The sequence below is a fragment of the Drosophila obscura genome, unplaced genomic scaffold, assembly GCF_018151105.1.
Source record: "Drosophila obscura isolate BZ-5 IFL unplaced genomic scaffold, ASM1815110v1 contig_37, whole genome shotgun sequence".
Classification (NCBI taxonomy): domain Eukaryota; kingdom Metazoa; phylum Arthropoda; class Insecta; order Diptera; family Drosophilidae; genus Drosophila; species Drosophila obscura.
This window is the reverse complement of record NW_024542825.1, coordinates 1,997,229-2,141,407: the sequence shown is the minus strand read 5'-3', so window position 1 is coordinate 2,141,407 and position 144,179 is coordinate 1,997,229. Positions and strand designations below refer to the sequence as shown.

Here is a 144,179-nt window from a genome sequence, read left to right as displayed (position 1 = left end):
TTACGGCATTAAAAAGTGAACAAAAATTAGTTTCAAGTTGGTTTATTGTTTGGGAGCACGCAAAGTTAAAAGCTGCGTGGGTGTATGCACCACATCGATATCCCCGCTGAAAGGGTATCAGTGGCCTGCACTGCAGTGCTGCGTGAAGGAGTTTCAGCGACACAGCAACTGCAAATGCAACAGAAACAGCAACAGAAACAGCAATCACTGTTGACTATTAGTAAAAGTTAAGCATTTGTGACCGTAACACATCGAAAAGAGAGTCTCTCGCCAATGGGATTGCTTGCTGGGGGAAAAGGAAGGTGGAGGAGGATAAGCTGCTGGGGGAAAAAGAAGGTGGAGGAGGATAAGCTGCTGGGGGAAGAATTTGCCATGGAAGAAGAGACAAAGAAGAGACCACGGGATACCCGGTACGCGTTGGGACTTTTTTTTCTTTCAATAAAAATAAAATAAAGTAAAATAAAATAAAATATAAATTTATATATAAGCCAAAATCCGAAATCCAATGGAATGGCTAAATCCATTCAAAGCAGATTATCGTTACGTTATCGATAGCCTTCGATAAATGCCGGTTCTACGATTACAGGGTACAAACATTTAACTGGTCGCCTAAGCAAATGATGGTCAAAATGTTGCTGCTGCCGCTAAGTTGCAAGTTGCAAGTTGCGCTATTGCTATTGCTGCTGCTGCTGCTGTTGTTGTTTTTGTTGTTGCAAACAACATTGACTTCGGGTCAGGCAGACGCCAGGCAGCAATGGTGACGATCTAAACGAGCAGCAAGCGTGGATCGGCAGGCGGCATCTTAGATGCTAACACACAGATCCCTCTAGCAGACACACACACACACACACACACACAGAGCGTGAGAGAGAGAGCGCGAGCGAGTGAGAGAGAGGGAACGTCAAGATACAAGTGCAAATTACACGCTGCTCTCTCATACATATGCAAAAATGCCTGCTAGGAAAAAGTCGTGTCGCCTTCGTCGTCGTCGTCTCCGTGGATGGCCGATGCGGATCGCTGCCTTTTTGGCCATTGTTGTTCTTCTTTTGTGGTTGGCCCGAAAGAAATGGTCTCGTCTTATGGTTACAAAGAGACGGAGACAGACAGAGGGAGACAGACAGACAGAGGGAGACAGTCAGACAGAGAGGTAGAGAGACAGAGAGACAGAGAGAGTGAGTACAAGCGAGAGGGAGGCGCGATTTAACTGCAACTTAAATTTTAAATGCCACTTTAATAGCATCATTTGCACGCGGCTGCGGCGGCGGCGGCGGCGGCGGCATGCTTGTTAGCCCCGTCGAACCGAAACGAAAACTTTGAAGAGATCATTGATTCGGACTTACCTATCGAAGGGGGTGTGGAGCGGGCTAACAGATTCATGGGGGATAGACAGACATATAGCGGGGGAGAGCGCACACACACAGATCGAGAGAGAGTGAGTGAGAGATAGAGGGGAGCTTGTGATCGGGAGAACCAACGGAACCATGTGTCGATGCATTTTCATTCTCGAGTAGAAACAGAAGCGTGACTGCTGGAATGGGATGCCTACGCGACTCGAAATTATTCAGAAAATGGCAGGAAAAGCCTGTAGCTAAATAGGAATTTTCGTTCATAGATATATGTATATGTACATATGTATGTATGCATATATGTATGTATGTACAATGTACATTGTAGTACAATCAATGAGTAATTTCAAAGTAAAACTTATTGAGACGACATTTATTTGGCATTGTAATGATTTTGAGCAGCCGAAGCCAAATCTGTGCTTAGTAATGCTAAGGAATTAATGTCTATACGATATAAAGCTCTAAGCTTGCAGAATACAGTAAAAGTAGCTATCGATATTTATCGCTTATCGATGGAAATCTATAAAAATGCCAGTGAAGAGCCCAGAAGCCTTAGAGACTATGAAATACAGTTATAATTGAAATCGATAAATTATCGAAATTAATCGAAAAGCACATTAAGCAATTAAGCAATCTTAAACATGCGACTCTGTCCGTCAAAAAGCTTCAATTTCAAAAGTTCTGAGTGTCTAAAAGTCTATAGTCAGAGTTCGTTATTTTTCGATACATATCGATAAGCCCAGCAAGTCGATTAACAGCCATTATTCTGCTCTAATCGCAGATAACAACATGATTCTGCATCCCAATTGATTTATCAGCTCAAACGTTTTCCTTCCACTGCCAGCTGCCAGCTGCCTTATCAGCCCAGCATACCCTTTCATGCAGAGACTGCCGGGTATCATAACAGTTTCATGTGTGAAATTCCTCAATATTTAGATATCCATTAGGGGGGTGGGGCGGGGGGGATGGTATTGGATTTCTCTCTGTAAGCCCGTTTCTGCATCCACAAATAAATCAGACTCTTGGCAAATTGCTCAATTAAAAATTTCCCAACCATTCAGACGCGGATTCAGTTTTCAGTTTTCAGTTTTCAGTCTTCAGATTCAGCTTCAACTTCAGTCTTAGCTTCATTTTCCGCGCGGATTGCCCAATGGTGGAAATTAGCATTTGGGCAACAGGCAAACAGGCAACAGGCAATGGCAATCCGCCAGCCATAAGCCTTGGAAGCAAAAGCTGCCGTCATGTAAGCGACTAATTAACATGTCACTCAGCGCAGCAGCCGCAGCAGCAGCAGCACAGCGGAGACTGAAACTGCAACATGCCACATGGCGATGGCTGTAGCTGTGGCTGTAGCTGTGGCTGACCATTCACCAAGCAGTTACGCACTGCAAAAGCTGAATGGAAAATAGAAGCAGAGTGCCAGCAGCCAGCAGTCAGCTCCAACCTGTTGTCTCTCTCTCTCTCTAAGCAAATCTCTCACGAGTTTCGAATTTGCCACAAAACGAGAATTGCCGAAAATAAACGTTTAACATTTTTGAATTTATTAGCCACAAAAATTGTTGTTGCCTGCCACAGAAGGAGGCAGGGCAGGGCAGAGCAAGAGCAAGAGGCACAGAAACAGAAAGACCAGTCCGTCAGCGAACGAGAGACCCATCGTCTTGTCTCCCGTCTCTGGTCTCTGGTCTCGTCTCTCGTTTCGTCTTTTGGCTCTCTGGAGGCAATCTCTGGGCTGTCGTTTGCACGGCGCTAATTATCGCTGCTAATGATGCTTTAAAAGGCAGTCGTCGACGACAGGCGGTCCCAGGCTATAGCTCTGTGGCTATAGAGCTTCGTTTTTGGGTTGTTGGTTTCGCCTCAACTTTGGCATCGAATGGCGAACGTGGGGGGGAACCTGGTCCTGCCGCTGCATGCCCCCAATCTTCTGCCGCTTCTCGTGCTTTTGCTTTGTGTGGAGCCATCCCTACCTGACTGCTGCTGCTGCTGCTGCTGCTGCGCGGCTGCTCCTTTCGCTCATCGCATGAGTAATTGACAATTTGCTGAAGTCAGCGTGTCTCCTGCGCCTCGTTCGTTCGTTCGTTCAGGGGTCTGCCTGTACCCGTACCTGTAACTATACCTAACCCCTGCCTGTACGTGACCGTCCACGAAGATGACTTCTCTCTCTCGGACTGCAACCGCAGCCTCCTCCCCATGGCAGAGGGACATGCATGCGGCGCGACTCTTCCACTTCCACGGCCAATATTTGTATATGTTAATTGTGTGACTAATGACAGCCAACTTGTCATATTTTTATCAACATGTGAAGTTAACATTTTTGTTTCGTTTCGTTTCGTTGCGAACGTGCAGAGCGAAGTCTCAGAAACGGTTACGGGCAGGGTTTCGACATCATTTGAATTGGAACTAGCATTGCAGCTGGCTGTGGGTATTTGGTGGTTCACTGCACGAAGATTTAAGCCAGTGATTTAGAGTTTTAAAAATAGAAAATATTTTGCTTTAATGCGCTAGGAAAATGTCCAACTCTTGGGTTATTTATGCATCATTTATATGGATTATATAAAATATATAAATATATATAAAATATAAATAAATAATATTAATAATAAATAAATTAAATATAGAAAATATTTTGCTTTAATGCGCTAGGAAACTGTTCACCTCTTGGGTTATTTATGCATCATTTATATGGATTATATAAAATATATAAATATATATAAAATATAAATAAATAATATTTTTGGGCGCCACCCCGAGAAAATATATAAAATATATAAATAAAATATATAAATATATAAATATATAAAATATATAAATATATAAAATATATAAAATATATATAGAGTATTTATTGAAAATTTAATTGGAAGAGTATTTGATGAAATCTTAAAAATTGAAATATATTTATATTAATCCTGAAAATAAAAAGATAGACGCAGGCAGAGAGAACGCGAGACAGAGCACGTTCAGTACCTTTTATATTGATATTTAAAAATGATGTCTAGTACCTCTTTCTTTTTGTTCTTTTGCGATATTTATTCCTCCAAACGGAGGCTGAAAGAGTCATAAAAATGAATCCAAAAAGAATTTATCATTGGTTTGCCCCGGAGTGGGAACTTTTTCCAGGCACCGAAAAATGTTGCCATTTGGGAACTAGTTGTCCACTTTTATAGCATCACTTGGGAACTAGTTCCATTTTGTTGCATCCCTCGCATTGAGACATTAATTTCGTTTCGCTTCGCTTGGCTGCGCTGCGACTTTTGATCGCATATCTGGGGGTTCAGTTGTGTGTCAAATTAACGCTCTTTAGGAGCCAATATGCAAAGATATCACGGATATGGGGTTCCACAAGAGACGCCCACACAGATACACACACACACACACACACAGCAACACTCTGCTGCGCTGTTCAGAGGTTTCTCCAAGACAAAAGCAGCAACAACAAAATAAAGAGGGGGAAAAAAAAAGAATTCGTTAGTTCAAAAAACTCAATCAAATGTCGAAACTTGAAAATCGTGATCATGGTCCTGGCTATGCCTCCACTTCACTTCACTCCACTCCCCCTTCGCTACTGTCCATCCTCCTTGCTTGCATCCGATCTATGGGCCTGGGCCTGGGCCTAATGGTTGTTGCCTCAAGGCGGTGGCAAGCAGCGGCAGCGGCAGTGGCAGTGGCAGGGGGAAAAACCAAAGGAAAAACAACAAACGGTAGCTGCAAACAAGACAAAAGACAAACTTATCGTTTGAATTATCGGCATTCATTTGCATTTTGGGAACCCTGTAGCCCCCCTGCCCACCAGCCCTCCCCCTCTTTCACCCTCTTCCCTAGCCCCTTGAGTACACTGAAAATGTGGGGAAAATAGTGGCAACAAAAAACGTACAGTGGGGAAGTAACGGCAGGAGATAGAAATACTAAAAACAAACAAAAAAACGAAACAGAAAACAAAACAAAAATCATTCGAAATCGAATGACAATTGTCTCGCAACGAAATACAGGGTGAGAAGAGAGCGAGGCAGAAGGCAGTAAAAAATATCACCCATAAGAAAGAAAAAGAAATACAACAAATATGTGAATGGCGAAATCTGCAAAGGAATGAGTGCTATGGATACCCTGTAATTTATGAAGATTAATTATATGAATGAAAGCTTCCGTGGTAGAATAAATTAATTTTAATAGTTAAAGAATATTTTAAGGAATTTCTAAATTAATAATAATAATATCTTGTATATATTTTTTATCATTGTCATATTTTTTAAATATTAAAAAATATTTAAAGAATATTATAAAGAATTTCTAAATTAACAATAATAATAAATTGTATTTTTTTATCTGCTTTCAGATTTCATGATAAAAAAAAATACAGAAACACGCGAAAGATCTTTACTGAATTTGAAATTCTTATTGTGAGTATTTAAATATACAAAATTCTTACCCAATATTCGGCAAACAAATTAATTTATTTAATTAATATCATTGCACGTATTTTTACTGAGTTTTTAGCCCAGATTATTTATCGTTGAGGCTCGGCAATCAGAGCTGCGCTGCTCTTCATGCCACAGGCTTTCTTTAAGTCTTTACTTTATGCTGCCAGCAAATTTTCTGATCAGTCAGATATCTCTCAGGAATAAATCCCACCGTATAAAGGCTTACCCTTTGTTTCTCCCTAAAACTAAGCCCTTGCCACAACTTTAAAGGGTATCAAAATCACACATGTGCTGCTGCTGTTGCTTCTGTTTGGGCTTTCATGCTTCATCGCTCACTTGCCACCGCTGCCGCTGCTGCTGCTGCTGCTCTGGCCACCGTTGCGCCTTTTTACAGTTAGCCATCGAGGGCCGCCTCCCTCTCCTTCAGACCCTGGCTGCAACGCGCAGGAGGAGGCAGCAGGCAGCAGGCAGAAATTAGCATGCGCGAAGCCTCTGCTGCTGCTGCCGCTGCTTCGGGGGAGGTGCAACAGTGGGAGGAGAGAGAACGGGAGAGAGCGAGAGCCTTGGAATGTCAACGGCAGCTGAGATTTTTTTTCAGCAGCAGCAGCTTCAATTTTTTTTGTTTTCCCGCTTTTCTGCCGCTTTTCCCGAAAGGATTTCCAGATTGCAGTTGTTTGCCAGGAAAACGTGATCATTTTAACATTTTTGCTTGTTTTCTGCTGCTGCCACTGCTGCCTGTGTTGCCTCTTCTGCCACTGCTGCCACTGCTGCCTGTGTTGCCAGCCTGTGGTGTGTCTCTCTGGGTCTCTTCGGTGATTTTGAGTGGCTTTTAGCAATTCTAATGTTGTAGTTGTTGCAGCTGCAACTGTGGCAGCGTCTGTGGCAGCAGGCAGATGAAGACACGATTGAAGAGAGCTTCGGTTCTCATATCGATACCGTACGGCGTACGACAAGCGGCTGCGTTTCACTTGATCGATTGTAGGTGAATATCCATGCCATCATCGAGCATCGCAAAGATCTCTCTCACCAGTCCGGAAATGTCATCAGTTTTTGCAGGGGTGGGGTGGGGGGGGAGGGGAGGGAAAAATGTGAGGAAGAAAAACAATTGCCATGTCAAACAAGAACTGCCTCCAAAAGAACAATCCTCCTCATCATTTGGGCTTGTCGCCGCGTCTTTTCATTTATGCAACAACCACAGGAGATGCAACTCCACTGCACTCCACTGCACTCCACACCCCCCTCGAGCGCTGCGTCATATTCTCCACCCACACGGATCATCCACAGACAGACAGATAGACAGATAGACAGATAAACAGATAGATGTTGCAGCAGCAGCAGCAGCAGCAGCAGCACTGAGAGGCACGCAGAAGAGACATCATCTGGGGTGGGGGCGGGGAAAAGGTTCTCGTTCTCGTTGCTCTAATGTCTGTTGGCGGCACGGCAATTAAAAGGCACGCTCGCTCTCATTGTTGTTGCCGCAGAATGAAACATTGGAATCAACGACAATGTCGACAACAGGCCATAGACCAGGCCTCACAGCAGAGCAGAGCAGAGCATATCCCATCCTCAGTTGGAGTCGGAGTTGAAGTTCCCCTAACAATCAACAAACGCGCACGATTGCGATTACCTGCCGGAGAACTCTGGAGATGTGCAGCGGGATCTGCAGCGTGTTCCGAGGAGAAATCTGCAGGGACGGGGAGCACTCAGTGTGCTGGAGCGACTATCTAATGTCGGGATCTGTGTACCGTAAGTGATGTCGATGTCGGCAGCGCCACCTACATCTTGGGATAGAGACAACGACGACGACAAAGACAAAGACAACTCCTCCTCTGAAGCCTTCAGGGCAATCGCTGCAGCCACAGCTCGCTGTCCCTCAGCGGAAGTTGCGGCTGGAGCGGGGGATCATTGCTGTGGCGCATAATTGTGCATAATTTTCAACTATTCGCAGGAATAACAAGAGGAAGAAGAAACCCTTGAGCTGGTATTCCAACTAGGGATTACACGGCATTGGAATATTTGCTGACTAAATGATGTGCGATACTGCCATGCCAGATATATTGACAGTAGGTGTAGAGCAATTATATAGAGCATCGGAACTGATTATTCGGGCAAACACAATTCACTGAATTTTAGAGTTTAAGTAGAAAAAAATAAGAAAACATTTCCAAGTTATGAAATCAATAAAAGGAATTTACGGATTGAAAATGGAAAATAAAAGGGCTTCTATAGGTCATATATGTAGCTCTTCCCGATATCGTACACGTGCTAACGCGGAAAAAGTGATGCAAAAAAATTGATGTTTTCAATATCGATATATAAAGATAATTGATGTTTTAAATATCGATTATTGATGTTTTCAATATCGATAATTATCGATAATACGATAAAGTAAACAATTTTGCAGTGTACATATTTTTTACGTATTTCGGAAATTAATTTCGAGAACTAACGAAATTTCAATAAATTCTGTGATTTTTCCTTGTAGCTTAATTATGTATTTCGAAAAAAAGTCTTTGATTTTCATCAGCGATGAATACAATTTTACCGTTATTGATTGTTAAAATCACGAAAAAATCAGTTTATTCCAAGAGTGTTGCCTACGGCTTGCTGCAAAGCTGCAATGCCCGCTGAAAAGGGTATACACGTTCACTGATTAGCCCACCATTGAGCCAGAGAAGTCTTTTCTTTTGCTCGCTTTATAGATTTCTCTCTCTCTATTGGGCGTTGGGCGTTGATTGGCAACAAAATTGTATTGAATGCTAATTTCTATAGCGAGAAATCAAAGCGCCGTTAGAGGCAGAGAGGCAGAGAGAGAGAGAGAGGGAGAGAGATAGAGGGGCATGGGTTGCATGTGGAAAGCATGATACAGACAATGGCGCTCCATTAATAACTGACAGGACAGACAGGACAGGACAGGAACTCAAAACTCTAGCTCAAAAGCCACCGACAGGCAACAGAGCCGCGACACAAAACCGACAAACGGACAGACAGACAGACAGACAGTCGAGGAGTGGGCGCGCATTAGTTGGCTTTTGTTTTGGGGCAAACCCTTTTGCGCCTGGCTAGAGGCGACTCCTCCATAACACACACACACACAGCAGAGCCACACAATAAATAATAAAATGTTGACACGACAACGTCATAACCTTTGAACGTGAAAACCCAACCAGAGAGAGCCCACAGAGAGGCCTCCTCTCCACTCATCTCATCTCAAAAGGGAAATGCGAAACGCGAAACAAAGCCAAATCTCAGCGAAACGAAACGGAACGAAATGCGAGACTGCTGCGTGGGCTGAGGTCTTCATCGTCATCCTCATCCTCATCCTCAGCCTCAGCCTCGTGGGCACTACAGCATGCACTCTCCCATTGCTCTGCTGCTCTTCGAATGGATTCAATTAGTCGTTGCCCCCAGCCCCACTCCCACTGCGGTCTCGACCTTCACGCCACATTTACCCGATTCGATTCAACTTGAGTTATGTCCAACTTGTTGACGTCGCGCCCGATAGTCATCTTTCCCACTGACAGTAGCGTAGACCCTGCGGCTGCAAAAGGGGGGGTCGCTTAAGCCAACTGTTGATTGATTGTTGTGTATTTTTTATGCATTTTTTTATTTTTTGTTTTTAGAGGTACATTTTTAGTGCTAAAATTGGATTTGTTAAAGTCTGATTAGTGTTTAATTTAAAGGTTTTATATATGGCATTTAGATTTTTTTATTTAAAAACAGGGGATTTTATGCCGAATATATTTTTGATTTTGCGTTTAAAATGTTTTCTTAGTTTTTTGCATTTATTAAAAAAGATTCTTTGGAGTTTATTTCACTATCGATAGCTGTCGGAAAAGGCGTCTTAGAAGAGTATTTTTTGATGGTGTATTTTTCAAGCTTAAAGAGGGATTGTTCATACAATTTTTCATGTTATATTATTTAATAAAAATAATATTTAATTCATAGGAAGAGTAATTTTAATTCGTTTCGCATGCAAAATTTCTTTAGTGGTGATATTTAGAAATGATTAATTATTGCAGAACATATACATAGATGCAACGAATTTATATCTATATTTATATATATATATTTTTTTATTTTTTTATTTATTAATTTTTTTTTTTTTTTATGTCGAAAATCGAGGGATTACATTTGTTCCCTGACATTGAGCTACGCAGAACAATGTACAATTTTCAATGGAAGAGAGCTAGCGCTAGAGAGAGAGAGTCAGAGCTCCCGCTGCCAAGCCTGCTAAGCCACACTGGCAGAGAAAATATGAGAGATAGAAAGATCCTTTAACCCCCTTGCATAGCCCATAAATATTTGTGTTGGTGTGGACTACGCACCTGTTGTTGGCTGTCTCTGATAATTGGGAGCAGGAGCTGTGAGAGACAATGGTTGCAGCAGTTGATATCGCTGCAGGTGGCAGCCCCCACGTTCCACGTTCCACTTCCAGTTGCACTTCCAATTGCAATTGGCAATCCGAGTGCACGCCAGAACGGCGAAATGGCAAGACAGCGAGACAGCAAGAGAGGCAGTGCCAATAGTGTGGCCTGTGTGCGGCAGTGCGGCAGCAATTTAGCAATTGAGGCAAGTGAACATGTCGTTTGCTCATTACAGCGGGTCTACAGCCAGCAGCAGCAGCAACCAAATATCGCAGCCAATGCTGGCTTATGCTTTTTTTTTTTGGGGGGCTTAATCGCAAACGAAATCGAAAACTGAACAGCAAACATGAGCTGAAATGTGTGCTGCTGGCATGAATGAGAGAGGAGTGGAGTCGCCAGTCTCGAATCGGATCGGATATCGTGGGGTGGGGAGGAAACGGTGCCTGGAGGGGGGGGGCACTGCAGATTTGTTTCTCGATTCACATCAAATCAAATTAAAACGGCAGCCTGTCGATTTCTGGGCTGTCTGTCGCGTCTGCGTCTGCGTCTCCGACTTTGATTTCAATTTCGATTTGGCTGACAATTTTCGGTTTTTCGGTTTTTCGTTTTTTCGGATTTAAGTTTTTGCCGTGTGTCTTAATTGGTTGCAAGATAAGATGTGTGTTCATGTGCTCATGTTGATGTGTGGTTGCCATTTAGCATCTGGATAGACCTTGGCTGGGATAGGTCTGCACTGCATGGCAGATCTACTGGCAATTAGCCCCCGAGGTGAGGGTGCAAACAAAAAGGCGGCCTAATGAACGGTACTACAGCGCTGTTTCTGCCTGTTTTTTTTTTTTTGGTGGCACGCAGCAGCCACAATCACAAGTCCCCATGGTACGTACCGCCATCGCACCCGTTCTATCTCTTTGCATAATTCTCTCATTAGTCAGCCGCCGCGTTCAGTCGGCTCAGTTTCGTTTGCTGTTTTTCGAAAGTCGAAGTTCAAGTTTTTCGACTGGCTGCCAGCCTGCCCATGCGGCTCCCAGGAAACCACAGAGACAACGCAACACCACCCTCGTTCTGTCGTGCCGTCGTCGTGAGTGGACCCCGTTCGGACCAAATACGGGTCGACAAAATAAATCAACGGCCCAAACACTAAACGGTTTGGCTGCAGGGCAAATATGAAACATAAGCCAAATTAAGGAGTCGCTCGGCCCCGCCACAAATCGATCAGGCTTCAGTCTGAGTCTCAGTCTCAGACGCAGATGCAGACCCCAATTCCTCCAGATGGGGGGTTTTTCCGATCGCCAAAGCCACAGACACAGACAGACACCGAGCCAGAGCCAGAGCCTAGGCAATTATTGGAACAATGTTCAATGTCCAATCTGTATGTGTGGGGGGGGGTGGGCTGTGAAAATGTGTCAACGCTACATGGAACACGGCTTCCAATTGTAATGCCAAAACTAAAACTAAAAGTGCAACTCCAGCGGAACTCCTGGAGCCCCAAGCTGGCACTAAGACTTGCCCACGGGCGCCAAACTTTTCGCCTTTTGTTATGTAAATATTACATTTTGGGTTTACTTCGTATTCGTGGCGATATATGCGGGGTATATGTATGTGGCATTTGTTGAAGATTTGTTGCTCTGGGAGTAACAAAAGCAGAGCCTTGATCTTTGAGCTATTACCCCTGGGAAGCGCTGACGGCATACAATGAAGAGATGCAGTCATAATAGGGGAGGAGTAAGGATTTTGTTCTGCCAGAAGTTGCTGCAAATGCAGCTAAGGAAATTCGGTGTCTGTATTTTTGAGTTTTGCTAAGAGCTGAAGGATTCAAAAGAGTTCAGAAAGAGAGGAATTTTAATGGAAAGAATCTATAGAAAAAGAATCATCAGCGCAAGAGTGGAGATGCATGAGAAAGATGGAGAAAGATCCACGCAGCAGATGTTTCCTAGTAACTCCAGAACTACGCAGAGTCTAAGAGCTGTTCGATTTAATTATAATCATAAAGAAGAACTCATCACAAACTAAATATAACTAGCCTTGGCTTTCTGAAAGTTTTGTTTATGTCCCTCCCATTCCCAAAGTTTCCCAATAAATTCCCTAAAATCTTTTAAGTCCCAGTAGCATGGGTGTTACCTTAGTCGCAATATCCCCATGTTCTTGCTTATTTCTGTTACACTTTGTGTATGCAATATTTTCCATACTCGTTGCAAAATGCAAATTTTGTAGCTCAGTGCCTCAAATATTTTGGCATTTTGCGCATTAATTTTCAAGTTTCCCTCCCCACCGATCCTCCTTACCTACTCCCAACCGATCCGATCCACTACACTCTACTCTACTCCATTCGATTCATACGCGATGCATTCGATCCATTGAGAGTGGCCCAGAGACTGAGGCTGAGGCTGAGACTGAGGTTGGTCGACCAACCAACCGGTTGTCGGTCCGTGGGTCCGTCCGTCCGTCCCGCCGGTCGTCTCATAATTCTGAATGCAGTTTGTCGTCGTGGTGGCTTCGATGTTGTTTTGGTTGCTGTTTTGCCTAATACGTGACTATCATGTCATAATAGCGAATTATTAGAATTTAATGCGGTCACAATGCTGCGCGCGCGCCGTGAACCCCGGGCTCAAGCTGAAGCCCAGACGCGAATGCTGATCTCCTCCTGTCTTCGGTCTACGGTCTGTCCCATATTTGCTAACTGGGTCGACAGTTGGCCGACTCCTCTCGTTTGTATGTATTACTGCTCGGGTGGGGGAGGGGGCAACAGTATTGCAGAGCTTTGATTAGGAAATTACTTGCATCTGATGGGAGAGAATATCGCTTTGGCATTAGAAATATTATTATATTTTATGCAGAAAATATATCTATATATTTTCAATGTTTTGCAGGAGAGGAAAATACTAATTCGAAATTGATTAAAAAATCGATAACAACATCAAACATGAATCGATTGAGTATCGTTAATCGTTTGGCTGTCTATCTATGTATTATAATATGATTAAATATTGGCAAGTAATATCGATTTTTATTGACAAGTTATCAATAATAATAAAATAGTTTATCAATAAAATATTTAATGTTTTCAATACAAAAGAAAAAAGTAATAGGTTTTTTACAAGTTATCGATAATAATAAAATAATTTATCGATAAAATATTTAATGTTATCAAATATCAAAAGATAAATAATAAGTAATTTCATTAATCGAAATATCGATAAGAGAAAATTGATATTTGGTTTTATCGAAGTTTATCGAAGGTGGAATGGATGATTCCTACATATGTATGTACCTCTGGATAAATAAAGAATCAAAGATATAGCAATGTCGCCTACAAAAATCGATATACCGATAACTTTCTTTGAGCTAATGATTGCGTAAAGGTGCCAAGTGTAGAGCACAGTACTCTGTGCCTGGGGGTAGGGTCCCCCCATCTTAAGCCCCATAATCTGCGCGATTGTCGCTTTTAAAGTCCCATTGGCTCGAGCCCACCTTTGGCCACTGGGCGTTGCATGGCTCGGACTGGTTGTGGCTTTCGCCCGTCGAAAGATCGAAAGATGCAAAGATCGATCGAACGTCTAAACGGCCTAAAGCTGATTAAAAGCGGCGGCTTAAATAATTTCCCATGGCTGGCGATCTCCATCTCCATCTGCATTGGCATCTCCAGCTCGGAGTCCGAGTCGGAGTCTAATCATGGTGATCATTCGATTTGCGATTGAGCGTGCCACATTGCGAGATTAGCTCTGGGGGCATTCAACGATCCAGCAATCCAACGATCCAGCGATCCAACGATCCAACGATCCATCGATCCATCGATCTCAGGCGATGATTTTATGTCTTGATTAAGTATACGCCGCGTGCTTATTGATTTAGTTTCACTTGAATTGCGTTTTTCACGCTTTTTTCAAGCCAAAGACCCAAAGACCCAAAGACAGTGGCATGCCGCACTGTGAAGTAAAGTACCAGCAGTTCAGTTCACCGGGGGAACACCTGCACGATCTCTCTCGCTGTCGCAGTCGACTCCACTGACACTTACATGTTCACACTTGCTGCAAAATTTTCTGTTTGTTCTGTCTGGCTTGGGAGTCTGTACTTTTTTCGGGGGGGAGGGATTTCGTGTGCTGCATTGCAACTTGCAATTCTTTAGGCATTTTTGACAACTCCAAAAAGTCTGTGGAGTCGCAGTCAGCGTCAGAGTCGGACCTTTTATGGTGGTAAACCGAAATTTTGTGTATTGGGGGCGTCTCCCCTCGCTCATTTATAAAGAACGAGCTGGCGAGCTGGCGAGGCGTTAAGTTTCATGTAGGTATTGATTTCCATTTGATTTCACAGCCAAAAGGCAACACAGCAAAGCCCTCCCCCCCAACCGCCTCACGGCATTCGACAATATTTCACAACATTTCACCTCATTAATCAAACAAAACTGCAAAGGGTCTTCTGCAGTCTCAAGCGATGCAACAACCGAAAGCGACTCTCAAGCTCAGCTCAGCTCAGCTCAGGCTGCGACTGCGACTCCAACTCCGACATATTTTCGGCAAGTGTCAGCGTTTTACAGTTAACATTCGAAATCTGCTACGAAATCTCGAGGATCGTTGACTTTTTAATTGATTAAAATGAGAAATCGTTACGATTTGTGTGCGTTGATTGTGTGTGTTCCGCAAGGATCTGATTTCAGGCAGGCAGGAGGAGGCAGCAGGCAGGCAGGCAGGAGAAGGCAGCAGCATGGAGGATGCAGCAGCAGGCAGCAGCTTGGAGCTTGGAGTACGAACTGTTGGCTATTGTTCGTAAAATCATAATGACAAGTGGACACAGGAAACGAAATTCGATACTTTTTCGCCGAAAATCCACAAAATGCGCAATGCAATAATAAGCAATAAAAATTCTTTCAGTTGGATTTTCTTTTTGGCTTATTCTGAAGAGATTCTGAAGATTTACGATCTGTGGCTGCTGCTGCGGCTGCTGCCTGCGGCTTGACCACTTTGATGGCCTAAAACCGAATCCCCAAATATCTGGCGCGGCGGATTCGCGGCAATTCTCTGGACTTCCACTCCTTAAGCCTAATTGTGCCTTTTGATGCAACTGTTTCGCATATTTGCTTTCTATTGAAAGAGCAGCCATCGCCTCTTGCTGCTGTTCCTCCTGCTGCTGCCCCTCTCTGCTGCTCCTCTGTGCTCCTCCTGCCCCACTCTGCTGGCTGCTGCTGTCCTGGTTAGCGACCTCTGGCCCCTTGAATGCGATCCACCGATCGCTGACAACTTTTGTACATTTCTCGCTAAATTAACTGAATTTCTGACCTCGTCGTTGCTCTGATGGCCAAAAGGGAGAACTGCCAAAAAAACAAAAACAAAAAAAAACACAAGAGACAAGAGACAAAACCCAGAACCACAAAAGAGCGAAAGAGAGAAAGAAGTACAGATCGGTGGTTCTCTTGCTCTTGCCCCAACAACAAAAGCGAATCGTTAAGAGTCCAAGGATCGCATAACTCGCACTCTGTCCCTCTCTGGTTCGCTCTCTCTCTTTCTCTCTCTCTCTCTCTCTCTCTCTGTCTCTCTCTCTGTCTCTCGCTGGGACTGCAGTTTCAACTGTGAATTTCCGAAAAGAAAAAAAAACCCACAGAACCCAAAGCCCAAAAGCCCGAATGTTGCTGCCACACTGCCGCACTGCTGCATGCAGCTGCTCTGCTCTGCACCCCTCCCCAGGGCGCGGGGCAAATATGCGCAAACTGCTTGATGTCCACTTAAAAGTGTCAACGTGAAATTCTTGCCACAGCCACAGCAACAAAAACAAAAACAACAAAAATACAGCCTCAACGACTGTGAGTGTTGCCTGTTGTTGCCTCGTGAGCTTCCACTCATGGGGGCACTCTTTTGGGGCAGGCAGGCAGCCTGGCAGTGGGGGGAGTGGGCAGGCAGCAGCAAGCACTGGGATTGGGATGCTGGGGATTGGCACAAGTACCGCTTTTCTCTCTCTCTTCACTTGCGTGTGTGTGTGTGCTGCAATTTCTACAGTTTTTTTTGCTCTTTGCGGTTGACTTCTGTTTGCTGCCTGATGGTAGGCAGGGATTGGGGGAGGTGAGAAAAGAGCAGAGAGCGAGATCCCATCCAGAAAGGGAGAGAGGCTATAGAAAGATAATATTTAGGGCTGTTCTTATGGTAAAATATTATGTTAAATATTCGCACAATATTTGGAATATATTTCCAAGCAACAGCAAACTCCATTAGGCAGACAATAAATGCCAAACTATACTCAGAATGGTAACAAAGTGATTGCAAATTAATAATTATTAATAATTATGGCTTATTATAATAAACCAGGATTATGCCAGAGGGAATCGTGAACTTGGCAAAGAAATACAACAAATAATGCAAATAAAATACTTTAAAAAAAAAAATTAAATTTTATTAGCTTTAATTTTGCCTATTTCCCAATTTAATTTAAAATATTCGAAATATTCGAAATTCCCAATTTTCAATAAAATAATAAATAAATAATAATAAATAATAAAATAATATATAATTAAATAAATAAAATTAATAATAAATAAATAATAAAATAATAATAAATAAATTACTTTTAGAAAAAAATTTAAATTGTATTACCATTAAATTTGCCTATATCCCACTTCAATTTCAAATATTCTAAATATTCAAATAAATTCACAATTTTCAATGTAAAATTTCAATGTAATTTCGAAATATTATAGCTACTGTATTTGCTTCTGGACCATTATATATAAGCACAGGCTCTACTTTGAATAGCTGTTCAGATGCTGTATCTGCCGTGCAGCGATATCTGTTGCGTTGCATTATCCCAAAAATATATCATAGCAGCAAAAAACAGCAAAGAGAACCACATTAATTCAATAAGTTTCGCTTTATTTTTTTTTTTTGGCAAGATTTAACTTTTACTCGTAAAGCAAATACAAAATAAAATATTTCATTTAATTTAATTTTTACGGAGTTATTTTTAGTTTTTGTGCATTCGAATAGCTGCCCCAAAAAAAACCAAAAAACTGCTAAAAACCAAAAATTAAGCCACAAAGCTCACACCAACATTCAGCAATTGGAGCAGCTCATCAATGACAAATGATGCTCCATGTTGGTTTGGTCACTCCATGAACTAGAAACGAACGTTCTCTCTCTCCATCCCTCTCTCTGACCCTCTCCCCCCTCTCGATCTGTTTCCCCCCCTCTCTCACCAGCCCTCCCTCTCTCTCTCTTGCTCTCCTTTTGCCGTGCAGGGCATTCTTCAAGTCGTTCCCACATGATGTCCCTCTGCACCACAATTCCTTTGTGGCTTTTGTTATTTCTCCCGCTGCTGCTGCTGCTGCTGTTACTTCTTCCAATATATCCACATATATATCTGTATATCTGTACATACATATATTTGTGTGTATGTATTTTTGGTTGTTGTTTTTTTTTTGGCAGTTGAATTGCGCCTTTCGCCAAACCAATTCCGTTCATTTATCTTGAACTTTTCCTTCGTTCATTTGGGCCTCTGTTTCTTCTGCTGTGTTTCTTTAGTATTTCTTTGCTGCATTTCTGCGGCTGTTTGGGCTGCCTGCTGCCCGCTGCCCGCTGCCTGCTGCCGCTTCTTACGGGCCAAAAGTTGCAGGCAGCATTTCGGGAATTTGGGTTGCTCCTTCTCCAACCCCTCCTCATGTGTGTCTCTCTGTGTGTGTGTGTGTGTTTGTGTGCCTCGCTTTTTGGTGGGGCAACAAAAATATCACACGAGTATAATTGAGTTTGACACAATAAATTGCTCATCGCGGGACAAGAAGCTGCGGCTGCTGCAGCGACTGTAGCTGCGACTGCGGCCAATCCCCTTCTTGGAATCCGTGTGTATATCGCCTGCATCGCCTGACCTTTAGAGCCGCTGCCACTGCGCTGATTTATAAATTGATTTCTGCTTAAGTTTGTGGCAGCACAGCGGGGCTCCTGGTGCCACCACATTTACTGTCCCAGGTTCCTGGTTCCAGCTCCCTGCTTCCAGGTCCCTGGTCCCTGGTTCCAGCTCCCTGCTCCCTGGTTCCACGTCCTGCTCCGCTGACCAATCATTTGATTTTCAGCGCATTAACACATTCGAAATCGCTTAAGCGAATCTTTAATGAGTATCCATCCAGCAACCCCAGCAAAATCCCCACAATCGAATGCCCCACAATGCGATACGTCGCCGGGACAGTGAGATTGTGGCAACGGCACGAATATTTCAATTAACTGACAACCGATGATGCCCCAAAATGAGGCGCATTGAGGAATCATCATGGATCATGGTTCATGGCAGAGCACCAGCAGCACCAGCAGCACCAGCAGCAGCAGCAGTAGCAGGCGGTGTGGCAGGGGTAGAGCGGCAGTTGGCTGTCTGTCAGACGACGAATGGAGACGACATCCGATGGCTGGCAATCCGCGATAAAATGCAAATCTCTCTTGATGCTAAAAGGACACTCCACCATCGGAGAGCTACGAAAAAAAAGAAAATCGAAAATCCGAATCCAAATCCAAATCCAAATCGGAATCGGTATCCCGACAAAACAATGGATGGCCATTGCATGTTGCAATGTTTGCTGCTGGCTGCTGCTTGCTGTTGGCTGCTGTTGGTGGCACATCAATGTCGTCGTCTCCGTGGCATCGACAGCAGCAGCAGCAGCAGCAACAGCTGTGGCGGGGGCAGCGGCTGGGATTGGGGGCAGCGGATGGGGCTGGGGGCTGCGGAGGGTGACTCTAATCTTCATCAGCCGCCGTTTGTAGTCTTCGGCGACGGGCGCAAAGTGTAAGCCTCACACAGAAATCCCCAGGAGAGAGAGAGAGCGAGCGGCGAGCGAGCGAGAGATGAGGATGGATGCGGCTTTATCTGCTCAATAGATGGACATTTGGATAGATTGTTCTTGTTTTGGCGTTTGACGTTGCTGCCTCCTGCCTCTGCCTCCCTCCTTCTGCTTCGCATTATGAGATTCTATCATCGCAGAAGCAGCAGCAGAAGATCCACACAGGGAGAAAGAGAAGGAGAGAGCTAGAGAGGGAGAGCTAGAGAGGGAGAGCTAGAGAGAGAGAGAGAACGAGCAAGAGAGAGTGTCTGTGTGTGTCATGTCCAAATTGTTTTGGGTGGGGGGGGCCACCAGAAGCAGCAGCAGCAGCTCCTTCGGCTTGAAAGAAGAACAACTATTATTATATTTTAATGGTTACCTTTGTTGCAACATTTCTGTTGCATGGGGCATGGATAGATGCTTGCAATGGAATGGTTGGTTGGTTGGATGGATGGATGGATGATTCTATTGCCATTATGGCAGTGGCCCAGAGATTGGAGGCTCCTTGTTCCATTATGCGGCGTTTGCGCTTGTCAGTCCTCTAATGGATTCCTCGATTCCATTCCATTTTTTCGCTCAGCCATCAGCAAAAGTTTTGTGTGCCGCTGCCTCACTCCCTCTCTCTCTCTCCCTCTCTCTCTCTCCCTCTCTCTCTCACCGTTGCAAGCTGGGGGCACACACACACACACTGTTTATGCTGTGTACTGTGGCTGTGCCTCATCTTTGTTGGCGTTCTTCTTCTACTTCTTGTGCTGTTTTTTTTTTTTTTTTGTTTTTCTTGTGCTGCGGCGCCACAAACGTATCGAATTACATTTGGCGGCAGTCAGTCGGCAGTCGAACCTTTGATGCAGCCACTCATCTCTGTGGCTCGTCTGCTGGAGTGCAGATCTTTGATCTCTCTGCAGATCTCTTCATTCAAGGAGAGTAACGGAAACGGAAATGGTCAATGCAGCCAGGTCAGGGCAAAAGGGGTGTATAGCGGGTTGGGGTAGTGCCCCCAAGGTTTCGATTCGTTTCGTTTCGCTTCTCTTTTTTTTTTTTTTTTTTTTTGCATTCATAAAAATCTGTTTATTGTGATTGTGTGCCCCAATCAAGCAACCTGGTGGCAATTAGCTCTTGCCCCTCACGCTGCTTGCCTCCCCCCTCGCTCGCTGCTTGCCCCCCTTCACTCGCTGCTTGCCCCGTTCGCAGCAATCGTGTGGCATATTTCGTGGTAGCAATTATTTTCGCATTTGTTGGCCACTTGCACCACGAAATGCTAATGCGAATGCGAATGCGGGCTTTGGCCTGGCATACACACTCCACTGTGGCTGAGAACGTGCAGAACGAGGCTTATTAGTGCAATAACTTTGGACAATAAAACGCAGTCGTCGAGCAGTGAACTTCAAAGGATCTCAAAAGTGTTAAACTGACATGCGAAAGATGTGCCAGCAGAAGCAGCAGCAGCAGCAGCAGCAGAGGGGCAGAGCAGGCAGAGGGACAGAGGCAAACAGACAGGCGCTGTGGCAGTGGCAGCAACAGCGTGGAGTGGAGTGCCAAAGGTGCAGAGCCCATAATTCTACAGACTGCTGCTGCGGCTGCTGCTGATGACGGACGAACCTTGCACAGATCGAGCACAGATCGAGGCAGTGCCTTTGCCAGTCAGTTTAGCGTCATTTCTTTCTGCATCAAGCTGCACACCCCCGCCCCGCCCCGCCCCCCATCTCTTGCCACATGCGCCCCCATATCTGACACTTGCAATGAAGACATTAGCCGCTAATGGAATTGTTATTAAAGCCGCAGAAGCGCGCCTCCATCAGGGGCAGCAGCAGCAGCAGCAGCGGGGCGGAATGAATGTCTGGGAGAGCTTTAATTTCATTTTGAATTTCGTCAGGGATTAGGATGCACAATCCCCCAATCCCCCCCAGCCGTCTCTGTGTGCAGTAATCACTTTATTGTGCGCTTGATATATTGACAAATTATAAAAACATAAGGGACTATCGTGGGGCACTCTCTCTCTCTCTCTCTCTGCGTAGATCTACAAGTGAATTGAGCCTTAGCACGCATTCCCCCAAATCACTTATTTTGCAATCAGAGAATTGGCCCTCTGACAGGGCAGCGTTCTAGAGGCTAGACCCTTCCCGGCCCCACTGCTTTCAGCATTTGTGATGGGAGAGGCGAAAAATGTGTAGGGAACAATGCACGCTGCGGGATCTGGCTGGCTTGTGGCTTAAAGCCACTTAAATGGCTTTAAAAATAAACCCAAACCCCGGACCGGCCCCTTTCCCGCTCATCGTGCCACGAAAATTAAAGCTTTTCACTTTCCGTCGTCGAAGTTGGAGTTGTCTTCGAGGCCTGTTGTCTCGTGTGTACACACCCCAAAAAATGTGCGTAGCCCCCCAAATGAATGCCTAGGACATCATCGATGGAGCCACAGTGCCAAACAACCCATAATCATAATCAACATCATGATGATCGTTCGGTTCAGTCTCCTCTTTGGGCACATTCATGGCACAGCCACAGCCAGGTGGCTTCTTCTTGGCTGTTATTTGTATTCGCTGTAATGTGAATTGACTGCTACTAATAATAACCACGAGCGTTTACTCGTAGATGCCCTTCTTCCTTCCTTCCTTGCTTCCTTCCTTCCTTTCCTTCCAAGGATCTGCAGTCTGCGCCCTGCGTTTGTGTCTCTGGTTGCATCTGTGTGCTGCGTTCCCCACCGAGATGTGACCGAAAAAGGCTAAGAGGCAAAGGGCTACAGAATGTGTGATGCTAATAATGGAATACCCTGGAAACTTTATAAAAAATGGAAAATATCATACAAAATTCATGAAAATAATGCCAAGAAATTACTCTTTGATAATTTTTCAACCATAAGTGCCAGCAAAAATCTCCAATTACTCTACACAAAATACTCAAATTTTTGTGAAAAGTTATTCGAAAAATATTATATTAATACCGTAAAAACTCTAAAAAATATTCCAAGCCTCCAAATACAAATATATAAATATACGGATATATATAAATAATATAAAAAATAGAATGTAAAAAAATTTCAATATACATATATAAAATATACTCGAAACCTCCAAACCCCCAAAACACTTAAAAAAGCTATACAATTTTTCATATACTTTTGATTACTTCAAAAATAATAACTAAAATTAAATAAATGACTCCAAAATAATAGAAAATGCTCTGAAATGTTGTTCCATCTGATATAAATACTTAAAAAACGATGGAAAACAAATTTAAAATAGTCAAACATTTCTTTTAAATAACCCTAGATTTAGTATAAGCTTACGTTTTATTTTTGCCCCTTTTTTAATCCAATCATCCCCTCTGAGAATATTTCCCATTTGAAGGCAGAGTTTCCCATCAAATAAAGTTTTATGGTGCAAAAAAGTCGTCACGCAGCTTTACGTGTGATCCTGTTTCTATATCCTCGAAAATGTGCAGCAAGCGGAATACCCTTATGCCTCGTAGGGTATGGCAAAAAGGCGAAAAACAAATTTCAGCAGCTCTTCTCTTCGCTCCGCTTCATTCGCTTTTGTTGATCTGCTGCAATTGATACGAGAGTCGAACCCGCGACTCGCGACTGGCAAATGGAAATAACTCAACTCTCGAGATTCGCAGCCGCAGCCGCAGCAGCGGACTCCGAGTCCGTGGCACAGACGAAGCTGTGGAGCTGTGGCAGCGGGCACATAATGATAATGACGACAGGCAAAGGGGCAGCGGCAGCTGTAGAAGGGGGCAGCCAGGCAGGCAGGCAACAGGCGGTGGAGGTGTGGTGCAGGCCAGAAATCAGCAACAAATAAATGAGTTCATGCAACGTCTTTGAAATGAAGACAAAGTGGATGTCGGTTGTTGGATGTTGGCTGGTTGTTTGCTGGTTGTTTGCCTGGTTGCCTGGTTGCTGTTTGTTGTTGTTGTTCTCTGCCATACCCATTGCCATTGGGACTGTTGCCAGAGGATGCCTGGATACGGGAGGCAGAGTCTGCCGAGTGTCTAGAACAACAAGGAGGAGGCCACCGCCTCCTATCGGATTGTGGCAGGAGTCAGACACTGGCATTGGCATTGGCATTGGCATTGGGTGCGATGTGTGTTGTTGGCAGTTCAAGAGTTCAGCCCAAAACTTTGCCACCTACTACACGACAGAGAGAGAGAGAGCCAGAGCCTGGGACTCCTCTGCTGCCCCATGCCCCTTCTCATATGTTTATGGGCGTGTCTGGCACTTTTGCTTTCCCGAAAAACAAAAACAAAAAACGCTGCCCAGTCGTGGATGCATGTGGGGTCTACACCACGGGCATGGTTCCCATTCCCCTATCCATTCTCATTCCCACTTCCCAATTAATCACAAATACTGGAATTATTATTTTTATTTTTATTTTCATTTGTATTTTTGTTTTGTTTTGTTTCGTTTCGTTTAAATATTTATTCTCTTGATTTCGTTTCGCTATTACAAACTAGGCTGGATCTTAGGGATCCTAAACTTAGTACTGGGGGGATCCTAACTATGGAAAACATTTTTACAGCATTACGATTATACAATTAGCATCACGCACAAGTGAAACGATAACTAAACTATATACGATATACGATCTATACACACACTATACATACGTACGTGCTACACATGATAACTAGCTTAGGGTTATACTTCGTCTTCGTTTACACTTTTATTTGTGTGTGTTTTTTATACAAGGGATACGCTACCCTCTCCTCACTCTCCAACAATTACTAAAAACAACTTTATACAATTTCCTCCTGCTCCGTCAACATTATATCACCCTCGTTAAACGATATTATAACCTACGAATGGGAAATGGAAAATGCGATTTTATGTATGTATGTGTATGCGTATGTCTTATGGGAGATTGTGTGTGTGTTTGTGTGTGTGGCTGTAAAACTAGTTTAGGTTTAGGTTTTAGGGTTCTACCTACTCGAATGGATTGGGGCTGCTCTTCTTCTGCTTGGTGCTTAATTTCTAGGCTCTAAATGCTTACAACTTATGGCTGGTTCTACCTGCATCGTCTCCTGTCTCCTGTCGCTGCTGTCATCCTCCTGTGTTTGTGTTTGTGTGTGTGTGTGCAAGCAAGTGAGTCTCAGAGAGTCTTTGTTGGCTTTGTGTTTGTCGTTTACTACACTTTAAAGTTAACTATTACATTTATACACTCGGAAATAAATATAAACTGAGGATTAGAAAGTTAACCACAATTAAAGCAATTGTAAATGTTTACTCAACGTAAAGAACAAAATTGCCAGAAAATAAATAAATAAATATATATTTTTCCTGTATAGAATTTCAATATGCAGGCTTAAGGTTTCAGTCTAATGTCATATTTTTGTGTGGAATATAAATAATAGAACTTATAATATTCCTCGCAAGATTTATTTATTAATTAAAACCTTTTTTTGTGCCTGAAAAATAATTTTGAAAAATATATAAAAAAAAAAATATGCACATCATTTAAAGCTTTGTCGAAGAAGGCAGATTATTTTTTTGTAAAGCTTAAAAGAACTTTTTTGATTCGATAATTAATTTGCATAGTAAGTTTTACTTAATAGAACTCAAAAATTTCTAGGATTTGAATTTATTATTAATCCTAACAATTCGTAACTCTTTTTTTAAGTATTGTATTTTTTCTGCAAGATTTATTTATTAATTGAAACCTTTTTATGTGCTTGAAAATAATTTTCGAAAAATATAAAAAAAAAAATACACACAATTTAAAGCAGTGTCGAATAAGGCAGATTTTTTTTTTTTAAAGCTAAGAAGAACTTTTTCGATTCTATAATTTTTTCATTGTAAGCTTTACCTAATAAAAGTGAAGAATTTCTACGATTTAAATTTATTAATATTCCTATTAATTCGTAATTCTTGCTTTAAGTATTGTATTTTTTTCTGTAGCTTTTAAATTTAGCATGTTAAATAAACAAATATTTAAAATATTACGCATAAATTAAAAAAAAATTTAAAATTTAAATAAAAAATTTAAACAGATGCATAAATTTAAAAAAATGTAAAAATTTAAAATTTAAACAGATGCATACATTTTAAAAATTTAAAAATTTAAACAGATGCATAAATTTAAAAATCCCCCAATCTGCTGGAGACTCTGCTTGAAAATCAGTTCTAACTTTTTCCGAGTGTAATTACATCTATCGTATTTATTATGTATATGGGATATCGTGCCTATCTATCATATCAGTATATATACAACATTAATGTGTGTGTGTGTGTGTGTGTGCAAGGGTGAATGTGTCTGTGTGTGTGCGTGGATGGTGGATGGGGTGGTGGGGGTGCAAGTAATACTATGATGCATGCACAGCGCTGCTCAGGACTGGAATCCTTCTCTGCTCCTCCTATCACATCCTTGTGCCCACATTGCCCCGCTGCGTGGGCTGTGGCGGCGGTGCATGGCCATGGCGGGGCAGCGACACGTGTGGCAGGTGGGTGGGCGGACCGCTGCCCAGCGGCGAGATGGAGGGCGAGCGTGTGGCCAGCGGCGAGAGCGATGGCGAGAACGAGGGCGACATGGCCGAGGAGGTGCTGAAGCTGCCGCTGGCCTCGTGCCCAATGGGCGAGCGGGGCAGGCCCCCGGCCATGCTCAAGTGCGGCGGCAGACGCATCGGCAGATTGATGGCGCGTGGCGCCACACTCGTGAGCAGCGGCGGTGGAATGTGGGTGGGCGGTGGCGGCGGTTTCAGCACCACACTGCCCGCCCCCGCCGACGAGTGCGAGGAGGAGTGCTTGCTCTTGGCGGACGAGGAGGCGCCACTGCCGCTGTGGCCACTGTGGCCGCTGTGCTCCGACATGGTGTCGTCCTTGAGCCGCGCTATCTCCGAGAAGACGTGCGCCAGCGGCTGGTACTGCGGCCCCCAATCGAGCAGATAGTCCCAGTTGTAGCTGCCCGTCAGCTCCTCCTCGCTGTGCACAATCGAGCTGAGGGATCCGCCCACATTGCTGCCGCCCACCACAACGGGCACGGGCACCGGCACCTCGCCGTAGCTGCCCATCATGGCCGTGCCGTGGCCGTGGCCGGTGATGGGCCCCGTGCCCATGGTGCCAATGCTGCCCGCCGTCGTTGCCGCATCATCGGCACTGCTGCCACGTTCGGAGCCGCTGCCGCCGCCGCCGCCGACGCCGCCTCCATTGCCGCCGGCGACGTCGTTGAGCTTCGCGTAGATGAGATTCGTGATGTCCGAGCGGGCGGTGGCCGCATCCTCGTCGTGGAACATGTGCAGCGAGTCCACCATGGGCATGGTCATGGGCATTGGCATCGGCATGGGGTGGCTGCTGCCGGCCATGCTGGAGGCGCCACCGCCGCCGCCGCCACTGCCGCTCGGATCGTGATCCACGATGCCCAGACGCGCCAGATACTCCTGTGTATTCTGCACGGAGATGTCCGAGATGCGACCGTCATCGCTGCCACCCGCACCACCGCCGCCACCGCCGCCGCCGCCGCCGCGCTGATGCAGCGGTCCCTCGTTGATCATGCGAATCTCCTCGTCCTCGCCATCATCCTCGGCCGAGCCGCGGCCACTGGAGCCCGACTGCTCGGAGCCGGATAGCTCCGAGGTGGTGGCCGCACCGGAACTGCCCGCATGCGGGCCAAAGGGCGGTATCTCGTCGTATTTCGGCGGCGCAAACTGTCCGGAGGCGCCTCCAGCCGCACCGCCGGAGATGCCGCCCCGTATGGGTATCGTGTCGAAGGCGCTGGGATCCACGTAGCTGTTGGAATTGCCCACGCCCACCGTCTCCGTGCTGAGGTGGGGCTTGACGACATTCCGCGGCTTGCGGCTGCGCATGTGCACAAAGAGGAAGATGCCAGCGGCGGCGCAGAGCACCAGCAGGAAGGCGATCAGCAAGCCAATGGCCCAGTCGCCCATGGTGCCGCCGCCGCCGCCAGAGCCGCCGCCAGAGCCGCCGCCATTGATGCCCGAACTGGCCAGATTCGTGCCCGGATGTGCCAGCGGATCCAGGGCAATCTCCACCACGGCCATGGCCGTCAGCGAGTTCTGTCGGCCCGAGGACGCGGATATCACGAGGCTGATGTCGCGCCCGTCGTGTGCGCCCAGACTGGCGGCGTCGTCGTCGAGCTTCAGCTTGCGCTTGACCAGCACCGCGCCACTGCTGCGATTCACCTTGAAGTGGGTGTGCGGCGCACTCAGCTGGTAGACGACACGTCCGTCGGGTCCACTGTCCGCATCCGTGGCCGTGACCTGCCCCACCACGAAGCCTTGCGGCAAAGCGGCCGCGGCGGGCAGCACAAAGCGGTACGTGCGCTCCGAGAACTGCGGCGCAAACTCATCCCGCGACTCGATCTCGACGCGCACGGCGACGCGTGCCGCCTTGCCGCCCATGTCGCTGGCCCGCAGCTCCATGTCGTAGCGCTGACGCTGCTCATAATCGAAGACAGCCGTCGCGGTGACCAGGCCCGACTGCGAATCCACGCGGAACAGCTTCCAGGAGCTGTCATCGCCGGCAGCGGCGGCCAGGCTGTAGTTGAGGGCGCCAAAGGGACCGCGGTCCAGGTCGCTGGCATGCGCCCGGAACACGCTGCTGCCCAGCGGCTCGTTCTCCGCGACGAAGTGAACGTACTCCGAGAGCGGGAACCTGGGCGCGTTGTCGTTCTCGTCGTGCAGCGCCAGGTGGAAGGGCTGCAGGCTGCAGAGCGGACGCGGATGGTGGCTGTCGCAGGCGCGTATGATCAGCTCATAGCTGCTGGCGCCGCTGTCGTAGTCCAGGCGATTGTTCACGAACAGCACGCCCGACACCAGATCGATGGTGAACATGTGCTCGTCGTTGCCCGAGGTGATGTCGTAGACCACCTCGGAGTTGGGCGAGTTCTCCTGGTCGGCATCCAGGGCCACCAGCTGGGCAATGGAGTAGCGCAGCGGCGCCAGCTCGCTGATCTCCGCCTCGTACTTGGCGCTGCGATCGAAGATCGGGAAATTGTCATTGGCATCCAGCACAGTGATCACTACGGTGATGCCAGCGCTTGAATTGGCTGGGGCTGTGGCTCCGGCTGTCCCTCTGTTGACCAGCAGACGCAGCCTGTACAGATCGTTGCGCTCGCGATCGAGCGGCTTCACCAGCACAATCGCCTTCGATTGGCGAAGCTCGAAGGCGGCCTCCTCGTTGCCGGCCGCAATGACAAACGCCTGATCCTGCACATCCTGCGCGAGTTGCAGCACCACGGCACCCAGAGGCGCCGCCTCGCTGATCTGTGCGCGATACTGCGTCTGCTGGAACTGTGAACGCGCCGCGCCACTGTCGCTGGCCTGCACTCGGAGCAGCGTTGCCCCAGTCAGCGGAAGTTTGCCGCCATCTCGGGCCAGAATGCGCACAAAGTAATCCCCGCTCGCGGATTCGGGCAGCGGCAGGCGACTCATGTTCACAGACACCACACCACTGGCAGCAGCCACCGAGAATCCCTCGATGGGTGGTTCGATGGAGTACTGTATCCTGGAGTTGCTGCCCTCGGCATCCGCATCCGTGGCATTCACCGAGAGCAGCTCCAGGTCCAGCGACAGACTGTCGGCCACCTCGGCCACGGCGGGCAGAATGGCAAAGTAGGCGGGCGGCTGCTGGGCCAGGAATATCGGCGCATTGTCGTTCTCATCGTTCACGCGGACCGTCAGCGTGGTTCTTGCCTCGTGCGCCGCATCGGAGGCAATCACCTCCAGCTGGTACTCCTGCTGCTGTTCGTAGTCCAGGCGCCGCCGCAGCACCAGCTTCCCGCTGTAGCGATCCAGGGCGAAGAGCGTGAGGCTCTCGTCATCCACCGAGGAGTCACTGACCAGGCGGTACGTCAGCGTGGGATGAGTGTCCACGTCGTTGGCAGAGATGGAAGCTATCACGGCGCCGAGTTCGGTTGCTAAAGCAGCGAAGAAAAGAGATATGGGTAAAGGAAAAAGTGTTAAGTGAGGAATGCAGCAGGGGCATGGGAGTATATACTCGTATCTATGGATTCAGTTCTTTACATACCCTTGCAGCCTGTGAAAATCTTTTAAGTCTATAAAAAAAAACGAGAAGGAACGTGTCAGTCGCTTCGGGGGACGCCACTCTACTTTTATACCCGTACTCATTCAGTATATAAATTTTTGAGCTTTTGATTTATGTAGAAGACGGACGGACAGACGGACGGACAGATATGGCTATATCGAATCAGGGCAATACTCAATACTCTCTTAAAGCTGGACTTCCCTTGGGGCGTACGAATTATTGCACGGGCTTCACATGCGAAAGAAATTGGTGTTCGATTTTTTATATTTTTATATTCCGCGTTCACGTATGCCTGGCTTTAAAAAGATTTTTATTTAAACACTCAATAATACCAAGCAGTTTTCATAATTTAACGAGAAGGAACATGTGAGTGGCTTCTCGGGACGCGACTCTACTTTTAGAGCTTATGATTTATGTAGAATTTTGAGAATAAAAACAAATTTTAAATATATTTATTTAAATATGCAAATCAGCTATTTAAAATTTCCAAAATTTAATCAGCTATCAGCTGTAATTTTTGTTGTAATTTACGGATCTTAATTTGGTATTTTTGGGTTTTTTTTTTTTTAGCTATTTCATATTAAAAATATTCTAATTTTTCGGGTCGCATGTTGTTGGTATTTCAAATTGAGTTTTTTGTTATTTTATAACGATAACTGATCGATAATGGGAAACTTTGATATGGAATTACTTCGGCATTCGAAGAATTTGCTAGAAATGCGCTATGGGAGCGTATAGAATGGGATTGGATAGGACCATAGGGCCTATAGGATAAAGGTATAAGGATAAGTATCCGTGTCTGTTTTCTATAAATAGCTCTTTCTCAATTGGGGAGATTTGCATACAAAAATTCATGAAATTAGCCAGAAAGTCTCTCCAAAAAATACAACTTATAGAACGTTTTAGCTGCAGCTCCTAGGGTATTTAATGCCTCCATTTAGCCCTATATATATCCAGTATTAATAGTTATAGATGGCTAGGACTTACCTTCGCTGACGCTCACTAGGTTATTGGGCGGAAACGTGGGCTGATTGTCGTTGACATCGACGATCTGCACCCGAATGGTGGCGGTGCCCGTCATTTGGGGCACGCCCTCGTCCGTGGCGATGATCTTCAGGCTGTAGACATCACGAATCTCGCGATCGAGGACGATGTTCGTCTTGACGATGCCACTGAAGGCGGGCTCGATGACGAAGGCGTTGTCGTGGTTGCCATCGACGATGTGGTACCGCAGGCGGGCATTGGCGCCCGCATCGGCATCGAAGGCCTGCACCTGGGCCACGAAGGTGCCCTTGCTGTTGCCCTCGGCGACGGTGGCCACGAACTGACGCTGCGAGAACTGCGGACTGTTGTCGTTCTCGTCCTCCAGCTCGACAATGAGCTCCGCGTAGCTGGCCAGGAGGGGCCCATCCGCGCTGCGCGCTGCGATAACGAGGCGCAGTTCATTCGGCTGGGTGCTGGCGAGGGCAAAGGATGTGGCGGCCAGGGCGCGCTGACTGCGTGTGCCATTGCGATCCTCTGCGGCCGCAGAGGGATCCTCTGTCACCAACTGCTCGTAGTGCATGGCCCGGCCGCGACTCAGGGCCGCCAGTGTGGGCGTGGCAAAGCGATCGTAGTCGAGCAGCGCGGGATTGGCCACACGAATCTCGCCCGAGGCGGCGTCCAGCGAGAAGATGCCCTCATCGTTGCCAGCGCCCAAAGGAGAACTGCACCTTCTGGCGGCGTCCATCGCTGCGCACGGCCACCACTTGGAGGAGTCTGCTGCCCGTTGGGGAGTTCTCGCGCAGCTTCACTCTGTAGGTCTCGTTCTGGAAGCGCAGCACGGGCGCACCCGGTGGCGCCTCGCCCACCAGCAGCTCGATCAGTCCGACACTGCTCTGTGGGGGATTTCCCTTGTCCCTGGCGATCACCTCCAGCTGCAGCAGTCGGCCCGATTCGCTGGCCAAGCTCTGGCTGGCACTCAATGCGCCCGTATTGGGATTAATGCGAAACTTGCCTCCAGCCTCCGCTTTGAGCGAGTACAGCAGCTCCCCGTTGAGGCCCTGATCGGCATCGTGGGCCTGCACTTTGAGCAGCGTCTGGCCCGGCTGGATCAGGGCGGGCACCTGGCCGATATAGGGATAACGCTCGAACACCGGATGATTGTCGTTCACATCCAGGACATTGATCTGCACGGGCACACGGGCGGCTCGGACCTCGTAGCGCCCGCCATCGGTGGCCAGCACCATGAAGCTGTAGCTCGACTGAAGCTCGCGATCGAGTTTGCTGTTGGGAGAGGGTGAGGGGAAATGGGAAACGTTTCAATTAGTGGTGGGGCATGGGAGGATGAGCAGACGCCTCTTGCGACGCTAATTAGATATATATTTTCTTATATTTTATTTTTTTATATATATATAATCGTAAGCGCAATCGTAATCGTAATCCTAGCCATAATTAACCACACGAATGGATGTGCAATTGATCCAGCAACAGACAGAGAGAGGGGGTGGGGAGTGGAGGACTCTGTCTGACTGGTAATTAAGTCATTTGTTGGTGGAATGGCAGACGGTGGTGCACACTCCATTCGCATTAGCATTCGCTGGAGTAATCCGTGGCAGGCCCCCATTCTTTGCAGCTATCGCTATCATGCAGCTCCCTCCCCTTCACTGCACTCCACGCTGCACTCTGCACATGGGGCAACATGTTTGCTGCCACAAATAATAAACCAAAATGATTACAATCCTCTCCTCTTCCTTGGATTCGTTTGCAGCAGCCTCTGCCACAGCCACTGCCCTGTCCTGCCCTGTCTCTGCCCTGTCTCTGCCTTTGCCTCTACCCTGCCACTGCCACTGCTCTACCCTGTCCTTCCCTGCCCTGCTGCTCTGTTGCATGTTGGCCAATAAAACGAATTTAGCAAATTACAAGCTCATCCCGTAGCCAAGTCCAAGTCCGAGGCCTAGTCTGGTCTGTGCTCTGGTCTGAGCTCTGGTTGTGGGCCATTTTATGAATTGAATCAGTCAAAGTGAGGGAAAGGCTACAGCTACAGCTCCAAGCTCGAGAGTTGTGCCTTGTCCAATGCCTTGGACCCATGTCCCCTCCATTCCCATTCCCATTCCCAATCCCCCTTGCCCCTTGTGGCTTTGAAACAACAGCAGAAATGCTTTCAAGGGTCAGTCATCAGTCGCTGTTGTTGTCGTCTGCCTCCTCGCTTGCTGATCATCAGACGGACGTAGGGAGCTACGAACAAGCAAAGGAATGGGTCTGGGTCTGGGCCTAGGCTCTTGGCTGCTTGTCCATCGCCAGTCCGTCAGTCAGAGCCAGATCTCTGGCTAGGCGGCCGACAACAAAACCAAAAAAAAAAAAGCAAAAGAAACTACGAGCAACAACCGGACAAGCGGCAGGGCGACAAGGCGGCAAGGCGCATTTTTGTCTTTTACTGTGGCAATACCCTAACGCCCCACAGAGGGTATATGGACTATTATGGCAGCTTGATTTATCGAAATTCCTTTCTAATAATTATTTAAATATTTTATTTACAGGACACACAGTTCGTAGAGCGAAAAGGAATGATCGTGGAGGCACTTATGCCTTGAGAAAAAAAGGTAGGAATGATTTTTTGTATATTTTTGAGCAATTTCTTGCAAGGATTTTGGGCTGCTGCCATCATGGCCATATTTTACTTATTTATTTTACTTATTTTGCTGCCATTTAGGCCTTGAAATTTGTGCTGGAATTTTCGCTGCACATGCAAATTTTTTGGTTAAATATTGCACTATGAGACATCAGCTATTGCCTCCTGTCTAACCCTATTTACTCTCCATTGATGCCAAAGATTTAGCTATGAAACGAATTTTGAACTCATTTCAAGCTGAAATTTGCTTAAATCTCTTCTGAAATCCCTTCTGAAATCCCTTCTGAAATCCCTTCTTGCTGCAGGTCCACACAACCCACAAGTTTTGGTTCAGCGCTGAAGGCTGCGTGGTCCTTTATGGTCTCAAATAAATGACTTTCCGTTTAATTCTACTAAACATGAGATACAAACACGAGCCATTGCTCTGCAGCTGTGTCGCTGTTAGGGTATTTATAGTCTCTAGCATTCCTTTGTGGGTTTCTTTTTGGTTTTTTTGTTTTTTTGTTCGTTGTAGTCCCAGTTCTGCGACCGCGAAAGTCCAAGTCCCAATACCAAATCCAAGTCCAAGTCCAAGACTAACAACAACGTCACGAATTGTCTGTCTGTCCCTCTGTCCCTGTCTGTCTGTCTGTCTGATTGTCTGCTCTACAATTCTGCTCTGTGTGCCATTACCTCTCCATGTGGCAGGCAACCAGGCAGGCTCTCTGTTCATGCCACTGCCATTGCCATTGCCATTGCCACTGCCCCATCCTCTGTCTTTTTTTTTTTTGCGCTCTGTGGTCTGTTCTTAAGTCCAGTCTCACTCCCTCTCGCTCTGTCTCTTGCTGTATTTTTTTTTTTTAGGTTTTTTTTTGTGCATTTTGGTGGCGGGGATTTCGTTTTTATTGTTTGCCGACAATCAGCGAAAGATAAAAATTGGTACATGACAGCGGATCGCGTTTGTATAAATGGCAACACTGACGCTACTGTCATTTCAAGTGCCCCCGCTGCACCATGCCCCATGCCCCATGCCCCATGCCACCCTCTCCCCTCACAGAACTCCCTGCCACTGGCATTGGGGCCCCCATTGGCCGGAACTGCACCAAAAAGAGCTATGTCAGACGGAACAAGCAATTGTTGTCATCATTGATTGTCAATAAGCATAAATCTGCTCCAGAGGGGTCCCAGGTCCCGCTCCAACTCCAAGTAGCAGTCACAAAAAAAACCAACAAAAAAAGGAACGTGGAGAACGCGAAGAACGCGAAGAACGGATACCCATTCAGGTCTGGGGCGACTCAACTCTGAATCCAAATCCGCATCCAAGTCCAGCTCCAACTTCAGCTCCACCTTAAGCTATTTATAGGAATGCGTGCGCTGTCTGTAGGAGAGCAATGGATGGGCTCAAGCGGGGCGCTGGCTGAGGTGGCTGACAGCAGACGAATCCCCGCAACATTGTTGCAGTGTGTCGCAGTGCGTAGGATGCACTGGGCCCAGTGCATTACCATGCTGCATTAGCCCCATTTCGCCGTTCCGTTGCTTGTTCTTGAGGAAATTATGGCAATGTTTTTTTTTTTTTTTTTTTTGAGCTGCTTCGAGCGCGTCCTTGCTGCAGATCAAGGTTTCAGATAAGATCCGAAGCGATACATTGACTCCTCCTCCTACTCCTACTCTCCTACTATTACCACTACTACCACTCCTACTCAAAGGAAACACCACTCCTCTGCTGCCTTTGGGGGGAGCACTCCTCCTCCACTCCCTTGTGGAACCAATTCAGTAAGCCTTAGGCAGCCCCAACCCCACTGCTCATTTGGGTCAAATCTAGGGGAACGAGTGCCCTTTGAATGGTTTTCGATATTTTTGTGCAGTTTTTACTTGTAACTATCAATCTAATATATTTTTTTTTAATTAAGAATTTACTTTATTATTAAATATTTTAAAGCAATTAATTTTTTTTTGAAATGTTTTTACCTATTTGGTAGTTTTTAATTATTATTTAAAAACTACCAAATAAAATAAAATTAATTAAATTAATTAAATAATGATTAAAAACTACCAAAAAAAATAAGAAAGTGCTAAAAACATTTAAAAAAAAATTAAATGCTTTAAAATATTGAATAATAAAGTAAATTCTTAATTTTAATGTTTTATATTTATTATTTTTTTATTTATTTATTTATTATTATATATATATCTAGATCTATATATATAGATATATATATTATTATTTATTATATTATTTATAATTTTTTAAGTATTTTTTTAGTATTCTTTGTCACTTCAGTATTTTTATTACTTTCAAAATATTTCCGAATTTTTGTTTGTTTTTTTTTTTGTAGTTTTTGTATCTCTGTGTATATTTTAGTATTTTCACTCTCTGATTCTTTCTGGCACTGAAGCTACTACTAAAGATAATCCTCCCTGCATCTAGTATTTTGTTTAGTATTTCTAGTATTTCCAACCGCAATATTCAGTCGCACTTGTCATACAAAATCAATGTTCAAAACTCACCCAACGGTCGTAATGAGGCCGCTCTTGCTGTCGATGGCGAACTGCCATTGTGTCTCATTGGCCAACGAATAAACCAGACGCGCATTGACGCCCAGATCCGCATCGGTGGCCTTGATCCGCACGACGCTCGCCCCAATGGGCGCATCTTCCGCGACGCTTGCCACATACTTGGCCAGCTCGAAGCGCGGAGCATTGTCGTTTTGGTCCTCCACCAGAACGGTGATGTTGCAGTGTCCCTGGCGACTGTTGGGCTGACCGCGGTCCGAGGCCTGCACCTGGAGCGTGTAGCGGGAGTGCTGCTCCCGATCGAGCGGGCGACAACTCAGCTCCCCCGAGCGGGCATCGATGCTGAACTTGTTGCCCAGATTGCCGCCTGCAAAGTGGGTGGGAAGGGTTCAAGGGTTTGGCTCTCAAAAGAAGCGCAGTTCCAGCTAGATCTCACCTGTGATGCTGTAGATGATGTCCGCATTGGCGCCCTCGTCCACATCGCTGGCCACCACCGTATGGATGACGCCCGCCTCGCTGTTCTCTGGCACCGAGAGACCGTAGCAAGAGCCCGCACGAAACTCGGGCGCATTGTCGTTGACGTCGCCAATCGTTATGATCACGGTGGCCACATCGAAGTGCTGGCCGCTGTTGCTCTCCGCGGCACCGCTCTCTGAGGATCGCTGCTTGCGCACAGCGGCTGCCGAGGCGGAGGCGGCGGCGCTGGCCAGTCGATTGGCATCACGCACGTAGATGGGCAGGATGTAGCTGCTCTGTGTCTCACGATCGAAGGCTCCGCGCGTGGTCACAATGCCACGCTGCCAGTCCACGTGAAAGCGATCGTCGGCAATGCCCGAGGGAATTTCGTAGCTCAGATTTGCTAAGAGACAAAAGGAGAGCAGAGGCGATGGCAGGTTAGAGCGATTTATAATCGATTAATAATCGATTTATGTAGATTTCTATCGAACTAGATATCGATAGCTTCGATATTTGGGCAGATTAAACTGTTTTCCTTACCATTTTCACCACCATGGAAGGACTTTGCGCTGACCTGCAGCACAAAGCTGCCACTGGGCACATTCTCCAGTATGGTGGCACGATAGACGGCCTGCAGGAAGCGCGGCGGATTGTTGTGGCTGCCCTGGACGAGCAGCTGCAGGCTGAGTGTGCTCCTCTTTGGCTCCGGCAGCCCGTGATCGCTGGCACTGATCAGCAGCGTGAAGCGTCCATTCTTGTCCACATCCTCGGTGGCAGGCGGCAGGGACTTAACTAACTCTATCACACCCGTCGCTGGGCTAATGCGAAAGCGTCCCTCCCCATTGCCGCGCTCAATGTCGTAGGTGAGGCGTCCGTTCTCGCCGGCATCGCGGTCCAGCGCCACAATGTGCGCCACCGTTTCGCCAATGCGCGTGGCATCGCTCAGGTAGATGGAGGCGGCGCTGCCGCCCCTTGTGCCGGGCGACACAAACTCTGGGGCATTGTCGTTGACATCGAGGACGCGCAGGCGCACCGTGACCGACGTTTGCAGGCGTTCGCTGACATTGGAGGACTGATCCAGGGCCTGGACAATCAGCAGGTACTCGGGCACGGCCTCAAAGTCCAGCGGCGCCTGCAGGCTGAGCGAGCCGGTGAGCGAGTCCAGCGCAAAGACGGGCAGCGCCAGCTCCTGGGTCTCGTTCATCAGCGGATAGTAGCGCAGCAGGCGGTACTGCAGCTCCCCGTTGGTGCCCGTGTCCGCATCGCTGGCCGTAAAGTTGTGCACAATGGCGCCCGGGGGCGTCGCTTCGCTCACCCGCACATCGATGGGGTCCTGCGGCCAGTGGGGGGCATTGTCGTTGACATCGGCCACCTCGATCTTGACGGTAATGGCGCTGCTCTGCGGATTGTTGCTGGCCGTTGTGTCCAGGGCGCGTATCTCCAGCCGAAACTCGGACTGCAGCTCGCGATCCAGCAGGCGCGACACCACCAGATTGCCCGTGTGCCGATCAATGTCGAAGGCGCCCTCGATGAGGTCCTTGGTGAGCGGATTCAGTGTGTATGTCACACGCAGCTCATCATCCGACGAATTCGAGTCCTCCACACTGTTGTTGTTGTTGTCGTTGTCGTTGTCCAGCAGCAGCAGCCGCTCGCTGGGCGTTATGGAGCCCACCACATGGCCCACATTGGCGTCCTCTCGTACCTGGCGGAGTGTGTGAGGAGAGTGCGGAGAGTGGGGGGGGCACAATTATAGATTATTTTTGTGGCTTATTAAGAACAGAAAAAAAAACGAAGGAGAAGAAGGAGAACGAATGGCAAGCGGATGAGCGGTCCGGAGAGGCCTGAGAGGATGCTCCATTTGGGTGAGACTTGTTGTTGGTTGGGTCGCTGCAACGCAATGTTGTCCGCAGTATCTTAATCTCAACAACAGTGTTGAAAATCCAATCTTAAAGCAATAATTCATACTTCAAGATTACGAAGGCAGCAAACATTTAAAAATTTCCGCCACATATTCCCCCGCCGCGTCCGCGCTTGACTCCCATGCCAGCAGCAGCAGCAGCAGCAGAGGCAGCGGCAAAGGAAGCAGCCAAAGCAACAGCAAAAAAAAAAGAGCAGAGTGGAGCAGAACAGAACAGAACAGAACCCCAAACAGTCCAGTCCAGTCCAGTCTTGGGTCTTGGGTCTCCAGTTGTCCGTTCCCATTCCACGGCCAGAAACAGAGACAGAGAGACTGAGAGACTGAGAGACAGAGAGAGAGTCACAGCGCAGTTCATGGCAAATGGCATTAAAAAGAAATTATGCATTCCGACCGAACTTGGCGGCCCCGAAAATCACTGAAGAAAAATGTGTGGCATATGCAGGAAGAGCAGCAGCAGCAGCAGGAGGAGGAGCAGCAGCAGGAGGAGTAGGAGCAGCAGCAGCCAGCAGGAGGAGCAGCAGCAGGAGGAGGAGGAGCAGCAGCAGCAACAAGCGGGGCAGTGAGGAGGGGAAAGGAAAGACTCTTTGGCTTGGGTTATTTGCAGCAGAAGAAACTCCGCACAAGAATTTAATATGCAAAACCGCAAAAACCGTTCAGAGGTCTCCAAAAAACCAAAAAAAAAAAAACAAAAACAAGAACATAAGACAAAGGCACAGAACCTGAACGGAGTGACAGATACCCTGGAAATGGGAAATGGGAAGAGTACTCAAAGTACCCTTAAATTAACAGTGTTAAATTAATTGGGAAATATCTGAAGCATTTATTTATTTATTTTATCATTTATTCCCAGCAGCTATTTATTCCCTTTCTTATTCTTTCTGTTGCTGTTTGTGGCTGAAATTTGTATGAAAAATTTAAAAGGTTTAAAGGAGTTTGCTGGCTTTAATTAATGAAATCTTTTAGGCTTGTGTTCAATAGTAGTAGAAGCTAAAAGTGCACATTAATACAGCAAATTAACTTTGTTTAACTATTAATATGAATATATTTAATTCATATTTTTTGAATGATTAAATTAATGAGTTCCTTGGCAAAGTGATCCTTACCAGGAGAGTAATGCTACAGGGAGCAAAGATGCGGAGTTTGTGGGAAACTGTAACCAATTTAGAGACTAATTCACACAGAGTGTAGATGGATATATTACAGTGAAGAAAGGATATAATTAGGCAACGATCCAGGCTTCCTAGGTGCGGTTTGCAGAGAGATATGGATCAACCAATCAAGGGAATCTGCTGCCCGATGCTAGACACATTTTTACACATATGGATAACTAATAATTATAATTATTATTATTAGAAATTATAATTAAGGCAATTTATATGCCTCCCAGTAACCGCAATGCCCTACTTTAGTCAGGGTATAACTCAAAGGGTATATATGTACATATATGAAAAACATAAAAGGTTCTCCACTGTCTGGGGTTTTGTCTTTGGGTTTTTGAGGCCCTCCCCCTCTCTCTCTCCCTCTGTCTGTATATGTGTGTTTGGTAGTATCTTTTTTCATACAAAATCATTGCGAATATTCTTGTTCTTGTATGTTGCTGGTTGCTGGTTGTTGGGTCGCCAAAATGGAGACACAAAAATGACAGTCACGAGATTTATGCCCCGCCAAGATTACGCAGTTGGCTGCCTGCTTCTCAAAGGAGAATGCAGCGTGGTGGAGGAAGGGGGTGCTCTTTTTTTTTGTGTCCAAAGGATACCCAAAAAATACGTTAAACTAGCGACTACCCGGGCTGGGGTGGAGGGGGTGAAATTATGCACACACAACTGCCACAAAAATGGCGCATGATTTGTTGTGCGCTTTTATGGCAAAAAACAAAATAAACAAAAAGAAAAAGAAATAAAAAAAAAAAAAAAAAAAAAAATAAAAAAATAAAACCCAATCTTGGTGGCAGCCTCTGGGCAACTAGTCGGTAGGGGAATTGCTTAATTACATTGGATTTATTTGTGGCAATCCGTCGCTGAGTAATTGGCATCTCTGCGCTGAAGCCCAGTGAGAGAGCCCTGAGAGCCTTTTGAGAGCCTTTTGAGAGCCTCTTCTCGCATCTCCATCAACATCTCCGCTCGTGGTGCTGTCGCTGGTGCTGTTTGCTGGTGCAACGCCAACGCAAAGAACAAAAGGACAAGGCGGCGGAATGCAACGGTGGGGGGTGGGGGGGGGGAATGGAATCAAAGGCAGCGCGCCGACACAACGACGACGCAACGAAATGTGTCAATTTTAATTGTGGCCGAAGCGGATTTAAGGGAAGACGAGGTCCCGACCTGGACCGGCTCTCGAGAGGCAATTAAATGCATGTCAAAGCGTCCCAGCCATCACACAGTGTGGCTGAGGCAGGAGAAGCAGGGGAGAGCAGAGGCGCAGCTTGGCTCGGCTTGGCTCGTCTCTGTGGCTGGGAGTGGGCCTGGGGACTCGTCTCAACTCCAGAGAGACACAAAGAGAGAGTGATGTGGCGCGGGGTATGCAAAACATGTGCGAATCGAACGTGATAAAAATGTTAAAGGGCTCTCTTCCCCTGCCCTGTCGCTGCCCCAGCACGCTGCAGCAGATGCCAAAATCTAAGCAGGCGAGGGCAGCAGGGCTCTCCCTTGCTCTGTGGCATCAACTGACGTCTCGAATCGCACTTAATAGGCCCTGGGACTGGGACTGGACTCGAGACTTGTCACAGTGCATGGTGACAATTACGCGTGGAGGAGGAGCAGAAGTAGGAGGAGTAGGAGTAGGAGGAGGAGGAGTAGGAGGAACTCCTTCCCAGGGCTTTGTTGAATGCAAATCGCGACACTTCCCACGTCTCTGACATCTGCTTCCGAGGCAGTGGCTGAGTCGTGTTCTTGGCCATTGTCACGTGAGAGACTGCGGCTGCTGCCACAAATCATCTGCAGGCACAAAGGCAGGCGACAAACGCGCACCTCACGACCAGGAACCAGGAACCAGCAACAAGCAACAGGCAACAAGCAACGCGCCTCGTGTAAAACTAGAAGCGTCAAATAGACAAAAGTTTTCCAGGAAAACACTGCCAGAGACGCGCATAAATCTGTGGCCGGGTCAGGGCTGGGTCTGGGCTGGGTCTGAGCTGGGTCTGGGCCGGGTCAGGGCTGGGTCTGGGCTGGTCTGCTGGTCTGATCTGTTACTCACCCTGAAGACCAGGCTGGAGCTGGTGAATGTCGGCCGATTGTCGTTGAGATCGAGCACCTCGACGCGCAGCATTCGCAGCGTCTCTTTGGGCGGCTGGCCGCCATCGGTGGCAGCCACACCCAGCCGATAGATGCTGCGCTCCTCGTGATCGAGGACAACGCGGGTGCGAATGACGCCCGTGGCGGCATCAATGCTGAACAGGCCGTGACCGTCCGAGTCGCGACCCTTCACGATCGAGTAGTTGATGGATGCATTCTGGCCGTGATCACGGTCAGTGGCCCGGATGCGCACCACCTCCGTGCCGGGTGGCTGCTCCTCGCGCACACTGACCACATCCTCCTGGGGATCGGCTATCTCCGGCGCATTGTCGTTCACATCGCTGACGTGCACGCGCACCGGCACACGGGCACTGCGCATGGGCGTGCCCTGGTCGCGCGCCTCCACCACCAGATCGTACAGCGCACGCAGCTCCCGATCGAGCGGCTCCCGCGTCGAGATTTCACCTGCAACACACACACAAAAGAGAGAACAGAAGGAGGTGAGTGTGAGTGTGCTAAATGGGTCGCAGCTGATGATTGATGGTGGCTAGAAACAAGTTCCACTTGCAGCTAATTATTATTGGGACATATTTCGAGATTTTTACACTAGAAATAATCTAAAAAAATGTTGGATAATGTGAGCTTGTGCAGCTATAGAGAATTCTGTGAATTTGCATTAAATACGGGGAATATACAAAAGGAATATGATGTATTTACGATCAAGATTATCAAACGAAACTTTACTTAATGCCTCTTCAAAGTTCCATTACAATCAGACAAAATTAAAATAAAATACAGGGAATATATGTATGATGAAAATGTGCCTCGAAAAAAGTCTTTACTGAAGATATTCCAAGGAAACTTTACACAAAAATACTTAAAAGATTAATAAACTATTTTGCAAAGTTTCAGCATAGCCGGAGGAAATATAAAATAAAATACGACGAATATATGATCAAAAAAGTGGCTCGAAAAAATAACTTAAAAGTTCCCTAAACTATTTTGTTAAGTTTCATCAAAATCAGGGGAATATACGCTGATATATGATGCATATATAATGAGGATAATCCAACAAAACTTTACACAAAAATACCTAAAAGATTAATAAACTATTTTGCATAGTTTCAGCATAATCGGAGGAATAAATAAAATACGACGAATATATGAATCGAAAAAGTGGCTCGAAAAAATAACTTAAAAGTTCCCTAAACTATTCTGTTTAATTTCATCAAAATCGAAGGAATATATGTATGTTGATATATTGAATAAAATAAATATAAAATAAAATACGAGGAATATATGGCCAAAAAGTGACTCGAAAAATATAACGTTTTTCTGAAGATATCCCAACAAAACTTGGCACAAAAATAATTTAAAGTTCCCTAAACTATTCTCTTAAGTTTCATCAAAATCGGGGGAATATGAAATAAAATACGGGAAATATATGTATGATTAAAAAATGCCTCGAAAAAATAAAGTTCTTCTGAAGATACTCCCACAAAAATTGGCATAAAAAATACTTTAAAGTTCCCTTAATTATTCTCTTAAATTTAATCCAAATCGGAGCAAGATATACTGATATATGATGCATATATAATGTATATATATATGACGAAAAATTGCCTCGAAAAAATAACGTTTTTCTGAAGATACTCCAACGAAACTTTACACAAAAATACTTTAAAGTACCCCAAGCAATTCTGCAAAGTTTCATCAAAATCGGAGGACTATATGCTGATATATGCTGCATATATAATGAAGATATACCAACAAAACTTGGCACAAAAATAATTAAAAATACTTTAAAGTTCCCCAAAAAATTCTGCAAAGTTGCATCAAACTCTGACAAATATTTCATAATATTGCAGCATGTGGCACGTGTGTGTGCCTGGTTCCTGTAGCAGCGTTTAGAGGTGTCCTAACTGGGTCGCCGATGATTAATGTGCAAGCGGTAAACCAGTTGAACGGGGAACGAGCAACCAGCAAGGATTAGCTGCACGAGAGATTTCCATATTTAATTTAAATGAGCCACAAAGATCTGCGGTGGCCAGGAGACGGGAGAGAGTCTAGTCTAGTCTCTCTTTCTCTCTCTCTCTCTCGATCTGTTGCGCCCCAAGCGGACACGGACACGGACACGCAGTGGCTGGGGATGTCAACCCAATGATATTCCATTGACGGATGAGCTGACAGCGTTAAAACTGTTGTTGCTCAAACACTAATGGTCATGCGGTACAGGCCGCCGCGCATGCCCGCCCCATGTATCCAGCTACCAATCTCATCTGGAGGCTCCAGCTCCAGCTCCATCCATGCCACATCGCAAGCATCAGCTGCCGCGCCACCATATCGTAAAGAGATCGCATTTTATCGCTTGCACCGATCGTCGTTACGAGAACAGGTTTCCACGGCCAGCCAGCCAGCCAGGGAGCGATGCGCGTTTGATCTATGAGGCAGAGCGACATTCAGGAGAGTGGAGCATGCAGCATGCTGCATGTGGCATGGAGAGCTGCTGTTGCCTTTGAGGAGCAGTAATGAATGACCGTGGGTCATGGCTGGTGGCTTGACAGTTGCCACCGCCACCGCCAGAGCCAGAGCCAGAGCCACCGTCGCACCACATTGAGTGAGTTGTTCGTCGTGGATGCAGGCAGGCAGGCAGGCAGGCAGGCAGCCGCAGCCCCCCCCGATCTCAGCCGTAATTTATGGCCAAAGGAAGACGCAATGCTCACCTGTGACGGGATGCACCTGGAAGCTGCTGTTGGCCGGCAGCAGGCTGTAGCGCACGGCAGCGTTCTCGCCCACATCCAGATCCCTGGCCGCCACCACACCCACAACCGAGCCGCGGCGCAGATTCTCCTCGATGCTGAACTCATACTGGGCGCGCTGGAAGCGCGGATCATTGTCGTTGGCATCCAGCACACGGACCACAACGCGTGTCCTGGCATGGGCCGCCGGTGTGCCATTGTCCGTGGCCAGGATGATGAGCTGGTAGCGATCGCGCGTCTCCCGATCCAGGGGCGCTCTCAAGTAGATCCAGCCAGAGTTGGGAAAGATGCCAAAATGCAGGGCCACATCGGAGGCGGAGGCAGCACCACCCGAAGTGGCTGTGGCTGTGGCATTGTCCGCGCCGGCATCCACAATGCGATACGTAATCCGGGCATTGTTGCCCGTGTCCAGATCTGTGGCATTCACCTGAACGATCTGCAAATGCAAGACAAAAGCCAGTTAGTAGATTCTTAAGGAGGGGCCAACCATCAATCACTCGGCTCTCGGCTCTCGCCGGCTCTCTGGAGGAATGGAATGCCCCAGCCCCAGCCCCAGCCGCATCCGCATCCGCGGACCGAACGAGTTTCCGCGATGCCAAAGATATGGAAGGTGATTTTATGATCTAAAAACTAGTTCCAGGAGTGTGCTGTGGAGTGCTCAAGCTCAAGCTCTCCTGGGTGTTGAGAGATATTTTAAACAAGATATGACTGCGGCCCAAGCGTGACTTTTAGTGGCTGTTAATCAAATTTATGTTGAGCATTTAGTTTGCATTACGCACAAATTTATTCGCCCCCAATAAAGCACGAAAAGCTGCCCCACAGTCCTGGGCCCCTTACCTGAGAGTTTACGGCGCGCGATTCGGACACATTTACGGCGTACTCGTCGCGCTCGAACACGGGCGGATTGTCGTTGACATCCTGCACATCCACCAGAATGGTCAGATTGGTGGCCAGCGGCGGCACGCCACCATCGCTGGCGGTGACAATCAGCGCGTGACGCTGCGCGGTCTCGTAGTCCAGATGCTGCGACAGCACCAGATGCCCCGAGCGCGCATCGATGGCAAAGAGCTGCTGCTGCTTCTCGGGCGACTGTAGGCTGTAGGTCACCTGGCCGCTGCTGCCCGCATCCTTGTCGTGGGCGTGTGCAGCGTAGAGGGGCGTGCCCAGATCGGCATTCTCCGGCACCGAAATGCGCACCAGACTCGCCTCGAACTCCGGCGCATTGTCGTTGACGTCCTCCACCTCGATGTTCACCTGGGTGTGCCCGTAGACGGGCGGCTCGCCCAGCGTCGCCTGGATGTTGAGCAGCACCTGTGCCTTGGCCTCGTGATCCAGCGGACGGGCAATGCGTATGTTGCCGGAGCTGCCCTCGATGCTGAAGTAGCCGTCCGGGTCGCCAGAGTAGATCGAGTAACGCACGGGACTCCGCTGGGCTGTTTGGGGGGCAGAAGAGCAGAAAATAAATATAAAAACACATTCAGCGAATGACTTGGAGGAGTTGATGGAACTTTTTTGGGTGAAATTAGGAGCCGAGCGGCTGCTCATTAAAAGCAATTCAAAGAGCTCCAAACCGAAGCGAGGCGAAGCGAACAAAGGCCTCGCAATGAGTTGCAGGAACAATAGAAGCAGCAGCAGCAGCAACAGCATCGAACAGAAGAGATTGACACATGAGGCAGTGGCAGAGAGCGGCAGGCAGGCAGGTAGGATGAAGAATGGAGCCCCATTGGAATGAAAGGAAGTGCACACGGCACAGGCACAGGCAGAGGCACTGGAACAGGCGAAAGCAGCAGCAAATTAAACCGCAAAATCATTTTGCATAGCCAGCGATCGTCTGTGGCCCCCCCTGGCCCTGCCCCACCTGCCCCACCACATGGGCCCTTGTGTTTCGTGTGGCTTTTTGGGTCTTTTGGTCTTTGGGATTTCGAGGCTCAATGACGAGTTCGAGTTCGAGTCCGTTGATGGGTGCAGATTTCTGCCGAAATTTGCGTTTGAAGTGTTTTGCTTTTGCTTTGTTGCACAAAGAAAGAAAAGACAGAGAGAGACGAGATGGGAGCCCAAAAAGACCTCCACTTGGGTTGCATGTTCCTTGCTTTCTGTGTGTGTGTGTGTGGAAGTTTCTTTTTTAGGATTCATAGCATACTCTTTTTATGGCAGAGCGTATAGGGATTTATGAGCAGAAGGAATTGCAGACAAAAAGATTTTAGATGTGCAAAAATAGAAAATCTCTCCCTAGAGTCCTGCTGTGGACAGTATTTATATTGAAAATATACAGAACTATTATAATATTTATTAATATTATATATTAATTATTAATATTTATATATATTAAAATATATAACTGCCCAAGGTAATCCTAATTGGATTTTTAATATTTCGAACATTTTATATGTGTATAAATAGAATGCAGCTGCCTAGAGCCGTTCTGTGGGTAGTATTTATATGGAAAATATACAGAACTATTATAAAAAACATATCCAAAAACATATAACTGCCCAAGGTAATCCTAATTGGATTTTTGATAGTTCGAACATTTTAAATGTGCATAAATAGAAAATCCGTCCCTAGAGTCCCTGCTGTGGGCAGTATTTATATTGAATATATACAGAACTATTATAAAAATATATACAAAAAAATATAGCCCCCCCAGGTAATCCAATTCAATTTTTGATAGTTCGAAATTCGAAATTCGATTTTGACATTTGTGAAGTTTCATCAAAGTCGGCAGACTATATGTGGAATTATAATGAAAACTTCAGTGAAACGTTGGATAATGCAAGCTTGTATATCTATCAAAAATGCTGTAACGTTGCAGCCAAATCGGCGGACTATATGTTGAAATATGATGAATATACGATGAAAATGTGCCTCGAAAAAAATGTTTTTCTGCATTTAATTCTATGAAACTTTAGACAGAGCTACACCAAGGGGTTTTACAGCAATTACAGAGGTTTCATGCAAATCGGACTGCTATATTTAAGATATATAAATCCCGGAAATCTCTCAAAAACCCCGCTCCTTTATTTCTGCCAGGGTATTTCCACATTCGGTGGCTCTTTTTTTTTGGGGTGACTTTACAAATTTTATTTTAATTCTTGCGTCCGCCGCTGTGTCCGTTAGTGCCGCGTCCGTCCGTCTGTGTGTCCATCATATGCGCATATTTTGGTTTCCAGCTCACTGAACTAATGAATGCGTTCCACAGGCAAGAAGAGCCAAAGAATCCACGAATCACAGAGGAAGGAGAAGGAGCAGGGAGGGGGAGGGGGCTATGGGTAAAGCACTCACCAGTATCGCCGCTTGTGGCTATCACAGAGCCGACAACGGTGCCGCGCGGAATATCCTCCTTGACGTAGTAGTTGTAGCGGGCCTTCTCGAAAATCGGCGGCCGTTGCTGGGCATCGATGATGCTGAGAAAGACGACGGCATCGTGGCTGGTGCGCAGACCGCCGCCGTCGGTGGCCGAGATGTTGAGCATGTGCATCGGCTGGGTGCGCACGGACAGCGAGTCCGGCCGCGTCACGAATATCTCCCCAGAGGAGCGATCGATGCGAAAGATGCCCGCCTCATTGCCCGCCACAATGCGGTACGACACCTGGCCAAAGCTGCCCGAATCCGCATCGGTGGCCACCACCGCCACCACGGGTATGCTCACAGCTGCCGCTGCCGCTGCGGCTGCGGCTGCGGCCGGGGCAGCCTGTGTCGTCGGCGGCGACTCCTTCAGCGAGACATTGTACTCGCGCGGATAGAACACCGGCCGATTGTCGTTGACGTCCGTCAGCTGCATCTTGATCATGGCCGTGGTGCTGAGGCCGCCACGATCGGTGGCCAGCACGGGAAACTCGTAGCTGCTGCGCCGCTCAAAGTCCAGCTCGCCGGCAATGCAAATCTCGCCGGAGGCGGAGCGCACCTCGAACTCCGTCAGGTGCTTGAAGCCCTCGCCCAGCGTGTAGTTGACCATGGCATTTACACCGCAGTCCGGATCACTGGCAGAGACCTGAAAAGGGGGAGAGAAGGGATAGTTTTTGATTAGGAATAAGTTGGAATAAGTTTAATAAATTTAATTAAATTTTTAATGCGCTAAAACTAGGCTGGGAAAAAGAGAATATAGTGGGCCCGAAGCTGTAGAGCTGCCCACCACTTGAGTACGCAATTTTTGCCATCTTCACTTAAGGAACAGAGCCACCTCTCTCCCTGTCCCACCCTCCCTCGCTCACTCTTTTCCACCCTCCCTCTCCCACTCTCTCTCTCTCTCTGCCAATTACAAATGAAGTTGTCAAAAATTTAAATTTGATTTACAGCCAGCGCCTCGTTCTCGTACGGATTTATCTGCGCCTCCGCCTGCGCCTCCGCTTCTGGCTCTGGGTCTCCTCTGATTTTTTTTTGGAGCTTAATTTGGCAATTTGTTATGCTCGGGGGGCCCCCAGGCGGATCATCATGAATCGGATCGGGCGTATCGGGCGATGTGTCAACTTAAGTTTGCGGTTGGGTCAGAGGACTCTCCACTCCAGCAGCCGACTACCGGCACAGCCGAGGCGACTCCCGCTACCGGAATGAATCACAGATATTGGGCCTTAAAGGGGCCACAGAGAGGGTTCGGTTCGGTTGGGAGCATTGACCCCTTTTAATGGCTGCCAATTAGTTGGCATTTTGCGTAATCGACATTTGCATTCTGTTGGCCTGTCTTCGAGTGGAGAGACGAGACAAGAGAGAGAGAGAGAGAGAGGAGAGAGAGAGAGAGTGGAGTCGAGTGGAGTTGCCCCTATAAATAGCCTGAAGAGCGGGGGCCATCGTTGGATTTTGACGCCAACGAACAAGCGAACCAGCAAATCAGCAATTAAAACTGTCATTATTTCACTTTAAATAGGCAAACAGCCACAGAGGTAGGAGGTAAGGAGGCAGCAGGCAGGAGGCAGCAGGCAGCAGGCAGGAGGCAGGAGGAGGCAGCAGGCAGGAGGCAGCAGGCAGCAGGCAGTAGACTGCAACCAGGACTGGAACACAGAGTGATTCCCTTTCGATTCGATTTGGTTCGGGGGCTCCACTCTGATATGCATTTAAAGCGAAACGTGTATGCCCGTATCCCTCTGTGGCACGTTGCACGTTGCATTTCCAGCGCTAATTACACTTTTTGTAAAGCCAAAAGGCAGCATAGCAGCCTCCGGTACGACTGGGGCTGGGACTGGGACTGGGGCTGCTGTCTGGGCGAAGAGCTCTGTAGATCTGCTTAGATTGTTGCTGGCTCCTGCGACTAAAGACTTTCATTAAGCTTAGAGTTTGCTGGCTGCTGCTGGCTGTTGGCTGCTGTTAAACTCGTTTAACCCGCGAGTGAAATTGTCGCCAAAGATGGTCCAAGGGAAGCTGCAGGACTGCAGGAGGCGGTCGCTTGAGGATGTCGTCAGCACAAACAGATTGGCAATTTTATCTGTCAACAGCATGGAAGGTTCTGCTGCAAAAAGCAAGAGATGCCAACAGGGCACTAAATGAATGCAACGCCCACACGAAGTGGGGAGACCCAAAACCCGAAATGGGCAGGGATTGGCAGGGTTTGGGAGGGTTTGGGGGGTGTACGTACTCCTCAAGGCGTTGTCGTGGCTGATAAACAGCAGAGCAGCAGCAGCTGCTGCCAGTGAAAGGCAAATCCCAGTGACATCTACCAAAAGGGAAGCCCAAAAAAAAATAAAAATAAAAATAAAAAGCCAAACAATTCCAAAGTTCGTTGCTTGCAGAAGTCTTTCGAGTTGGCCAGAGCCCCCTGAAGAGCCATCTCGAGTTATTCATCTTTGTCAGCACGCATTTCTCACACTCTCACACTCTCTTTCGGGGGCCCCAGAGTCGCTGCGGTTCGCCAGAGCATTCAATGACCAATTATGGGGGCTAACAAGCTGCCAGCTCTACCAGCCCCTTCTTCCAGCCACTGAGAATATGTTCTTGGAGATACTTCTGTGGTGCTGCTGCTGCTGCTGTGCTTCGGCTGCTGCTGCTGCTTCTTTTGCTGTTGATGTATGCAAATAAGCTGTCAAAAGTAATTTCATTCAATTACCTTATTTAACGTACAGAAAATAAACCCAAAAAAGAACTGGGTGTGGAGTGGAGAGCAGGGCGCGGTGCGGTGGGGAGACAATGCCAGAGAGAGGCTGATGAAGATGATTGCCACAAGAGAGAACGTTCCATGCAGCAGCAGCAGCAGCAGCCATGGCCATGGCCATGCGGATGTTTGCGGTTAAAGTTTGATTAACACTTGTGCAGCAGAGCAGGGAGAAGGAGCGATGGGGGACCGTTGGGGGGCTAATAGAAGTTGGCCAAAATGTCGGTCGTGTCTCTGCTGCCAGGGGATTATCAGAGCCAAGTGAGAGAATGAGAGGCTGAGAGGCTGAGAGGCCGTGGACGAGACCGCCGCAGCAAACACTCTGATAAGACGACGAACCCCAAACGAGAGACGAGACGTTCGCAGGCCATCGCAGCATGCAGCATGCGGCGGCATGTGGCAAGCGGCTCTCATACTCATACTCGTACTGGTACTGGTACTCGTACTCGTATTTTTATGCAATTTCCGGCAGATGTGGATGATTTAGACCTGGCCGCAGCCGAGGCTATGAGAAATGGCTACGTGCCGCCGAGAGCCGCTGAGGCTTTAGTCGAATTTGGAGGCCTCTTAGCACACGACTCAATCCCCCATCAATCCAACCATTCGATGAATGCCAATGCGAATGCGAAATCGAATGCCAGAGCTTGCTGCCGAAACGAAAGAAAGTGTTGCATGTACATCATGTGGGGGCGTCGCTGTGGTCGGTGCAGAAAGCGTGAAATTGTTTGCGGTCTCTACACTTTCCAGTAGTAATCTCCTGCCTGACTCCCTGCCTCCCTGCCTCGCTCCCTTTATTGGGTATCGAATTAGTTATAAAGACATTTACGCTCTGGCATTACCTTTGGGTTAACGAAATGGGGGGCTGCGGCTGTGGCAGGGACTGTGGTATGGGGCAGTCTCTTGCTTTTGCGGCGTGTGAAGATTTCACACCTTTGCGGCGTTGATTAGTCACGGGTTCTCGTCTGTCTCTCTCTCTCTCTATATATACCGCTGCGGCCCCTGCTTCTCCTACTTGCAGGAGAACCACCTGATTTATGTTGACGCCTTATCAGGGCCCCTCAATATTTATTGCAATTTTTATAAATTATTTTACTGAAAGATCCACAGAGCACACACAAGATTTAGAGCTATGAGAGTAGATCAGTGTGTGTGTGTGTGTGTGTGTGTGTGTGTGTGAAAGAGGGAGAAAAAACTAGGGAAGAGAGAGAAGAGTGGAACAGGGGAACATGGCAAGAACAAGGGAGAAAGGCATAGAAATGAGTGCATGGACAATACTCTTTTTACTCATTTTAGATGAAGTTTCTGACACGACTAGGAGTTTCTTTTCTTTCTTTATTTTATATGGAAAATAAGACGAATAGGTAGAAAAATAAATAGTATTCATTTATAGGTTTGCTGTGTCTAGGCCCCATATAAATATATATATATATATATATATATAATATATATAATATAATATAATATAATATAATATAATATAATATAATATAATATAATATATATAATATATATATATATATATATAATATAATATAATATAATATAATATAATATAATATAATATAATATAATATAATATAATATAATATAATATAATATAATATAATATAATATAATATAATATAATATAATATAATATAATATAATAAAAAATATAAAACTAAGTGGAATATATTATATTTAATATTATATTATCATATATGGTATTATATTATATTATCATATATGGTATTATATTATATTATTAATTAATTAATTATAATAATTAATTAATAATAATATATAATATTTAGAATAATATAATATATTCCACTTAGTTTTTCTTATGTATTGCGGCTCAGGCAACTTATTTTCTTCAGTTTTACTCAAATGTTTATTAGATTTTCATGGGAATTACAAAAATATATAGAAATTATAACTATAACTATATACTATAATTATAACTATCCAAAGCTCAGCTTGGTCTCAGCTTAATTTTTGAACTTTCAATTATTTGGGATCATATATATAGTAAATCGTGGTATTATCTAAGAGACTCTCTGATAAGTTTCATTCCCGTAGTTTGAAAATTGTTGCTGCCACAAGGGGAAAGTAGAATGCCAAAGAGAGATAGATAGAGTGAGAGAGAGAGCGGTGAGGGATACTTTAGCAGAAAGATCTATTTCTGTTTGGTTGTTCGCTTACTCCTGCTGTTGGCCGTGGCATCGTCAAAACACCAAAAAGCAATTCTAACAGTTGTTGCACGGCTGCACCAGGCAGCACCAGGCAGCACCATTTGTAGCAGCAGCAACCATTACGACTACGACTATAGGAGATGGGATAGAACACAGTGCAGCCCAGGCACCAGGCAGCAGGCACCACCGACCGCTGTGCCGCTTGTCGTGTTATTAAGAATTTTTAATTTTCCGGTATAGATTTCTGACTTGTTCGGGTCTATGCACCGCACCGCACCGCTCGTGCTCAGTGCTCAGTGCTCTCTTCAGAGTTCTTTCTACAGCCACAGCCCCACTTGGAGTCAGAGTCTGGGTCTGGGACTGAGTCTCAGTCTCAGTCTCAGACTTTGACTGGGGACTGCATCATCAAAATGCATCTAACAAGGTTGTTAGGTGTTAAATAAGTGTGCTTAAAAATTTATCTTGTACATTTTCCTTCATTTGATTTATGTTTGCTTCTCCGCTTCGTCTGTGGCACTCTCTGTGGCACTGGCCTCAGTCTCAGTCTCAGTCTCTGGCTGCCTCCTAGCCTGCCACTTGTGGCGGCTCTTTTTTTTTTTTTGCAGCTGTCTTCTTAGCCAATGCCCATTACCTCCTCCTGCTGCCTGCCTCCTGCCAACCCCATGTGCCCACCCCTTGGTTACGGTTACGTTTTTTACGTTTACGGTTCAACTTTTGAGGCAATCGCTCGCTCGCACGCCTTTCCCTCAACTCGAACTGGAGACTGGGGACTGGGGACTGGGGGACTGGAGACTCGCGGGGATCGTGGCTCGTCGTCGACTTTTGCTTTCGCCGCGCGCGAAAACTGTGCAAAAACAACAACTGAGGGACATGGTCCATGACCATCTATTGATAAATCAAATAAAACCAAAAACAAAAACAACAACACAAAAAAACAGAGAGAAGAAACATACCAAATATATGCGTGAGCAGGGGGGGTGGGGGGAGGTATGGGGTATGGGTATGGAAGAGAGATTTACATTTGGCCGTTGGCCATGGACTTGACTTGGACTCTGCGACTGGCCAAAAACATGCGAACAAACCACGAAAAAAAGGCGTCGAGAAGGGGTGAACCGGGGGGGGGGGGGGCTACCTCGCGAATGCGTTTCTTGTGTTTCTGTTGCAGCTGTTTGCTGCAGCACCACCCGCCATCACACTCCACCCCTTGCTGCCGCTGCCGCTGCTGCTGCTGCTGCAACTCCCATTCCCGACGACTCCTACTATGATGATGGATCGTTGCATAAGACACAGAAAGTTGTTCAGTTCGCTGGAATTGCAATTGGAATGTGTGCGAGTGTGTGTGTGTGTGTGTGTGTGTGTGTGCGTCCGCCACAAAAGTTCACGAACTTCGCTGCAAACTGGGCATCGGCATCGAAATCGGCATCGAAATCGGCATCTGAATCTCTGTGGCTGTTGCTTCGGCTGTTTCTGTTGCTGTTTCTGTTTCAGTTTCAGTTCCTGTTGCTCTTTCTGGCAGTGCCTTTTTCCGTTCCTAGAGCGCAATCTGAGGCGCTAATCAATGGCTCTGCGGCTGCCGCTGTGGCCCTCGCTTCCTCATTAAACTGCAGTTCCTATGCCACTCCTTCACCCACTTCTCCTTGACTGCTGCTGCTGCCTGGTCTGCTGCTCCTGTTGGCCTGCTGCTGCTGGTCTGCTGCTGTTGCTGCTGCTGCTGCTGCCACTGGACTTCTGCTGCTGCTGTCCTGCTGTTGCTGCTTCTGCTGGTCTGCTAATTAAGTTGGATGCACGCTCCACTGATGCCAACGAGTCCTAACGAGTACCCAGAGCTGCGCCCACGCCTGGACCCTGAACCTCGAATGAAATCAAGAGCGACAGGAAGTCATGCACAGCAAACTGTCCAACCGCACGGGCAATAAAACATTCTAATTGGCACTGAGATGATGACGGGGACAGTAGCGGAACAGACAGCGAGACAGCCCAGCCAGACAGTTGTCAGACGGCGGACTGCTCCATCATCCATTTGGTCACACTTTGTCGTACCCAGAGCCGCCTCAAGCTGTGGGCATTTCATGCCGAAAGTTTCCCACTTTAGTCACAGTTTATGCAAGGGAAAAATGTGGTCGAAAGACTCCCCCAAAGTCTCTCAAAGTCCGAGCAAAAAGTTGTCACAACTTCCGCTGCAAAAAGGCGAATCGAAAGCTCTTTCGCGCCTTAAGCAAAGGCTGGGAAAACGCTGTGAAAATGCTGTGAAAATGCTGTGGCAAACTGTGGATGTGAAAACGCTGTCTGACTTTCGCCCGCAGTCGCCACCAAAAGTGGGGAAATTGTCAACAGAGTGAAGTGGTTGACCATAAACCACACCAGCAGCAGCCGCACCACAAGTGGAGCACAACTGGCGCAGGAGGCCACACACCAAGTGGATCGATCCACACACAGACAGAGAGAGAGAGAGAGAGAGAGAGCGAGAGAGATCGCATCTGGCAGTGCCTTTAGCTAAAAGCCTGCTGATAAGAATCGCGGGGCCCTAGACTCCTGCGACTTGACTCCATTTCGTACTTCTACCTCCCATCCCGAACTGCGATCTGCGATCATCGAATTTGAATTCGATTTCGTCCGCCCACACAACAGCAAAAACCACAAAAATCGAGTCGCTGCTGGAATCATTGGATCTGTGGGGGATCTGTTGGATCTTTTGGATCTGCTGGATCTGCTGGAATCGTTCTCTAGGCCAATAACAATCACCGTTTCTCTCTGCCGCCTGCCCAACCATCCTCCTGCTGCCCATTCTCCTGGTCTGTTTCTGGGGATTTTTGCATAAATTCTGAACCAAAGTTGGAGGCTGGAAATGGAGTCTCGCAGCCGGAGGTGCCTGCCACAAATTGAAAATGTGAAGAAGAGCGCATAAATTTATTGAAGATTGTGTAAATATTTGCACAGAAATTGAAATGTGTGTGTGTAGAGAGCCCAGGGTGGAGCAGCCAGAGATCTCTCTTCCAGTGTGCGCTCCCGGAAATCGCCGCACTCTAGTCGTGGGGCAAGTGCCCGGCCGCATGACAAAGTGCCCCAAAACCCACATAAAATATCTAACGTATTCCCCCTCCTCGCCCCTTGTATTTTTTAGCTCTAATAAATTAGTCGCGGATTTTTATTTTATTTTATTTGATTTGATTTCATTTGATTTTTGGTTTGTCGCCGACTTTTTTTTTTCTTTGGTCACTTTCGATGGTTTTTGGGTTTTGGGTTTCACTTTTTGGTTGGGTTTTTGATAAATGCACACATGTTGCACGTAAAGTGCAACGACAACTCTCTGGACAAGTGGCACCAGCACTCGGCTGCCAGCAACGGTACTTGTTGTTGTCTGTGTGTGTGTCCAATAAGTTAATCAAAAGTTCAGACTCTCTGAATGGTCGCGCTGGTCGCGCTGGCTTTGTTTTGGGGCTCTCCTCGCCTTTGCAATTTTTCGAATTTGCGTAATTTAAAGCAATTCCCAATTTCCAGTTACAGCCACAACGCGACGCGACGCGACGCACCCACACACCCCCACGGAGCTGGCCGAACCGAGTCCGAACCGCAAAACTCTTCGTAGTTGCAGTGGAGTCCAAGAGCTGCATAAATCAAATTGCAAAGTGGTTCCCCAATCCCAATTTCGGACTCCGACTCCGACTCGGACTCGAACTTGCCAGTGGTGCAGCGCATGTGGATCGCAAGCGTTTTTTTTTTTTTTTTTTTTCTTGGAGCGGATTTATGCGATTTTAAATATCGATTTTGTTTGTGGATTTTTTGGCCTGAGAGCGTAGCAGGTGGTGCTGTGGGCTTGTGGGCTCTGTGGGCTCTGTGTCTCGGAAGCAGGCCAGCGCGATAACCACCGAAATTAATTATGATTGTGTGGTGCCTGCCTGTTGCATGGTCCTGTGTGGCTTTGTGGCTTTGTGGCTGTGTGCCTGTGTGTGGTGTGGCTGTGTGGTTTTGCAAATTGAATTTCGCCCCAAAGTGTTTTTCAATGTTTGCGTTGTTTTTTTTTTTCGAAATATTTTCCGCCATTAGGCAAAGTTTTTCACTTAAATGGGACGCAAACTTATGCAAACTCCTGCAATTAAGTTGCCACTGGTACACCCTATCCGTATCCCCCATCTGCCCCCCCCCCCCCAGCTGCTGCTATCTCCTGTGGCAGTGTTGTGGTTTTTTCCTCCTCCTCCTCCTTCTGATTTATGTTTATGGCACTCGTGAGCAGTGGGCGGTGGGCGGTGGATTGCAGGATTGTTTCTGCCACTCTCCCTCTCCCTCACTGTCTCTCTGTGACTTCGGGGCGTGTGTTAATTACGCGCTAACAATGACAAATGTTGTCTGGCTAATCAGTCTCCATTGCAGTCGTCCAGTCACTGACTACGGGGGTTCAATAGCCACTGGCTGGTCCACCTTCTGTGGCAGCATTCCAGTGGCAGTTACACGACCTGGCCACAAGAACCGCAAATATCAATTTTATTGTCTCAGCCAGTCAGCCAGTCAGCCAGCCAGCCCGAGTGATGAAGTTGATGCCACGCAACCGCAATCATCCGGGGTATCCCAGCTCGGGCCTTTGACCACAGCGAAAACAAATGGAAAATTGTCTTGATAATGAAATTGTAAGCCTAGAACAGCTCTGTCCAGTGGCTGGATGCAACCGCAGTGCTGCGGATGCTGCGATCTACGACGGATCACTTTCACTGGAATGGCAATGGGAAATGGGAGACTCGCAATTCCATGGCTGCGTCTCCTGTTTTGGGCCTTTTGCCTGGCTGCCTGGCTGGCTGGCTGCAATTTGCAGCTGCTTCTTTCTGCTGTGGGGCATAAATTGGTTTGGGCTTTATATTAATGCAAATATCTTTCTGCGTTGGCGACTGAGAGACCGAGACGCAGCCGTAGACCCCCTGCTGCAGCCAGCCAGCAGTTTTGGGGCGATTCCAATGCCGATTGTCTGTCTCTAGCTACAACAACTGACTCTGACTATGACTCCGACTCTGTCTCTGTCGCTGACTGGGTTTTCTTCTCTTGTGGCAGCAAACAATATTTATTTTTTTGGGTCTCCGTTAGGCCACAAACGAGTTACAAACACCTGTCATTACCCGGCAACCAGCAGACTCCGGACACTGCGCAGCGCGAGAATTGCATAAGTTTTGACTCGAAGAGTGGCTCCCATTTGGCCCCGGACTTGTTTATGGAAAATGATAAGCAGACGCGAATTTATGGCCAACAAGCGCGCAGTGCACAGCTTTATAATTGGTATCGCTCTCTCAGGGCGTCCAGCCCCTCCCCCCAATTGCATTGCATTGCATTGTGTGGGAGTGGGAGTGGAAGCGATAGATAGACTAGACAGAACAACCTCCATCATCGCTGCTGGGCGACTGGCACGTCCGACAAATTACGAATTACGAATTACGGGAAACAAAAGATGGAGCTGTGCAGAGCGAGCGGGCAGCTTCTTATGCAATTCCCCCCTGAAAACTCTGAACATTTTTTGAAACTCGTTGCGGTGACTAATGACGGAAATATTATGCGTTAGGCCAGCGCTAGCCCCACTAAATCGCCATCGCCATCCCCAACCCCTAACCCATCAGGCGACTTTATCGCATGCCATTTTAATAAACCATTTTTTCAATTAGGCCGCTCTCAGCACAAGAAGAAAAAAAAAAAAAAAACCCCCCAAGAGTGGACAACGATCGTTGCGACGCGCTCATAAAAACCAAAGCAAAAGTCACCCAGAAATCGCAGTCAGAGTCCACAACTGGGGCAAGTCTAATGGAGAGGCAAGACCCCCGCCCCCCTCAATAACCAGTCTGTGTGTGGACCCCAGAGTGCGCCAGGGATTCAGCTATGAAGATGCCACCACTCACCCAAAAAAAGCTATGAATGTGGAGGGTCGCTCTCTCTCTGCTTTAGGGTTGAATAAATTTTTGTCGGGGTCACCCATTTGGTTGATGGAGTGCCAGGGACACGAGCTGCCAACCGACGACCACAAATCAAAACTGGTCATAAAATTGGCTAATGGACTTTAATTGCACTTATGAGAAAGTTGAAATAATCGGGAAATGGAAATGAAGGGGAAACACTTAACGTTGCATTTGATTTGTGGTCAGCCGAAGGGGATGCAGCGCGTAAGGAGCGGGGAATGCAGAGATGTTTTCCACTTAATATTCATTCAGATATGAGTTTTCCATGTGAAAGATCTGGCATGTAGGCACATTTTAGGAGCTACAGCAATTTGTCTGGGTCACCAATTGTACGAAAGGATTTCCAGAGTCCGAGACAGAGCTAAAAATATGTCTTTATATGTCTTTATTAACTTTTAGGAAAATACTTAAAATGATTTTTGAGTGTCATCAAAGGAACTACTTTGTATTTCATTAAATTTGTATTCATTGTTTACAGATGGGTAAATAAATTCCATCCAAAGTCGAACAAGAGTCCTAGAAAATGTATTTACTTAGGCATTGAGCCAAAAGAGTTTCTTATATCCGAATCAGAGCTATGAAGATACCTATAGCCCAATATTGCATTAAATATTGCTCGTAAGAGAATGAAAGAGTACGAAAACGACTTGTCGGGGTCACCACTCCTACTCTGACTCCTACTCGACTCCTACTCTGACTCCTACTCTGACTCTGCCTCTGCCTCTGAAACATCAGGTCTGCCTGCCCATTAACGATTGCTTTTTGGCAAATTAATTGCATTCATGGGAAAGTTGAAATAATCGGGAAATGCAATTGGAAATGGAATTGGAAATGGAAATGGAACTGGAATATATGGAAAAAAGACTTTGCGCTTCATTTGATTTGTGGACTCCTCGTTTTTGTTGTTTTCTGTATTTGTTGTTACTGTTTTTTTGTTGTTCCTTTTTTTGTTGTTACTGTTTTTGGTGCTTTTTGTAGTTGTTGTTTTTGGGGGGTGGTGGGTTTGTGGGTTACTTTTTGTCGGTTGGGTCTTTCGGTTGACTTTCAATTAACAAAATGTACTTTCTATTTGTTGGATTTTGGAGTGCAATGCAAATGGCCTTTATTGCTCAACTTGCGGCCCAAAAAGAAAAGAGCGAACGAGAAGCGAGCAAACGAGAAACGAAACGTAACGAAATGAAACAAAACCCCAAGCCCCAATCCCCAATCTCCTTTGAATGCTGCTGCTGCTGCTGCTGCATCGAGTGTCTCTCTGGGAGTCTCTGCGAGGAGCAGGCCAATTTTGGTCAGCGATGCGTGACTCTGGGTCCATGTCGTGGATACACAGTAAGAGGCAGTGGCAGTGGCAGTGGCAGGCAGAGTGCTGCCCCAGCAGTGGGGGTGGTGCTCTGTTGCTGTGTGCTGTCAGCAGATGCCAAAATGCCAAAAGAGCCACAAAGTCTATAAACAAATTTGGTCAAGCCAAAATGGTAGCCTTTTTCGAAGTGATTTATGCTAATTACGCGCAGCTTCAGCCCACAAAAGCCACCAAAAGCCACCAAAAGCCCCACAAAAGCGACAATTCAGACCACACACAGGAAAGGGCGTTTAGCAAACAATTTTCCAAAGCAGCGAACCAAAGCAGCAAAATGCTGCAACTGCAACAGTTGCAATTGCAACCAGCCAGCAGCAAGCAGCCAGCAGCATGCAGCAAAACCAGCCAACAGATTGTGGCACATGTGGTGGGAAAAACTTTAGAGCGACGCCAAGCTTCACGTCCACTTCTTTTCGTATAGAAAAGTAATTTATTTAGTGACACGCCCACTTCGATATAAAGGTTTTTCCACAGGCCACTGAGCGTTGCAGAGGGACGGGGAGTGGAGTGGAGACGCCAGCAAAGCGCTGGCACTGGTCACAATATATAATTAAAATCAAAAAGGCCAGATGTTCCAGCAGAGAGCGAAAGGAATGCACCAAGCAGCAGGAATCGATAGAACACAAAAACAAAAAAAAAACAAAAAAAAGAAGAGAAGAGAAGAAGAACCTTTGCCAGGCAGATTCGATTTTGAGTGCATTTCCACAGAGTGCGGTATACCCCGTAGCCAACAGTCGTAGCCGTAGCCAGTCGTAGCCCTAGCCGTAGCCAGCCGTAGCCAGTCGTACCCAGCCGTAGCTAGCCCTCTGGTAGCCTGGACTTTGTGGCATATTTGTCGAACTAAAGTGCGTTCACTCCTACCGGAGTCAGGCGATCCAGCCATAAGCCCGAGTTACGTGGTAATGGGGCCAAATCCAATGGGGGCTGCGCACTTGCAGCCAAATTACTGTACTTGCAATTGATGGAGGGAATGCATGGAGCACGGGAGCATGCAGCATGCAGCATGGGGCAGGCATCCATAAAGATATCAATAAACGGAAAGAAAGTGTTTCAAGGGGCAGGTGCACACAGAAATTGAAAATTCCAAAAGGCTGAAGATCTACTACGATTATCTGCACTGCCTCTAAGAAGAATGGGAAACAACCCCACACCACCCCACACCACAAACGACTCATGCATGGCAGGAGTTGGGGGCAGCCAGCCAGCCATCGATCGACTGGTAATTACCTCTTGCGCTATCGATCGATGGATGGATGCACAACAACAACATTTTCTAGATGATTTTTCAAAGGGAAAAAGGGAGCCAGGGAGTACCAGGGAGTACCAGGGAGAACCAGGGCGAAGCTGGGGGACAGGGAGCGGTGGTAGGTGGGTTCTCGCTCTCGTAGTCTCAAGTGTTTGATGGTACTTAAAAAACTACATTAAAAAATAATAACAGCAACCGATGCCGAAGTTTATTGAAGGCAGATAAGTGATCTTGTAATCATCGTTGAAGCTCCACACACACAGGAGAGAGAGAGAGAGAGAGAGAGAGAGAGAGACAGAGAGCGAGAGAACACAGCGAGAAGAAGCCCCAAAAACAATAAGAAATAAAAATCGATCGAAAGCAGCGATCGCTGGGGCAGGAAAGGGGGGAAAGGGCAGAGCAGCGAAGCAGTGCCCCCACGTCTGTGTGTCTTTTGTGTGTGTGTGGGGTGCGTGTGTGCCATTGCCATTGTCTGTAGATGGAGGCAAGCGATCGGTTGGGGCATGGCATGGCATGGGTCTGTGTGGCAGGGCATAAGGTGTGTATTTGCCATAATTTGCCATAGCGGACAACGGGCAACGTGCAACAAATGCAAAGAGAGCGAGAGAGAGAGAGAGAGAGGGAGAGAGAGCGAGATAGAGTGAGAGAGAATGAATGAAAGCGAAGACGATGCCCATTCCGATTGCCATTGCCGTACGGGGCACAGGCACATCATCATCATCCTCATCAAGGGAAGAGCCCAGCCAAGCCAGGCCAAGCCAAGCCAAGCCAAGCCAATGCAGAAGCCATACGAAACATTACATTATTTTTCGGGTTCTCTGAATAAATATAGCCGAGTGTATCCGCGTACCAGTACGAGTATTGCTGGCTGCTCCATGAGATAGCAATCACAACAGACAGCACAGAGGGAGAGGCAGAGGGACGCAGGCTGCTGCTCTGCCGAGACGTCCACTGACAGACGTCTCTTGGAATGTAGGAAGCTGTCGATGAGGTTGAGGCTGTGCAGGAGGAGGAGGTGCTGGTGGTGGAGGCTCTGGCAGATGATGAGCCACTGCTTCGATGGAGACGTACAGCGGCGCTCTCATGTGCGCTAAAATTGAAGAAAAATCATCAGGCCCAAGTGATCGACATGTGAGTCAAAGTTAATAACAAAAGAGCCACAGCCAGAGCCAGAGCCACAATGGCAGCAAAGGCAAAGGGAAAAAGGGAAACTGTAGATGGGAGAGATGGAGAGCTGGAGATGGAGAGCTGAAGCTGGAGCTGCAGAGCTCGAAGCTGCGCTGAAAACTTGAAAAATACGAAGAGCGAAATGATTTTTAATAAGCGATAAAGCAAAACTGCTTATTGGCTTCGTCTCTGCGTCGTCGTCTGCGTCTGCGTCTGAGTCTGAGTCGAAAAAGCAGGCCAGGTGGAGGAGCAGGAATGGTGGAGCCCGCAGACAAAGGCAGGAAGGAAGGTCTCTTTGGCTGCAAGATATTTATGCAGCAGGGGGCAGCAGCGACGGAAAGGGGTTCCAAATTATATTGAAAGCAAATCGAAAAGCCAACAGCAGCAGCAGCAGCCGCAGCAGCAGCAGTGGAAGGCACGCGGATGGGACTGGCAGGACAGGCAGGACACAGACAGCAGAACTGTTCGATCATACTCATCATTTTTGAAATTGCTTTCAACACCAGTTGTGGCAAGGTGTGTGCTGTGCTGTGCTGTGCTGTGCTGGAAGGTGCAACAGCAGGCATGCAGCAGGCATACAACAATGGACTGACTCTCAGCACCCAGCTCTCTCTGCTTCATTTTTCGTTTCCATTTTCGTTGTGTTTTTTTTTTTTTTGCGTGTGTGGATGGGATGGATGGTGCGTAAAATCATCAACAGAAACGCGTTGCAACGGAGGGGCAAGGGTAATGGGGGGTGCAACCCACTATATATATGTGGGGTGTTACCCTCGCTGGTAGTACGCGCAGTTCGTTAGGCCCAGCAAAAAGGAGGCAGCCCCAACAGGCAGGGCAGGGCAGGCAGGGCAGGGTGGGCAGTGCAGGCAGGGTAGGCAGGCAGGGTAGGCAGGAGGGCAGGGTAGGCAGGGTAGGCAGGGTAGGCAGGGCAGTGCAGGGCAGGGCAGTGCAGAGCAGGCGGAGCAGTCGCAGGAGTCTGTCTGTTGGCTGACTTCTGTGATAAGCATTTTGCGTTAATTTGCGCGAATGTTGCGCTTAATGTGTGCTGCTACCCCCCTACCCCATCCACTACCCCCTTCCCACAGCTGTGTGTATTTTTTCCTCTCTCTTATCGTTAATTGGGGAAAGCGTTTCCCGCGCCCCAAAAGCAAATAACAATTAAGAACCCAAACAAAAAAAATCGAACTGCTGGCAGATCTGCTCCTGCTGCTGCTGCTCCGCCTCCTTCCCCTCGTTTTTGCTGCTCCACTAAAAACAAAAAATTGATTGACATTTGGCTTAAATCATTTGTGGTATCGCATCGCATCGCATCGCATCGAAGGCTGCACAAAGGATTCGGTGCCGCCACAAACACAAACACAAACACAATGATAATCAAATGTTATGCTAAAAATCTACTGCCAGCACCGAATGCTCATTCAACTGCAAGCAAAAAGGGGGGCATGGGGCAGGGGCAGGCAGCAGTGCCACAAGCTGCAGGCAGCAAGACAATGCGTACAAATCGTTGACAAAAATTTATAGTAGCAAAAAGGCAGAAAAGCAAAGAAGAACAGAGAGAACCAGAGAGGGAGAGAGGGAGAGACCAGGGGGACTAGTCTTTTGGCGTCTTGAAGTCCGTAGCAATCCCCAATGCCACATCCACATCCACATCCACATCCACAGCCCATAGCCATAGCCATAGCCATAGCCAGTTCTTGTCGGCGCATCCTTGCAGCTATTTTGCATACCAGACTGCCTGCCACATGTGCCCCTGCCAGTCCCCCTGCAGCTGCTTGTGGCTGCCCTTAAACCCGCTTTATCCACAGTTCTGTTCCTGCCTCTCCCCCCCACACACCCTGCCACAAAATCAGTCAGCCATGCGGCTTCCGAGCGACGACAACGGGCAGAGCAGAGCAGAGCCGCTGCAGAGCCGCCGCCGAAGAACAGACCGCGAAGACGATGCTATCCCTACGATAAGAAATTAAATTAACGAGATATGTCAACGATGAATTCATTGCCAAGGCTTAAGCGCAAATGCCGCCATTCTTGAGTGGAGCGAGAGTGGGGAGTGCAGGAGTGGGGAGAGACTCTGGTTGGGTCTCTTCTTTGTCTCTTTGGGAGCAGCAGCAGCAGCAGCCAGTCGTTGTCCCTTTTGCTTTGCATTTGGCGTTCCTTTGGGCAGCGATTAGCCTCGCTTTTTGGCATTCGCATTGAGCTTAGGACCCACATGGACATTCAGTCAGTCGCTGGGCTGTGTGGGGATCTGCTACCTGTGGCAAGGGGGCAAGCAAAGGGTCGTGTCGGTTCGGTTTGGGTTTTGGGCCTGGTACTGCTGGCACCATCCCTTTTCTGTTGCTGTTTCTGTTGCTGTTGCTGCTCCTTTCAATGTCAATGTCTGCCACAGCCGCTTTGCTTGCCATTCTTCAATATAATGACATCACAAAAGCTTCAACTTGAGGCAGGCAGCAGTGGCTGGAGGATGGGGGCATGAAGGGGGCCAATAAGCCGCTCCTGGACGATACTTTGGGGGCCCTGCCAGGCCCTGCCTGGCCACGATTTTAATCACATTTCTTTTGAATTAGATTCGAATTTAGCTTCAACAGTTGTGTGGCTTGCACTGCCTTTTCATGAGTCAATCACTCGGTAGCTGCCGCCGCTGCTGCTGCCCCTGCCCCCTGCCTCTCCCCGTGCCAACTCTTTTGCATACGAGAATGTGCCCCAAAGAGTTCTGAGAAGGCAACCGCTGTGGTGCAGCTTCCTCCCAAAAATGTACATTTTATTTTCAATTCAATTTAACAATTTCGCTGGGACGTGGCGACGCTCCAAGTCCGCAGTCTGTGGCCTTTCGCTTTTCTTGGGGCCGCGCACTCACGGGGAGGATGTGGATGGGACTGGGGACTGGGACTGGGACTGGGGACTGGAACTGGGGGGGACTCTCTGCGACGACTCTCGGGGTACTGTCAGCGCAGGTGAATTTATGTGCACGGCCACAGCTGGACACTAAATCATCGACTCGCCTTGCTCCTGTCTCCCAGTGTCCATGGCTACGAATCCCCCCCCCAAACCCAATCCCAAAACCCAATCCCAAGCCCAAACCCAAAGCCAAAGCCAAGCCATTGCCTCGCTGATTGTCTGGCACTCTGTTCGATTCTTGGTTATTCCTAGCTGCGGGTCCCAGCCCCTGCTCCATCCCCTGTCCCTCCCCCTCCCCCAACCCCTGTCCCAGCCCCCTGCCCACTTCTCTGCTCATATTTAAAATGCAATGTTCGGGCAAATCAACTCTAACCCCGGCCCCGTTTTTGCCAATTCTACAGCCAACATCCTCCTGCCACATGAGGCACATGAGCAGCAGTCCGGGCGGGTGGCTGTTGGCTGTTGGGGGGGGGGGCGCAGCTTATGAAACGAGCGAAACGAAACGAAATGAAACGGAGCGAGCGAGCAACGAGGTTAACATCATTATTTCACCTTCTAATCAAAATCTGCAACATTGTTGCACATACACACACACATACATAAAGGCACCCATATATATATATGTGTGTGTGTGTGTGTGTGTGTGTGTGTGTGTGTACAGTGGCTGCTGTCTAAGGGGGTTATTTTGAGGCAAATTAATTTAAATTCTGTGTGTGGAAATTATACCCCAAATGAGCATTCAATGCTGGGGTTTTAAGCTGCGATCAACCTCAGAAGCATTTATTTAATTTATTTTATTTATTTAATTTGTGTGAAATAAATGCCACAAAGGATCCATTCTGTGGCCCATATATGTGTGCTGCTGCTGCAGAGACATAGCGATGATAATACATTTATCTATTATTTATTTATCAAGCAAAAATTCATTTAAATCGGTTATCATTTAACCCCCGAAAGAGTCACAGAAAATAAGCAAAGAAAATTACTCACAAAATACTGCCAGAAATCCCCAAGTAAATTCTGGAAGTGTTGTCAACTCTTTTTCTATTATATTATATATATATTATTATTTATATATTTTTTTTATTTTTATTTTACCTTTGGGTGCATTTTATTATTATTATTTTATTATTATACTTTGGAAAACTGTCTCTTCTTTTTTCCACCACTAATCCTCTCTGTAAAATGTTTTACCCGCCGTATTCCACACTTAATTCCCTCTCTGGAAGTTACTTAAATAAACTTAAATAATTTGTAGTATAAATATATAGCAGACACCCCCATCGTGTGTCCACTGTACTCGCTACAGCGACGACGCCGCGGCGGCGCCTTTGCCCGCTTAAATGTCAGAAATTGTTGGCCCTCTCACGCCTTGACTTCAGAGTGCGGCTGCTGCTGCTTCGTTTCGGGGGTGATAAGCTGTGATCACCTCGTGCCTGGCCATTGCCATTTAATGCAAGGAGCGAGGGTGGCGGGGGGTGTGGCAGGCGCAGAGCCTGTGGCAAAAAAGTTGACCCAAAGCGCGCAAAACTGTTCGAATTTTGTTTGGCAATTTGTGTCATATTGTTGCAAGATGATGAAGACATTACAGCAACGGTGCAACGTTGCAGAAGGAGGAGCAGCAGCAGGCATACCCGTACCCCCTACCCCTAACCCTTACCCCTGACTAGGACTGCCCCTCACTTCATTAGCGAGCAATTTAATTTGCACACACACTCGACACCCGACACGGGCATGGGTACGGGTACGGGCAAGGGTACGGAGTTGGAGCTTGGAGGGGGGGGTGGACTGCATCTCTCAAGAGATGCAACTACGAATCGTAGTCTCGAATGTGACTCCTATTGCGATACAGGAAGTTGTTGCCGCAGCCGCAGCAGCAGCAGCAGCACTCCCCCACTTCAGCTCCCCTGCTGCTGCCACAAAGATTTATCAGCAGTGGCGGATAGGATGGAGGATAGGATGGAGGATGGGAGGATAGGAGGATAGGATGGGAGGATAGGATGCCACAGCTGGAAGCTGCAGTCGGAGTCGGAGTCGTCTTCGTCTGCGGCTATTTAGGCATGAGCATGGTCAACAATTGTACAGGTTTGCTACTCCCCTGCTCCTCCACCGTTGCCATGCTGCCACATGCCTCATGCCCCGACTCGCTGCCACGCTGCCACTCGGTTTGTTTGTCTGTTTGCTTTTGGTTATATTTACTAATTGAATCGACACCAAAAATGTAAATGCAACAATGGCAGAGGGGCATGCAGCAAAACAGGCAGCAGGCAGCAGAGGCAGGAGAGCCAAGAGCCGCGCAGCCACTTCCAGTTTTGCGGCAGGCAGATGCTGTTGCTGTTGCAGTTGCAAGCTCTGCTGCTGCCTCTGCTGCTGCCTCCCCTGCTGCTGCCTCTGCTGCTGCCTCCCCTGCTGCCTCTGCTGCTGCCTCTGCTGCTGCCTCTGCCTTCGCTTTGCATCGTTGCAAACAATGAGAAAATTTATGTTAGTCAAGTGCGTTCGTTTTTCAGCGGAAAATGAGCGAAAAAATAGTACTTGCAACAGGCGAGTACGAGGCGCGTAACGAGGCCCACGAGGTCTCTCTTGGTCTGCCCCCCACCCCACCCCCCCTTAGGGGAGCTGCATCAGCAGACAGATGTCGCAATGCAACAAGGCACCGGAGCATGATAATGCCAACGCTTGCGGATCGGTTCCGATTGGATCGAGCAACAAAAAGCCGCATCCCCAGTCCCAGCCCCAGCCCCAGCCCCTGCTCCAGTCCCAGCCACAGATCCACTTCTCTAACTGTACTTCAAGTCCAAGTCTTGGCCTTGCCACTGCGCCGCTGGCACGACGAGTGCGACAGAGAGAGAGAGAGAGAGAGAGAGCAGCAGCATGAGGCACGACACACGCAAAACAGGCATCAATCATGCGGCAAATGCGCTGCCGCTGACGTGGCACCCAGAAGGCGGAGGAGGAGGCTGAGGCTGGGGAGGAGGCTGAGGCTGGGGAGGAGGCTGTGGAGCAATGCAATTTGAATGGGGCGACACCTCTGGAACTGTTTTCTGTTTTGAGGAACTGGTCTTCAAGCTGCTAGACGGATGAGCGTCGTGTCGACTCGAGTCTTCAGTCTTCAGTCTTGAGTCTTCAGTCTTGTCATAGGCAAATCATATCTCTGTGCCGAAGAAGTGGGGCCACAGTTATGGCAGCCTGCCCACCCGCCCTCTCTCTCTCTCTCTCTGGCTCAGACTCTTTCTTGATAAGGTTCGGGGCTGCCTAATGAGGCGGCGGCTAATTTTGTGGCACTCTCTGATGATGATGATGATGATGATGATGATGATGGTGGGAAGGAAAAGACAACGGCGACGGCGACTCTTGGCTCTGATTCTGATTCCCAACTGTCGCCGCCGCTGCCCACAGATCACAGACAGGGAAATGGGAACCGGGACTCGGTTCGACTTTGACTTCAACTTGAATGTTGGTTGGCTGTTTGGGCTGCTTGCTTGCTTGCTGCATGTGGAGTCACGCGAAATGCAAATGCAGGTTGACAGTTTGCCAACGAAATTCCGTAGTTGGCTCTAACCCAAGCCCAAGCAGGAGCAGCAGGAGGAGCAGCAGAAGGAGCAGCAGGAGGAGCAGCAGAAGGAGGACTACGAGGAGGATTCTTCTACGAGGCGTGTAAAATACTCGTAGCCAAAAGGCGCTCTCTCTCTCTGACTGCTGGAGACCTTAAAAGGGTCGGTACGGTACGTGTACTCGCCAGCAACAGAAAAAAAACCAGCGGCAGTAAAGAAAATCTGCTAGAATTTGCCATTTTTGGGGCTGCAAAACAAAACATTTAACCATTTGGGTGCTTTGTCTTGTAAGTTGTCTCTGCAGTCTCTCCACTCTCCATTCGGAGGGGTAGTCTCCAGTCCTGCACCATGCTCTGCGTTGCATGAGAAATATTGAGTGGAGAAGAGGTTCCTTCCTTCTACTTTTTCTCATATTTAATTAAAGACATGACGTGGGATATATCCGCTATCCGCTACTCAAATGTGATTGATAAATGTAAAACTAGCTGAGGGATATTTTTAAAATACGTATACAATAAATGGACAATGGACAATGGAAGGAATGAGCCTCAGATGCACATATTCTTAAGAAACTGCCCATGGAAAAATGTATCCAATTAGCAGAATAATTTCATCAAGTTCTTGTTAATGGATAGAAGCCAAAGGGAAGCCTTAATATTTATTTATTTTTAGATATATATTTCTATTTTTGTGTAGAATTGTTAAAATTTAATAGCTTGAGCAATTGTTCTGCTATAGAGAGCATTTCGACTGCCTATAGAACGATAGAAAATATTCAAAGAAAATGGGGAAGTGTCATTACATTTTAGCAGGCACTGTAATCATTATAAGTTTTATTCAAAAAATATTGTATAATTTACAATATTTAATTTAATTTAATAATTTAATTTAATAATCGTAATGATTAACTTTAATTTTTATTGACTCACTCACAACATAATGATTTATTTTGAATTGTACTTTGTAACTCAATAAAATATTTTTTATTCTTTGAGTTTTAGTGTTTGCTCAAAAATAAAACTCAAGTTGTAATTTCGGCTTTTCCTTAGGGAATAAATAAAAAGATTATGTCCTTCTGAATTTTAGAATCTAAAATGAAGTCTCAAAACACAATTTATGGTAGAATTTAAGAGTCAGGAATCATTCCAAAAATAGTATTCATTCGTTTTGTTAATCCCGCTGCGAATTAGCATTACTTCAGACTCATGAATGATTCTTTGCTGCCCCAAGAGAACAATATGTAGTACCCCTCGTATCGTATCCACTCTTACTTATCGCTCAATACAAAAAATAAACCCAAAGAAAAGAACAATAATTGGGAACAACAATTCAAGACAATTCTCAACAAATTGCTGGACGAATTTAAGTCTGAAAAATATTGAGGTCGAGTGGTTGAGTGGCTGGCTGTCGTTTTGATTTTTGTATTTGTTTGTCTTTTTGGCTACTTCTTTGGGCACTCTGGTAATAATTTTGAAGGCCTCACCCACCACAAACGACAATTGTGGACTGACTGGCTGACCGATTGACTGACTGACTGACTGACTGACTGATTGACAGACTGACAGCAGGCACCATTTCAGACTTCAGCCATCAGCCATCCGACTGGAGAGCCACTCAGTCACGTCATCATCTTCGCGTCCATGCAAAGAAATGACCAACCCGAGCGGACCGAGAGGCGGTGCAAGAGAATCGAGCGAGAGAGAGAGAGAGAGAGAGAATGGTGGATGGCCATGCCAACGATGGCGTCTCTTACCACGAGGCACGGCACTCATCAGTGGCAAGGAAAGTAACTCCGATCCCCCCCCGACTGCTGGACTCCTCTGCGTATTGTCTTTCCTGCATGACAGAATGTAAAGCAGCAGCAGCAGCAAAAAAAAGATGAAATAGCCACAAAAAAAAAGGAAAAAGAAAAGAAAAAACAGCCACCACTGACTGAACCTGACATCAGCACATCAGACGCAGGAAAGGGAAAGAGAAAGGAACAGGGGAAGAGAGAGAGAGAGAGAGACGGCAAGAAAATGGCTTCCAATTTCAGAAGAGTCGAAAAAAGATACTCTCGTACGTCATCGTACTTGCGGTAGCCAGAGCCAGAGCCAGTGCCAGTGCCAGAGCCAGAGCTCTTTTCAAGCGTGTTTTTGGGTCGCCTCTAACATCATCATCATCATCATTGGCATTGGCCCTTTCAGCTCTCAGCTCTCACCTCATAAACACGGGATTTGGGCCAAGTGCTGGCTGCTTCGAGGGCGTGGCCTTGGTCTTTGGGCTTTGGCTTTGGCTTTGCCTTTCGGTAAATGTAGAAGAATCATTCTCCAGGCGAAATCCGAAAGTGACTCACGCTGTGGCATGCAACTACCGAATACTAGAGTTAGTTCTATACCTTCCTTTTCGTCTGCTGTAAAGTGAAACCCAGTGTTGGGTCTCCCATCTAATTTATGTGAAAGTGGAAAATATTTTGTAGCCACTGCGGAATGACAAATGCCGTATGCTGATCAAGCGTATAAAAGAAATGCTTTTAGAAATTAATTAAGGCCCGAAATTAACAGCCCAGAGATCTATCTGCTAGATGGGCTGCTGCTGCTGCTGGGGGGGGAATGCGGAATGCCACTGCCACTGCCACAGCAGTCAGCGTTCACTTTTTCCAATAAGTTTTTAGGCTTTTATGGCTTCCAGGGGAGATGGCAGCGTGAGGCGTTCAATGAAGAGAGGGAGAGACAGAGTCGTTCGTGACATGACTGAGAGTCCCAACAAATTTAATTACAATTCTATTAATAAATAAATAATTTATTAATTACATTAATTCTAGCTGAAGGCCACAGCACCCATTGCTTCTTTATCATCAATTACTATAAGCTTTAAACCTTATAGTAAGTTATTAAATAAATAAATAATTACTTTAATTTATAAGAAACTTTCTTGTCGCACCAGGAAATAGGTAAAAAAAAAAAAATAAATAAAAAAAAATTTAATTGTTGTTTTAAAAATTACTAAATTATTTTAAGGACATCTACATAAAATAAATTAATGAATTGAGTTTGAGAGCGTGAAATAATTGCCATGCTGCAGCTTTATACGCGTCATGCAGCAGCACTCCTCAGTTGGTTGCGGATAAGAATGTAATCTATGCTTGAGTAATAATTGCTCTACCATCTCCCATTCGTTAATAAATCCGCGCAGACTACTGTGAATCCCCTTAAGCTGCCCGCATCTACAGCTCTGAATTTTGTGAATTTATTTAAATACATTCACCCACGCTGCCCCCCATGAATGGCCTATAATTAAGTCGTTAATCTTTTAGCTTCCAGATTTGTGGAGCTCTTAGGTCGTGAGTAGTCACGATGATATCATTTGTGGCATCACATACTCACCCATCTTCAGTCGTAAATCAACAGTTTTCCCCACATGAACGCGATAGAATTGGATGGATAGGAAGGGGGCCAACCATTTCTGGCTACGCTGAAGACTTTGACAACGGACAGCACTTCATCAAGTGACACGCCCACATGGACACACACAATCCCACAGAGAGAGAGACAGAGAGAGAGAGCTGCCTTCTGTTGCCATATTTGCCACAGATCGAATCTATCAAAGCCGTATCCCATAGAGCAATTACCGACAACTCATTTCACTAAACGACAAATGGTTCACCCACCTGCAGCTGGAGCTGTAAATCGGAGGAGCACACAGCCATGGAGAACTGTCAAATTCGTTGACAGCAGAAGTTTGCCAAGAAAGCATTTCTCTTCTTGCTGCTACCCAACGACCAAACCAAACCAAACCGAATCAAACCAAAGGGACAGAGAGAGCCATTAAAGCTGCATTTCTGTGTGATTTAGTTAGTCGAAAACACACAGCGGAAAAAAGAATGAAATAAAATGCGCCGCAAGGCAGGAGGAAAACGACCCAAAGACAAAGAGACATAAACGTCCACCCACTTGCTGCTGTTAAAGTGTCAGTTACAGTCGGAGCAGCAGCAGCAGCAGCAGCAGTTACAGTCGCAGCTCCAAAGTTTCATTCGATTCCCAGCAGTAGCGCCCGCTCCAACTGGGGCTGGGAACTGCTGCTGCTGCTGCTGCCTCTGTCTCTGCCTCCAACTGCTGTGTGCGGCTTGCCACTAAATATTTGGCATTTCGAGCTGTGGCAATAGAGTCGTTTGGGCATTGTAAAGGGCGAGAGGGAGAGGCAGAGGCAGAGACAGTTCTCGTTGCAAGTTCGGCAGCTCAATCTACGCCCACTCACCAAGGCAGTGATTACTCGTGACTGTGACTCAATTTTGGCTTAGAAAATGAATTTCAGCTATGAAAAATGTGCCTAGAACGGGTATATGGTACACTATATGTTTAATAATATTAATTGCTGCTGTTTCAGTGATCTATCAGGCAGTGATCACTGTACCCAATGACTGTTGGCTCAACTCTTTCTCCGCCTTCTAGGGCTTTCCACTACGAAGCCCAATTCTCATCTCTAATGACGGCTGAGCAGCAGCGCAGTTACATCGAGTGGCCTCGGGCCTTTAACTGCCAGTTAGATTGTAGGGTTACACCACAGAGACAGCCCAGCCCAGCCCAGCCTCTCCTCTGCTGCCTTTCTCCAGCCCTCCTACGGCCAACTGACCGTTTAGTTGGCTTTGTCTTTGCTGCTGCTTATACTCCTGCTGCTGCTGCATCCATCTGACAGTTAGCCAAGCGATATTTTGTGGCTCTAATGTCTAACGGTGGCGGTGCCGCTGCCTGTTCCACTGCCTGACAGGCGACACTTTAATGTGTCACTGGGTTATAAACGATCTCTGTTACGAGTTACGAGTTACGCGAGAGACCTCCCCGGTCTCTGTTATTATTATTAGGTTTCGTGGCAATTAAAAGTTTAACCTTCTGCTCGTTGGATTCTGCATCAAATTCCTTTTCTAATTACTCTTTCGAGGCAGGCAGGCTGGCAGGCAGGCAGGCAGGCGGGCAGGCAGGCAGCATTCTTCATTCACTCATTACACGCATATTAAAATTTATTGCAAAATTTCTATAGTCATTTCTCATTTCTCATAGAAGAGAAGACGAGTAGCCGCCGCCGCCACCGCCATCGCAGCAGCAGCAGCTGCTTCTCCGCTGAGCTGATGATGTGCCCTCTCCTTGTGCTCCTCCTGCCTGCTTGCTCCTCCATTGCTTGTGCAGTAATTAAAGCGATTCAATTTTCTGATTAGTTCGCCATGGCCATGAACACGTTGCCTGCCTCACTGCCTCCCCTCACTGCCTGCCGCGCTGGCCCCTGCCTCGCCTGCTGCATGGGTTGCCAGGTGAGTTTTCAGGGAGTTGCCCGATGCCCGATGCCGATGTCGATGCCGCTGCCAATGCCTGGACTGGACCGCCACTGGACCATAAAATGCAAAAAGGCAGCCATGGCCCCATGTCCACTCCAGTCCACTCCCCGGCACTTGCAGCTGCATTTGTGTGTGTTGCAGGGCTCTTCTAATTGTGTAATGCTTGGCTCTGGCAGCTTGGCTCTGGCAGCTTGGATCTCATTCGATGAATGACATTTTTGTGCGATCGCCTCGTTGAATTTCAATTCATCTAAAATCGAAAATTGTTTCGAACGTGTCAGCCCAATACGGCAATTTCGGTTGTCTTATGCAACCCTCTACGCCGAGCCAGAGTTGCCATTGCCTTTGCAGTTTCATTCAAGAAAAACTGTGGAAAAACTCAATCAATGGACGGCATGCCGATGCGTTGCTAAATTGCCATTGCCTTGGCGGGAGCTTGGCAGCTTGAAACGGAGCCGTAGCCGTAGCCGCCATAGCCGTAGCCATGAGGAGCCTCAAAATACCGATACCGAAATTTCCAATCGAATTTCCAGCGACACTTTTTTGTGTGCGCCCCGAGTCGCGGTATGGAGAACCCGTTCCGTACGACTCATTTCCAAATTTGTGTTCGAGGCGAGCAATAAATTACGCACTGCTTCGCTATGGTCTCAGTTTTGGTATGGTTTTGATTTTGGTTTTGTTTTTGTTTTTTTAGTTTTAGTTTTTGGGTTTCCATTCGACTGCGACTGAGACGACCGACTCCAAGACTAATGAGCACTTTGGCATTTGGCCTGGCCTGGCCTATCGCCGGGGTCTTTAATAAGCATTTGGCCTCTGCCTCTTAGCCTCTTTGCCACCCCTTCGAGACAGAGAGAGAGAGAATTTATATATTTAGCAGCTTTTTGGGGCGTCCCAACAGCCAGGCAGCCAAGCAGCCAACTCTGCCACTGTCGATCGACAGACAGGCAGGCAGCCAGCCAGTCGGCTTTTCATAATTAATTGAAAATAATAAATTTATGACAGATTTTTCGACTGGCGCTCAGGCCTACCCAGACCCTCATATCCACCCCCCGCCACCACACTCCTGTTTTTTTACGTTCATATGTGAGCTGTAACGGTAAATGGTGTAAGAGCGGGAGGTCGGTAGGTAGGCAGAGCTACAAAATAGGCGAACACATTTTTAATTAAAGCATTTGTTCGATTTGGCAAACTGCGCAACCGCCTCTTACTGTTCGCTTCGTTTCGTTTCGGTTCGGTTCGGTTCGGTTCCCTCTTCTCCCGCGATCTGGCAACCTGCTGTTCAGTTTCAATCCCGTTCGTTCCCCCTTTATTGTGGGTGTTCCCCTAGCAGCAGAGTGGCCACAATTTATGCTTGGGGGTTGTCCAAACGGTTTTCTTTGTACAAAAACGGAAACATGGCAGCATTTTTTATAGACAATGAAGTGCTGGTGCAGCCTCCTCTGCTGCTGCTTTCTGCTGACCAAAAATCGGAATTTATTTGATCTCAAGCAAATTTATTTTCCAACTTTTTTTAAGCCTTGAAAATGGAAGAACATTCAAACGATTTTCGTTGCTTTATGACCAAAATATTTATTCCTAGAATTCTATTGCTTTAAATAGTTCAAAATTAAACCCAAAGTAACGGAAACTTGTATTAAATTCCAGGGGTACCTTCTTCAGCTACCTTCAGTCGTTCCACAAACTTGTTTAAAATCAAAGAATTTTCTAGTAAGCTGCGCACTTAAATATTTATCAATGCAACATTTTGCTCAATTTTTTAATATTATATAATTATTATATTTTTTTTTAACTATCTAAAATTCTCCCAGACTCTAAAACTAAAAAATTTCTTGCGGACTTCTGTCTACTTTGTGTAATTTTTGTGCACTCGCACTTTCCAATTCTTTAGACCCTCTCTCTTTACTCTTTAGCTATGCCTTTCTTCTGGTTTTCACATTTTTGTTTTGGAAAATATATAAATTATCTTAATTATCTACGGTCTCCAGACCAGGCCCCAAAAAAGATCTTCTCCACCCCTGCTAAAGCACTCACTCAGTCACTTTCTTTGGAAATGTATAATTTTTGGAGTGGGGAAGTGGAACTCTTATTTGCTCATTTGAATACCACTTTTCGAGTTTGTTTCGCTTTGGCTGTGGCTGTGGCTCTAGCTTCAGCTCCAGCTCCTCTTTTTCTCTGGGGTTTCTCTGGGGTTTCTCTGTTGTTCTTTCTTAGTTTTTTCTGTGTCGTAATTTAAATTCGAATTTGTTTTATTAATCAATGAATGACAAACGCTAGAGAGAGAGAGAGAGAGAGGGCCCTAGCCAATAAGTACAGCGCTTGCCCTGAAGTCCAAATGTTTCTGTTTCTGTTTGGTATTTAAGGCCAATCAATTTTCTCTTTCTCTCTCTCTGCCTGCCTGCCTGCCTCTCTTGTAGCTTTATCTCAGCGCAATTAATAGCAGATTATGCAAATCAGTTGGAGATATATGTATGATAATACGTTAGAGATGCGTACACGTTGCCGTTTGTCTCTCGGCTCTCCCTTTTTGCCGCTCCCCCCACCCTTCGTTGATGACCCAAAATGCCAGCTTCTCATTAATTCCATACCCTATGATATCAGGGGCAGGGGCATCACAAGTATCCCCCCTACCTATCTTGAAATCTAGTGCAAAAATTGAAAATTGTCTTGGGCCTTTTGGTCGATTAGGCGCGTAAATCGATAAGCGAAAAGCAATTTCCGATTGCGGCTGAGTTATGTGCCGCACGATTTATGTCTCAAGCGATGGGAGGAGGATCTGCCTGTTGCAATTTGCAACAAAATTCAAGGTGCTAGCAGATGATCAACGTGTACGAGTAGAGTCTCAGTCTCAGAGTCAGCGCGGAGCAGCTGCTGTCGAAAACTGAGGCAGGGCGAATAATATAGAATTAATTAAAGATTGTAAAGATAATTGATTAGCAACAAGCGATTAATAATTGCCTCGTTACGAGTGGCACATGCAGCAACGAGTGCTAGTCGTAGGCATAACGAGTGCCAGTGCCAGTGCATTAACGAGTGGCGTGCAACGAATGTCGAAGCAATTCCAGTTCGTAGAGAATGCTGGGGAAACATCTACAATTGTCAAGATATTGCAGTCCCCGAATTTTATGAGCTGCACTGTTATTTTCTTTTCCCTTTTTAATATTTCCATCAATTTCTTTATCTAGAGGGTTGCATTTGAAAGCTCTTTTGGGGGTGGAATTCCCATTAAATTTCAATATTCAATATTCAATATTCATTGAGCAGCATTTATGCCACAATGCAAATATTTCTATCTTTTCGTTAACTTTCTTATGGCTTTCTTTGTCGGCCATCTTGTGGCCAGAGATCAGCAGCAGCAGCAACCTGTGTGCACAGCCCGTGCAACTGTTTAGCTAAGCAGCTTCTGCATGCCCCATGTCCCATGCGCCATGCCACATCCCTCCGGTTCGTTCTCATTCCCCCCCCCTTTGCGAGTGGCTCATAAAATTTTGCAAATTATTTGCCAAGTTTTTTGTTCTGTTTTTAGCAATCGGCAAAGTCTTTTGGGATGCAATGCTGCCGAGGCTGGAGGGGGAGGGAGGGGTGCTTGTGGCCAAGTTATGGGACGAGGCATCTTCTGCGAGCAACTTGTGTGGCGTGGCTGCCGGGGCACCGGTACCGATATACCGCTTCGAACGGAGGGTTTCCATTTCCATTTCCATTGGCAATGTTGTTATCTTTTTTACTGCAAATTATTAGTTTTTTACCGCTGACGACAAAAAAAAGAAATGAACAGCCAGGCAGCAGGGGGGGGAGTCCTGGCAGGCAGAAGCAACTACAAAAGGAATGAAGACTCAAAGACGATAATTAAAACTCTAATTGTATGCGCTACTGCCGCCGACGACTCGCGAAAGTCGTAAACTCTGCCAATGGAGGAGCCCCCAAGGCAGCCAAGGCAGCCAAGGCAGCCAGCCCCCCGAGCGGCAGAAACCAAAACCTTGGCCTGCCAGCCATGGGGCATGCTGTGAGGCAGGCAAACATTGTCAGCATGTCAGGTGCGCTGCTCATCGGTGCTGCAACAAAGTATTTTGAGCCAAAGTTCAGCGGGCGTATTTCATTGCCTTTTTGGCAATCCCAAACGTCAGTCAGTCAGTCAGACAGTCAGTCGAGCTATCGATAGGCACCACCAGCGACTATTGTTATCGTTGGGCTGTGATTTGTGATTTGTTCTGACGCTGAAAAAACAAAACCAAAAAAAAAAAAAGTACAGCCAACCGCATGACACGATGACACCCAATCCATGCGCTTGGCTGGCCAGACTTCGCTTTGATCTTCGGCAACGAAGCGCTAAATCAATTGGTCTATTCCAAGGGAACTACAGGGTATGCCAGTGGTATGGCTGGGGTATGCCAGGGGTATGGCAGGGGTATGGCAGGGGTATGCAGGGTATGGCAGCTTGGTGTAGCAGGGGCTGGGCGTGGGGGGTATTTGTACCTGCCACTTGTCGCTCGTTTTGTCTTACATTAAAGCTCAGCTTGTGGATTTCATTTCCCGCATTCATTCTGTGGTTAAATCTTGTGTTTGTGCACTTTTGGTTTCGTCTCAGAAGTCTGAAGCAGGCTTTGTCTGGGCCTCATTTCGAAATTGAGTTGGAAATTTGATGCCCACAACAGACAGACAGACAGAGAGACAATCGGATGCCAGACAAGTGAAACAGCAACAGAAGCAGAAACAGAGCAACGTAGAGAGGAACACAATAGCCCCAGACAAAGGTCTCCTCTAATTACCCGCCCCTCACAGAATTGTCTTTCGGATCTAAAACTTTTGGTCAGCGAAAGAGATTTGTACCCACACTTTGGTAGGGCATGTAGCCAGCCGTCTCGTACCCTATCATTTCTCCCTCTGCTCGCTGCTCTCTGCCATTCCACAGAAAGATTAAATAATAATTATAATGCTTTTCCCCCGGGCCCCCCTGCCGTTCTTCTTCACTGCTCTGATCTCTGTTCTGTTCTGTTTGGAGAGAGAGAGATCTGTTTGGTACTCTGAAAGTCTTCCCCCTGGTGGACTGGAAGGTAATTTCAGTTTTATAGCCGATTCCCCACCTGGAGCGCGCCCCTCTCTCTCTCTCTCTCTCCATTTGTTTACAGCATGATTATTGCGTTGATGAAGCTAATTATATAGTGCAAAGAGGAGACGCCACACAGCAGTCGTAGCCCGTACCCGTCCCCACACCCCACACAGCGAGTACGAAGTGTTCCTGCGTTCCCCTCGAGTAAGTTCGAGTGGATGAGATGAAATGTGGCCGTCAAGCGATTTGAAATATGAGGCAGACGATTGCATAACCTCACAGCGGGAGAACGGGATGTGATGTCTTCCCCACCCCACCCCCACCCCTCTTTAATCCCCCGTATCCATCGGTATGTCTCATGTCCAATTCCATTTTCATATGCATCGATTGAATGGCGGCGATAAAGAGAATGAACGGGCTGGCTGGCTGGCTGGCTGTGCTGTGGCAGGCACGGCACAGCTCTATCGATAGCAATCGATGTCACATTTAATTCATTGTTATGGCCATCATAAATCTATGGAGTGCGGAGAGGGGCGTGGGTTGCAGGGGGGTCTCTCTCTCTCTCTTCAGCGTTAATAAAAATGTCAACGCGGCCATAAACCGAGAACTCGAACCACAGTCGCCATTAGGGAGGGCAGCTCTGTGGATTCCCCTCTTACTCTCCCACGTTCTTATCTCTGTGGATCTGTGGGTCCTCCCTCCTCTCTCCCCAGCTCTGTCGTTGATCATTTTCATTAGTAGAATTTAAGGTGCACATAAAAGCTCACGCACGCAGATGGATGCGGATGTGTTTCCACTCCACTCCATCGAAAAGATGTGTGCAACCAGCTGTGCAGTGGATTTGGTATTGGATGTGGGCTCTGATTGTTAACTGCGACCCATGTCCCTGTCCAGCCTCAGCCTCATCCTCATACGAGTATTTCTGCCTCTGCCTCTGGCTCTGCCTCTCCGTCTCTTCCTGTGCTTTTGCTCTTGATAATGTACGAAAATCTGCTGAATCTGCGGCATTTTAGATGAGCAGCAGCGCAGTTAATCGTGTGAGGGGGTGAGGCTGATTCCAGCTGGTAGCGGTGTGGTGTGCGGGGGGCATTGATTTGGTGCTGGATGGATGTATGCTGGATGGATGCTTGGTACATGTAAGCCTAATCTCTCTTGTCGCGTGGAGTAAGAGTAACGGGCAGTTGATGTTCTGTGTTGGATCAAAGATGAAGCAGAGTGAGGCAGTAGTGAAGCAGAGAATGAGGTTAGACGGAAGATGCGTACTCATTGGATATAGACTCTATATTATAGAGAGAGGATGAGGGATCGAGGGATCATAAATTTGTGCCTGGGCATATGCCCATGTCTATGTCTAGCTGCATTATCCATACGCAGCTCAGACTTAAGAAAGACTTTATGCAGAATTTTCGGGTACAAAATATCGATTGAATTTACGATGAACGAGTGCTTGAGCTATCGGTTAAATATCGATTGATATTATTATGAATAAGAAGAGTTGGTTACAATTCCTTGAATGGAACTGAAGAACAAGTTGGAACGATGCGGAATATAGAGTGGAGTTATGGGATAGATGGATGATTTAATGGAATATAGAGTGGAGTTATGGATGGATGGAGTTATGAATAGATGGAGTTATGGATGGATGGAGTTATGGATAGATGGAGTTATGGATGGATAGAGCTATGGATAGATGGAGTTATGGATAGATGAAGTTATGAATAGATGGAGTTATGGATGGATATGGAGCAATGGATGGATGAAGTAATGGATGCAGTTTGTTTGGGAGGGGGATAGATATAGAGGATGGGGGGGGATAAATGGCGGATGCCATGGGAAACAGGGGGGGGGGGGGATAGGTGGAGTATGGGATGGATGGAGTTATGAATAGATGGAGTTATGGATGGATGGAGTAATGGATGGATGGAGCAATGGATGGATGCAGTTTTGTTTGGATGCAGTGCAGGAAAACCCTTCCCCTTGATCTGCTCAAATCCCCCAATCGAGCCCCGTTGTGAGTGACGTGCAACATGGAGAGTGACAGAGTGAACATGGCACTAATATGGCTGCTGCATTTTGATGGGTGATCTCAGCGATCTGTGCGATCTGTGAAGGGGCGTGGTCAGGGCAGAGCCCTGTTCCGATTTAGTTGCAGCTGCTTCTTATTTATGCTCTCTTCTCTGTTTCTCCCTTCTCTGCAGTTGCTGCTGCTTCGCCAGTTTCATTCTCTCTCTCTCTGTCTCTCTCTCTCTGTGTTTGTTGTTTCTTCTTATGTTTCGTGTTGATGGGTCGGCGGCATCGTTAGCGCACATCATTTGTTTGACATGTTGCTTTTGTGTGTTGACAAACGTCTTGACAGGCGACAGGCAGCCAGCCAGCCAGCCAGCCAGCCACAAAACATGAACAAAGCAAAAGTGCCAGAAGGAGAACGCGAGGAGTTGCCATGTAATACGATAAAGCAGAAGAGGCAGAGGGCGAAGCCAGGGCAGCAGAATGGTCACCCAATACGCCAATACTCACGGCTAGTTAAGCAATTTATATGGATTCCCCAAGCATCAGCGATCGAGTGGTATTAGCTGGTAGTCTTACCTGCAACGATAGAGCAACAAAATGAAATTAATTACAGAAAATATAATCAACGCAAAAATAAAGCAATTATCGATAGAGGGACAGGGACAGGCACAGGCACGAGAGCAGCCCTGAAGGAAATCGATTAAGTAACATCAAAAAGCAGAATTCTTTGCACACAAAGAGAGGCAGAGAGAGAGAGAGCAGCAGAGGTGTATGTGTGTGTGTTTGTGTGTGTATAGAAAAAGAGACATCAAATGTAATAGTGAATCCGACGATCCAAGTGGTGTTTTTTTTGCTGGACTCTCTGTGGCAAGTACATTCGGGCGGGCGGGCATGGCATTCGGCTGTGCTCTGATCTAGCAACAATGTTGCCAGGGCGTGCGCGCCACAAATCAAATGCTGTTCATGCAACGCCAATCGCGCGGCAAACGAACAACACGAACAACAACAATGTACAACATTTATGAGGCAGCGCCACAGCCACAGCCGCAGAACGCTGAAACTTCACCTTTCTTTCCGCACTCCCCTTTACGACACCACACGGCAGTATTTCCTTTGCTCTTTTGCAACGGTACACACGCACACACACACACACACACACACCTGTACAAAGGCGAAAAAGAACAGCAAAAAAGAGAGATAGAGAGAGAGAGAGAAGATAAAAGCCAGTTGGTGAGACGAGAGACGAAGACGAAGAGCTGCAAGCAAATGCGAGAAATGCAACAAAATTAACATCATCAGACAGAAATAATCTATAATGAACATAAATCTCCTTTCAGCAGATGGTGCAGCAGCAGTGCGCAGTGCGCTGTGGCATGGGGTAAGGGGTAAGGGGAGGGGCAGTGGATGCTGCCTCCTTTGAGGAAGTACAAATTTACGTTTGGTGTTGAAATGAAATGCTAGAGAAGAACCACTGCAACTCCATGGCTACACTGAGCGCATACAGCTCGGAGGTGGGAGTTTCCGAATTTCGGGGAAGAGCTGAATGAATTATTGCAATTATTGAAAGAAATATAATTATTAATTGTTATTATTAAATATAATTATTATATTGTTTCTGTTATAAATGCGATTATCCATTGTCCATTGAAAAGCTAGCAATTAATTTTATTTATTTTTATTTTATTTTTTATTTTATTTTTATTTTATTATCCATTATTATTGTTGGAAATTAGCTCCATAAATTAAAGATTTAATGTTGCTTGAAATACTTGGTATTAGAGATAAAAATCATTATTTAATTTATCAATTAGCGAGGGTACATCAGCAGGCATTTGCTTTGCTTAACAATATTTAAATATTTAATATTTAAATATTTAAATAAACTGAAATATAATAATATAATATATACATATGTATATATATATAATTTATAATGATATTTAAAAATTTAAATAAAAAACCCAAAAAGTGTTCAGAGGTAAAAAAAATATTCTAAATTATAGTGAAATCCGTCTGCTAGCGTACACCCAATGTTCATAGTATTTTTGCCTAGCTAAAATATGTTCGTAGTAGTATATTTGTACATAAATTGATCCATAATATATTGACGCCCCAGTGAGAGAGCTGTCCACAGAAAATCGCTTTAATTTCATATATAAAATGTGGAATTATGATAATTATATGAGAAATATGGTTGGTCGGACTAATTTAAGCAAATCTTATGATAATTTGCACTGAGAGAAATCAAGGGTAAACCATGCAGAAATTATGGGAGTTTTTAAATATGGAATTATAAATTGAAAGAAGAATCTCTATAATTTATTGGCTCAGTGTATTCCTTGTTCGATCTCGATCCGCAACTTGTTGCTCTGCTACCTCTCTCTCTCTGACTCTCTCTCTAACTAGCTCTAACTCTTTCCCACTGTGCACGTGTGTTGCTGCCACATCTGCAGCTCCATCTGCCCCACCACCATCATCATCTTCATGGGGCTCCCATCGTGTTGTTGTTCGCGCTTGTTCGTTGTCGAAGGAGCAGCACTAGCTTCAGCTTCAGCTCCAGGCCCCAGCCTCTGCCTCTGCCCCAAAGAAATATTTTAGAAATTTATGCGTTTCTGATAAATAGAGGAAATGTCTGTGGCACGGACAAGGCAGTCGTCCGGACAGCAGATGAACGGCGGACAGACGGACAGACGGATGGACAGAGCAAATTATTAGAAATATGCGAGTTTAATAACCAACTGAAGAGAGATCGCTCTCATGGCATTGCCATGTCTCTCTCTCGCTCTCTCTCTCTCTCTCTCTCTCTCTCTCCCTCTCTCTCTCTCTCTATCTCTGTCTGTTCTCTCTCTATCGCTATCTGTTCTCTCTTTCTCTCTGTGTGTGTCTCTCTGGCAGCAGCCTGCTCAAAATTTATTAAGTTGTCAACTGGCAAAAATGTTGGCAATTTCTGTTGTGCCCCTGCTGCCGCCTGCCGCTCTGCTGCGTGGCAAGTCCCCGCGAGTCCGCAAGTCGCAGACGCAATGATGGCCAATGAAGCGCCGCTGGTGGGCCTGTAGTGTGATTACTCCTCCTCCCATAGCCATTCCCATCTCCACATCCCATTCTTCAGCTCCATCTTTCTCCCATTCTCATTCCCATTCTCTCTGTGTCTCTGTGTCTGCAGTCTCTTTTCCATTTGGCTTCTTCGCATTCGACAGATATGAATACATATATGAATAGCATCGTGAATCGTGAATATCTATCCATCTGCGAGTCGGCGATTTGTGTCGCGTTTAATGAACTTTAAGCAAAATGTCAAAAACTATGATTTCGTTTTGCCGCAGAGGTGGGATTAGTCGCTGACTAATTTGCATATTTAATTTGCCTTTTTTTTCTGTTCTGTTCGTGCGATTTTCCTTTTCGAATTCTTTTGGGGCTTTCGCAGTCAGCGCAACTGAAGGGAACAACTGGCCGGCCACCCACTTGGCTGGCCAATATTTGCTCGATTTCAAGCTGATTGAATGCGAAAGAACCAAGCAAACACTCGGCACTGGTTGGGGATGGGGCTGGGGCGGGCACTCCTTTTGCCAGAACGAAGGACTGCAAGCGGACAACGAACTCGAAATGCATTTGAGAATTAAATGTTTGCTAATTTGCCTGATTGCAGAGGATGGGCCACAGGCCACTGACAGGACAGGAGAACGACACAGCGTTGGGACCGGTAGCTGGCAGGGCAGCAGCCTCTGCCCTTCGACAGCTCAAAAGGGCTCTGGGAGCTGTGGTCAACCGCAAAGGGAATGCCAGGCAGCAGACAACAGCAAACAAAAAAAAAAAAGGGAGCTATTGATTATGTTGAGACCATTGGGATACCCCCTACAGATCTACAATATTTACACTTATTTCGCGTATAATAAATATTCGATTTGGGTGAATTTTGGTGCATAAAATCTAGCATTAAAACTCCAGCACATGTGAAGATTATATCCCCTGGAAATTTGGCTGCCACAGCGCACGGATATACCCCCTCGAAACACTCGCCCATTAAGCAACGAAAAATCGACAAGTCGTCTGTGATGCTCCGCTGACTTTGACTCTGACTCTGACTCTGAGCGAAGCTCTCCAGAGATTTCCCCACTTTCGGTTTCAGGCCTCGTTGCAACAACTGGGCCTAAAAATAGCCACAGAAAGCACTGCTGCTGCTGCTGCTGCTGCTGCTGAGCCACTTAGGAGTTTGTATGCGGAGCACCTTGAAGGTTGTACCCCCCCGCCCCCAATGCACAGTTCCCCCAGTGGAGCTCATCCCCAGACGACACCGAACATCGGACATCGATTGCGTCTTGTGTTTCGTTCGGTGCGTTGCCTTTGCGTTTGCGGCTTTTTTTTTTGTTTTGTTTTAATTGTCGACAATGTTTTGTGGCAAGTTTTTAATGAAATTCGTTTGAGCTGCGACTGCTGCGACTGCTGCTGCTGCAACTGCGACTGCTGCAACTGCGACTGCTGCTGCTGATGTTGCATTGATGTCGATGTCGTCGGTTGTTTCTGTTTCTGCGTTTCTGTTGTTTCTGCTGTGTCTGCTGTGTGGCTGTGTCTGCTGTGGTTCTGTGCTGTGACATTGCAGCGTGTCCTCCAAATAATTCATTAACACTCTGTCTTGTTAACTTTAATTTGGGAGATTGGTAGACGCCCTCCCTACCACTACCACTACCCCTACCCCTGACAACTACCTTTTGCTGCCTCTCTCTCTCTCTCTCTCCCTGTTTCTTGCTGAAATGAAAGTAAGGCTGAAACTCCTTTTGTTGCTGGGTTTTTTTTATATTTTTTTTTTAGGGGCAGGCCACTCTTTAGTGGCAGAAAATCTCTTAATCCCCGCCAATCCCAAGTGTATAAAATTTCAAACATGCCAAGAACGATACACTTTCCTGTCCATCAACGGGCAACCAGAACCAGAGCCGAACCAGAGTCGAAGCGAACCCCCTGCTCCATGCCACAGAACAGGCCGTGCAACGTGCAGTTCATGCAGCTCCTCCTCCGCTGCCCCACTGCGCCGCTGCTCCTCTTCTCTGCTGCCTTGTTCTTTGGAACTAAGAGCGTAAGAACGAGACAGAGAGAGATAGAGAAAGATGTATCCGAAAAGGTAATTTGATATTTTTGTTCCCTTTTCGGTTTTTGGTTTTTTTTCTTTTTCTTTTGTTTTTTTTTTTTTTCTTTTCTGCTGTTTAATGAGACGAATGCACAGATATTTATGATCTGGTAAGCAGGCGCAGTTTTGTTCAGCATTCAAATTGGTAGACACATGCCCCCCATCCAGGGCCCACAGTCCGCCCCCTACCCCAGTCACCCACTGGGCGGGGGGGGGCACGAAGTTATATTCTACAGTTAGATTGATTGATTGATGGCAATTGACGGGACACACAAGACCGTGATCACAATTCGACTAACGAGCCCCAAAAACTACGGGGCAAAACGTCATAAATTCCCTAATAAACAGCGTCCCAAAGAGAGAGAGACAGAGAGAGAGAGGCAGAGAGGGAGAGAAGAAAGAATCACAGCGAAATAAATTTCACTGCCCACAAAAAGAAATTGCAGCTGTAAAGCAAACACAGAGAGAGAGAGAGAGATTGAGGGGGGGAAAAGAGTTCGCAGTCCGAAGTCAGAGATCTGCAGAGAAATGTGCATAAATAAGAGTTTAAATAAGAGACTTACGGGTCGCATCGACACCCCGACTTGGCCACTCGGACACTCAGCCAACAGTTACAACAACAACAACAACAACAACAACAACAACAGATACAACGAAGATATACACATCCAGCAGGCAGATACATCTGCAGGCAGATACAGACTGCAATTTGCCAAAACTTGCGCGCAAGTCAAAGTCGAAAAGAATTTAACGCTCGACACGAGACTTTTGCAACTTCATGCCACATAAACCATAAGGAAAGCAGGAAGGCAGGCAGGCAGGCAGGCAGCCAGGCAAAGGCAACCTCTCTCAGTGCCGCAACCTCTCACAGAGCGTCTCTCGCTCTGTCTCTCCTCTCTCTTTGCGGCCAAATTAAAATGTTCTTTCAACTACGAACTTTCGACAATAAATTGAATTCGAACAACAAAAGAGGCGCAAGACGAAAGACGCTCGAAAGAGCCCCCCTCTTTTTGGCAAGGGGCAGGCCGCCCTCCGCCTTTGGGGTATTCGTTCGCTTCGCTTTGCTTGTGGAACATTTGTCATGTCATTTGTTGCAGGAAACGACATGTGCAGGGAGCGGGGCAGCAGGGAGCAAGAGGAGCTGTAGTGGAGTTATTCCTGCCTCAAAAAGGATGAGTTTATCGATATTCAGAGGATGACGTTGCAGCGGAGCGGTGGTGTGGTGTGACACCCCGCGCATGAACTGAGAAATGAGAGTGTTCCCCGTGTGTCCGCTTTTGTTATTGGGGTCGCAAAGGGGTCCCTGCCATGTGGGACTCGAAGCGTTATCGCTTCACAAATTAACAATCAGCGGCAATAAAAGTTGAGGCGTTTGTTTATGGTGGAACCCTCATGGGTGGAGAGGTGGAGGTGCAGAGGCAGCACTCCACTCCGCTGGTCTGCCTTATCCTTATCGCGGGGTCTCTCCTCCTTTTTTTTATTGTGTTTAACAAATTCAATTAAGCATTTTAATATCGAACGAGCGAGAAGAGTCGAACGGCGAGCGGCGAGCGTCGAGTAGGTGTTGCATCCACAGACACTGAAATATTAACTTGATTTAATTTATGAATTGTGCTGCTTGCTGCCTGCTGCCTGCTGCTTGCAGGAAGTCAGTCGAGTCGATGCCATAATTTATGAAACTCTGCGCAGTGCCACAGTGCCACACCACAACGAAGTGGGTCAAAGTTGGAGAAGCCCCTGCCCCTGGCATACCCTCCTGCCACCCCCAGGGGTATCTCTTACTCCTTCAACTAGCCCGTTGGAAGCCCCGTTGCCGATCCCTGCCCTGGGGCCCTGGGCTTTTCGGTCTGTCTCTGACTTTCCTCAAGGGCATTCACCGGGCTTTTTGGGGCGGTTCTGTTTTTTTGTTTGCTGTTTTTCTTGTGGCCCTTTTTCCCTTTTAGCAAATTGCAACTGCAATTACCCGAATTTTCAAAGTTATTTCATTCGGTTATTCAGTTTTTGTTCTGTTCTGTTCTGTTCGGTTCGGTTCTGCTGTGGCATGTATTTGGGTTTCATTTCATTTCTGTGCTTCCCTTGCCTTTCGACACGTTCTCTCTCTCTGTCGCTGGACTCTCAGTGGCAAAGTCTTTCAATCAGTAATTTCAGCTTTCGTTGCTTTGTTATGGCCCTTAATCAATAACTGTGTGCGGATATGGGGCATGCCCCTGCCAACCGTTGGCTATGTGCATGTGTCGTGGCAGCTCATCAACATGCAACAATGTTGCAAATTTTATTGCGGCGGCTGCAACAAACGATCCAAAGAGAGAGAGCGAGCGAGAAAGACAGGGAGAGCACGAGATTATATGGCAGATGAAGAAGGATCTCTGCGTAATGATGGTTTGTTTTTCTTTCATTTTTGAAGTTCTTTTCGGAAATTAGGGTAAGAGAGATTTGTACAGATGTCTGGTGGGTATGCTGGGGGTATTTTCCCCACTTTTAAAAATGTTTTACATTCAAAAATTGATGAAATCTCTGACTGCTGATGATATTTTTGCATTGATATCAAAGCAAAGCATTTAGAAATAAAGAAATTCCGAAGGTATATCTGAATAATAATATTTCCTGCATTATAAAGATAATTTAACTATTAAAACAGTTCCAAAATGGATACAATATTTATAATATATTAATATTACATTAATATTAATAGCATATTATATATATATATTTATATATTGTACAGCACATAAATTCCACAGAGCAAAGCCTCTCAGCAACTAAAAAATTTGTTGAAATCTCTGACTGATGATGATATTTTCCATTGAATGAATTCAGAAATAAAGAAATTCCGAAGGTATATCTGAATATTAATATTTCCTGCATTATAAAGATTATAAAACTACAAAAACAGATCCAAAATAGATCAAATTAATATCAAATATTTATATTAATATCATATCATATACATATGTATATATTATATATATATATTTCCCCATGTACAGCACATAAATTCCACAGAGCAAAACCTCTCAGCAACTACAAAATTTGATGAAATCTCTGACTGCTGATGATATTTTTGCATTGATTTCAACGCAAAGCATTCAGAAATCAAAAAAAATTCCAAAGGAATGTATCAAGATATCTGAACAATGATATTTCCTACATTATAAAAATTATCTAACTACAAAAACAGATCCAAAATGGATCAAATTATTATCATATATTAATATTATATTAAAATTAATATCATATCATATATATATTTCCCGCACATAAATTCCACAGAGCAAAGCCTATCAGCAACTACCAAATTTGATGAAATCTCTGACTGATGATGATGTGTCTCCAATCTGAAGTTATTCTGCATGCCATTTGCACAACAATCGCTTGGAATTTTGACAAAAGATCTGATCCGTGTATCTGCTGTTTGATTTATTCCGGATTCAGTAGCGCCCCGCGATAAACACTTCAACTGAGCAAAAAAAAAAAAAAACATCGACTAATCGGCGTAATTTTTTAGCCAAAGTCTCACAAGTTGTTGTCTGGTGTTTTTCCTTTTTGCATAAGTCGACTAATAATCGGGCATAATTCATTATTTATGTGGTGGCCAGCGCACCAAACATAGATATCTTGATAGATCTTTTAGATCTTTGTTCGCGCCACACCGCCGACAAAAGTGCCAACAACACGACGGACAGGCGGACAGGCCGGACACTAGACGAGCGGACAGTTGGACAAGAGACAATGGCCAAGACCCAAGACCAATGACTGTTTAAAAATTCAGCCTCAAACGCAAAAAATTAACGTTTATATTTCTGTATATATATTTATTTTTTGTTGATTTTATATTTTTGGTTTTGTATTCCGCTTTTCACATATCATTTTGGCATTAACTTCTCTTCACGCACACGTCGATGGGCAGATCGGTGGATCGGCAGATCGGGGGTATCGCTGGTATCGGCAGTTTGTTGGGCAGGTTATAAAAATGATTGACAATTTAATTTGCAGCTCGAAAAGCTCTTGTAGCTCTCGCTTGGGGATTTAACAAATACTTGGCTTTGTGTGTTTGGAGCTTGTTCTCCAGCAGAAAAAAAAAAATATGCAAATCCATTTGGTTTGCCAGCCCCCAACAATGGGAACAGATTCGATTATGAATATTGGGCAACCCACACGCTGCGGCTGCCTGCCTGCTGCCTGCCTGCTGCCTGATGGCTGCCGAGCTGATGTGGCGTGGAATGTGTGTGTGGATTTTGGCCACAAGTGGAGCTCTGGTCAAGAGAACGAAGAACAGCAGCCAGGCAGCCAGCCAGCCAGCCAGCCCCTGGTGACGACAAATGAGACAGCAAACGGTAGACAGGAGACAGTAGTAGATAGGAGACTGTGGGCCTGGAGAATGGGATTTTCGAGCCAGGAGAATGGCAGAAGGGAGCCCTGCTGCTGCTGTTGCTGCTGCTGCTGCTCCGAACGCTGCTGGAAGACTCTCGAGAGATGCACGTATGCAGATTGCCGGCCATTCCAAAACCTCAGCAGCAGCAGCAGCACCACAAAAAAAAAAAGAGACCCACAACAGCAACAGCAACTAAAAAAAGGAGCAACAAAATGTTTTGTTGGGATCAAGCTCTGGGTCGGAGTTTGGGGTTTGGGTTGCTTCGGGATTTCAGGGATTGGGAAAAGCTTTACTTTACTGCGCTCCGTTTCTTTTTTATTTGTCTCTGGAATCTTGTTTGCTTAAAAGTAAAAATAATTAACTAATTAAAATTGTGAACCCGCTTGTTTGTGGTTGTTTGTGCCTCCTCACGCGGCGCGCGGCAAGCGGCGAGCGGCACGGCGCTACCACTGCCACAGAGCATCCGCACAGGAGGAGCAGAAGGAGGAGGAGGAGGCGGATGAGGAGAGAGATGGAAAGGCAGTCCCGGCCCAAGCACACACATTAGGGCCAAATAAGCTGCCAGCTTTTAGCTGATTTCTGGCCTCTCCACTGCTTTCAGTCTCTCTTTTGGCATAGGATACCCACTACCCCAGAGGGGCTATGATGGGCTTGAGCAGATGCTTGTGTGGCAGAAAGGGAACATGTATTTAGCTAGCTATATTCTGGAAGAATAGAAATGTTCTTGGAGCTATTATTGACCAAGGAAAAAATTCATTGCTGAATATATTTGAACGAAAAGTTTGCCATCCAGAACTTGGAACTTGGATAAGTAGATACTTGTAGATAAGTTGTTACAGAACTTATTGCGGGACGATCTAGGCAATCGATTGACTCTTAAACGATAAATTTTGTTCCCCTCCACACGTCACGCGTCATGCAGCAGTGCCGCTCGATCGCTGCCTGCAGCTTTGGGCCACTTGTTCTTAGAGTCTTTGCTCTGCCAGGGTATCAAATGCTTCGGCACACCCAAATTAGGCTCTCCTTCTTGTTGGTTATTTTGTTTTGTTTGTGGTAAATACTTTTACAGCCCAAGACTGCAGCCGAAGCTGAAGCTGTAGCTGTAGCTGAAACTCGGACTGAAGCCGACAACGATATGCAAAAGCTATCAAAGGAGCATCTCTCGAGGCCCAGAGACGACCCAAGTTGACTGTTTGCTCCTCCTTTGTGGTGGTGTGTGCTGTGTGCTGTGCTCGGTACCCAGGCTGAGACTGCGACTGAGACTGCGACTGTTGGCTGTGGCTGTGGCTCAGGTCTTGTAAGCTGTTGATATGCTCATTTAGAATCGCACGTTTTTTCACCAGAAGTTGTTAAGAGACAGACCACAAGTAGAGGGGGCAGCAGCCTCAGCGATTGCATTGATTGCCATTCGCATGCAGATGAGCCTCCTCCAAAAACACGTGGCCTGACCCCCAGAGCCCAGAGCCCAGAGCCCCAATGCCGCAGACGTCGTCTACGGGAGACGCATTTGTGGCTCATCTTTTGGCTAAGACCTGGACTTTGACTTCCACTTTGAGCCATCAATCAACACACTTTCAGTTTTTTTTTTCTTCTTAGTTTTGTTTGCCTGCCCCCCAAAAAAAAAACGCTCGTAAAGTGCTAGGCGGGTCGCTGCTGCTGCTGCTGCTGTTGGCTAAGGCTAAGAGGAAAAGCATCAGCGAAGAGAAGAGAAGCAAAGAAGCATCTGCTGTATTGATTTTAGCCGACAAGTCATCATCGTCTTGGCCGCTTAATGGACAGCGAGACGAGTTAATTGTTTGAGCCGCAGCCACCACTTGACACCCGTTCGCGTTCCCCTCCCTGGTTGCAGAATTCTTCTCCTGCTCCCATAAGCAGGAGAAAAGGAAGAGAGAGAGAGAGAGAGAAGCGAAGCTATTTTGGGGCTGGCGTAACTGAAATTGACGTGCCAAGCCACGAATCAGTTAAAAGGTTATGGCTGCAGCAGCGTAAGAGTCGACTAGCGGATGACCAGTAGTTAATCGAGGGATCAAAGCTCAAGCGGGAAATGGCTAAAATAATGCGGCTCTACTTTGGTATATTAAAACTGGAAATTTAGATGCTCTGATCTACAAGATAAATTAATAAAATAAAATAAAATAATCAAGTACAGGTAGAATATATTCAAAGAGAACAAACTCTGTGCTCATTACTTTTTAGTCCCGCCGATCTTGCTCTTATCTTCGATATTACACTGATAGAAAAAAGGCATAGTAAAAATAGCTACATTTATATTTGAATTTAATATGTGATTTTTAAATACAAACACAGTAAAATAAAATAGAATTCAGGGCTTTTTTCTATCGGTGTATGCACTTGTTATTCCCCTGTTATCTGCTGACTCAATTGAGATGGAAATCATTGATTCCAAACCCTTCATAAATAGCATAAAAATATTATAAGCATCGAAATCGAACAGCTTTGCACACTACGTGCTGTTATCCTGCCATTAACTTACTGCTCATGCCATTGCGCCCATCTACATCTTGTAGATACCGAAATCCATTAAATCTTATAGCTTTTCCCGGGCAGATCTGAGGAGTATATGCCCCGACAGAGTGCCGTGTCCCGTTCTCGTTCTCATTCTGCTGCCAAACGGAATGGCAATGGGTGTAACCTCTTTCAGAGGCTGCTGCTGCGGCTGCAAATACTTTGGCGTTCCATCTCCTGCCCCGCTCTCCGCCTGTTGCTGCCCCAAAACATCAGCGTGACTGGAGCTCTGTCTGTGGATCGCTCTCTCTCTCTCCCGCTCTCTTTGCTCCTCGTAGCGCGGCGGCTATGCAAATGCAGTAGCCAATGCCCTCGGGTTGTTGTGATGTGTGCGCGCGCGTTGAGCATTTCATATCCCCTCCTGCAATGATGCTCCTCTGCCGCTCTTTCTTTCTCACTCTCTCTCTCTCTTTCACTCTCTTTCTCTCTCTCTCTCTCTCTCTCTGTCTGTTTGGCTGTGTGTATGCGCTTTAATTGCACGTTTAAAGGCAGCCACAGAAGCGGTATTTACTAAATATGGCCACAGAGGAGGCAACGACTTGGACGCGAACCTGGCCACGGACTTGGGCATGGCATCCACAATGTTGCACGCGTGTCTGGCCTGTTGTCGCGTTGGGGCCCCGCAAATTGATGCGCATTTGATGCCTGCCTGCTGCCTGCTGCCTGTCGGTTAGGGTATCCGATCCTGCCACATGCCCATGCCCCCCCCGCACAACGATTCTGTTCTTATGCAAAATGAAAGCAGCAACGGTGCCTGCCTGCGCCTCCTCCTATCAGTTAAGGTTTATTGATGTTTTGATTGGAATCACAGCTCTAGGGTATTTTCTTTTTTTCTCTTTCGGGCTCTGTCTGGGGTTCCGCTGGTTCTGGTTCTGTTTCTGGTTCTGGCTCTTCGCTTAGCGGTTTCCTTATGGCCCTTGTGCCCGCCTTTCTTCCCACCCTTTGGTGTTTGTTATGGCGATTATCTCTGAGAGAGATCCCCAGCCCCAGCCCCACTCTGGGCTGGGAATCGATCGATTTTTAGTGCGCGGAAATTGTGTCAAAAATTATGTTGTCGTGTGACGGCGGCGGCAACTTATCTTTGGCTGCAACTTAATTAAAATATTAAGACAGCAAACTAAACGGAAAGGGAGAGGCAAAGACACAGAGAGAGAGAGAGAGATACTAGAGAGAGGGAGAGCCAGCGACTTTGACTTTAGTTATAGAAGCAGAAGAAGCCTGAAGAAGAAATGGAATCCAAAAACCGGCTGCGCCATGGACTTTCCAACCATTTTGTCTTCTACCTGAATTCGCCGCAAAAAAAGACAGCGCGCGTGTGAGCGAGAGGGCACGAGAGAGCGCGTGAGGCGAAACTATTTTCGCTTTGGCGGCGACTCAAAATTACTGAATGGAATCCGCCTTGCAGCGAATTGGTGGTGAGTTTTGAGTCGCTCTCTTCGCCGCCTCTCTCGCTGGCGCGCGCTCTCTTTGGCCTGGCTGGCATTTATGGAATGTGAGCGCACAAAAATGCGTTAAAGGTGTTTATAAAATTAAAATTGTGCAAAACAAGTTGCGTACTACGAGAAACGGAAGAGCGAGAGAGAGAGAGAGAGAGAAAGAGAGAGCAGAGAGCAGAGACTGAGACTGAGGGATAGTGAGCAGAGACTGAGAGTTAGAGAGACTGAGAGAGAGAGAGGAGCATACAAGAAAGATAGTGAGAGAGTGAGTGAGAGAGAGACTAATGTCCAGAAAAGGGCATCCATCTTCAGCTCCATCTCCATCTCCATTCCCTCTGTGTTTAGAAAAAAAAAAGTGAATTTTATGGCAAAGACAAATACAAAGAAAAGAAAAGCAAAGAAAAATTGGTGCACACAGAGCGCCGCAAGTACGCGCAATCAGCGGGGAAATGCATTGAGCAGTGGTGGGGTGGCGGGGGGAACCTGCCACTTGCACCCTCCAACGGAAACCAGTTCAAAGTATCTGTGTCTGTGTGTGTGTCTCTGTGTGTGTGTGTGTGTGTGTGTGTGTGCGTATGCGAGTGGCATTTGTGGCATTAGAGGAGCGGAGCGGAGCGACCACATAACTTTTTTTGTTGCAGCCAAATGGCCAGATCGTGTTCCCTTGCACCCCCCTAGCAGCCCACACCTGCCTCATGCCTCATGCCACATGCCGCCCCCTGTGTGCTGTGGGGTGGTGGTGGTGGGGGGCAGCTCTCCATCATCATTGTAATTGTGGGAGCAATGGCAAGCCGAAAAGTGCAGATTTACGTAGATTAAACCAAACAATGCGAAATTACAACACAACAGGCAACAGACAGCAGGCCCAGAGAACAGCAACTAATTCTGCACTGCACACTCCGAATGCCTCACTCCGAAAGCCTCACTCCGAAAGCCACACTCCGAAAGCCTCACTCCGAATGCTAACTCCGAATGGATTGCAGAGTCTCGGAGTCCAAAAGTGGGGCTGGCTGCCAATCTGTTTGTCAGTCCAATTCAGTGGGTGGAGTGGCGGGTGGGGTGGCAGCTGGGGCTCTGGCTGCAGCTCTGCTCGGCAGTTTTCCCACATTTTCCCCCAGCACACTCTATGCTCTCCACTCTCTCTCTCTCTGTCTCTCTGTCTCTCTGTCTCTCTGTCTCTCTCTGGATGTGATCTCCCTCATGTAATTGCCTGTAATTTAGTGTGTAACTGCAACAACAACCACAATGCGAGGCAGCAACAAATCTGAGATGACAACAACCACACGACGAGCAAATTATGTTGTCTGTTGCAGCTCACACCGCCCCACCCGAAAGCAAATTCCAAATTGGTTGTAAAGAGAAAGAGGGAGAGAGAGAGGGGACAACATAGCGCGATCTAAGAGAGGCAGGGGGCCGAGAGCGAGAGCAGTGTAGGCTAAGTTTAGGGGGTGGTTTTTTTGGGCGGCTCGAAAACATTTTAGTTTAATTTTTTTTTGTTTTCCATTTTGTTGTTTCTGCTTGTTGTAATTTGCATAATGAGATTTTAATTTTTACGCTCGCCTAATAATTCCACAGAGAGAGAGAGAGAGAGAGAGAGGGAGAGCGAGAGGGGGGGAGACAGCGAGGTAATCCCCATGTCGCTAGACGCAAGTTCGTTGCCCAAGTCTTTTGTTTCGTGGCCCGAATTAAAGTGTAATTTGGTTAGCCATTAGATGTTGCTGCCCCATACCCAAACCCCACACCCCACACCCAAACCCAAACCCATTCCTATGCCCATCCGCAGTCCGCAAGCCCGTCTGGCGGCATTTGATCGCCTCTAATTAAATAGCATTTCCGCTTTGTCTAGAAAATGATACAGCGGCAAAAGCAGAGGCCGCCCGAGCAGCAGAGCACTCCGGAGAACTAGGTGTGGCCTGGCCTGCAAGGGAATTTCTAGCGGAGGCATAGCCCGACCGAGATCATTGTAACAAAATGTGGCCAAAAATGTGGCCTAACAATAAAGGAAAGAATAAAGTAGAAGAAGGTGCTCTGGCGGGGGGGGATTATAAGTTCTTATGCTAAATAGAGCCCTGCATGAGGCAGATGAATAATCTTTGGTAGCACAGTATTATGCAGATTGTTTATTGATTCTGTTCTGTTTGTTATGGATTTTTCAGATATTTTTGTGTAATAATGCCCTCTTGTTTAGTGCAAAAATAGCTTTAATATTTTTTAAAGTTTTATGTAGTTTTTTTTACATATTTTTCACATGAAAATTGAATTGAATTCCACTGAGATTAGGTGTACAAATAATACCATTCCATACAAAAAAAATTTTTTTAAATGCCAAAGTAGAAGAAACATTAAAAATGATAGAAAACTTCAACTTTGAGTCGCTATATCTTCAGATATATCCATTCTATTACCACGAATCAAAAATCCTGTGAAAGGTACTATAATTTTCTTGTCAACCTATTACTTTTTGTGGATATCCGCGCTGCAGGTTCTGAGTAAAAATTATGAAAATGCAAACAGCCATCGAATTGCGGTTTTTGAATTTTTAAAAAAGATTTTGGGGGTATATTGCACATTTTAAGTATGAGAAAGTGATCTACACATCACGGCCCACAACCTAAATTGTGTCTCGTGCAAAGTACAAAATGACTGTCGCACAGTGTAATTATTACCAGCAAATACACAATTTAAAAGGCATTTAAAAAGAGTTTTACCATTGATCTAATGTTTCCATTTCCTGCTGCTGCTTGCAGCTAAAGAAAAAGGTCTATGCGGGATTTTTGGCCAAAAATATATTACGAATCTGAGAATTCTATGAACAGAGAGGATGATCTTTAATTGCCTAAAAAAGAATCTCCTTACAGTGTTTTAGGTGGAAAGTAGCCGCTGCAAAAGTGTTCCATTGGAAATCCTTATCCGCAGCACCAATCTCCAAATAATCTTAGACTCGATTCAGCAGCAGATGAAATTTCAACAAGCATTTCGTATGCCAGAGAAAACCCTCACTGTCTCTGTCTCTTTCTTCCTCTCTCTGTGTCTCTGTCTCTTGGATCTCTCTCCCTTCCTTTGTCTGTTGCAATTATGTTCGATAATTGCAAATTCCTTTTGGCAGACGAGAACCTGGCCAAAACAATGATGAGCAGCTGGGGAAGTATTCGTCGTTCTCACTCCAAGCGACTGCCAAATATTCGGCCATTCGAAAAGGAGTCCACAAGTCCGCAGAGTTCTCTTCTTCCGCTCCGCTCCTCACCTGTTCCCACCCTCTTCTCTTGCCTTTTGGGATAACTTTTTCGATTCCGTTGGACTATTTCTGACTTTTGTTTTTAGAATTATTGGTTCTGCTGTCCACTCCCCCTCTGCTGGACTCATATTCACATTCCCATTCGTGTGTGTGTGTGTGATTCTGTGATTCGCTTTCTGGAAATCATTTTTTGGCTGCGTTTGTCCAGCGATCTCCCCCGAATTCCCCCTGATTCCCCGTTTCTCGTTTTTAATTTGCTTTAGTTGCGAGAGACCATAAAAAAAATGTTCCATGGCCCTTTGCCTTTGCCCAGGGAGCTTCTTGTTTCACTTTTTTTTTTTTTTTCTTTTTTTGTGTCTTTCTTTCTTTTGCTTTTCTTTTTTTTTTCTTATGCCAAATTCCGATACGATTTTGCGTGTTTTTTTTTTTATTTTTATTTTTGGTTGAAGTTTTGGGTTGGGTTTTTGGGTCTTTTATTGTCTTCACGACCACAGATTGGCTTCAATATGCGGAAGGAGTTCGGTTCGGTGGGGCGAATACGTGAATTTAGTTTTTAGGGTCTCGCAGTCCAAGTTTTATGATTATTGAGACCCCAGAGAGAGAGGGAGGGAGAGGCGACCCCTACTATGGATGGCTATCCATCCATCCATCCATCCATCTGTCTTTGCATCTCTTTCTCCAGCTATCTATCCATCTCTTTCTTAATACACAACTCTGTTTTGGGGTCTCGATTTCTCTGTTTCTCCCTGTTTCTCCGTTTCTCTCTCTGTTATTTTTGTGATTTTTGCGTGAGCCAATTATGCGTTTTGTTTCGTTTGTGGTTTTATTCCGTTTCCAAATCTGCTTTTCTTTCGTTGTAATTAAAGGAAACGTGACTTTTTGTCAGATTTCATCAAATCAAATCACAAATCAAATCATCTCTTCGCTTGCCCAGAATTGGCGTTGTTATTCCAGCTTATTGTTCGGTCTCTCTATCTCTCGCATCTCCCGAATGAATCTCTCTGTCCCCAGTCCCCAGTCCCTTAATTTGTTGTCTCTCACGTTGTTGTACTTTTGATGAGATTTGATTTGATTTGATTTGGCTTTGATTTGCGGAAATCATCTACAAAGGCAGGCCCCTAGGCAACTCAGGGCAAAGGGGCCAGGCAGTCAGGTACAATTATTATCGTCTGGAGAGTGCCATTAGATCAGACATTATTACGAGCAAGAAAGAAGTTAGCACTCCAATGCGATTTGATTGATAAAGATTGAGTGCTATGCTGGAATGGTGTAGGGGTTTGGATCTTGGCTATGCTTCGCTGCTACAATATGCCATGGAATGTGGACGAATGTTACCGTAGTACAACTTTCTAGGCTACAAACTCTGAATTAAATTAAATTTCTGCTTAAATCAGTTCTAAATAATTTTTCAGCTTTTGATAGGAATGGCTAGAAAAGTCAGACATTACGAAGAGCTTTATTTTGAAATCAAAGAAATCTTATTAGAATTTCGGGAATTTTAGTAGAAATTTAGGAGATCCTGAAGTTTCCAAAAATATTTTTCCTTTCCGATGTTCCTTTCATTATTCTCCATTTATGTCTTCTATATATATTTTTATGTCTCTTTCCTTATATTTCTATAATATTTTCTTTAGTATCCTTAGTACTCTTTTTTCTCTGTGTCTCTGTATTCTTTCAGCCTTTCACTCCCTAAACACTCCCTGTTGCTGTAGCTTTGTGTGGCTCAGCGTAATGCAGAATGAAGTTTTTGTTATTAAAGAGATCCTTTAGTACTCAATCTGAATACCAAATACTAACTTTGCCTCTCCCCATAGATCCCACTGCTGATTCCTTGTAGGAGTATTCCTCGCTTCGGTATGTTTTTGGGACTCCTACGAGAGCGAGTACTCCCTTTCCCTGCGTTAATTTCTGTTAAGTTTTTGTTGTTGTTGTGTTTATTGTAAACATTTCGTTGAGTTGAAACTCGTGTTGTTGTTGTTGCTGTTGTTGTTGTTAAATTGCTGGGAAGTTTGGAATTGCGGCTACATTTTCAGCCACTTTTTTTTCAATTCAGTTTTTCAGTCTGTGTTGTGTGGGGTTTTTTTTCGTCGTTGTTGTATTTTTTTCTTGAGAGACAAGAGAGGTCACATTTGATAGTCTGAACAAAAATCTTGTCGACGTCTTGAGTCGGTTTTTGTGTGTGTGTGTGTGTGTGTGTGTGTGTGATAGCAGCAGAGCCAGTGGAGTCCAAAGAAGCGGAGGTTGTGGCAGAGACACAGCCACAGCCACAGACAGAAAGCCGAACAAAATGCCTTCGTTAAGCGCTAGAAACGCGGCTTTAGGCCTCGCTCGTCTCTGGGTCTCTCGGTCTCGGGGATCTGATCCCCATCCATCCATCCCTCCTGTTGTATTTGTTGCTGTATTTTGTATCTACGTTTTTTTTTTGTTGTTGTATATTTCGGGGTTTTGGGGTTTGGGGGCTGCCCATTTTGTTTTTTGTGAGCGTAGAAAAATGTTATAAAAATGTAATTACCCGATGATGAATGGATTACACCACAAAAGACTAAGAGAGCGAGAGAGTGAGAGAGTGAGAAGAGAAGTGTGCATTGCTCTCGGGGTGTGCGGATGAGGAACGAAACGGCAGAAACGGGAACTGCTTGGAATTTCGTGTGGTGTTTCTTTCGTATGCCCCGAAAAGAAGTTAACAAGAAAAGGAAGGGAGCCCTGCAGTGAGAGTTGCCAGCAACACCGTTCGAGAGATGCTCTCACATTGAAATTGGTTTTGGGAGGCATTTAAATTACCTTTCTATGACTGATGAAATTACTAGAGATTTATTTATTTATTTTCAAATTATGGGAATTTTCCAAAAATAATTCAGAAAATAATGCAAAGATTTACCAAGGCCCTAAATAAAGTTTATAAAAATAAAGAGGTCTAATCAAAACCTAAAAATATGATCTTGAGCATCGCAGCATAAAGAAAACTCTCTTATATATTTAATAGCAGCCACCAATCGCTTGAAAATATTCCAATAATTATTCCCATTCTACTTCCTCGCTTTTGCTTCACTTATCAGCATTCCAAACCTCTCAAAAATTCCCACATACCCTCATTATAGAGCGCAAACTCATAGATCCAAACTCGTGGCATGCACCGCTTGTCCCCCGTCCCCCGTCCCCATGCACATGATTCCCTACGGATCTCAGAGCAAAGCTGCTGCCTGCCTGCCTGACTGCCTGAATGCCTGATGGCTGATGTCGGATGTCTGATGTCTAAAGGCCTGAGAGATGTCGATGTCTGACTGATCTGCGACTGTGGATGGGATCTGGGGAGCGGGTAATTGATGCATGAGATTAGTTTGTGGAGTTTAGAGTTTTTGGGGAGTCAGCGTCAGAGAGTCGGAGAGTCGGAGAGTCTGGAGGAGTTTCGAGTTTGAAGTACGTGGAAAATCCATAAGCGACGCTCGTTGCATAGATTCGAGGCAGTTGGTTTGGCTTGTTGGCGAGACAAACGCTTTAATGACCCGCTGACGAAAGTGGGTCAGTCACAAACAAAAATTCAGAAGGAACCAGAGATGGAAAGGGGAGTGGGAATACACGGGGATATGATAATGCTCTGGTCGAAATGACTCACCTTGAGTATGCACCTGCCGACGGGCTCGTTCTCGGCAACGGACACGTTGTAGAAGCTCTGATCGAAGATCGGTTCGTTGTCGTTGACATCGTGTATGGTCACCAGCACAGTGGCCGTCGAGGAGAGCGCCGGCTGGCCCCCATCCCGGGCTATCACCGTCAGCTGCGGCACCGGCTCCGTTTCGCAATCGATGTGCGATCGGGTGGTGATCAGCCCCGTCTGCGCATCGATCTGGAACCACTGGGCATGCGTTTCGGGCGTCTCGGCCAGCGCATAGCTGAGCGCCGAGTTCAGACCCTCGTCGCGGTCGTGGGCGAGAACCTGCAGCACCGAGGTGCCCGGATCGGCCACCTCCATGACATTGGCGTGGTAGAGCTCCTGCTCGAACTCGGGCGGATTGTCGTTGACGTCGGTGATGCGCAGGAAGATCGACTTGGAGGCATGCAGCGGCGGTGTGCCCTTGTCGGTGGCCACCACACTCAGCGTGTAATTGGCGGTGGACTCGCGATCCAGCGCCAGATGCACAATCACCAGATAGATGCTGCTGTCGCGCGTCGTCAGCGCAAAGTGACCATCGCCGCCATTCAGCGACACATTCACATTGGCGTACTCCGTCTTGGAGTCGGGATCGTGCACCGAAATGCGGGCCACAAACTCGCCCGGCTGTGCCGACTCCGAGATCTTGGGCGAGGCATCATCGCTGAGGAATATCACATTGATCGTCGGCTGATTGTCGTTCACATCCGTCACACGGATGGACACAAAGGCCGTCGTCTCCAGCGGCTGTTCGCCGTGATCCTTGGCCACGACCACCAGCTCGTGCAGCTCCTTGGTCTCAAAGTCCAGCGCCTTGTTGATGTAAATGGCGCCCGTCTGCGCATCAATGCGGAACATTTGCTCCTTGTCGCTCTGCCGCCGATTGATGGCGTACTGCACGAGGCCGTTCTCCTCGGCGTCCGTATCGGAGGCGTACACCTGCAGCACACTCGTGCCCACCGTGGCGTTCTCCGGCACGGTGGCAAAGTAGCGGCTCTGATTGAAGATCGGCTGATTGTCGTTCACGTCCTGGATGGTGATGTTCACGGTCATGAGGCCACGCAGCGGTGGCGTACCGCCATCCAGCGCCTCGATCAGCAGACTGTAGCCGGGCGTGGTCTCGCGATCGAGAAATCCGCTGATCTGCAGATCCAAATAGAGCACGCCGTCCCGCTCGCGGTGCGAGGAGAGCCGAAAGGCATCGTTCACATTGCCGGACACAATGTTGTACCGCTGCGTGTTGTACGGCTCCAGATCGAGATCCCGCGCCGGCAGCAGTGTCCGCTTCACCTCGCGCGGCGTATTCTCCGGGAATTCGATGTGCATGGCGGGCTGTGGAAACTGCGGCGCATTGTCGTTCTCGTCCTTGACGGTGACCACCACACGGACATTGAGTCCGCTCAGCGGAATGGCCACCAGGCTGTAGGAGGCACGCGTCTCCCTGTCCAGCCGCACCTTCGTGCGAATCTCGCCCGTCATGCGGTCTATGGCCAGGTCCGTCTCCACGCCCGCCTCCGCCACAATAATGTACGGCGGCCCACTGTCGATGCCATCAAAGTCGCCAATGTAGCCGATCTGATGGTCCACGGGCACACCCTCAAAGACCTCCAGCTTGCGTTCGCGCTCCTTGTCGCCGGCTGCCGCCTGTGCGGCACCCGCCAGCAGCAACAGCAGCAGCAGCTGGAGGTGCGGTAACGCGGAGAAGCGTCTCCGGCAGCGATGGAACATTGTGTAGTCCTTCGGGGGAGCAGCACTGCCCCGCGTTTGGCTGTGCATTGTGGCGGCTTCTGTCGTTGTGGTTTGGTTTCTGGTCGCAGATCTCTGCTGCTGCATCGCTGTGGATGCCAACGCTGCTTTCATGGCGCTACTCGAATGTTGCCGCATGGCTCTGGTTGCATCGTTCCACCATTTCCATTGAGAAAGCTGCAAGAAAAAGGAGAGAGACAGAGAGCACATTATTAGAATGGCTTTTGGTTGACAAACACAAATCGAAGGCCGCCCACGCGACTTCCCCCCAAAGAGAAAAAAAAAAACCTCAAAGATAAATCGGAACTAATAGACTGATAACTGCGCTAAGTCCCAAGTTTCCCCACCCCCCTGCATGATGGAAGCTTACGCATTGTGCAGGCATTTCCATTTCCATTTCCATTTGGCGATGACGCGCGATGGCCATTTGGATGCCATTTGAAATGCTAATAGACGAGGCAGGCAGGGCAGTCGGGGGCAGGGGCTAAGAGCTGGTAGACAAAAGAGACGCGAAGAACGAGTGGAGAGAGGAGTGTGAAGAGGGGAGAGAGGAGTGAGTAGAGTGAGTAGAGAGGAGAGTAGTGGAGAGGCGAGTAGAGTCTTGGCGAGATTCTACCTGAGTGCGTGCGAAAGGTTCAAAGGCTAAAAGGGTCTCTGTGCTCCTCTGTGCTCTGTGGTTCTGGTTTTGTGAGATACACACACACAGGCACACACACACACAGAGGCACACACACACACAGGCACACATACAAAAAAAAAAAAACACAGGCACACACACAGAGGCACACACACACACACAGTCACCACAGTGAGAAATCGAACAAACAATTTGAAGCGGGAATGGCCTGCCTGGCCATTGTTGACCAACAAAAACTTTTTTGGGGCCTAATGCCGCTGCCATGTGGCCATGTGGTGGATAGAGGATAGGATGGAGGACTGCTGCTGGCCGTGGCCGTGGCAATTCGTGGCCAACAATTTAGTTAACAAGACCATGACTAACACATTTCTATAGCTGTAGCTGTAGCTGTGTGTGTGTGTGAACATTTGTTTCTACTGCAATTTTCGTTTTAGATTTTTCTCGCGCGATAAGCAAAAAAAAAAAACAGAAAAAAAAAGAAAAAAAAAAAAAAAAAAAATCGAAAAAAAACCCAAACAAAAAGGGTCGTAAAATTATGAATTATTTTTTGGGAAATTTCATTCGTGATGAGCGATAAAGATCGCCCGCCAGAGCACTCCATTTGGATGATCCTGGTTGCTGGCTGAAGCAATTAAAATTGAATTAATGAAGCGGGACATTCACTCATTCAATGATTGACACAAATGCCACATCCCAACCCAACCCAACCATGGGAAATGCACAGAGAGAGAGAGGAGAGAAGTGTCTTTTTCTAGAGGGAGAGAGAAATTAGCAAAAGCAAAGCCAAGAGGCGAGGCGCCTTTTGATGTCCATCTGAGAGCTGCCGCCTGGCTGCTGCTGCTGCTGCCATTAGATGCCTCTAATAACTTTATAATGATCATGGCAGAAGTAGTCGTAGTCGTAGTCCCTTCCTTCCTGGCTGGCAGAGGAGAGTCAAGAGCCAAGATCGTTTCGTAATTTAATAAACTGCAATGGAAATGGAAATCCCAACTGCAAACGCAGTTCACTTTGTACGCAAATTGCCACTGAGAGATGGATGGATGGATGGATGGATGGATGTGTGAGCTGCTGTTGCGGAAATGTCAGTTTGATTTGCAGTTGTCATAAGTTTAGATGAACTGCTAATACCCAAACACATTAGAAAGCCCATGGAGTGGAGTGCGCTCCAAGTGCCAGTGCCCAGTGCCGAGCCCCCAAGTGGCGCCGCACAGCTCAGCTCTCTCTCTCTCGCTGGACAACTGGACAGGTGGCAGAGTCCCGTCGGATTCTGATTCTCATACGGTTTCTGATTCTGTTTCTGTTTCTGATTTGAGTGCCAGCTGGCGGTCGCCTTGCGTGTGGTGTGGTGTGTGGCTGCTGCACCTGAGTTGTGAGATGGAAATGCCACTTGGAATGGGTTATGGGCAACGGGTGGGGTGCAGTAGGAATGGGAGCCACAGCCACTGCTACTTGTGCACTCTGGCGGCATCTAATATCGAATGACAAAGTTGTAATTATATCTGTAGTTCCAGTTCGTTTGCCAGGGAGGCAAACTCTCCGCCGGTATGATAATATTCCCATATCCCAGGAACATTAAAAATTATGCTTTTTCCCTCGAGAATTTTTCGTCATTTCGTTTGGTTTCGTTTGCGCTTTTACGAGCGCACAAAAGATCGTTAAACCGTAGCCACAAAAAAAAACAACACACAAAAAAAAGCTTAAAAAAAAAGACAGAAAAAAAAAAACAGAAAAAACAGAGCGGCATCAATAAAATCTAGTTAATAGCAAATAAAGGCCACAACAAATGCCCCAATACCCCATTGGAACTCCATTGGAGCTACAGCGAAGAGACAGCAGGAGAATCACAGAGGGAGAGAGACAGAGTGAGAGAGAGAGGGCATGAGAGAATGGCATAAAAACGTACCACAATCATAACAATAACAGCGTAAACTTTACAGCGCAACTAATTAGTATCTCTCCAGAGAATGTGACTAAGCGAGAGACACAGAGAGATGGCTCAGGGAAAGAGAGATGGTACGAGAGAGAGAGCGGATATTTGCAACGCGTGAGAGAAACTTTTCCTGGAGGATATTTATTATTGCAACTGAATGGACAGCGTGACACGATTGATGATTATATTTGGGAATGAATGGGAAGGAATTCCAGAAACCTTACATCAAGAAATTCTGACAGGGGTTCCAGTAAAGAACGTACGGAAAATGCAACCTTCTTTTTCTTTAAATTTGTCAAACAAATTCCCATAATAAAAGAGCAGCAATGACTGCTTAGATTAAGATTAAGCGGATCAGTAGATCAGCTCTACAAAAGGCTCAAATGGCGCAGAGCAAAAGAACAATCTCAGCTAAGGGACATTTCCGAACCGTTTGACACGTAAGGGATGAATGAATTTGGCTTGGATTTGATCTGTTAAACGAACCAAACCATTCAGTTGCCTGGGGGAAACATCTCAGTGAATCTCCACGACATGAAACTATCACGATTTCGCTTCTTTCTTTTTTAATGTTTCAGTGCAGTCTTCTGTGAGGAAATCATTTATAAAACATAAGAAAAATACCCAAAAGAGCAACTAAAAATCACTAAGAAGAGAGAATCACTGCCTGTCTTTTCTCTCGTGTCACGCTGTCATCTCTGCAGACATCTCCCATTGCTCCTGCTGTCAGGCAAATACTTTTGCATAATTTATATCCATTTTTGGGGCTTATGCTGTAAATTTAGATACTAAAAGAAGAGGTATGGTAACGCGTACCACGTACAGAAGCAACAGCAGCAGCTCCTGTTGCAGCAGCAAAAATTAGAACAAAAGTTTCGCATGGCAGTGCCCAAAGCCCAGTCGAACATTCAGTGGCCAGTAGCTGTGGCCGGAAGAAGTGTTTTGCCAGTCGTTTAAACTGACTGACCACCGAACACTACTCACTAAACGAATGAGCAAACTCCACAAGAACTTCCATCCAACCATCGATGGAGAGTGAGAGAGAGAGAGAGAGAGCCTCTGGGGAGTCTGAGACTCTCTCATTAACATGAACATTACACATGTACTCGTCGCAGTCGCGCTATATTCTAGTTGAACAATTAAAAAGCAACGAAATCAACTCGTTTTCAACTGCTGCTGGTGGCTGCTGCTGCTGCTGCTGTTGGCTCCCGCCTCGTGATTTAATTGCGAATTATGCAAAATTGTTGTCTAAAACCAGAGGCTAAGAGGCTAAGTAGGTGGTAAGTAGACGCTTTAGACGCTTTGAAGCGTGTTTAATTAAATGTTGAGTAATTTATGAAAAAACAGCAAAAGGCAGCAGCAGCAGCAGCAGCAGCGGAGGGGACTAAACTGCCAGTTACAGATACACACTCTGGTGGTAATAAGTTACTTCTAATGACTTTCTAATTGTCCGACACATAAACAGCGAAACTTTAATTGTTTGCATATTAATCGGCAGCCAATTTAGATGCAAATAAAAGCAGCCCCCAAGCGTGTGGATGCGAGCCAACGAAGCATGGCTGCTGGCGGTGATCGGGAAAGCGTGAAGGAAAGTCTCGTGCGCTTTTTCTTTCCACTAGGAAAAGTGCGAAAATGCAAGTGAAATGCCAGCCGGACAGAGGTGCAAAAAACAAAACCGCAGCAGCAGCAGAGTTTTCCATTTCAAAATCAGTTTCCATTTCAATTGCATTTTTGGAATTTTTCAATGCGAATTTTCACTTTCAAGGGCTGCCAGGGAGGGACGATGAACACTCCTTTAGTGTGGGGCGGGGAGGGATATGCCATATTCTGGCATAATGAGCGCTAATTAGCGCCGTCTGACAACTGTCAACGATGGCAGAGAGACAGGGAGGCAGAGAGACAGAGCGACAGGGAGACAGAGCTACAGGGAGACAGAGCTACAGGGAGACGGAGCGACAGGGAGACGGAGAGCGACAGGGAGACGGAGTAACAGAGCGACAGGGAGACGGAGTAACAGAGCCACAGGGAGACGGAGAGACATCCACTTGAGACAGCGACAGAGACGAGATGTTGTGTACTTTCATATCTTATCGCTTTGCCACGACAGCGGCAACAACATCCACAGCCAGAGCCACAGCCACAGCCAGCACATCCTTCAGAATGGCAACAAGGAGGCAACAAGAGCAGGAGAAATATGAAAAATACGCTCACGTTAGAGATTGTCAGGAATAACCAGAAATGGTTACAGACTGAATTACAGGTACATATGCGAAGCTTGGCATACACTTAAAGATGCATTCGATTTATTCCTATTATTGAATAAAGAAAGAAAAGGAGCAGCAGAGCAACGGAAATGTCTGCTGAGGGAATAAGTCTAAAATGTACTCCGTTAAAGTTAGAGTACATTTTGCCAGCGTATCACTTTAATTGCAACTTCATTTGCAGCTAAAGACTTTGCCTCTTGCAGATCGCTTTTCTGACACCTGTTACTCATGCCGCACCTCTCGTTCTCGTTCTATCTGTGGGCTGTGGCCGGTGGCCGGTGGCCTGTGAATCTGCCACAATTATGGCTTATTAATAGATTTTTACTACAGACCGGAAAGCGCTTCGCTATTGCGACTCAAAGTCTGACTGACTCGTGTCTCTTGGGTTCCTTTTTGGTGTTTTGGTGGGTAGCCGAAAGCATTTAGCAATAATTGTCATGGCCGAATGTATTTTTGGCCATTGTTTGGCACGTTTTATGGCCGCCATTAAGATCCACAAGCCAGAACTCCTAATGCTAATCCACGAGAGAGCGAGAGAGGGCGAGAGAACGATCGTGAGGTTCATTAACCCAAACAAAGAACGATCCAGCCAGCAGCCACAGCCCCAGCCCCCATCCCCCATCTGAGTGTCATAAAATAAAGATATTTCTTAATCAAAGTCCGAATACGATGCCCGAAATGTAGAACATTCCGTTCGCGCTTATCGCAAAGGCTTTTTCCAATGTTTTCAATAACGAATCGAATGGGCCTGCGACCTGGGACTGGGACTGGACTGGGCCTGGGACTGCGACTGGGGACTGTAACATTAAGACAATAAAATTATGTATGTGAACAGCCTACACTCGCGAGCTTAAACCATCTGCTTAGCCCAGTTTAGAGACACTCCCCGCAGCCTGCTCCTCCTTCAACTTGTAGATCTCTCCAGCCTGATTGATGACATTCCCAATTTAATCGCAATTTGATGTTTGGATGATGATGTTGCTGCTGCTGCTGCTGATCAGAGCCAGAGCCGTGGCCAAAGAGCGTGGCACATGTGTTGGGGGCCATAAAACAAATCGGAATCTCAGATTCAGGCAACAGCGATACAGCGATTGGCATCCAAAGAGATGCTCGAATTAAGTTTGTTTATTGTTTCAGCGGAAATATTTATGCCTATTTGGCACGAGATTGGACGCGACTTGGACTTGGACTTGGACTTGGGTAGCTGCTGCAACCAGTTCCATTTCCCTCAGCAATGAAGACACTTGTGTGTGGTGTGTGGTGTGTGGAGTGTGGAGTGGATGAACATATTCCCGGGCTAATCACGGCGTGGCACACACACACTCGACTGCTGGTGTCCGCCGAGTGCCACATTGCATGAGGCTCAACAAAGAAATTAGCGAGTGAGCGGATCAAAGAGGGGGGATTGTGGCTACGGGTTGGAGGTGTTTTTACTCTACAACAGCAGCAGCAGCAATGAAGCAGCAACAGGTGCGTGTGCTCTCTTCTCGGGGGCCACGTCTAATGTAATTTTCTTGGCCATGTCCATGGCTCTGTCTCTGTCTGTGGGGGGACTGTGTGTGGTCCAATGGTCTAATGGCCCCCGCTCCTGCTCCTGCTCTCCCCACACTCTGTTCTCTGCTGTGTGTTTGTGGCGAAAATAGATTAAAGCGTAATCTTTGTTTGTATAGCGCTAAGCATTGCAGCAATTAGTGTTGGCTGGCTGGCTGGCTGGCTGGCTGTGTGTGTGTGGTGCAGGGGGCACGCGGATTGCGGATCGCGAGACTGGAGCAATTTAAAGCGCATTAAACTGCGTTTTGCAAGTTTGTTGCCTCAGTCTTTCGTTTTGTAGCCCCCATACCCACCTACCCACCTACCCACATTTAACATTTCCCATCACCCATCAGTCGCACCCGCACCCGCACCATTCGACCACCTGCAACACCTGCCGCCGCACGAAAAAGATAAAACGACTGCCGCACACCCAAACACCCAAACACACACACGGACACACATACTGCCGTTATTTTAGGCCTGATAAAGCAAATAGACAGAGAGAGAGAGAGAGAAAAAATAGAGTCAGCGCAAAAGAGAACCAGAAAATGGGAAATGAAAATTATATTTTGTTCGCCTTTGCCGTTGCCTTTGCCATCGCATCGCATCGGATGCTCTCTGTCTCGCAGCAGCCTTTTGGTGGCAGGCCGCCTTCAACTTTAAACCCGCCAGAGATCTTTTGTTTTGTTTGCCCATTAGAGAAGGGAAACGGACTACACTCGGAGAATGGGAATAGAAACTGTAATATTCTACATTTGAAATATTTTATATACTATGTAGAAGATGTGAGTTTTTGTGTCTGTGGTGGGAATCTGCAATTTTTATTACTTTTGACAGACAAATTGTTCTTGGAAAATATTTATATATATTTCACCATGCAATTTCGAGGTTTTAATTTAATGTAAAATCATAAAATAAGAGCCTGGCATTGAAGCTTATTTATTTCATTGGAATACACATTTTGTGAAATTTAAAATAGAAAATGGCAAAGCGAGCATCTGTAAGTTTTCTTAATTACCCCCGAATTCTATACTCAATAGCTAATATCTTTCATTAAACCCTAACAAGTAATACACTTTTTTTACAAATTTTAGTGGTTTAAATATTTAAAAAATGTTCGGCTAGTTTTCCATTTTTGTATCAAGAAGAATATGAAATTTAATATTTATATATACATACATATATATTATATATTTAATAATATATATAATTTAAATTTAAAATTTAATTTAATCCAGAATAAGAAAACTAACAAAATCAATTTATAATTTCAAAGGAATTTCTTAATTTGAGGGCCCTAAATGAAAGCAAATAATATTTAAAAAGTCTACAAATTTGAGTGCTTTGAAGCCAAGTGTATTTCGAATATTTTATTGTGTAACACACAAAACTAGCACAAAATAATTCCTAAAAGATCTTTACAATGGGTAGAATAATTTAATTACACTTTAATTGTTTTTTCCGCAGTGTATTCTCCAGAAGGAAGTGTAAATTAAGGGCCATAAAAACCACAGTCATTCCATTCCGTCTCTAGCGCTCGACTATTTTGGCTTTTAGCAGCACGAGAATTGTATAAGCCCACTCCGTGCCGTCTGAACCCCTTAGAGAACACCCAGTAAACTCCGCACAATATTTGGGCCAGGCGCAGAGTTTTGTAATAATTTTATGGCCACGAACGGAGGAACGGTGGTAAGGGTAGGGGTGCCAGGCGGTGCACTTAATTGGAATGGCATTAGAAATGCCGAGCACGCCCAGCACTTCCTCTCCACGTAGAATTGTCAATTATAAAATAGTTTTGTGTGTCTTTAGTTTTTTTATTTGAGAATTTTCTCGTAGGGAGGGAGTTTTTCCAGGAATCACAGTTGGGCGACACATTTTTCCTATTCGCTGCACGTTTCGCTCCCCATCGAAGCAGCGCAGCGCAAAAGGGAGACAACAGAGTGACAGAGACACAGAGAGAGATATTACAGATCGATCGTTTGAATCGGATCGGATCAGTTCGGTTGGGATCGGTTCGGAGGATCGGTGTAAAACAGGTAGAATCGAACAACGAACAGAACACCAAACTCTATTTGTTTTTCCACACATTTTCCTAGCGCGACACAAAGCCAGAACCAAGCAGCAGATAGGAGGGGAGAAAACTCGAACAGAGGCACACACAAAAAAAAAAAAAAAAAATGGAATACAAAGTGGAAGAAGGTGAAGGAGAAGGAGAAGTCGAGAAGTCGAAGAATCAGAATTGGTAGCAGAGGCACAAGTGGAGGAGTCGTAGAGTGTTTTTCTTTGCTTCTCTTTCCACCCAGTTTGTTTTTCCATCACTTTTCTCGCTCACTCTTTTGCCGCCTTCCACCAGCTATCTGCCAACTCTTTCGGCCTCTAGAACACCGAAAGAAACTCCGCATTTTGCTCTAGGAAAAAATCTTTCCCTTGCCTCACTCTCACTTCTGCCTGTCCTATCCCCTGGACTTGTCTTTCCACACTCTTTTCTTTTCTTTCTCCGTTTCCCCATTTCTCCCTGTTTCCACTCTGTCTCTATATGCGGCATTCATTCTGTTTCATTTTCAAGTGTATTTCGCTCCTGTTTCTCCACTTTATGCCACAAGAATCATCGCCTCTGCTGCTCCGCTGCTGCTCCGTTCTGCTTCTAATTGGCTTTTGCTGTGGGTGGAGGAGGCGGATTCTCCCGAAACTTTTCCCGCTTACTGTTCTTTTCTTTTTGTTTTTTTTTTTGCCTACTTGCTGCTGTTGTGTGGACTTTTCATCTCTGTTTTCTCTTACATTTTTGCGGTGGCCTCTGTTTCGGTTGGTTCCGTGTTTTCCCTCCCAAGAGGGGCTGCTGCTGCTGCTGCTGCCAATATTTTTCACCAAAGGCGCAAATACACCAACAATTGCAGGCAGAGCTGCTGCCTGCCTGCCTCTGCCTCTGCCACCACACCACACAATGTTGGAGTCGCGTTGTTGTTGTTGTTTGTGCCACACGGCCAAAGCGAGCCAAAAAGAACTCGTTTGACTTGTTGAACAATATTTCTTTTTCTTTTTTTCTTCTTATTTTTGTTGTTGTTGTTGTATTTTTTATTCGCCTTTTACTCTTTTGGACTTCTTACTTTTTGTTGTTGTTTTTCTTTTGATTATTATTTTCGTGTGTGGATTTTGTTGTTGTTTTTCCAGCTTCAAAATTGAATTAAAATTTCGTTTGGTTTTTGCGATTTTTCAGCGACTTTTCGCGATTTTCATCGTTCGCAACCGATTTTACATTTTTGCGGCGAAAAAACAGACCCAAAAGAGGAAGAGGAAGAGCAAACGCGGCGACGGCGACGGCGACGACAACAAACGGCCAGAAAAAAACGCGGCGACAAATGGAGCAAAGGGTGCGCGCTGCGCTCAAAATATTATTAAACGGGTGGGGGGGGGGGACGACGACACCTTTTGCAGGGGGGGCAAAACACACACTTTTTATTTTTGTATTTATCTTTATTTATCTTTATTTTATTTGATTTATTTGTCTGCACTGCACTTGATTCGGGTATAGATATATCTTTTTTGTTGGCTGCCTGCTGGCAAATTCCAATTGCGATTCGATCCGTATATATTTGTCCGACGGCGGCGACACGAGAATCGTTGCTGCTTTTGGGGATCGTTCCGCGCGCTACAATTCTCCAATGTTTCAGCGACGAAAACACACGACAGACTGAAGAGAGCCAACGCTGGCTTAAAGGAGACACAGAGCCACAGGGGCCCACCACACAGCACACAGCACAGCACACAGCTCTGCTCTCCATTCCTGCTCTCTATTCCACCTCACCTGCGGGCTCACCTGTGCCCGCCGCCTGCTGGCGAGAGCCTCTCTTTCGATCTCTCGCGCTCGCTCTCGCTCTCACTCTGCTGCTGTAATGTGCTGCAGTGTGGTGTGGTGTGGTGTGGTGTGGTGGTGTCTTTCATTCCATAATCCACCAGAGTGGTTTGGTCGGTTTTCCTGGCAGAAGAGAGAGAGAGAGCCCACAGCATGGTCTTCTGTGGTCCATGGGTTATGCTTGCGCCGCATTCATTACCCTCTCCCCAGCAGCAGCAGCAGCAGCCAATGCTGCAACGAGAACAAGACAAGAATTTTAAAAGGTGCACCACACAATACACAAAAAAGAATCGACGACAGGTCCACAATTAGCCAGAGAGCCAGGCCCCAACGCATATCGCTCTCTATGTCTCTCTCTCTCTCTGTGGTAGGATCATGCCTGGTTTTTGTGGCTATAGCCATAAAAGCATTAAAGCCAAGATCCAGCAATGCACCCAACGCCTCAACTCGGCTTGGCTTGGGTCCAGTTGTGGCATGTAAATTAGCTGCAAAAGAGAGACAGACAGAGAGAGAGAGAGAGAGAGAGCGGCAGACTGCTCTCCAAACATGCGGCGACTCTCTCTCTCTCTCTCTCTCTGTTTCTCTGCATCTCTCTCTCAGGTGAGAGCATAAACCGGTTCTCCTGCGATGCTCACCTGTGTGCCAAGTTGTTGTTGCTGCCACTGCCACTATGCCACTCTGCCACTGCCTGCCTGCCCCTTACCCTGCCTCTGCCCCTTGTGTGAGTGCATTGAAGTGGCCTGTGGAGTGCGCTTTGGCGTTGAGTGTTTGGTATGCTGCACCGCACCCCCCCTCAGTCCCCTGTTCCAGCCTCCTATGACTGCGTCTGCTGCTGGCTGCTGCTTCCCATTGTTTTCGGCAGCCCGAAATTAGGCCTACCCCTTTGGGACCCCCCCCCTCCCGCTTTGCAACAATGTTGCGTGCCCCCAAAATACAAAAAAAACAATGCAAAATGTTGCGTAAGTTGCACATTTGGCGCCGCACGGCTAAAAGTTGCACCAGCAACAAAAAAAACCGTGCTGCAACTGCAACTACAACATAGGAGAAGTGCAGACGTGAGGGGGAGGGGGAGTGCAGTGTGCGGCCTGCTGTCTCTTCCGCCAGTGGAAGAGACCACCATAGAGATCCCATAGAGCAGATTCCGATTCCAATTCCCGAGAACTCTCAGGCATTCGCAAATTCTGCAATTTGTCTGGGAAACGTACACGAAAAGTGCGTGCCGTGTACCCCAGCTACAGCTACAGCTACAGCTCCGCGTTGTCCCCTGACTCTTTCTCTTTTCAATGCTGCAGAGCAAGAGAGAGATAGATACCCTGTACTCTTCGGTTGGTGGAGGTATTTCGGGGTTTGATGGAAGCAACTGGCAGCGGAAGACTTCACCTGTGATCTCTGCTTGATCGTATATTCTGGCTAAGCATCTAAGTAATGGCAAGTCTGACTTTCTGACTGTGGAGGAATGATTCCCGGAGTTTCCTGAGACAATAGTTTTTTTTTTTTAATTAAAAAAAAACTCCTCAGAGTTAGATATTAATCTGTTATCGTTGTACGTTCCCAAAATTATCTGAATTGGATACCTTCAACAGACAAAAAAAAAAAAAAATTGGAAACCAAAACCCAAAAAAAAAAATAAATAAAAAAAAAAAAAAGGAAATTAAGAGCCCAAAACCATTTTCTATTTTAATAAAGATCAAAAATGGTGAGTGTTTAATTTAAAGTTGGACGTATAAATGCTTGAAGCTTTGCCTTAGAATTAAAACCAATTAGAACTTATTGTGGGGCAGATCCCTCAATCCTCACAAAACCCTCCTCAAAAGGGTGTCCCCCATTCGAATAAAATCTCCGGCAAAATCATTCTCATTCTCACTTGTTGTTCCAGGCCTCGTTTAGTGGAAAATGCACGTTGGTGGCACTGGGCACTCAATGAGCAAGTGGCATGGGATGGATGGCTTGGGGATAGCGGATGGGGGGTCGATGTGAGGGAGGTGGCTTGTGTGTACTGTGTGCTGGTGGCAGACACAATGGAGCGACCATTTGGTCATTCGCCGCTTGTCAAAACTGTAAATGACGTCGCTTAGCTGTCGGCTTGCATTTGCCACTTTTGAAATGAAATGTGGAAATGAGTTAAGGCAAACGGGGAAACGGGGAAACGGGGAAACAGCAACAACGATCTTGACAGGCACTTGAAAGAGCCCCAAAGAGCAGCACCCCCAGCCAAATGTATCTCAATGTGTGTCTCTGTTCCAGTCCCTGCCCCAGTCCCTGCCCCAGTCCCTGCCCCAGTCCCTGTAGCTGCCCCTGTGCCTGCCCCAGTACCTGTGTGCCTGCCCCCTGTACCACTGCTTCAAGTGATCATAGATCTCGGATAGAGCTCTCTGGTCACTGCCGCCGCCACCCACACGCAGACCCAGATCAAAAGAGTCGGAGAACGAGAGCAAGACCCAGAGACAGACACAGAGACAGCGACAGAGGCAGAGTCAGAGTCAGAGTCAGAGCCCAGAGACAGACTTGGACTTGGACTCGTTGCAGCGCCCGCCCGCTGCTTGCAAATCAGTTAATGGCAATGGACACAATTGAGCATCGACTGGGGTTCTGGCTCTGAATGCAGCTGATGGATTTATGTTTGCGTTGAGTGCGCAAGATCCCAGATCCCAGATCCAAGAGATGCAGATGCAGATGCTGCGATGCAGATGAAGAATAATTTGCAGCAGCCATTGAAATTTGGCACTCGCTTAGAGACATAGAGAGAGAGAGACAGAGACATGGATATGGAATGGGATTCCCCCCTCAGATCAATCGATCAATTCCCAACTGCATCTCCAGCTGCTTCCTGCTTTGTCAACATTTTGGAGTCTCCGTAGAACGTTGAACGTTGCACGTTCGATCCGACGATCCGACGATCGGCATGTCGCGGGCCCACACACAAAAAACGACAAAACGAAGCGAATCGGAATCCATCATGCGAGTAATATGCAAAGTTACATAGGCCACAGAACAACATCTCCTCTAGCATCTAGCATCCATCCGAGGTATTTGAGCAGTGAGGCACTGAGGCAGAGAGACAGAGGCCAGGGCTGGGCTGGGCTTGGCTTGGGCTGGGGCTGAGGCTTCGTCTGATGCTGCGACTGGGGTTGGGCCTTCAAATCAATAGCCAAGCAACATTGTCGTTGTTGCTGTTGCTGTTGCTGTTGCTCTTGCTGTTGTCGTCATCATCCTTGGAATCGTCATCATCAACAACTGCAAACAACATTCGCCTGTCAGCGGCAACATCATAAATTGTTGTTTAGCCACATGTTGCTGTGGATCGTCGCGGCTGGCTCTCCTGGCTCTCCTGGCTCTTTGCAACTGACTCTGACTCTGCTGACTCTGGCTCTGAATCTGACTTTGGCAAAGGCTCCTGCCTCCTTCCTCGTTCCTCTTTAGCTCTTGCAGCATCCGCATCCATGCTACGGCTTTCATTGCATCCATCCAGGCTCTCACTCACTCTCTCTCCTTCTCCTTCTGCTTCTGCTTCGGCTTCGGCTCCGTCCCTCGATTTGCTCGGCAGGCGCGCCTTGGCCGCCACTCGTCTCGTCTCGTTTCGGCTCTTGTTTTGCCCAATACCCTTGCCCGGGCTGAGGAATACTTTATTATTACAGTGGGTACATTTATTGGCTTTTAACTATAATTAATTTATTTTTTATTATTATTATTAAATTATTATTATATAATTATTATTATTATTATTTATTAATTATTATTATTTTTATTATTTTATAGATTTAATACGCACCTTTCCTATTACTTCCTATTATTATTATTATTTATAAATTATTTTTTTTTATTATTTATAGATTTATACGACCCTCCATTACTTCTATATACTATTTATTAATTAGTTTTATTTTTTTATTTTATAGATTTTGTACGCACCTTTCCTATGACCATTATCTTCAGTCGGTAAGTCCATTCAATGTAATTTTTTAATTGCTGAAATTTATAGAAATATTTTTATTTATATTGTTTTTGTCTATTTTGTGAATAATTTCTTGATTTGTTGCACCTGAGAAGGAAAATTTGTGGCGAAAATTTTAGAAAAATTCTGTGTGTTTTTAAATTACAGACTAAGCTGTAGAAATTTCTTTACCTAAGAAACAATGTTCTACCTGAAAGCTTTGTCTTATATTGTTCTAATTTTGTATTCCCCCAAAATCGTATTCCTCTGAGAATATATAATTTACGTATTCCATATGTCTGCATAGGAATTGCAGTAATTTTCATTAGAATACCAGAAGATCTACTATTGCATACTCGTACATACATATGTACATATGCTAGGCATATATAGAGAGAAAGTGGATTTATTTGTGTGTTCTTGTTGGAAAATAATTTGCATATTAATTTCACTGCAATCTCAAAAAAAAATAAATACGGAATACATATTTGCCTTTGTGTTACCTTCCTTTGGTTCTGCTTAAAAAGGGTATCAGCCCTTCTCCATAACTATTTCCTCTTACATTTGCCCCTGCCCCTCTGCCTCTAGCTCTGCCGCGTGCTGTTCTCCGGCTGCTTGTTGATTTCCTGCGTCCGATAATAAGTTTTATTTATTTGCGCATTTGCCTGCGACTCTGCTCCTGTGAATGCCTGCTCCTCCAAAACCCCAAAGACTTGTGTCTCAGCCCACTCGTCAGCCTCTTTTTACCCTACCTCCCCTTGGGTGTCTCTGCTCACAGCCTTCTGGTCTAATCCTTTGTTATGGCCATGCAAATAGCTGGCACTCTTTGGCATTCCTTCTGCCCAGAAGCTGCGACTGCGACTGCTCTTGGCCTGTCAGCGGACTCATCATCGAATCATAATGCCATTCCAGAGATCCCAGATCCCAGATCCACCGCTCTGTAGCGGGAGGGGGAGCATGGAGGGATCGCTGGAAGATCAATAAATATAGCTATTTTATTTCGGTAGCCGACGCCGTCATCGTTGTTGTCGTTGTCGCTGTCGCTTTGTGGCTCCATAGCCTGCCTCACTGTGGCGACCGACCCAGCATCGGGGTTCGTTCATTAATCTCTAAATTATGCGAATTTTTAATGAGACGCACATTTTGTTCGATTTTTCATGCGTTCATCTTTGGGCGGAGTGCGGGGTACATCCACCGACCGAGAGAGAGCGAGAGAGAGCCAGAGATTCCGCAACTTGTTTGGCCTTCTGTTTTAGTTTTAATTGAAATACGCTTTCAATATAAAGTCGGGTTTAGAATGGTCTCCTCCCCCTCTCTCTCTCGCTCTCTCTCTCTCTCTCTCTCACTGTCTCTCTGATAAGGCGGCGTTCCATTTACACGAGTCTCAATGTCCCGTGTTGGCGTCTTGGGTGGGTTCTCTCCTGCCGCTAATGAAGTTCGACTGCTCTGGCGGTGTATAAATAATTGCGAGCAGAAATTAATTCCAAAATTTGGTTTAACCTTTTGGCGATCTCGCTCGCTCTCTCTCTCCCTCTCTCTCTCTCGCTGTCGCCACCTTTGATCTGTCGTCGCTCTACGTAGATCTCTAGATATGTTGAGTTTTCGGCAAAAAGTTTTGCCTATAAAAGCGCCATAAAATACTAATTGACTCTGAGGCGGGGATTAATTCTAGCGGTGAATTTATGTTACACAACAAGCGAAAATTGAATGCTTGCCACGAATTTTATGCGTTATTTATTGAAATCCAAACGATTTGTCAGATGATTTACGACGGAACAATCTGATCTGATCATCGAACTGATCTGATCGATTCTTTGTCGCCGAAATTTATGTAAGCGCTGCGCTTCCCATTCACATGAGACATGTGAGAGAAGGGACATGAGAATTATGCATAAATTCGCGGCCCCCAGCCAGGCCCCGGCATTTAGCAAGAGACGCAGAGACTTCCCCGGAAACGGGAGACAAGCGAGAGATCCTCTCTAGCGGTTCATCGAACCTGGCTACAGCAATTTCTCATATTTTTTTTTTGGGCTCACACACGTGAGAATCTCTCGCTCTCTCGTTGTCTCCCTCTCTCTGAATGCTTTGCAATGCAAATTTCAGTTTCAGAAGCAGCAGCAGAAACAACAACCTGCAATGGGCTGTTCTATGGGGAGGGTGTGGGTTCTTTTCTCTGCTGAGCATTATCCTTATAAAGCAGCAGATATCTCCCATGTCGATGCTCATATGCATATGCCACTCACTCAGTGGTTGGGGCTGAATGCTTGCCTTTAGCTGGCTGTGGCTGTGGCTGCTGCTGCTGTGGCTGCTGTGACTGTGACCCCTTCTGCATCAATAGTCAATAGGCATCAATCTCTGGCCAGCAACAAGCCATGTTGTTGCATGTCCCTTACCCATCCCCATGCCGCATGCCGCATGCCGCATGCCCCATCCTCTGCAGAGTCTGCAGAGTCAGAGTCTTGTGTGTCTGTCTGTGGCTCTTGTGCCTTTTGTTGGCTCGTTTTTTGTGGCTGTTGTCGCCATTACGAGTCGTCTGTATTCTGTATCTGATGCTGGATATCTGCTGTGGCTGCCGCTGCTGCTGCCGCTGCTGCTTGGTGCTCCTGCTGTGCCTTCCGCTTAAGTCTCAATGTCGCCTCCTCCAGACTTGCCCCTGCCCCACCGCCTGCCCTTCTGCTTCTGGCAACTGTGGCACGCATGTTCTAAACTGATTTCCCATATTTACTGACAACTAGACAAATTTCAGGCATAAGTCAGTGGCAGGACAGACCCAAGCCAGGCCCAGGCCCAGGCTCAGGCCCGAGGCCCCAGGCTCAGGCCGCCTCGTACATGGCCTTCCAGCATTTGCATAAGTTCGCGCATTATGTCCAAAACTCGCATTTGTTCCTGGTATTGGTAGCCAGGAGGATGCTCTGCTGCTGCTGCTGCTGCTGCTGCTGCTACTTGCTGCATAAATTATCGCTCGACATTAAACATTAAACAAAAGTTGCAGTTGCAGTGGCAGTGGCACTCAAGAGAAAGAGAGAGTTGCGCTGATTGGCCATGATTATGATTATGAATATGATTATGACTCTCTCTCTCTCTTCCTCTCTCTCTATCCCTCTCTCTCGGGCTGCAGCTACGACTCTCTAGCAATTTCCCATCGTTTAAGCAGCGACGCTGAAGCATTTTGTTTGCCATTAAGTTTCCATTTCCATTTTTATTCAAGTTTTGATTAATTGCCCAAACATTCATTCAGCAGGCATCCCCAACGACTTCATTAGTTGCCTCTGCCTCTTCCCTGTTGCCTGCTTGCCCGTTGCCTCGTGGAAAGTGGATCGCAGGCGCAGCTTCAGCTTCTATGATCGCATTCTAATCAGCGGGTCGTCTCTGTCCCTGTCTCTATTTCTATTTCTGTTTCTGTTTGTGGCCAACAACTTTGGCTAATTAAGCTACACAATGACATTGTCTACCCTTGGAACCCCTTTGGCTGCTGCTGCGGCTGCTGCTTGCTGCTTGCATATTAAATTTCATTGATGATCTACGGATTCGTAGAGTTGCATTTAATTTTTCATCGCAACGGGAGATTTTCACACATCGTCCTCGCCCTGGGACTCCCAGTTCCTCTCCCATTTCTTGGTCTACCAGTCCCCCCAGTGAACAGTCCCCCCAGTGAACAGTCCCCCCATTCACTGCTTTTGCCGTTCCCCTTGGCGTATGATTAATGGGCCTGCATTTAATTGAGTTATGGCTTTGCCCTGACAACGTGCGCGGATTAACCCAGCGACCTTGTCACCAATTCCCAGCAAATTTATCTCATTGCAAGAATCGCTACAACAAAGTAGCTGCGCACCGAAATTGGACCGTGAAAGACTCTGGGAAGATGCCTCCAGTAGAAACATTGTATGGCTCTATGGCTATGACTCTGGTGCAATGGCAGGAAACGAATAGTGGAATTTAATCATCAAATGGTATAGCATAACACTACCGAATAAAATCCAATCCAATTGAATACTCTCCAGCGCTCATCCGCTTACTTTTCCTCATCCGTTTGCTTCACCAAATAAAAACATTTCCCCCCCCCCCTGTACTTCACTGCCAAATGCTACATAAAAGCTTAAGCAAAGTTATGGCCACGAAGCCGCGAAGTAATATCCAGAAAAGAACAGGATCTTGCCCCTAGAAGATGACTCCTGCATTGTGGATGGCCCTTGCCGTAAAGCTCTCGAACAGAGGGGCTCTGGCTCTGACTCTGACTCTGGCGATAGTTCTTCATAAATTTTAATCAAATTAAAGAAGGCCACGCACCGGCTGGCAGGCGGCAGATAAATTGAAGCTCGAACCGCGAGTGCGCATAAGTAAGGATTACCCGAAGGCCAAGAAAGACCTGGTCAAAGGAGGCACAGGCGGCACATGGGCACTGCTCTCAGGGATAAGTCGTCTGCTCCGCTGCTGTGGTTTCTGCGCCGCAAAACCCCAACAATGGTGCATAATTTTCAGCTTCTCTCGGTTTTGACCTCTCAATCCGCCGTCGAGGGAGCATTCGAGAGTCCAGGTCCACTCTCAGGCCACAAGCCAACTAAAAAGCGGGCCACCACCACTCAAATGTGGGTACGAGAGAGAGAGAAGAGAGATAGAGATGACAGAGGGGGAGCAGCAGAATGCTTATTGGGGCTGCACTGGCAGAAATATTCGTGTTTGGCTTTGGCCTCCAATTGGGTCTTCCCACTCGCTACACTCCCCCTTCCCCCCCCTTTCGGTTCCTCCAGTTCTTCGTCAATTCAAATTAATCAGAATTAGGCAATTACAGAAATTACAAAAATTACAACGTAATTTTCTGGGCTCTTCACTTTAAAAGCTTTTGAAAAATTGCGCATGCGTATTGGCAGTACGAAACGGAGTACGAAACGGAATACGAAACGAAACGAAGGAGAAGTTTCCCTAGTCTCTAGAATGGAATGGATCGACCTCATCCTCCCCTCATCATCATTCTGTGGCTCCATTCTGCTTGTTTGTGGTTTGCTTTCGACTGTTGCTGCTGCCGTTGCTGCTGCTTCAGGAATTTATCGCAAATCGAACACTGGGCACAGTCTGTGCAAAAAGTGTGTGCTCTGATTAGCTGTTTCGGTTTGGAGTGAACCATAGACATTTATACACTGATTTCTATTGATACTTTATCTACTAGTATTTATGCTGAGAGCGTGGAATCTCTGAATCAGAATATAATTTAATTTTCATGCTTATGCCTGATCGTTAGATTATTCTCAGTGTATATTGATTAGTTAGCTTTGCATGCACTGACCACCAGATTTGCTCGCAGTGCATTATTTTCAGCTACCTGCGTATTTCATGCACCGTTACTGTTGTCCCTTGCCTACGCTTTGCTTGCTCTGCTTGCGTTGCTGCGACTCGCTCAGAGAGGAACGGAACATAGAAACGAAATCAAGAGAGCGCGCACGTCGCTCCTTGGCATTGGTATGTGCGGGTGAGAGGGCACACAAATTGCGTCGTAGATAATATTTGGCATGGAGATAAAATTCTCTTTGAAACTCAGTACTCAGTGACTCAGTTACAAAGAAGAGGTGAATCAGTGAAAGCTCGAGAATATTTACACTCGTTGCACTCAATATTTGCCCCAATGTGCGAATGTGCAAATGTGCCCTTCGCCAATTCCATTCCCACCATGGCCATCCTCACTCCGCGCGCCCATTATCACGCACCAGCTGTCCACACACATTGTGTCCGGTGCTCCTGCTGCTCCCCTCCCTCCGCTGCTGCTGCCAGTGGTCACGCCCTTTGTTTGCCCATTGTCCGCTGTCCGCGCTGTCACTTTGCATACAGAGTCGTTAACATTCCCCAGAACGGACAGGTCTCTAGGAATCAGCAGCAGCAACAGCAACAGCAGCGGCAGACGTAGCTCTGGTTCCCATTGAATGATGATACTCCTCTCTGCCAGTCTGCCACTCTCTTGCGTTCCTCTCTCTCTCTCTTTCTCTCTCACTGTCTCTTTCTCTTGCCATATCTCTGCCGGTGACTACTGTCTTCGATGCTCGCTGTTTGGTTTTGGGTTTAACTCCTCGACTCGTATCAGCCAGCTGCCTGAATGCGCTTCGTATCTGCAAATCTCTAAATTGCCACAAATTAACAGATAATTCGCGATGGCTAAAACCCGAACGAACCAACGAATGAACGAACGGTGGAAAAGCAGCAAAAACAGCAAAAACAGCTAAAAAAAAAAACAGAAACAGAAACAGCAAACGCCAAACGACAAGCGACTGCTAAACAGATTCCGTTTGACTCGAGCGCGCAAAGGCGACGCTAATAGATACTTTGCGTGCTCACACTCTCCTCGCGCTCTCCACACCACACCACACCACAGCACAGCACACAAAAAGTGCAGCACACAGCACACAGCAGCCATCCCCCAGCCGCAGGGGCCAGTCAGTGGCAGCAGCAGGCAGGCAGGCAGGGAGGAACTCTGGCCACAAGCCTCGGTTGCACAATACCCAAATCCAATTTTGCGAATTCCCACATGCGTTCATTATCGGACACTCGGCGCGGGGCTTGGACTTGCACTCGGACTCGGACTCCGACTCGGATTTGGTTTGAGATTCAGATTCGGCTGCGGCTGCGGCCTCAGAGAGACTGTGGCAACGGCGGGTGCGCGCGTGCGCATAACTCATTTCGCACTTTGTCCATTTCATAAGACCAATTAAAGCGCCTCGAAGGCAGGCACACACACACGGCCAGCCTGAGCTGCTGCCTCAATGAAGATCTCCCCGTGCCTTACCCCTTACCCCCCTCCCCACACATCAAGTGTCGCCATGGGGCGCCTCTTCTTACCTGCGACAATTTTCCATGCGAGTTCGACTGACGTCGGATTAAGTGGGAAAATTTGACAAATGCCCCAACGAGAAGGAGGTAGTGATAATCACCAGATCCCCTTCATACTGCACCCCTCGCTCTATCTCTCTCTCTCTCTCGCTCTCAGTCGAATGCGGTGGCTGATGTCTTCCCTGCTTGCCCCTCGCTGCTTACAAATTTGCGCATTTGTCCAAAGCAGCGTGAACATTTCGCACAATCAGCCAGAGATCGGAGTGGACGCCAGAGGAGTCCCCAGAGCAGGACGCTGGACGTGGTCGCGCGCTCTCTCTCTCTCTCTCTCTCTCTCGCTGTCTGTACCTTTGGGATCCCCAACCAGCATTTTTATGCACATTTCGTTTTCGTTTCGTGCTCGACCCGCCAGCCACGAAATTATGTCAATAACTGAGGTCATATGCATAAATTCTGAGTCAAGAGGAAGGAGCAGCAGGCAGCAACAGTGGAGCAGCAGCAGCAGCAGCAGTCGCGGACAGCAGCGGACAGCAGCGGACACTGGAGACCCAGAGACCCATAGAGAGAGAGGCTGAAACGAGCTCAGAATCTGTAACTGCATACTAAATACTAGAATACACTCCAAGGGTGGCAGGGTATGCTGGCATTTGAAAGAAGAAAGGATCTAGTGAGAGCTATTCATATAGAGTGGAGGGAGAAGAAGAGTTTTTAGATAATAGTAGGAATTTACTGCAGGAAGCATACACATACATATATATAGGGGATAATATCTGAGCTGAACAAAAGTACATAGCTAGCTATAAAGCCAACAAAAATGTGAAGAAAGAAAGACGCGAATCAAAGAGGCTCAGTAGCTGATTTGATTTTTTTATTTCCAGTGGATTTCCTGGAGGGAGTTCTTTAAGGAATAGTTCAGTCAGAAAAAAAGAGTTACTTTAGCACGTTCCTTTAGCATAGATATACATCCATTATCCGAATAATGTGGGCTAGATTTGATGCATCCTAAAAGCATTTTAGAGCAGAGTTCTGGCTGAACAAAAGAAACTTCTACTGCCACTGCAACTCACTCGCTCACTCTCTTCACAGTGGATTACTTTCTTCTAGCTATAGCATCCCTTATCTTTGCTTAAGATCTGCTGAAGATTTCCCTTCGAACAAGTCATAGAGGGAAAGGGCATTCGCTCTTCGCTCTTTCACTGAGCTTTTCGCTGCTTTGCTGCCTTGAAAATTAACCTCGACTCGTTTGTTTGCAAGTGCACGTGTCTCGCTTTTGTTGCTGCTGCACAATGGATGCCGGAATGGCGGTAAGCAGGAGGGTGCAAAGGGGGGCATACGCCTCCACCTTGGAACTTGGCACAGAAAGAGCTCCGTCCGCATGCTAATAAAATGATATTTTATTGCTTCTTGGCGGCTCATCACAGCGGCAGAGAATGCAGCCAGAGCCAGCAACCTGGAACTGCAAAAATGGATAGGGATGGATCGTTGAGTGGAGATGCTCCATGCTCCATGCTGCATGGCTAATTGCCTTGAGAGTCGTGCGTGGCCGTGGTGGAGACGCCTGTAACGCATTCCCAGAGATTAAATGCCCCATTTGGCATTGCGGAACGGAACAGGCGGGCGGGCAGCAGCTCAGAGCTTCCCATCGAATGGTGTGGGTGAGTTGGCTTCATTTTTCGCTGTGCGGCTAGTTGGATGGAAAATTGCCGACTGCTGCGGCGGCCGACTAAAAGATTGCAGGACTCTGTGCAGGTCCCTGACCCAGTAATTGGATGTGAAGAACATGCCACAGTGCAGTGCAGAGTCAACCAGCAGCTATGGCTGCCACAAAGGCAGAAGCAGGGGGGAGGGCAGGCAAGAAGAAAACTAGCCCAAAACACGATTAACCCACATCTTGGACGCGATCATAAATTATTATGCAGCTGGAAGCAGGCGGCTGCAGTGCAGAGCCGTCTGCCGTCTTCCGTCTGCTGTCTCCCAGTCGGGGATTCAGGATTCGAGATGATAGCGTGACTGCCAGGGAGCTGCTCGCTCGTGAGTGCCACGGATCACGCAGTCAGCTGCACTCGGACGGGAGTCGCCGCAGCAGGCAGGCAGCAGGCGGCACAATTTTTTTGTTTTTGGCTGATTCTCCTCAGCTTCGGCACACGAACATGACTTTCTAGCGGATTTCTTGGGTGCATTTGGGGGGCATGCAGCATGCAGCAGAAGTCAGCAGTCAGCAGACAAGCCATGCAACTATTTATGTTTGCTATTTGCTGTTTGTTTCTGCTGTTGCCTGTTTGGGGGCTTCTTCCCTCTTCTCAACATTTAATTATTTTGTTTAAAAAAGTTTTGACACCGCGACGCGCATGCAGATTTACAGTGAGGCGGAAAGAGGAAGAGGATTGAGGATTGGGATTGGGGACTGCAACTTGCAGCGGGAGTGGAAGACATACAAGACTGACAGCCTCCTTGGCCAGCGGCAGCATGTGGCACGTATGTGTGTGTGTGTATGGCAGGGGCAGTGGGGTAGGCTGTGAGGCGACAGCCGTGACAACAAAATGTTCACCAACAACAACAACAAAAAAAGAGAAGGAAAAAACTTTTGCCACTCAATTTTCTGCTGTTTTTGGCCGGACGAGCACGAGCTTTGAAGATTTGTTGGGGGATTGTATGGGGATTGGCGTTGCACACCCTCCCTCCAGCTACTCCTACTTCTACTCCTCGTGTCTGTCTCTGTGTCTGTCTGCAGCTGTTGTTAGTCAAAGTGTATCTAGATTAAGGCGCAACGCGACAATAAGTATTAAGCATTAAGTTGTCGCTGCAACGTGTGAAGTGCCTTCAACTTCGGGTCAACATTGCGCTGTTTGTACGACTACAACGACTACGACTACGACTACGAGATGTGACAATACAAATCTGTGGCACAGTGGGACTCAGAGCATGGCAGCAGGGCCTGAAAAGGCGGGTACTTAAGGGGTTGATTTATTAGTGGGAATTAGCCAATTACTCTTGGATCATCTTCTTTTTTTTTAAAGGAAAAGTATGACAGCAAATGCCTGGGAGTAGGTGAGAATCTATCTGCCAAAAGCCTGTGCATGGGAGTAGGCTATTGGGCATTATATAATTATAATTATATAATTATAATTATAATCAATTATAATTGATCGATGCGGGGCTGATTCGGGCACATTTTAAGAGATTTATTTACACTTAAATGTTGAATCGGAGAATTACTGGGCCTGCCTTTCATTCTGTCGACTCGAAATGTACAGTGGTACAGTGAACACTATTAAATGAGAATAGGTTCAAGGGAAGTCCAAGAAAAGTTTCCTGGGAATCGCTGCCTTCGGGGCTGGTCCTTGCGGTATGTGAACTAAATCCTTCGCTTGCTGATATATAGGGATCAGTGCACCTTCTGGCCCCACAACTCCCCTCCTACGCTTCATACACCACCTCCTACCCCCCCTTGGTACCCAAAGATTCGCGTCTGACATTTTGCATTTAATTTATGCCACAAACTCCCATTGCCGTGGAGATTACACAGATTGCGGGTTATGCAAATTATTTTGCCACCGTCGCTTCGTTGACTACAGCTGTTTGCAGTTGCCTCTGTTGCAGTTGCAGTTGCCTCTGTTGCAGTTGCATTTGTTGTTGCTGTTGCTGTTGCTGTCGAGTGACAGCCAATTTGGTAAGTCAAGCGCGCGGGGTGGTACGCGGGGGTACCCTGGCAATGCGGCGTATGAGCGATGCCATTTGGTAGCCAGAGCCAGTGGCACGTTTGGCACAAGGAGGAGGCGGGGTGGGGGAAGTTGAGTGTTAAATAATTTTAATTATTAAGCCGCCGACTGCCTGTGTGCATTGTCTTGCGGGGCTCCACTTAGCGACTGTGAGGCGGGGAAGGCCGTGTAATCAAACACAAATTGAAACCGAAATCGAAATCGAATTGGAAGCCGCACGCATTCCACGGGGCAGGCCAGTGGCTGCCAGGCCAAGGAATTTTAATTGCAATGAAACTGAAATCAGCAGCAGCCTCAGCCTCAGCCGCAGCCACAGCCTCACATGTGCCACACGCTGCCTGCACCTGCCTGACTGCCCGTCTCTCGAGGGGCTATTGCTCATACGACACGGTGGCCAGTCGCCACGCCAGTCGCCACTCCACTCCCCACTCCCCACTCCCCGCTGCATGCTGCACGCTGCTCTTTCGGGGCAGAGTCAAATCGAGTCAAGAAGTTAATTACAGTCAATGCGGCAAACGATTTTCATGCACTTTTGACACCGCCCGCTACGTGACAATATGAGAAGCGGTTCCAAGGCGAGTTGCCACGAGAGCAAAGGGTATCCCATGGAGCATGAATGCTGCATATTGGATCCCATCCATGGAGCTTCAGCCATGCGCCAGCCTGTTCGCCGCGAATTTGGGGCAGCATTGTTTGCCAGGCAAACATTAGGCAAATGGATAGATTGAACCGCCTGATCCAGGGCTCATTAAAACTTTCTTCTGGCTGCCAAGGCACTCTCCACTGGCTCCAGCAATTACCTGGAAAACGACTTCATTCCAGTGCAGTCCGGGCAGTCCGGGCAGTCGGTAGATGAGTTGCGCGGCTAATGACAGCCTTACATTGTTTCAGCAAATAGGAAACCGTTCGCTCGGCCAGCGGTCAGTGGGTTAATTGCGGGCACAGCAAAATGCCCAGAAATCAATTGGCAGAATTAACCAGATGAGCAGACGAGCAGACGAGCAGATGGGCTGATGGGCTGCCAATTAATCATAGAGGTCGATCGATTCATCGATCCAAAATTTGATTCTCGATTTGACCTGCAGACGAACCGACCCCCCACCAGTTGGTCGCCACGCTGATTCCTCCAACACTTTCACGTGACAGAAAGTTTGCATAATGGAAACCCAAAGAGAAGGAGAACAAGAGGCAGCAAGAGAGAGAGAGAGAGTGGCAGGGGAAGAGTGAGAGAGAGAGAGAGAAGGGGAAGAGAGAGAGAGAGAGGAAGGGGAAGAGTGAGAGAGAGAGAGAGAGGTTTGCCTAAGAGGCAAACATGCAAATGCCTCATCAATCAGAGAGTTTGCCTGCCCCCACAGCACAGCACACCACAGCACACAGCAGCATCATCATCATCCCTTCTTGCCCCACGGTGTCGGTGACGTTGCCTGACACCCATTCCGGCTACTGTGCTGCACCGAGTACCGTACCACATGGCAATCAACGCGTCAAACGAGCAGGAAATCCCAGTCTCTCCCAGTCTCCCAGTCTCCGATCTCCGATCTCCGCTTCCAATAGAGATCCCTACCTGGCGGCTGCTGCTGCACAAACACAGTTAGCATTTCCATTGCCATCTCCATTTCCATTTCCATCTCCATTTCCATTTGCTATTTGGCTTGCAGCAAAATGTGTGAATTGTCGGCTGGGCAGGGGCCGAGCAGGGGCAGGGGCAGAGGCAGGGGCAGGCGGCAAATGATTTTTGACAGCTGCCTTCGAAATGGGAACACAAACTGCAGTTGGCAGCAAAAGGAAAAGCCTCCCAATTGGGCTTTTGCATTCAGCATCCAGAAATGTGTCTGCAGCAGACCCAAAGGCAGAGCTGCAGAGCTGCTTTTTGGGTCAGCCCAGACTACAGACTCCAGACTTCGAACTCCGGACACCGGACTCCACCCATCCGCCCCATTCAGCGTCCAGGCTTATTAACTGCACGCTAATTTATTCCAGCAAACAGAAGGCTGCCTTCTGTCCAAGTAGCTTCTGTTGTCGAAGATTCAGTGTTGCAGTCGCACTGCAGGTCTTAGATGGGAGGCTGTGTGGCTGTGGCTTGGGCTGTGGCAGACAGCCAGGCGCCAGACCCAGGCAAGTTGTGAAAATTCGCAATTGCCTGAAAAACTGAAAAACTTCTGGAACTGAAAGCGTCAGACCCACCGATAAGTGCTAGGGGGAAAATCAACATTAGCAGAGATTAAAAGAGATTAAGCTGCCTGCTTTTCCTGGAATTTCAAGGGTTTGTTGAGAGATTTCTAAGAGACATCAGCTGACGCCAACGCATTGATGTAAGCTCCAACTTAAACAGAAAACAGAAACTAAGCAAGAACTACGAGTATAAGTATTAGTCTTCTGAAGCAAAGAGATGCAGAAAATAGTACAAAAAATAAGTAAAACTTTAAATGTTTAAATATAAATATTAGTTTCACACTAAACATTTAAATTTGCAACCAAACACAAAACTACATCTCTTGAAGTCATATGAAATAAATAAAATAAAAAATAAATAAAAACAAAAAATTAATAAAAAATAAAAAAAAAATAAAAATAAATAAAAATAAATAAAAATAAAAAATAAATAAAAATAAAAAATAAATAAAAATAAAAAATAAATAAAAATAAAAAATACATAAAAATATAACTTTGTATTCGTATCACATTTAAATACAATATCAATATCACCAGAAGCCCATTCTGAAGGGTCAGAACGAGCGCAGCAGAGAGGGACACAGACACAGGCACAGGCACAGGGACCTCTACAGCTCTGCAGTGAAGTTCTGCTGCCAACAGATAAAATGTTAGTCCTAGAATAACTTGTTGCTTTCCTTAACAATAAAAGAAAGCTGTGGGAAACGCATAATTCGCTGCATTTCCCTTTGCTCCCATAGATCAGTTTGCTGTGCCCAAGGAGAAAGTGAAGCCCGTCCATTCCCAGTAGATCTGTGTAGATCTCTTCACCCTTTCTCCCGCTTTTGCTGGTTCGCATCCAATCGGTTCAATATGCTGGTCTGGACTGGTCGGGTCTGGCCTGGGCTGGCCTGGTCCAACGCTTCCTTCACACTTTCGGTTTTTAATTGCACTCCGAAATTTGGAACGGCCAACGCTGACGCTGTGACTGTGGGTCTGTTGCTGTTGCTGTTGCTGTCTGTGGCTCTGCCTCTGCCTCTGAGCGGGTCCAATGCCGCGGCAATGCAGCCGATGATCATTTGCATAAAACAAACAGCAATTTCTCACACATGTGTCCCGCCAGTCCCTGTCTGGGCACCGTCCCTGTCTCTCTCTCTCTCAGAGATGTGTGTTTGCGGATTGCATTTGTGGCCCGCAGCTAAAAAGCGATTCGTTACATGAGACTGGATTGCCCCTCCATTGCAGGGGGTAGTGGAGACCAGATCTATGTCGGGGCATGCAGCGTCCCTCTGCAAAAGCGTCACATCAAACATGCATCAATAAATAAATAATTCCAATTTGCAAATTTTTCATCGAAGCCCCCTAAAAACCGAACCGAAAATGGTACCCAAAGTTTGCAAGGCCTCAGCGTAGGCCGAGGGAGTACCACAGTACCACCACCGTACCACCATATGCCTCTTGATGCCAGTCTCCAGTCCAGTCTCCAGTCCCGATCCCAGACTCGGCAGCACGGCAGAGTGCCCGTCAGGTGCGGCGCGATGGTGCGCGCAGGAAATTGTTCATCTGTGGCTAACATATTGGGCACCGCCGCCGCACAACGGCCACAACAACTCCATTCCACTCACCCAAGATCTCTTTTGGGCACCCAAAACAGAAGACTGAAGACGGCAAAAGGCAGCAGCAGCCACAAACGGAAAACACACACACACAGCAGAAATGAAAACAGAAAACAGACGAAAGGCAAATAAAAAGGCTATCGCTATCGCTTTTGGCCAATCTGCATGTGCAACGCTTACACAGCCAGCCAGCCGACCAAGCGACCATTCCAGCAGCCATAGAGCCAGCCACATCCATTGAGCCACCAGCAGCAGCAGTGGGTTTTGTTTTTTTGTTTTGTTTCTTTGTTTTGTTGCGTGTGAGGCTGCGCAGCGGACAATGACAACAATGAGCAAATCATGGGCACTTTGCATACGGTGGTACCCCCTTTGGCCATGCAGCGATGCTACACTCAAAGAAATTTACTGTGGGGAGACAAACACTTTCGTTAAGCAGTGTTGCGTATATCCTTGCTCTCAATTACTCATATTGCTCCCTTTGCTCATAACTGCGTCAAGTTTTACTCTTCGGCACTTCGGCAAACAAATCAAAAGAGAGAATGCACGAGAACCGAGAACGCAGCGACGCGCGGACTTGTCGCGACATGTCGTTTGCATGACGAGGCATATTGATGCTCGCATCGAGCTTTGCTGATAAGGGCTGCCCTGCTTTGGTTGTTGCTGTTGCTGCACTGATTTCAAATGTAAGCAAAGAAGTAAATGTAAACAGAATAAATCTAAGGAAGGGCTTTGGAAAATAAAAGGGTATGTTCTGGATAGAATAATCCTCTATATTCATAGCAAAAAACGTAGAATAAAAAATATCTATTGCTGCATACCTATTGCTGATAATTCTGTGAAGTACTGTGAATTACTCAGGATATTCTGACCCACATATTCATTGTTGTCAGGCTTCTACCCACTTAAGACCTTGGAGCTGATACGTCCATGGAGCGTCGATGATATAATCCATAATTATTTGCATGCACAAAATAATACAAAAAAGTCTAAGAAAACTTAAAAAATTTCTAAAAAATAGAGCTTAGTGCTTTAGCCAAGTTAAAGCGGAGAGGTAACGATATTTGTATGCAATTATGTACATATTTATTTTCAGCAGATTTTAAGTCCCTTCCATTTTAATTTAATTTAATTTAATTTAAATTTAATTTTAATTTTTACTTAAATGCACCGAATGAATTAAGAAACAGAAGGAAACCCCTGGAATATTTTGATTCTATTTTGAAAACGAAAAATACTCTAAAATTATCCAAACATAATTTCGAATTAATTCTGAACCATTTAATGCACTTGCCACATTTTAGCTTGGCTTCTCGTGCTCATGGAATGCACTGCCATGGGTAATCGTTTCTGCCAGTGTAGCCCACGAAAGGCTAACGAGTGATTGGAGAACAGCAAATGGCATTTTTAGCTTTTGACATTTCACGCGTGCAGCACTCCATCGCTGGAGTGGAGTGGAGTGGAGTGCAGCTGGAGATGAAGATGGAGTGGTGGAGTGGTGGTGAGGAGAGCTGGAGCTCCTCCATCATACACGGCGCATGTGTGATGCGATACTTTTCCTCTCTCTCTCTCTCTCTCTCACTCACTCTCTAGTTTTGGCCTGGCCCGATCGCGACCCCAAAGCGGGCGGCGGCACTTTAATGTGGCCCGGCCCCCAGTCCCGGGCATTGGCGCTGGCTTTGGCTTTGGCTGTTGGTAATGTCATAGATTTGGCCGTGCGACTAATTCACGACAATTTTCACTGATCGACGATTACCGCCGATGTGTGGTGGGGCACTGGCACTGGCACTGGCACGGCACTCCATAGTGTGGCATCCACTTCCTACCGGGATGGGATGGACGTTGCAGCCTACGCGCAATTCTCCCTCCTTATTGCAAATGTATTTTTAATTACATTGGCAAACTTTGAGGGTATTCGGGAACAATGGGGTTGGCACTGGCACTGCCACTGCCACTGCCACTGGAGCTTGTGGCTGTGGCCGCCACTTGACCATTTGCCTGATTGCGGTATTTTGCCGCACATTGCGGGATTCTCTAGCATCGCTCCGCTCCAGTTCCCCCCCACCAAAGTAAATGGCAAATGTCCGCATCGAATCATTCCACAGACAGAAGACAGAAGACAGAACGCGGTACGCATACGAGTACGTGTGTATGAGGAGAGTACGAGAGCATGTCCAGGGTATCGATTTCAGGCTACCGCTCCCATCTTGCTCCCATCTTTGCAGCTCATCTGCCACTGCCCCTGCCACTGGCACTCCCATCCCCTCCCTTCCTCTCTCTCTCCACCTGCCACAGATGCATCTCTTTCTCTCTGTTGCAGCTCCATCTTCTGCTGCTGCTGCTGGCGCGTAAATTTTCATGTCGCTTTGCGATTTGCAAGCATTTAACAAAGTCAAAACAATTTTAATGCACAGACGGGGCAGTTAATTAAAATAGCAACGATCCGTTGCCCAGTGGCTCCTCTACATAGGTACACCACGTATACCCTACAGGGTGCCAACGGACAAGGGTATGGACAGCAACACAAATTCCGCTAAGCAGACGGAGAGAGAGAGAGAGAGAGAGAGGGTGTCTCTGGCCCACAAAATTATGTCCAAAAGTGCATTAAATCTCAAACAGCAGAGTGACTCGCCTTAGGGTATGCTTTAGTCGTTGCTTTTGTAGATATGCCAATAGGTTTTTGTGGCTGATACCCAGCAGCAGCCTCTAGAGCTTCCAAAAGTGATTCAGTCACAAACTCAGACTCTCAGCAAAGAAATCTCTGCAAAGTCGTTCTCCCTCTCCTCTCTCTCTCTATAGGGTATTCCTCAGTCGTAGCCATACTCTCTCTCTCGTGCTGCAGCTCTATTTCGGGTAGTTTCGCCTAGACGACCCGACGGCCACTTGTCGGGCGCAGGCTGAGGTTTCGAGGGATTGGGATTGGGTCTCGATGGCGGCTGCTGCGCTGCGCTGCGCTTCCCATGTTGTTGCCTTTGACAAAATCAAATTAATTTTAATGCCTGTTGGCCGCTTTGCTGCACATTAATTACCAGACGAGCATCGGAGCAAACGAAGGAGTCCCCCCGTTGCACCCCCTGCAGCCCACATCGCTGCGCATTTTGGCATTTCGAATGGTTCCGACTGGTTTATAATTCAATAAAATTTGATTAGGCATTAATTTGCAGTGTCGGCTAATTAATGAGCGCAATATGCAATGCAATCTGCGGATCCTGGGACCCGGGACCTGGGACCTGGGACCCGACAGCTGACAGTTGAGAGCTCCCGCTCCCACCGCAGGCGGAAGCTCTTGCAAGCTCTCTGGGGTTAATGGCTATCATAGAGATACATTCCTCCGCTCTCCGAGATGCCTCTCTCTTGCGCGCTCTCTGGCATTGGCCAGCCATATATGTATGTATGTATGGTTGAGGTCTAAACCGCATCTAATGCCAATTTTTAGGCTGGGCAAAAAACACTGTATTAAATGGGTTTCCTCTTGCAGCTCCTTCTGCTCCTACTGCCTGCCCCTTTCTGCTCCTACTGCCTCACCCCTTTCTGCACACCCCCCACCCCCGCCCCCCCCCACGCCCCCCCCTGCCCAACTGCCTCCCCCCTTTCTGCTCCTACTGCCACCCCCCTTTCTGCACCTACTGCCAGCCGTGTGCAAACGGGGCGTACAGCGGGTTGGGTGGTGGGCGTGTTGGCCGTGCAGAGGCGACCTACTGTTGCATCTCTCTTGCCATCTTTGTTGCTCATTCTGTGGCATAATAGGCCAATTATTACTGCAATTTGCATTAGGCCAACACACACACACACACACACACAAGTAAACACACACACACAGATACAGATGCAGATACCTTCTCTCTGCATAGAGATGTGTAATCCATGAGAAGAAGAAGGAAGCTGCCAGCCAAAGAGAAAGAACGAGAGAAGAAAGCGAGCAGGGTGGCAGGGGGGGCAAGGCAGCCTTTGGAAATTCTTTTGAGCAGCGCGTTGTTATTATGAAACCGTTTAGAGAACGTGTTTGTGAACAGCACAGTAATTTGGTTAGATTACCAATCCGTAGAGGAGCAGTACACAGAGAGTAGTGCCCCACAGATGATGATGATGTGGATGTGGATGTGGCTGTGGCTGCCCAAGAAGAAGGAAGGAGCAGCAGCAGCAGCAGCAGCAACAGCAACAGCAACAGAAACGCGACGAATGTGGGCCAATCTATCACCGCTCAAAGTCACACCAAACCAGAGATTGACTCCAACAGGAGAGTAGCAACAGCGTGAGGCTCCAGGGGGGATCACAGAGAGTGGCAATGGGAATCCCGTTTGGCCATGGCCATGGCCAACGGCAGCGTGTGAATAGAAACGTTAGTGCAGGCACGTTCTGGGATGCCTTGCCTGATAAAAGTTGATTGCAAATTTATAGACGAGCAGATTGCCCATAAACTCATGTCCCAGCCTCGACTTGTGTACCTGGTGTAGCTGTGTACCTGTGCCCATGTGCCCATGTGCCCCTGTGCCCCCCTCCTTTGCATCTGCATCCATCAGAGTCAATCCCAGTCAATCGTCATGGAGATAAGCGCGCTGTCGTTGTCAACACGAGAACAACTTCCGCCAGTGCTCAATCATTCAGAACCCAGACCCAGTCCCAGACCCAGACCCGAGTCACAGTTACAGTCGCAGCTCCAGCACCAGAACTTGGCTCCGGACTCAAAGCCAAACAGAAAGCAGTGCGAAAGTGAAACCGCCCCATCGGAAATTTGCTTTGACTTTGCCTCTAATTGAATTAATTAGCCCGGAGCTTATGCAAATGCAGCGGCAGCAACTCTGACTGTATAATAGTCCCAGTACGAGGCATTCTATGTGGATATTTCTGCATGCCATATGTGCCACAAGTGTCAATATATATCGTGAGCAGCAGCCACAGCTCCGGTTATCATCCGCAGTCGGAGACTTCCCCCTCCCCCTGCCGCCATTCCGTCTTGGCCATTATTCTTCAAAATGCGCCGCAAGCCTCGGCTGTGATCTCAAGTCAAGCAGCCGCCGTGTCCGTGTGTTTCTTCACACAATGGAAACCGAACGACGCGCTGCAAACAGCAGTAGGTTCCGTACCGTTTCCCCCCTTATGCCATGCCCTATATTGGGTCCAATGGGCCGATCACGAACTTTGTCACACGCAAGCCAAATAAAATGTAGTCGGAGAGTGAGAGAGGCAGAGAGAGATGCAGAGAGAGAGAGAGTCACGACGCGAGGGCAGCGAGTGTGGAGTGTCCATTTATGGATTGCCTCATAATCGCGTTCCCCATATGAGCAATGCATTCCTGCAAGACTTTCCTTTAAGAATCGAAGAGGTAGAAGTTGTAGATCCCATTCTACATTTTAGACATTATAACTGGATCAAGGTCATAGGTCATAGCTACGTAAAGAAAGATCTTCCACGTGCAAAAGGGAAAAGAGAAAGAGTAAAGAAGAAGCCCCTCCCTGAGCCTTGTCTTGAGCTATTCTTCCGAGCAGTTCTCTCATTTCCAAGAGTATCTAAATATCGACTATCGTTACGTTTGCTTTCCCTTCAATGTTGTTGTCTGTTTTGCACTCGTATTTCATTTTAGCAGCCAAGCAGTGTGGAGGGGAGAACCGGGCGAAAGGTGGGGGGCAACGCCAACACACTCCAAAGCCGCTGCCAAGTAGACCTTCAGACGCCAAACACTCCAACGCCGCAGTCATTGGAGCAGCAGTCTCAGTCGCCGGCGCAGTCACAGCCAACGCGCAGCAGCAGCCACAAGAGCATTCGCATTCAGCTTCAGTCAGTGGGACAGTTGGACAGGTGGAGGAGGAGGCCAAAGGAGGGAGGTCTAAAGAGGTGCCAAGAGCGGCTCAGCGGCCGACAGCTCGACTTTGCAATTGCGCACTTCTGACTACAAAATACGTTTTGATACGTTTTCCATGCAGCCCAGCAAACCACACACAGAGGCCGCCCGGTCTGGCATCTCCATAAATATTGCCACCTCGTGTGGCGTATCGCATTCGCCTTATTATACATAGTAGATTTGTGTACCCACCGTGTACCCCCGCCGAACGGAGCGATTCATTCATTCACCTGCAGTGAGGCACTCCGCAGTGTGGCTGAAGTGCAGACAGTGAGGCAGATTGACACCTGACATGCATCGAATGGAATCAAATCAAATCGAATCGTAGCTGTTGCAAGCAAAGCGAAGCTTAGATCGAAGCTTTCTCACCAGAGATATCCCATATACCATATCCCAGATTTTAGATCTAAAACAGGGCCTTATCTCGCAGGGCCTGGTTCTGGTTCTTGTTGTGGCTGTGGCTCTGGCCTGATTCCCTCTGTAATTTATTCATATATATACATATATGCACATGCACCTATGACCGTATCTATATAATTATATAAACCCCGATTTGGTACGCTTGTGCAAACCACTGGCCACAACCAGTGCAGGCGTTGAGTTATAGCACTTACGGGCACTCGAACACATGTGCTGCTGCTGTCTCTCCCCACCAGAATATGGTAGATGATTCATTCATTCGCTGCTCACCCATCGATCGCGAGATTTATGGCCATGTTGATAGGCAAATTTCCGTTGGCCGATACCGATACAGATACAGATACAAACCATGTAGATACAAATGTGTGCAGTGCACGAATATGAAGACACTCCAAAACCCATTGACAGATGATTAGTAGATGCTGACCCCTAGCCATTTTGAAACTTCTTAATCATTTAATTTTATGCCAGAGCTGATGGAGATATCCGTACAGAGGTAAATGATAGAGCCATTTGAAAAGTCGAGCAGTAATCTATGTAATATAAGAGTTATTTTATTCAGATGAAAATGATGGTAGAGCATGGTTTCTGAAATTAAATGATCTACATTTATTTGATATTTTTAATATTTTATATTGCACAAAAAAGTGTACAATCCATAAACATAAAGACAGTAGAGGGTGACCCCGACAAATAATACCTAATTGACTGCCAAAAGCCTCAACAATGGATAAATGAAATCATTCGCACTATGTTTTGCACATTGGAAATCAGACTACTAGGTGGGGTGAAAAGTAATTAAAGTAAGTACAATATAAAAGTAATTAGCGTAAGAAAATGTTAACGCAGCATGTTCCCCTCCTATTTATGCAAACATTTAAAATTACAGCGCGATACAGCCACTAGTTTATTTTTTAAAGATTCTGAATGGGCAGAAAATGGTGACCCCGGCAAACATGAATAATGCAGAGCAGGCTGAGGAGATGCAGTATTCATACTTACACAAACCAGTGAACGGCAAAGATGATCGGCACATACAGGAATTATCTCATCAAAGGGCAGCAGTATATTTTTTATAAAAAATGGTGACCCGGACCTCTAGTCGAAATATGAACAATCCAGTATAATAAGTATAATAACTTTTTATTGTTGTTGTATTCTGCGGTTTGCGTACAAATCGAATGTTGGATATTTGGTTAGTAATTGTTTTTTGCCTGCGCGTATACGTATGCAGATATATATTTTATATATATTTTTGCCATTTTGTTTTGTTTGTTTATTTGTTATCGCTATTATCGCTATCGAACTAAGTCTGCTATCAGTCTACGAATGCATGTGTGATAATCGGTAATCGCTAGTTGGTAATCGGTAATTGGTGATTGGTAAATCGTGAAATGGGTTAGACTCCAAAACATATACGCTGATCAGCAGATCAACAAATTGACAAACTAAAACTAGAACTAGAACTAAACCTAGGATCCAGCTTCTTGTAGTAGTACAACCTTCGCATTCGTTGGTGCATGCACCAGAAACACACACACACACACACCTGACACATGACACATACACAATATAAGTATAATAATCGTAGAAATAAGCAACAACGTAACACAGAAATCAGTTCCACAAATCGATGGCCTTACAAAATAATACCCATAGAGAATCCTGCGCTTTTGCTACATAGTCCGAATGTATGTGCTGCTGCTGCTGCTGCTGCGTGTGATATATATTTGTTTATTACTCGTACGAGCATGACTACTAGCTGTGAGAATATTCGATATACATATTCGATATATATATTGTATGTGTGGTGTGTTCGGAGGAGCAGCCCCTCCCTCAATCAAAGGCGGCCACGTAGTATGCAATGTGTTCGAGTTCTCTTCGAGTCCAAAAAAGTACCTCGAAATTCTACATAATAATCGGGTGGGTTTCCGGGTTCGTCACTCATGCGACAGTCTCCTCACAGATCGATATCCATCTGTATCTATATAACTGGTGGTTGGTTGTTCAGTTGTTCAGATCTACATAATATCAAAACAGCTTTTGCTTTGCGGGGGAACACTATTTGGTCTATCTTGGTAGGTGGTGGTGTTGGTGGTGGAATTTTGCTGCTGTCTGCTACGGAACTGACGAACTGGCCGGGGTGGGGGGACCCTGCTTAGACCCTGCGATTGCTGTGCTCCTGCTGCAGACTGACGTTATTCATCACAGCACTCATGTCCACCACCACCGAGTCGGTTATTAGTTCGGTCTGTCCCTCGAGCATGCCCTCGCTGTGTCCATTGGGCGTGCCAGCGGGCATGTCCTGCAAAGAAGTGGCAGATACGATAAGTGATACACTCATTGCAGAAGCTGCTGTTAACCCACCTGATAATTGACGGCGGCAGCATCCAGAGCCATTAGCTCCTTGCGTGACAGCTCCTCAACGATGGCGGCGGTGTAGCAGTCGCCCAGCATGTTGTTGGTCGTCCGAATGCGATCGCTGCAGTCAAAACAAAAGAGCCATACAGACTGGAGCTACTCTAAGGGAGGGTATCCGCATACTCACACAAACCAGTCGACGGCAAAGAGGAGCGTCACATCCTGGACAGGGGCATCGATGGCGGTGAGCACCACCAGGAGCAGCACCAGAGCAGCGCTCGGCACACTGGCCGAGCTCATGGACGCGGCCGTGGAGGTGAGCAGCACGGTGAGCAGCTCTCCGAAGCCCAGCACCATGCCGCTCATCTGGGCGATGAAGATCGATGCCACCGCGATGTAGAGAGCGGTGCCGTCCATGTTGATGTTGCATCCAATGGGCAGAACGAAGCGGGTGATGCGCGGGTCCACGCGCAGCTTCTCGTTCATGCAGCGGAATGTGATGGGCAGGGCAGCAGCGCTGCAGTTGCAGTGGCAGGATTGGTGGTGGCGGTGGCGGTGGCGGTGGTGGTGTAGTGTAGATGTTGGGTTGGTGGATTTTCAAGTGTTTTTTTTTTATTCAAGGTTTTTCGGCGAAACAAAAAAGTTTTCATAACAAGAACAACGTAACAACGACGGGACGGGGGGCAAATCAGGGATCGAATCGGATCGGATCGGAAACCAAGAAGAAGGAAAAATACTTGTAGCACGTTAGACGTTCGCAGATCTCGAGAGATCTCACAGAGACACCCTCGCTATCGCTATCACAGAGAGCAAGGCAGAGAGAGTGTGAGAGAGAGAGAGAGAGAGAGAAATGGCTTACGTTGAGGCGGTGGCAAAGGCGGTGAGCATTGCCTGGATTAAGCCCGCGTAGAACTTGAAGGGATTGCGGCGCACGATCACAAAGTAGATGGCCTGCATCACCACGAACTGGTAGAAGAACACGCCGATCGCCACCGTAAAGATGAACCAGATGAGCTGCGACATCACCAGGCCCAGGTCGTCCACGCTCAGTATCTTGCCAGCGATCACCGAGCTAATCCCCACCGGTGTCAGCCACATCACGCATGTCACCATTTTCATGATCACCTCGAAAATGGCCGAGAAAAAGTCGACAACGACCTGCCCCTTCTGGCCAATGGTGCCCAGGAAGGTGCCAAACACCAGGCAGAAGAACACAATGCCCAGGGTGTTCGTACCGCTCCGGTATTGCACGTCCCGCACGAGCACCACTTCGTCCAGCTCATCGGCCTGGCGCTGCGCCTCCACTCCGCCGGACAGCAGGATGGCCGTGTCGTTCAGCGTCTCGTTGAAGGCGTGCAGGATGTTCGGCTTGGGCAGGTAGACGGTGTGGGCCTGCTGGATAGACGCCTGGAACAGGTTGTCCGGAAATATGTTTCTGTGGAGAGGTGAAAAGAAATGGGAGAAATGGACAGTCGCGCCCTTGCAATTTTAAATTCAAATTCAAACTTCAGCGGAAATTAATGCACTGCACAAGCAGTAAACTGCTTTCCATTTCACAAGTAATGTCAATATGTCGCATAGATGGCGCCAGTGATTGACTTTATCCAACCGGTTCAATCGGAAGTTTTACTTTATTTCCTCTGCTATTTTGTCATGTTTTATGGTATATTTGCACAAACTCCATTTATTTTATTCGCGAGCAAAAGAGATTGTACCGGAACAGTGAAGACGGGAAAAATAACACGCGGCCCGTGGAAATTCAAATTCAAACTTAGAAAGTTATTCTGCTTGAATAAACTGCTTGGCCGTTCAGTTTAGTTCGCAGCCACAAATAGATGGCGCTGTCGCCTCGCTTGGCAAAACTGCTTTACCTAACCGTTTCGGCTCGCGCCACAGTTTGAAATTTAAACCTGACTTTAACGCGTTTCATTCACAAATTCCACTGGACCACTTTTATGCGACTTCTGCAGCAATTTTATGTAATTTAAATGCAACGTACTAGATTCAGTTTGGAATCAACTGCTTTACATTGGAATAGATTGCACTGCTTTTACCAAACTGTTTTTAAATGACACGCGACTTGAACGCGACTTAAACGCGACTTGAACGCGACTTGAACGCGATTTGAACGCGATTTGAACGCGATCTGAACGCGACTTGAACGCGATTTGAAAGCGGTTTCCTCTATTGATCTTTCGCAGGACAGTTCACAGTTTCTCGTGACTTTGCTCACTCACCTGCCCAAATCGAGGAGGCTGTCCAGTAGATTCACGGTCCGCTTGTCCGTCGAACGGTCGTCGTTGTTGTGCATATCCGGATTGCCGGGATGAATGAGCAGCACGAGGGCAATGCCCAGGGCGGCGTTGAAGAACGAGGTGCTGGCGAAGTAGACGAGCGTGCGCAGGGCGATCTTGCCGTTCATCTTGGCATTGAGGCTGGCGGAGCCGGCAATCAGGCTGGAGATGACCAGCGGCAGGATCATCAGCTTGAGCACACGCATGAAAAGCTCCCCCGGATACGAGATCAGCATGATGGAGTCCCCGTGCAGATGCAACGGACGCAGCGAGAGGCCTACCAGCCAAAAGGGTAGGAAGCAGAGAAAGTGAAGGAGGAGCATGATGAATGAATGAATGATTTATACGCACCCATGACGACTCCCAGCAGCACTCCGGAGAGGGTCACCAGCAGCATCAGATTATCGCTGAGCCACTTGCGGTAGCCGGTGAGCTCCACGGGTGCGTCGCTGCGTTCCGTGGTCTTCGGTGGCAGCTCGCTGCCGTGCACGGAGGCCGTCACATTCGGAGGACCCATTTTGGCAAAGAGGTAATCTGAAAATTTCCCAGACTTTTCCATTGTCCGCGGACGCGCAATCGAAATGCAGCGCAGCGAAAAGCACAGCAGAACCGAAGCAGCAGTAAAAGAGAGGCAGCCAGACAACAGTTACGCGGGGCGGTGGGGGGCAGGAGTTTGCACAGAGAGAGAGAGCGGGAGAGAGAGAGCGAGAGAGAGTACGAGACGCTGCTGCTTTCCTTTGGTTTTTGTTGCCGTTGCTGCCGTTGAATCACAGACTCTGAATCACTTTAATATTTATGGCCAAAAGTTGCGAGGATTATAGCTCGTGTCTGTCTGTGTGTCTGTCTGTCTCTGTGTGTGTGTGTGTGTGGGGTTGACTGTGTCCTGTGGTCCTGTGGTCCTGTGGCTGCTCCCTTTCGAGCGTGTGTTGCCTCAAAATTATTGATTTTTGAGATACTTCACATTGAACTTGAGAATGTTGATTAGATAAGCCATTTGGCGGCTGTGGCTGTGGCTGCGCGCTCGCCTCAGGGGGGCTTCTACCGGTGGGGGGCTGTCTTCTTGTCCGTCAGCCGTGTCTGTGTCTGTGTGTGGCCGCTGGTGGCTGAGTGCCAGTGCCAGTGCCGTACCGCTGCCGGGCCGCCTTCTGCTGCTAACGAGTGTCGTTGGTGGGTTAATGGCTCCGTTGTTGTGGCTTTTCCGGTACGCTGCCTCCACTGGAAACTTCTGTCTGACCTTCGCCAAAAACGAGGGGGGGCTGCTGCTGCTGCTGCTGCTGCTGGACACGGTTCGCTGCACTCTCTACTGCACTTTTCGGCGATGAATAATCGATTTTTCTGCCACTCGTGTGGGGTTTGGGGTCAGGTCAGTCGATGCAGGGGCCGTGGAATCTCTTTTTTTGGGAATCTGTGTCAGCGTGGGAGCCTCACTCGTGTGGAGCAGGTCAACGGTCAGCAGCGCAATGCGGGAATGCCCCTGTAATTGCTGGCACTTTTCTTTTAATTATTTCCGCTTTCGTTTTCACTATTCACTGGCTGCCCTTTCAGTCTGCGCTTTATCCTGTTTCTCTTTGCCTGTCGCTTTCTCTGTCTCTGGCTCTGCTCCCGTGCGTGTGTGTGTGCCTGTGCTGCTCTGTAAGTCCTTTTGCTCGACGATGAAAACCGTTCACTCCAAGCGTCCTCCTGCGAATGTGCGGCTCTCGCGTCTGCGAGTCGCTTTTATGGTCAAGCACTCCTCGCGCTCGCACTCTCTGTCTCTGTCTCTCCCGCTCTCCCGCTCTCTCGCGAGTCGCAGGAGTCGTGAATGGTGCCATAATCCCTCTCCGCTCTCGCACTCTTATGGCTCTCTAGCCGGCTTTTGGGTACGGCAGCAAAATGTCAGCCACAAAAACGAAAATGAAATGGAAATTGAAATGTAGACGGCACGCACTTGCAGCACTTGCTACACCCACCACCAACCCCTCCCAGCCCTTTCCCCCAGCGATGATTGACGCTCCATAATTATCATAGAGCGGAAAATTCCGCTTGTGGAGCGAGCGGCTTACGCAAATGCCCCGTCCAGGCAGGGTAGGGGGAGCGCAAAAGTATCCCTTTCCTGGTAATTTGATTTAATGGCAGCGCTAATCGATTCAAGTGAGTTGGCGGCAATTGACTCGAATGCTCAGAATGTGTCCTTGGGCTGCCGTTGGCCCAAAGGGTGAGCGAGCATACAGCCGTTTATCGATCCGTTCGAGCGCGCCTTGTTAGCTGTCATTCATAAATCATGTGAGGGAGCAAGCCGCACCCCGTCCCGTCCACACCACCCACACCACACCACACCGTCTTGGGTCCGCGCTATCCACTGTCCATCTTTTGGGCAGACAGCCAAATCAATAGGGCAATGCTATATTTAACATTTAACATGCTCTGCCGTGGCCTGGCCTGCCCTGCCCTGCCTTGGCCTGGCCACAACAAAACCGTGCTGCATCCAACCTGATCCGTGTGATCCAATGTGATCCCCCCCACCCAATGCCAACGATCCTCACTGCCAGATAATTAAGATAATTGCAACGACTGTTCGCTGTCAGCATTGCTTTGGTTTCCCCACAGAGAGACAGAGAGAGACTGAGACTGAGAAAATCTATTGGCACTTCC

At 46.9% G+C, this 144,179-nt stretch overlaps 2 protein-coding genes across 3 annotated transcripts in view; both read right to left on the bottom strand.

Annotated features, from left to right (window-relative positions):
* Window positions 1-24,951: 24,951 nt before the first annotated feature.
* On the bottom strand, window positions 24,952-111,656 carry LOC111073518 (protein dachsous). Its single transcript, XM_022365854.2, is given in 12 exon segments — window positions 24,952-28,770; window positions 29,886-30,594; window positions 30,596-31,163; window positions 34,996-35,368; window positions 35,438-35,860; window positions 35,998-37,159; window positions 40,565-41,067; window positions 43,326-43,797; window positions 44,199-44,794; window positions 46,644-47,352; window positions 100,412-102,370; window positions 111,336-111,656. Coding segments are annotated over 11 exon segments (10,950 nt in total). The 5' UTR covers window positions 102,332-102,370; window positions 111,336-111,656; the 3' UTR covers window positions 24,952-25,255.
* A 26,364-nt stretch (window positions 111,657-138,020) lies between these two features.
* LOC111073498 (excitatory amino acid transporter) overlaps window positions 138,021-144,179 on the bottom strand; it is a 7,445-nt gene continuing 1,286 nt past the window's right edge. Inside the window, exons 3-8 of one of the 2 annotated variants that reach the window (XM_022365828.2) lie at window positions 141,900-142,082; window positions 141,492-141,825; window positions 140,114-140,689; window positions 139,442-139,771; window positions 139,261-139,375; window positions 138,021-139,198 (exon numbers count right to left, since the gene is read on the bottom strand). In XM_022365828.2, coding sequence (XP_022221520.2) covers window positions 139,052-139,198; window positions 139,261-139,375; window positions 139,442-139,771; window positions 140,114-140,689; window positions 141,492-141,825; window positions 141,900-142,065 — 1,668 coding nt within the window. In that variant the 5' untranslated portion in view covers window positions 142,066-142,082 and the 3' untranslated portion in view covers window positions 138,021-139,051. Of the gene's footprint in view, window positions 139,199-139,260; window positions 139,376-139,441; window positions 139,772-140,113; window positions 140,690-141,491; window positions 141,826-141,899; window positions 142,198-144,179 lie in introns of those variants that run through there. The other variant, XM_022365827.2, reaches the window with a different exon arrangement.